The sequence below is a fragment of the Phascolarctos cinereus genome, unplaced genomic scaffold (genome assembly GCF_003287225.1).
Source record: "Phascolarctos cinereus isolate Bilbo 61053 unplaced genomic scaffold, phaCin_HiC Scaffold_1;HRSCAF=81, whole genome shotgun sequence".
Lineage (NCBI taxonomy): Eukaryota > Metazoa > Chordata > Mammalia > Diprotodontia > Phascolarctidae > Phascolarctos > Phascolarctos cinereus.
This window is the reverse complement of record NW_027555514.1, coordinates 276,925,247-277,052,978: the sequence shown is the minus strand read 5'-3', so window position 1 is coordinate 277,052,978 and position 127,732 is coordinate 276,925,247. Positions and strand designations below refer to the sequence as shown.

The 127,732-nt window shown below is 43.3% G+C and overlaps 1 protein-coding gene and 2 long non-coding RNA genes across 4 annotated transcripts in view; all 3 read left to right on the top strand.

Moving 5' to 3' along the window:
• Window positions 1–10,664: 10,664 nt before the first annotated feature.
• Window positions 10,665–21,624, top strand: LOC110205704 (uncharacterized). 2 transcript variants are annotated; one of them, XR_013483082.1, is made up of 5 exons: window positions 10,665–10,790; window positions 15,092–15,188; window positions 15,863–16,152; window positions 16,502–16,556; window positions 18,406–21,624. It is a non-coding gene; the product is annotated as an uncharacterized LOC110205704 (long non-coding RNA). The 2 variants fall into 2 exon arrangements; XR_002323660.2 differs by lacking the exon at window positions 10,665–10,790 and adding an exon at window positions 14,495–14,659.
• Window positions 21,625–28,973: 7,349 nt separating this feature from the next.
• On the top strand, window positions 28,974–65,795 carry LOC144454566 (uncharacterized). Its single transcript, XR_013483081.1, has 5 exons — window positions 28,974–29,157; window positions 41,571–41,644; window positions 59,237–59,291; window positions 61,584–64,502; window positions 65,282–65,795. It is a non-coding gene; the product is annotated as an uncharacterized LOC144454566 (long non-coding RNA).
• Window positions 65,796–81,062: 15,267 nt separating this feature from the next.
• SYN3 (synapsin III) overlaps window positions 81,063–127,732 on the top strand; it is a 376,352-nt gene continuing 329,682 nt past the window's right edge. The window contains 3 exon segments of the mRNA XM_078150457.1: window positions 81,063–81,515; window positions 113,095–113,152; window positions 116,575–116,580. Of these exon segments, the coding sequence (XP_078006583.1) occupies window positions 81,202–81,515; window positions 113,095–113,152; window positions 116,575–116,580 (378 nt within the window). The 5' untranslated portion in view covers window positions 81,063–81,201.

Here is a 127,732-nt window from a genome sequence, read left to right as displayed (position 1 = left end):
TATCTCTTAGCATTTGCCCTTTAAGAAGCTGAAAAAGCAGGAAAAATAAACAGAAGGCCTCAACCTGAAAAGAATATCCCACTAAAGCATATATTGAAAGGTGCAAGTCATTGTTTAATTGCTCTCTTTGGATTATCCAGTCTTTTGCACACCCTTTTGGTTCATCTGATTCTTTGCTTTGGACCCAACTCCCCAGTTTCTTCTTGGGGGGGGCACCTGATGATTTCTCTTTCTAATTTCTTTCATGTGAAGAAAGTGTGGTTCAGTGAAAAGGGCATGGCTTGGATTTAAAAGGGGTTGTACCACAAGTCATTTCATTTCTATTAGGTTTAGATTCTCTATCTACAATTTGTGGGGGTACAGTGAAGTGATCTCTGAGGTTATTTTTAGTTCAAATATTCTTTAATTCTATGAATCTTGCTTTGTTTTGAACTTTGGTTCAGACTCTTAACATTGTGTTGCTTCTTTCTTTTGCTGCTTCTACTTCAAGGATTCAGCACCATACCTTGTAATCAGCTACTGTTGACATGACTGTCTTGGAAATAGATAATTTATTACATTTGTTTTGAAGCCCACTACCCAGTGTTTTTGTTTCTTTTTGACACACTTTTAAATTTTCCTTAATTTTGTCTTTGTTGCTTTTAGGTGCTAGGCAGAGTGATAAAGGCTACTTTACATTATTAAATCTGTTAAGATGAATGGTTGGTTTTATTAGCATTTCATTCACCTTCTGTTTTTTCTAACCCCACCCCACTCTCTCAAAAAAAAAAATCCTTGAAACAAGAGGGTATTTTCAATCCTGAAAGCTCATGGGGTTCAGCACCACGGACAGATCACAACCAGGGAAGTGGACAATTGGTGTGTTCCGAGGGGCTCTATGTCCTAGGAGCGTGAGATCCAGAGCTGTAGTACAGCTGGCTTTTTCTTTTTCTTTTTCTTTCTTTCTTTTTCTTTTTTTTTCTTTTTTTTAGAGATTGGAGTTCAAAGTTGTTTAGATACTTGTCTAAAGTTACACAGTGGCAGACAGGATTTGAACCCAGGTCTTAGATGGTAAACTAAGGTACCTCCCACTGGACCTCATTTATGTCTCATGGTTTCTCTAGCATTATTTTTAAAGGTTTTGCAATCCTCAGGAAATGGAATCAAATGTACCATACTGTGGTTATTTATTGGATATGGGAGCAAATATAATTATTATCTGGTTCTACTTCCTCATTTCAAATATGAGGAAACTCAGACTCATAATCGTTGAGGGGCCTTCTCAAGGCTACACACTGGAAAATATGAGGCAAAATAATACCTGATTTAATTTTCCTTCTTATGATTAATTAGACACTAATGCATTATTTTTTAAGTGGGTGACATCACACAGACAGGACTCTGTGAATGTGGAATGAAAACAATTGAGTATAGCTCCTACCACCACAGAATTTTAAGCTGGTTACCAATGCCTCACACACAGATACTGGGAGGTATTCTTAGGATCATACATTTAGAGTTTCAAAGGAACTCAGAGATAGTTTCATCCAATCCCTCATTTTGCAAATGGGGAAATAGGCCCAGAGGCATTAAGCATTGAGGTAGCTAGATGGCCCAGTGGATAGAGCATTGGACTTGGAGTCTGGAAGATCAGCGTTCAAGTTCAGACACTTATTGAATCTATGACCCTGCTCAAGTCACTTAACTTGTGTTTGTTGCAGGTTCCTCAGCTGTAAGATGGTGATAATGATAGCTTCTACTTCACAGGGTTGTTGTGAGGCCCAAATGAAACGATATTTGTGAAGTACTTAGCACAGTGCCTCCCCGCACACAGTAGGAGCTTAATAAATACCCTTGTCTTCCCTAAGTCATTTCTTCAAGGTCACCCAGGTAGAATGTTGACAAGTTAGGATTCCAATCTAGTTCTTCTTACGCTAAATCCAGCACTTTTCTCCTCTATTAAGGTCTCTTTGGTTTATTAAGGCTAATTAAGCTATCCTTGTCTAGCAATATATCAGAGGAATTCTTGATATCATTAACTCTTAAGGGAACAGTGTTTCTATTCCAAACACATATTGAAAGAACTGAAATTGTTTTAACCTGGAGAGGAGGAAAATGCTGGAGGTAAGGGGATAGATATGATTGTTCCATTCATGCATTTGAAAGGCTGTCATATGGTCCCAGAGGGTAGAACTATGACAAGTGGATAGAATAGCAATAAAAAATTTTGAAGTCTAGGATTCATATAGCACATAAATGTTTGCAAATTGCTGTTCAGGTATTATGTCGTTCGAACTTCACAACCACTTCTGTGAAGCTGGGAAAGGCAGGTTTTAGCTGAGCTTGTGGCTAGAGCTGTCCAACACAATGTGAAGAGGACTTTGTAAGATAGTGAGCTCCCCTTCACTGAAAGTCTTTAAACTGATATTGGATGCCTATTTGTTGGGGGTGTTAAAGAGAAGACCTATGCTTCAGGTAGGGGGCAGGTCAGATGGCCTCTGAAGAACCTTCCCAATCTGAGCTTTGAAGATCCTAAGGCTCTGAGAGCAGAAAAACAAAGTCAGTTAAGGCAGACTCCCTCTTACCATCTTTTTCTCATCCACTGAATTTTCCCTGAACCAATTTGGTGCATTAGGGCTCTTTCCTTCCTATCAGTGCTTATTAGATTTGCTCTTACTTTTCTCTGAGCACCCACAAGGAAGATGACTCACCGAGAGCGTGCGTGTTGTTCATCTGTAAGCATATGTTTGTCTAGATGATGTCATTTGGGTTGGAGGATGAATTTTCAGGTGAATTGCCACTGGCTCTCATTTGCTAGACCCCATTATGTTACTCTACATTAGAGGGAGAGTGATGTTTATATATATATATATATATATATATAGCATTCAATAAATAACAATTGAAGGACTGAATAATAATTGTTTATGTTGGGCTTTAAGAGTAACATATCAAATGGGTGAATAAATGTTCCTAAGAAGAGTGTTTTGAGCATCATCATTGAAATATTGATTATGAATATCAGGAGTGGTTTGGTAGTGGCAAGGAGACAATGCAGAAAGTTGACCTACTATAGTAAGGAGGGTGCATGATGCCTCAGTGATCCAAATCATCCATTATGGAAAGGGGAAGATATTTTCCCATGATGGAAAGATGTCCTGTGAAATAATTTAAACAGAAAAAGCATCTGGACTTAGATATACCCATGCCTTTTTACTCTAAGGTCAGTACTCTTTCCTTCAAGTCCCAGCTACAATTCCACCTTCTAGAGGAAGCCTTTCCCAATCCCCCTTAATTCCAGTACCTTCCCTCTGGCGCTAGTTTCCAGTTTGTCCTATATATAACTTGTCTGCACAAAGTTATTTGCATGTTGTCTCCCCCATCAGATTGTGAGCTCCTTGAGGGCAGGGACTGTCTTTTATCTTTTTGTATCCCCAGATCTTAGCACAGTACTGGAAATTAGTAGGGGCTTAATAAATATCTATTGACTGACTGACACTTTATAATGCTGCTTGTCAGACGTATAGCTCTACTTTTATCCTGACATGCCTACCTATGACTGTAAATACTTCTCCTCTCTGAGCTCACCAAGTGAATACCACAAGACTTCCTTTGGGCTCCACACTCACCACAAAGTCATGGAAATTCAAAAGCTAACAATGCTAGGCTGCAGAGGGACTAAGAACCTGGCTTTTCCATAGGTTGTAGTAATTATCAAGGGCTTCAGGAACAAGGAAAGCGTTCCTCAATGGGCAAATCACCAAAGGATCTAAACAAAGAGTTCTCAAAAGATTTGCAAACTTTTAACAATCATATGAAAAATTACATCAAATCAGCCAGAATTAGAGAAATGCAAATCAAAACAAATCTGAGGTTTTACCTCATACCCAGGAAATTGCCAGAGATAACAGAAGGTAGAAATATTCCATAGATTCAATATCAGAGGGGATATTGAAAGACTGAGACAGTGAGACACCTTTAGTGGAGCTGTCAATAGGTCCAACCATTCTGAAAAGTCGTCTGGAATTAGCATGCTAAGAAAGTGATTTGTACCCAGCGATGCCCAGTGGTCATATACCCACAAGGTGGTCAAAAATAGAAAGGAACATCTTATATACACTGAAATGTTTGTAGTAACCCTTTTTGTGGTAGCAAAGAATTGAAACAAAGTAGATGCCCATAGATTGGTTAATGGTTAAATATATTATGGTCCATAAATGTAATGGAATATTATCATACTATGAACAGCAATGGATTTGAAGAGTATGGAAGCATGAAAAAATGGGAATGGTTTCAGAAGCTCATAATAAGCCAAAGGCAAACTTGAGGATCATCTAGACTACCTCTCCCCTTTCATGCTATAAAAGGGGAAACTGAGAACCATGTAGGTGAAGTAATTTACCCAACTTCCTACAACAGTAGTGAATAGGGAAGGGGAAGAAAGCAGAGTTTTTGTAGGCAATTCTCTAAAATAAACTGAATTTTCACAGCCAAAAGAGTGAGAGGAATAAGGAATATAACATATACACACACTGTGTCTATTGTTTGTTTATTTCAATCAAACATTGTGTTCTATAGAACAAAATTCAGCCTTAAAGGCTCTCCACACATATGGTGCCTCCCAAGCACAGGTTGAAATTAACAACAACAAAAAAAAGACTCCATGACAAATACAACCAGGGAGATATTTTTGTTAAATGATCCATTGATTGTCAACATCAAATGAGTTGTCAAACAAAACGTGCCCACCTATGAGCTGTTAATGTTGGACACGATGCCCTATGTTGCCTCAGCCAAGTCATTCAACTCCTTCTTCCTCAATCTCCTTATTTGTAAAAATGAGCATATTAGAGAAAATTATCTCCAAGGCCCTTTCCAGCTCTTAAGCATTTGAGCCTAAAAGCCAAGTTTCAGGTCCAGTCAGATTTCCACTACATTCTGCTGACTACTGGCTTCTAGAATAAAAGAAAACGAGGGCAAATAAGGCAAAGGAAAAACACTGAAGCTACATGCCCAAATTCTCAAGTCAGTTTGAAGATCCATCAGGGCAATTGGGAATTCAGGGGAGATGAAACAGGGAGGAAGAACAATAGTTCAGACCACAACTGGGCCCCACAGTTTGAAAAGACATTGATTAGGAGGAGAACACCCAGGGGAGAGTAATTCATATGATGAAGGACCTCAAATTCATCCCACTCAAGACATAGTTTTTAAAAAAGTATGCATTTAGATAAGAGAATACTGGGGATGGGTAGGAAGAGGGATGGGAAAACAGGTACTTTCAAATATTTAAAAGATTGATTTCAGTGAGTCTCTGACTTTTTTTTAAATTTTCACTAACTTCCAGGTGAAAGTTAGGATTTTCTTCAATTATTTAAAAACTTGGTTCTCAGCAGAAGTTCAAAGGCTTTACCAGAGAGGCAAAGAGGTCTATGATACCAAGAAAAGGGCGAGGTTGAGAACCCTCATTAATCCAACCCCTTCTTTTCATGGAGGAAGAAACTAAGATTCTGAGAAATATAATGTAACTTGTTCTAAGTCACACAGGTAGTGAGCGGTAAAAGCAGAATCTAAATTCAGGTCAGAGGCTCATTGACATTAGAGGTCATCTTGTCCACCCCCTTAGTTTACAAATGAGAACAAATAGTCCCAGAGAGATGTAATGTAACTTGCCCAAGGTCACACAGATGGTATTAGAGGCAAAATCTGAATCTATGTCGTCTGACTCCAGAACCACTGCCCTTTTCACTGAGCCATACTGTTTCCATCTCTGACTTGACAGTTGCATGAAAACAATAAAAGCTGTTTTATCCACTATTCCAATTAAACGTGAGAGTAAAGACAAGGAGGAGAGGAGAAGGGGGACTCTAGCCTCAGAATAGAGAAAACCCTCTAATCCGTCCTTCCCAGAATAATTTTAATAGATTTTATCGTGATGCTCTATTCAAAAATCTTTAAGGAGTCACTATTACCTACAGAGTAAAGTTAGAACTCCTTTTCCTGGCATTGAAGGTCATGGATAATCTGTTACCCCTCCCCCTCCTTTCTAGCCTTATCTCAGATTTTCCCTGTCTCTACTCTTTGCTCCAGCTGAACAAAACTAATCTGTCTTTGAATGTTTTCCTAATTCTGTGCTCTAGCTCACACTGTCCCTCCTTACCTAGAATGGTAATTCTAATGCCTCCTCTTCACCTATTGAACTTGTACTATAAAAATCATCTTCAGGGTCACCTCCTCTAGGAAGTCTTCCCCACTCCTCTGGACTCTCTCCTCACACTCACCTCCAAGTCAGTAACAATCGATTCTCCCTCAGACCTCACCTATTACATTTGTTTGCACTTCTCTAATGATTTTAACATGGATTATTTTTTTATCCCAAGATATGGAATAGTGAAAAAAAAACATCAGTTTGCAATTAGAAGGTCTGAGTTTGAGCCCCGGCTCAGACATTTACCACTTGCCTCACCTTGGGCAACTCAGTTATTTATTGAAACTTTGTTTCCCCTTTTATAAAATTGATGTAACCAGACCTGCACTGTATACTTCCGAGATTTGTTGTCAGGGAAATACTTTGGAAATTTGAATGCCATATAAATGAGGAGCTGTTGATATCTAGAACATGTATTCTCTCTGGCACCTAGCCTTCTGCTTAATAAATGCTTGTGGAATTGAAAAGAAAGGAATAGATGAGTAAGACATGGCATGTGATTTGGAGGTGGAGAAAGGCAAAGAGAGAGCTGACCTAATGAGGTAATGTGGGTGTCTGAGGCTAGCATTTAAGTGGGAGGATGGGGGAAAGAGTGCTGTCTTTGGAATGGCAGGCCTGGCTCAGTCACTAAGTGACAACTTCAGACAAAGCCTTTAACCACTCTGAGACTATCGTTCCTTATCTGGATGCTGGAAATAATGACGCATGCTTTCCTTAATACATACAGGGTTGTAGCGGAGCAAGCGCTCTGTAAACCTTGAAGTGGTTTAGAAATATGGATGAGGAAGGCAGGCAACCTGATTCTAAGCCTATGTCTTTGGGGGCAGGGGAGGGGTTAGCAAGACAGGAAGAAGCAAAAGTGAAGAACAAGGATTGTCTGTCCCTGCTGGGCCTTTCTCACATAAGGCATTCTTTCTTTGTATGACTGCTCATCTCCTCTCTCCAACCAGACTGTAAGCTTCTTGAGGGTAGGAACTACATCTTCCTTCAACACTGCCTCCTGTTGCAATCTCTCACTTCTTTCAAAGCTTATGGGCTGCTTCCTGTGGAAGACATTTACTGATCTTCCCAGTTGTTTTGACAGTTTCCATCTTGAAATTGCTTTGTATGAAATTTGCATTTACTAACTCGCCTCCATATTGTATGCTGCCAGAAGAAGGTACATTTCTTGAAAGCTGGTACTGGTTTGTTCATATTCCCAGCCACAGCGTACTATAGGTACTAAATAAATGTTTATTTAGATTAGATTGGACTGTTTATTTTCGAGTCCCTTTTAGCTCTTTCCACATTGGTTGACTAAAGCTTAATAAATATTAATCCTTGAAAGATAGAAGATTCCACTGCTAACAGTCACCTGAACTCTAGTAGCTTTGATCCCCATCCTTGGAATACACTCTCCCTCCTTCCTTATTTTCCTTCAAGGTTCAAATCAGATTCCACCCCCTCCAGGAAGATATTCCCGATTATCATTACCACCACCACTCCCAGCTGTTAGGGTTCTTTCCTTTCTCAAATTATTCTGCATTTACTTATCTGGGTTCACATTGTACTTGAGAAATAGAATGTAAGTTCCTTGAGGGCAGGAACTGTTTTTTTTTCTTCTTTCCTCCTTTTCCTCCTTCCTTTATTCCTTCATTCATCCTTTGCTTGCCCTTTGTTTCATTCTTTCCATCCCCTTCCCATACTTCTTTCCCTTTTTTCTTCCATCTTCCTTCTTCCTTTCCTTCCCCATGTGCTTCATCTTTCCTTCCCCTTCCCATACTTTTTCCTTCCTTCCTTCCTTCTACCCTCCCTCCTTCCTTCCTTCTTTCCTTCCTTCCATCCATGTGTCCCAGTTACTCTTTCTCTCTTTCTTTATGAATTGATTTCTTAAAGAGATTATCTCAAGGTCCTTCTTCATCTATACTTCTCTCTAGGGTAGGGAGGGGAAAAGGAGTGGACAGCTATATAATTTCACTTAGTGGCATGGATTTTTGGTACAGGTCAAATCCTATAGCTACCAACTCTTAGAGCCTTGCACAATTTTTATTTGTCCTAAGATTTTACTGTATATAAAACAAACACAATGCTTTTCTTCCTGCGTACAAGTCACTCGGCTGGGCATGGAACATATTTAGTATTTCTTGAAGTGAGTGACCCATCAGCTGGAGCTTGGAAATCTTTTCATTGGAGCAAGCCTTTCATTGGCTGTATTTATTTTAATGATATTTGATCCACATTAAGGAAGTAGTGTCCTTTGCTCCCAAAGCTCAAGGTGTGCCTTAAGTATTCTTTGAAAGAACAGAAGCAATGTGGTCTGGTGGAAAGAGCAATGAATTAGGAACCAGAGGGCCAGGGTTCAAATTTTGGCTCTGCCAGAAGCAGTAACTTGTGCGTCTGTTTTATCTCCCTAGGCTTCAGTTTGCTTCCACATGAAACGGTGGAGTGTGATTAGATAGTTTTTGAAGCCCAATTCAGCTCTTAATCAGTGAGCCTATGAGATATATGAGGGGCCTTACTTTCCTCATCTCTAGAATGGAGCTACTAATATTTGCACTACCTAGTTAGTGAGGAATCGAATGAGAGATGTGGGGGAAGGGTTTTGTTATTATAAAAGGCCACGGAATTTGCTGTTGTTATCGTAGTCTCTAGAATGAGTTTTCTTGGAAATCTGAAGTCTCGGTTGAGAAGTCGTAGAAATGTGTGACTCCAAATGCATAGGAAACAGTATGATGTAATGATAAGGTCATGTGTACCTAGAACTATGGACGTCAGAGACTGGCTAGGCCATCTCCTTATTTGACAGAAGTGGAAACTGAGGCATAAGGAGGTCAAAAGATCTCCATAAGGTCATTCACAGTGTAAATGACTGGATGTAAACTTTTCTGCTGCCTCCCTAAAATGGGACAGAAATTCAGGGACAATACTCTGCCACTAACTCCTGTTGTGACTGTGGGGCAATCATTTTACCTTGATAACCTCAGTTTCTTTGTCTGAAAAGTGGAAGTAATAATGCTTGAACTGCTTTAACTCACAGGTTTTGTTTTTGTTTCTATGAAAAACACTTTAAGCCCTATATAAATATGAGTTATTATTACTATTGTCTATAAATAATGTGTGATACTCCCCATCCTATTTTCCTCCCAGGGTTTTTTTGTGGGAATCCAATGAGATAATGTGCTAGGAAGCAATTTGTAAAGTGCTACCCACAGGACAAGCTGGGAAGAGTCTGAAACATTTCCTGATAAGGAGCCTGAGAACAGAAAACAGTAGGGGAAGAGAAGTCCTGAGGGGTATATAAAACAGAAGTTCCAAACCCAGATAATAAAGAAGAAAGCAGGCAGAGAGATGGGAAAATCGGTTAGAATGGAGACAAGGCTCCATTATTTCATTGATCCTCACAACAATCCTGGGAGTTAAATGCTGTTTTTATCCCCATTTTCCAGACAAGGAAACAGAGGCACACAGAGGTTAAGTGGCTGGCCCAGGGTTACACAGTTAGAAAGTGTCTGAGACTGGATTTGAGCATAGGACATTCAGAATCCAAACCCAACTATGCTGGGGGTGGCTAGGTGCTGCCATAGTGCACAGAGCACCAGGCTGGGAGTCAGAAAGAATCATCTTCATGAGTTCAAATCCTGCCTCAGACATTTCCTAGCTGTATGACCCTGGGCATCTCGCTTCACCCTGTTTGCCCTAGTTTCCTTATCTAAAAAGGAGCTGAAGAAGAAAAGAGCAAACTACTCCAGTATCTTTGCCAAGAAAACCCCAAATGGTTGGATGCAATTGTGATGACTCAGCAATAACAAAATCCACTGTGCCACCTAGCTGCTTAGATGCTAGAGATACGAAGACAAAAACTAAGACAGTTTTTACACTCATGACATTTACTAGGAAAATATAACATGGATACCAGGCGTAAGTAACTTTTCCTCTAAACTCTCTCTCCCCCCCTCTTCTTACCTCCTCTGTTACTGCAGAGGGTAACACCATCTTCCCAATCTCTCCGGCTTGTAACCTAGGAATCGTCCTGGACTCCTCACTATCCTCACAGCCTCCTATATCCAAGCTGTGGCCAAGGCCTGTTCATTTTACCTTTGCAGTGTCTCTTGAATATGTTCCTTTCTCTCCTCTGACACTGTCACCACTCTGGTGCAGACCCTCATCGCCTCACACATGAACTGTTGCAATAGCTACTGGTGGGTGGGAGGGGCAGTCTGCCTGCCTGAAGTCTCTCCTCACTCTGTTCATCCTCCATTCGGTAACTAAAGTGACTTTCCTAACATGCAGGTCTGATCATGTCACCCTCTACTCAATAACCTCCAGTGATTCCCTCTCACCTCAGGGGCTTTGAATGTCGAACAGAAAATTTCGCATTTGATCCTGACTACAATCAAGAGGAGTTGGGGAAGGCTTCTTGAAGAAGGTAGGATTGTAGCTGGGACTTTAAGGAATCAAGGTCAAACATCAGAGTGGAGGAGGGAGAGTGTTCCCAGCAAAGGAACAGTCAGAGAGAATGCCAGAAGCTGAGGGGGGAAGGGCTTGTTCCTGGAATAGCCAGGAGGCCAGTGCCATTGGGTCCAATGATACCTATTGGGGAGTAAGGTGTAAGAAGACTGGAAAGGTAGGAGGAGCCCTCTCAATGTACTTCTTTTAGTTATGTTCTGTTTATCTTGCATATTATTTGCCTTGTATGTATTTGTTTGTATATTGTCTGCTTAGCCCTAAAAAGGACTAGGGATTTTTCTCCACTTGAGATGAGGGCAGGAGGAGGGAGGGGATGATGAGGAAGATGTTTGAAATGAGGAGGAGGGGACTTCAGGCTGTTCCTATGGGATGGCCTCAGTTTCCTCAATGAAGTAGGGAGCTGAGTTATCTGCTTTGATGTTGGAGAGACTTTGTAGTCAGGACTCAAGAACAGAGTAGAGCCCTAGATCAGTAAACATGGGAATGAAATGGGAACCACCAGGAGTCTAATGTGAAGGCAAAGCAGTAGATGTGCCTCACAAATTAATAGTGAATGAAAAAACTGTCCCCAGTGATGATCAGCTGTTCTGTGCAGCTCCTGACATCTGTGACACTGGGCAAAGGTAGCCCACGGAACTGTAGAATGTCCCACTTTGGGGGCTTGGGTTGGGGGGAAACTACTGGCATTGATTTTAGATCTAGAGTTGGAAGGGGGCCTGAGGGGACACCTAGTCTAAATCTCTCATTTTACAGATGAAGAAACTAACTCTCAAAGAGTCAGGTGACTTCCTCGAGGTCACACAGATCTTGGACTGGAGGGACCTGATAGGACAACAGGTCCAGTCACCTCATTTCACAGATATCGAAACTGAGGCCCAGGGGGCATTAAGTGATTTATACAAGGTTACACAGCTAGGAAGTGGCAGAGCTTGGATTCAAAACAAGGGCATTCATGATGCCATCTGGGTTAGAGCTCTGGGGCAGTCTAAGAAGAAAGGAAAGAAAAAAGCATTTATTAAGCACTTACTATACACCAGGCAGTATGCTAAGCACTGGGGGATATAAATACAGCAGAAAGAAAAACAGCCCCTGCTCTCATAGAGCTTACATTCTAATGGGGGAAGATGACACTACATAAAGCTGGAAAGGAGTGAGGGGAGAAAGTATTCAGCTTTGACACATGCAGGCCAACCTGACCCCTCCACAAAATGGAGGCTTCAGAAGGAACTCACCGAAGAGAGAAGGGGAGTGAGCCTTGCAGATAGGATCTCCACGGTGTGCAGGCCTCGGAATGGCACCACGTTCTGGGATGAAGAGGCCCCAGGTATTGAGGGAAGTTTCAGGATGAGAGATCAATAAAGCCATGATTTTGAAGTCTAGGAGGTCAAAAAGAGGGCTGGGTGGGGAAGACCTTGCCTTCCAGGAAAAGATTTTAATTTTCTCTTCACTAGAGATTTGTTTATTTTGAAGAGAAAAGATCCCTTTCTGAGTTTTTCAGAATTTAAATAAAAACAATAAATAATTGTTTGATTCATATGCTACAAATGTGCAAGATTCCATGGAGTCCCCAACTGCAGGCAGAAGACAGTCGGCAAGCATATATTAAACATCTACTACATGCCTAGGCTGGGGCACATAGTGAATGACCCACTGTGCTAGTGCTACAAACAAAGGTAAAAACAGTCCCTGCCTTCGGGGAGTTTACATTCTAAAGGGAGAGACAACCTCCAAGATACACATAGTGGAGATGAGCAGGAACCTTAAGCAGAAGGTTCTCTTAATAGCCATGGAAGAGTCATTCTGATAAAGCAGAAAGATCTCCAGATTCGGATTTGAAGACCTGGGGTTGAAATCACAGCTCTCATTGTTAGCTATCTGGTTTTGCACCAATCAATTCTTTCTGGGCTTTGGTTTCCTTAGCTACAGAATTAGAGCATTGGACTAGATACCTTCTAAAGTTCTTTCCGGCTCTGTAGCTTAGGGACTGTGGACTGCCCCTTCTCCATCTAATAGCCATTTGCAATGTTTCTCTTGGCTATACAATAGCTGTGGAAAAGGAAGGGTAGTGATGACTGGGAAACGTCCCCAGCTTTTGGTCTCCTGAGGCACTTGGGGTGGGGCCTACTGGCAGCCACTGGTCTTCCAGCCCTTCTCTCCCACCTCCTCCCAAGGTTGAATGTCATCCAAACAGAAGCTCCACCTCCACACCTCCCAATTGGTTCTTTGAACTTGTGGGGGAAGGGAGTGCTGTTTCTGTTGCCTAGCAACAAAAGGGAAGAGGCTAGCTGTTATGGAGCATCCAGGGACCAGAAGGAGCCAGAAATGAATGAAGGTAGCAGCAGCCGAAGCGCAGTCACGCACTGCAGTAATTCAGCAGCCTCGGCTGCTGCAGCCATCACCACCTGCCCAGAAATGTGCTTAGGGAGCAGTCAATTACAGTACCACCACTCCTAGCCTGTCTCCTGTTCTCAACCTATCCCTGCTGACTGATGGGCTGAAACACCAACGGTACTAATGACAAGCTGGAAGGGAAATTTCTAGAACATAATGTTATAGTCAGGAAAAGACGAAAACAACGCAAAGGCACCTCTACCTGAGAGATTCACCCCCGCAGAGGCAGAATGCAGGCTTCAAAGCCCTGGACTCAAACTGTAAAATCCTAGATTTAGAGCCAGAAGGGAACTTTGAGGTCATCTAATGCAGAGATTCTCAACCTTTTTGTGAACCCCTTTGGCATCTTGGTAAAACTAGATTTATTTTTTTTAAATAATTGAAGGAAATGCTAAATTTCAGGTAGATGTTAGTGAAAATAAAAATGTCAGTGTTTACCTATCCAAGTTCATGGACTCCTCCCTTGAAATATACCCAGAGACTCCTCGGTGGTTTGTGGACCCCAGCATAAGAACCCCTCGTCTAGTCCAAAACTCCCATTTCATATAACATCAGGGGTTTTTTTCAATGCGTTGATCAGTTTTGCTGAAATTTTCCCCCTTGCTCTTAATTTTTTCTAATTCTTTTTTAGAAACAATGACTCTCTGGGAGGGGAGAGAAGACTAGTCTTGTGGAGGGAAATCTAGGTGATGTAAAAGCAAAAGATACCTATAAAAATCTATTTTATAAAAAAGTTGAGAAAACTGGGACCCAGAGTAATTAAATGATTTGCCCACCCCCAGGTCACACAGACAGCAAGTTGGCAGGATTTGAACCCAGGCCCTTCTGTTTCAGATCTGGCACTCTTTTACTGTACTGTGTAGTGGCCATAGGACACTAAACAAGTCACTTAATTTCTCTGAACCTGTTTCTCCATTTGTAAAAAGGGGGTGATAATTCCTGTACTATCTATATCAGGGTTACTTTGAGGCTGAAATGAAATAATGCATGTAAAATGTGTTTATAAGCTTTAAGATGCTAAATTCCAGGGGCATCTAGGTAGTGCAGTGGATAGAGCATCAGGCCTGGAGTCATGAAGAACTGAGTTCAAATCCAGCCTTAGACACTTACTAGCTGAGTGACTTCGGGCAAGTCATTTAATGCTCAAAAAACCCCCCAAAAAACTAAATTCCAGTTTGTGGTATCTGATACAATGACAGAATAGACAAATGAACTCTAAGTGCCACCTGACTTTTGATGAATTTCCCAGCCCTCACAATCTCTCCCTCCCCACCCGCAATCAAAATGGCAGCTTAGTTTCTGACATCTTGTGCAGTGTCATTGATAAAGCATCGTCACAACCTGGAGTTTCAAGCCCTCACTCTTCCTCTTCCAAGCAATGCAACCCTGGATATGTGACTTGATCCCTCTGACCTTCAGCTGCCTTATTTGAAAAATAAAGGCATTGGATTACGGGATCTTTAAAATCCCTTCCAGCTCTCCTGTTCTGTGAGTCATGCCCATGACTTTATCTCTCTCTTGAAAGAGGAAAATATCTGTTTCTCATCCACAGGGGTACTAAGAGGACAGAGAGGACAGCTCTAGGAGGGAGGCAGTGTCATGTTATGGGAAGAGCCCTGAAATGGGAAATCAGAGGTCTGTTGGTTTGTTTTCCAATTCTGCCATAAAGGGGGTCTATGACTGTAGGCAGGATTGCTTGGTCTCTATGGGACCAATATCCCACAATGCAAATGCAAATGAAGCAGTTGGGTTAGCTGACCTTTAGCATCCCTTGTAACCCTGAAGATCATAAGTACTGTGTATCAATCCAAAAAACTGTCAACAAGCGTTATTAAGCACCTACTGTGTGCCAAGCTAAGTGCTGGGCATTTCTCAATTGAGTCCAACTCTTTGTGACCCCCCTTTGGAGTTTTCTTCGAAAAGATCTTAGAGTGGTTTGCCATTTCCTTCTCCAGCTCATTTTATAGATGAGGAAACTGAGGCAAACAGGGCTGAGTGGCTTGTCCAGGGTCACACAGCTAGTAAATGTCTAAGGCTAGATTTGAACTCAGGTCTTCTTGACTCCAGGCCTATCCACTGTACCACCTAGCTGCCTTTGCTGCTGCTGCTGCTGGTCCTCCTCCTCAACATCATCATCACCATCATCATCAAAACCACTGCCACCGTAAGTAGCAGTATGATAAGTTCAGTCTTCCTGACTCTAAGGCCAGAGCTCTATGCACTGTACTACCTAGCAGCACCCAAGTGTTGGGCATATGAATACAAAACCAAAAACAGTTCCTACCCTCAAGATTCTAAGAAGGACAGGCTGCATATACATAAATAGGTATGTGTAAAGTAATAGGTATAAATAAGATTAGATGGAAGGTGAACTTTGGGGGCAAGGCTCTAACAGCTGGGAATCCAAGAAAGCTCCCTGTAGAAGGTAGTGTTTAACCTAAGTTTTAAAGGAAGCCAGAGATTCTTCCAGGCAGGGAAGACAGCTAGTAAAGACACCAGGTTGGGAGATGGGAGCGTTGTGTGTGAAAAATAACAAACAGAACAGTATGGAGGGTCCACAGAGAGTGTGCAAAGTAGCAACACATAAGAAGACTGCCAGTTAAGTTGCGTGATGGGGCCAAATTGCCCCAACCTGGTTCATTGTCTGCCTCCTGAGGTCTGAAAATCCCTTTCGTTCAGAGGACCAGGTAACTAAGACGGGGAGTCCCAACCTCCAAGCACAGTAGAGTTGAGCCAGTGCAGTGAAGCCAGACGACCTGAGGAAGCACACACATCAGGCTTCCTTTCAAAGGACCCCACAAGCTGCCCGCATTTCTCAGGTTCACCCTCACCTTCTAGCCCAGCCCAGGAGGAGAAGGAAGAAAGGTCATTTTTGGCCACATCCCTACAAGGAGCCACGGTTCTCCAGGAAGCGGTATCTTCTCTGCCCACAGCCAACATCACCATTAAGAAACTCCTGGCCCCTGGGAGGGGCTTGTTACTACTGATTCAGGGGTTCGTTCAACCAGCACATATTAATCTCCTACTGTGTGCCAGAGGCTGAGGATAGAGAGACAAAACTGAAACAGCCCCTGCCCTCCAGAAGCTTACATTCTATCAAGGGGAAACCTGTCCATAGGATCATGGAGGTAAGGTCCCTTCTAGTGCCAGAGGCCATCTCATTTAACCTCTTCATCTTAGAGATGAGGAAACTGAGGTTACATAGAGATTCATACAGGGAGTAATTATCAGAGGCAAGATTGAAACCCAGACCTTCCCTTCCCAAAGTCAGTCTTCTTTACAGGGCCTTTCACGCTGTCTATATAGATATGTACCCAAAAAAGCCAATTTCCTGGAAAATTGGGAAAGGAAACTGATCACTAAGGAAATCTGTAAATAGCTAACTTTAAGGTTTGCCAAGAACTTTATATATGTTATCTCGTTTGATTCTCACAACAACCCAGTTAAATAGGGGCTGTTATTATCCCCATTTTACAGATGGGGAAACTGAGGCCCACAGAGGTTAAGTGACTTACCCAGGATCACATGGTAGGTAAGTAAGCCTAATTTAAACTCTGCCTTTCTGCCTCTGCTTCCACTGCTCTCCCTAGCCCTCCCTAGCTATTTCAGTTGTAAAGTTATAACGGTCTTGCAATGGGGAAGGAAGCTCAGGCTTCAGAGCACAAAATGCATTGTAGGTAAGGAGGATGATAATGAAAGGGAAATGCCCCACACCACCAAACTTCTGACTTGCAAGTCTCCTTCACAGACCTGAACACATCACTCTCTTTCTCAGAAATCTTGAGTAGCTTCCAATGCTTACAGAATACAATGAAAAACTCCTTAGCCTAGCACGCAGGGCCTTCTACAGACTAATGCTAGCCGACCTTTCCAGCATCATCAATAGTCAGCCTTCATAAATCACTTTAATGCTTGAAAAGGGCTTTCTATGACCTCATCTGATGTCCTTGAGACGCACTCTATGTTCCAGTCAAACAGGATTTCTCCATTTCATATGGGCCTCTCCAGATCATCAGCCATGCCTCAGAAACTGGCTTCAGCCTCATCACCTCCTGTTCAATTCAAGCCAATTAAACAACCATTCTTCCTAGAGGAGGTCCTTTTATTTAAGGTGGAATGGAGAGAGTTTTTTATTTGTGCTGCGTGATGCTGCGAAATGCGTTTCAAATACTCGTTATTACTTTTCTATGTTATCAAGTGCTATTTCAAAAAATCACGGAAAGGCACTGACTGTAGAGAAATCTTCCTAACCAGGGGTCCAGGGGACCCTTGGGGAGGGGGTCTGGGGATAGGTTTCAGGGGATGTACGTGCACTTGGATGGGAAAAAACTTCTATCTTTATTTTCACAAATTGCCAACTGAAATTTAGCATTTTCCTCAATTATTTGAAAACATTATTCTGATAAGGGATTCATCAGCTTCACCAGCCTGCCTAAGAAGTACATATCCTTCTGTCCCTGTTTCTCTCTGTTTTTCTCTCTCTGTCTCTCTCTGTCTCTTTCTGTCACACACACACACACACACACACACACACACACACACACACACCCCTTAAGAATCAGAACAGATGAGTTCAAATTCCACATCTGACATTTAATACCTGTGTGACCTTGGTTAAGTCTCAGTTTCCCCGTTTGTGAAATGAAGGGGTCAGAGTAGATGACTTCTGAGTTCCCTTAAAGCACTATCTCTATAGTTCCATATGATCCATAGTTGGCAAAATTAGACCCGCCATCACCAAATACTAATTAAGCACCACATTAACTCCTCAGCTGCTCATGCTTCGGTCCCCCCACAAAAATCACACCGTATTTATGACATATACCTACATACGCACATGTCGTCTCTCCTAAGAGAGTGAAGTCTGTGGAGGTCAGGAATTGTTTTCATTGTCTTTACCACCTCAGCCCCGAGCATAGGCCTAATGTGCATAATAAGATTGTTAAATAATAGATGGATTGATTGACTGGTTGACTTGATTATGATGACCACTTGAATTGAATTGCCTGGGACCTGACCATTTTCAAATACAAGTGAACTATTCTGGTGCCCTGAACTCTAGGTGGACACATTCTAGAGAAATTCTACTCCCTTGTGATTCCACTTACTATTCCTATAATTTTCCAAATCAAAATGCCCCTACCTGGTCACTAATCCCCTATTTGTGTTATTTTCTACGATTAGACAACCACAGAGTAATGTAATGTGTATGCTCCTTGAAGGAAGGGACTTTCTCTTTTCTGCTTGTATCTCCAGTTCTTGGCTCCTAGTAAGCATTTATTAATGCTTCCCCCCCCCACTCCCTCTCCCCCACAATAATTGGGGAAAAAATGAGATGATATACAATCCTCTTTCTTATCCAGCTCTTTTTTTTTGTCCAGGTCCTTTGTCATGAGGAAGTATAGTCCTAAAAAGATGGTGGAGGATGATTTAAGGATTTTGTCTGGTGAAGGTGTGCTAAGGATCCACACTGTGTGTGTGTGTCCCATCGGGCAGAGAATCAAGACACAGAAATGAGCATCTTCTTCCCCATGATTTTTCTGCTGACTGATGTATGACATTCAAGCAAGCAGTCAAGTTCATGTAGGCAACTCAAGGCTAAGGTATTTTGTAGAACCATTGTTAATGCCTCTCCACTCTCCAAGAACCTCTTTATGCAGAGATGGGGCCACATTAAGCATTACCTTGAGAGTGGTTGGTAAATGAAAATTCTCCATGGTCCTCTGGAGCTCTCTGGGATATGTGTCTTCTAAAGGTGCATCTGAGGTGTTTTGGAAGTATTTTTCTGGTTACCATGACAATATCTAAGTTACCTATCCTTCCCCCAATCTCAGCAAAATACAGCTTACATGCAGGAATGCACCACACACACAATGCCTCCAAGTTTTTAGCATTGCCCTGGGTTAAGCACCAGAATTAAGCAGAAGTACATCCAGCACACAATCACAGACTGTCAGAGTGTTGATGCTTGTCGATTTTGTGACTTTCATCTCTCTGGGCCTCAGTTTCCTCACCTGTCAAATAAGGAAGTTGAACTACCTGGCCTCTGAGATTCACTCCAGCCCTACCTATGATCCTACAACCCCTCTAGAACTCAGTTCCCTCATCTGCAAAATGAGGAGGTTGGACTTATTTCTGAGGTCCCTTCTAGATCTAAATCTATAATCCCATAACCTCTCCAGTACTCAGTTTCCTCATTTGTAAAATGGAAGGGTTGGATTAGGTGGCCTCTAAGACCCCCTTCTGGCTCTAAAGCTATAAGCCTCTCAAATCTTGGAGCTTGTAGACCTCAATGACCATTTCATCTAAGCCATTAAAAAAAAAATCCAGAAGAGTGACCCCTGTAGCAAACCAAACCAATGGTAATCCAACCTTTGCTTGAGGACTTCAAATGAGGAAGATCACTTGCTACCCCCTGAAGCAGCCTGTTCCATTTTTGGACAGCTTTGGTTGTTCAAAGATTTTCCTTAGAATCCAGCCTAAATTGACCTTTTTTTCTGCTTCCACCTACTGTTTCTGATTCTCTCCTCTGGGACCAAACTGAACCAGCTAAATTCCTCTTCCATTTGAATGCTTTTTGGATCCTGGAAGATAGCCCATATCCGTGTGCCTCTCATCTGCCTACTACCACCACTAAGTCATCTCTTACTCTAGCTAAACATCCCCAGTTACTTCAATCAGTCATCATGAACTTGAAGCCCTTCTCCATCTCGGTCATCTTCAACTAGACTTTCTCCATATTATCAATATTCTTCTGAAAATATGGTGCCAAAAGCTGAATAGGGTCATAAGATTTAGTACTAGAAGCAATCTTACCCCTTCTTTTTACAGATGAGGAAACTGAGGCCAAGAATAACATTCCTTTTGTGGTGTGACTACCATCTATATCCCTATTTGTTGACGTGCCTAAGCATTTGCCTGTGCAGGTGTGCAGACAAGTAAAAGGCTGTAATATTCAAAATGGTAGAAGTAGAGCCTCCCTGGGTTCAAGCAGAATTATATCTGAGAATCCCAGAAATTGGAATAGACCAGAGAATTTTCCTAATTCCACCTGCTTCAGAATGTAAAAATCCCTACTACAAAATTGTCTGAAACACGTAGCCTGGTCTCTGCTTGAAAATTCCCAGTATTGGGGCAGCTAGGCGGCACAGTGAATGGAGCTCTGGCCTTGGAGTCAGGAGGACCTGAGTTCAAATGTAGCTTCAGACACTTAGCACTTACTAGCTGTGTGACCCTAGGCAAGTCACTTAACCCCAATCACCTCAGCAAAATAATAATAAGAAGAAGAAGAGAAAAGAAAATTCCCAGTATCTCAGTATCTTACCCTCCATCCAAATACCTGTCATCATTAGGAAGTCCCTCCTACTGATGAGCTAAAATCTGTCCCCACTGTAACTTCCACCCATGAGTTCAAGTTTTCCTTTCTGGAGTTTGAGAACAGAACTCTCACCTCTCTTTCACATCATCACCATTGTTCCTTTTCTGGTCAAATATTATTTTGAGCCTTATCATCAACCCTGGATTCCCTCTTTATTCCTTCCAGTTAGCATCCTTCTGAAGATATTAGTCTTACCTGAACCCAGTATTCCAGGTGTGATCTCATCCATACAACATCCAGGAAGGGGGAGTGGAGTGTTGGAGCAGAGAATATCTGAGACCTCCGTGGCTCTAACCAGTATATGCCTTTCAATGCAGCCTAAGATTGGAGCAGCTTTATTTGTTTGTTTGCTTTTTTGTTTATTTACTTACTTGGTCGTTTGGTCATTCATTCACCAATTTATTTCTATATTAGCTTGTTATTTTACATTTTCATGTCATAATATTATTGACACTGAGCTTACAGTTGAAGTGTTTTCTTCCTTCCCTTCATTTCTTTTTTTTTCTTTCCCAAGTGGATTGCTGTTACCCCATTTCTCTTTCAACCTGTTTTTGTCCCATTGATTTTTGAAAATGCAAATGAAAGAGTTTGAATTTATCCCTAGTAAAATTTTGTCTTGTTAGTTTCGCTCCCTCTAGCCAATCAACAGGTACTCATAGGCTTACAGGCTGGTAGAGATGATACTACCTTAGAAATCATTTGGTCCAATCCTCTTATTTTAGAGGTGGGAAAACTGAGGACCTGAGAGTTCAACAATTTGTTCAAAATCACACAGGGAATAATCTCCAATAATGAAATTTGATCAAGGTGCCAATTCCTTATTCTATTGCACTGTCTATTCTATTCCAGTAAGCTGGAACCAATTGCCATGTTGTATATAATTATAACTTCCAATAACGCTGATATAAACACATGTGACTGCTTCATGGAACTCATTCTTTGTTCTAATTGGAACCTAGCTTACAAAAAGGCAGGTGGGTATTTTACTTGAAGAAAGCACTGTCCTCTCCTTAACAGGCTCCCCAAATAACCTCACTTAAGGGCTCTCTTTCTTGGACCTACTAGGAACAAAACAAGTGTCTTCTCTTAGGGAAGGAAATTCTTCTAAAGAAAAATGGCACTGGCCAATACTTTTTCTATAATGTTCATCGCTACCCCCTCCCCAGGGTGGGAAATGACATAAGTTTGTATTTATACACACACACACACACACACACACACACACACACACACACACACACAGAGCATCGCACATGCCTTTGTGTATGAGTGTGTATATGGGTGTTGCACAGGTCTAGGCACATAGATATGTGCATGGGTGCTTACCTGTCTGGACCTGGACCTGTCTGTGTCCTCTCACAAGAAGAGCCTTCATATACCTGTGTCATATAACTAAGGGGGGGGGGCGTGGTGCTCCTACTTAATGTTGTATTGATTGTCAAGGTGGTAGGTGGTTTTTTATCAATCCCTCACCCTGCTCTAAATACAAAAACATCAGAGCTTGAAAAAGATCACGTCAAAGCTGGAAAGGCTGTAAAAAATGTGGAATGTCAGTACCAAGAGGGCCCTTAGAACTGAAACTATCAGAGCTGGGAAGGCTCTTAGAACAAAGAATATCAGAGCTGAGAGGGGTCTGAGAACACAGAACATCAGAGCCGGGAGGGGCTTTAGAACAGAGAATATCAGAGCTGGGTGGGGCCTTAAAAAAGGGAATGTCAGAGTTGGGGGAGGGGGCTTGGAACAGGGAATGTCAGAGCCAGGAAACATTAGCTTCTTCATTTTACAGGTAAAGAAGAAACTAAGGGACAGAGAAATGACTTGTCCCAAGTTACAGAGATGGTTAATGGCAGAACCAATATTTTCCAAGCCACTATTCCTTTTTTGCTATCCCATGATTATTTTTCTGGAGAGTTTCCTCTCCAGAAATCATTACTCTGGCTTTATGCAGTATCCATGGGTATTGGGATTTAGAGAGAAAGCAAAGGAAATTTACTGCAGAGACAGGGGTGGAGAGAAGTAAAAGAGGGTGGAGAGAGAGAGGGAGGGAGGGGAGGGAGGGAGGGAGGGAGAGAGAGAGAGAGAGAGAAGAGGAGGAGGAGATTAGAGAGGGAAGAGAAAAGGAAAAGGAGAGAGGGAAAGAGAGACAGAGGAGAGGGAGGGGGAGGGAATATCTTTACATCCTTTTTTCATTATCTGAGCTCTCCACAAAGAATAAATAACCCAAGACCTGAACAGCCCTCCTACTGCAGGCCTGTAGTATCTCATTACTGAAAGGCCTTGGGTGAGAGCTGAAGGTATGGCTGTCTCAGCTAGCTCACTACATAGCCTAAGAATTTCTAACCATTAAACTTCCCTGCTTCTGATGTGATTTAGGGGTTCAGGGGTGCTGGGACCCCAAAAGAATTTGACCCAAGCCTTCTTTCAGCCAAAGACAAGGTTTATCAGAACATCCATCATATTGGGCAGACTCTTAAGGAACTCTGAATATTAGTAAACCATTGGATTATTGACTAGATTATAAGAATCTAAGCAGTGGCTAAATTATAAAAATCCCAGCAGTGGTTAGATTATAAGAATCAAAGCATTTTAATGGAAACAAGATGGACCTTACATGCAGAAAGACTATGGGAGGGATCTAGGAGTGGCCAAGTAGTCTATGGGGTGGCCAAGGGAGAATAGAGCCTAGATAGGATTAAGGGTGGGAAGTGGCCTGGGGCCATAGGGAGGTATGGAATTATAGCCTCAGGAGAACGCCAGAGATTTGGCCCTGTGGGAAAGTCCAGGGTTTTTCCTTTTTGGGGTCTAGATCCCATCCTCATCACTTCTAATGGAGTTTCTTCTTCCTTGAGTTCTAGATCTAGTCTTCATTTTCCCTTCTCACTCACACAGACTGGTTTCTTGCTTCTAGCTCCCAATGTTTTTGTCCATTTTTTTTCTTCTTCCATTTTCTCTTCTCTCTGTTTAAAGCTGACTCCATCATCAAGTGTTTTGAGCTTAGTTGCTGAAAGGAATACTGGCCTCATGTTTCCCTGAGGCTTTTTTTTTTTGCCAATTGGTGTTAAGTGACTTGCCCAGGGTCACACAGTTAGTAAGTGTCTGAGGGCCAGATTTGAATTCAGATCCTCCTGACTCCAGGCCCAGTGCTCTATCCACCTTGCCACCTAGCTGCCCCTCCCTGAGGCTTTTTACAAGCTTTTGTTTATAGCAATGGCATCTCTCTTTCAGTAACTGCCTAGGTGGTTGTGGCCAAACCCTATCAATTTCTGAGCTGCAGATCTTCCTGGCCCTGCTCTCCATGGCTGACCCTTATCTGGGACTAGAAAAGAACCCAGGAGACAGTTTCTACTATCTCTTTCTCTTAATATGGTAGAGCTGGGGGGAGAATCATTCAGTCCAACTGACTCATTTTACAGATGATGCCATCTGTAAAAAAAGAAAAATGGATGGCCCAAATCCATCCACTGAGGCTTAGTGGCAGATGGGGAATGAGTGCAACTAAGGTCATCAAGTCCTCAAAATGGTTGATTAGAGTAGCCCCTCTCCTGATTGATACTGGTTGCCTATCAGTCTACAAGTACTTATTCACTGTTAAATATGTGCCAGGCACTGTGCTGAGGATACAAACAAAATCAGAGAATTGTGGAACTAGTGGGAAACTTAGAGACCCTCCAACCCAGAGGAGCTCACCCTGGTTTATGTCCTAGAGCCCTTTGAATCTATGAAATGACCACATCTCAGAATAATATAGCTATTATTATAATTTAAACTATTGACACTTAAAAATTGCACTAAGACTTTTGGTACACCTTGTAGTTTTATGGGCATAACATAACATGCAGAGGATGATAAAGGAAGCCAATTATATTGAAATACAGATATCAAAAACAAATTTTCTGAAGTTCACAGATACAAAGTTTAAAATCCTTATTCTGGTCTCATAAATTGCTAGAATTTATTAGGGCTTTTTGGACCAGACTAGTGATTTCTCTGGTATACAGACCTTTTTAATGCAGAACAGGGCTGCGTAGGCAGTGGTGTGAGACTGAGTCACTCACCAATTCACAACCATTTATTAAGCACTTGCTATGTTCCAGGCTCTGTGCTAAATGCTAGAAATACAAATGCAAGGGGAAAAGACAGTACCTGTCCTCAAGGAACTTCCATTCTAATGAGTAAGACAATACATAAAAGGGGAACTGAAATGGGAGGTAGGAGAAGAAGATGATGGAGAAGTCAGGAGTGCAGCATGGTGGAAAATGAAGAGATGGCTTTCCTGGGCTCTCTTCTTAAATGGAGAGTCTAGAAGGAGCTGTCCAATCAGAGAGGGCGCCCAGGAGCAGAGGGTACTTGTGAGATATGAGTTTCAGGGCTAAAGTGATCCCACAATGCATATACTGATGAAGGCACTCTGCAGGTAGGTCATTCAACTGTATATCATAGCCTGGACCATGGATAGACATTTTTGAATTGCTTGACTTTTCCTACTTGACTGCTTAGTCCAAACTCTTGAGAATGATCTTGTACTGAGATAATTTAGGATGCTCTGTAGTGTTACAGGGTTCAAAACAGGAGCATCAGGAGGGCCTTACCATCTCTAGGGAAGACCTTCTCACATTGAACTCTGTGCTGGATCTCCTCTGTGACAGTAGTGAATGATTTGGAACATGTGTCTGCCTATTTTATGCCTCACTTGAGATTAATGATCAGAGAGTTGTCAGATAAGGTTATCTCCATTGCTGTATATTTCAAGGAATCTTGTATGATTTTGACATGTGCATGAGAGGCAGTGTGACCTAACAGAGAGAAGCGAGGAAGACTTGGGGTCCCATCATTGACATACAGTGACTGTGTGACCATAGGCAACTCACTTAAACTCTCACTGCTATTAGCAATTCTCTAAATCCATTGGCTGCAAAGAAGTTGTCAGGCTGAGTTTCATCATCTAAGTATTCCCTATACCAATGAAATCACAAGTCCAGTCCCTATTCCTATGCATCGGAAACATGTTGTTGGATGAGAGTCATATTCTACTATGTAACTGCAATGCTCAAGTTTGTCCCTGAAAAAGAAATGGGATGTCCTGACCTCCCTTATTTACAGAGGTGGGGGACTGCAGGTATAGAACAGTGCATATTTTATCAGATTTGAATGATGCATCAATTAGCTTTGCTGAAATAACTTTTCCCCCTCCTCTTTCTCTTTTTCCTCTTTATGAGGAATGTCTCTCTGGGTAGTAGAGTGATATATTAAGAAACTGATATACAGATAAAAGATAGCAATAAAATTATTTTTAGATGAGGCTTTATTTTATAAAATTCATTGTTTGCAAGGAGGATTAATCCTGTATTCTCTATACTATTTATGCAAGCCTGCCTGGTCCTTCCTAATTTCTCATCGAGGATGCCCTAGACACCCGTCTAGATTATTCTCATAGAAATTTCATATAAATAGGAAAGCAGACATGAGAGGAGGGAGTTAGTGATGTTGCCTCAGCCACCTTTTATTTGTAACAATAAGGGTAATGTTTTTGTAATAAGAAAAATCTGAGATTTCTTCCATTCCTTGACTATCTTCCCCTCCTCCAGATAGCTTCAAAAGCAACACCTTGGTGCCCTCAAAATAATGTCCCTGCTATGTATATGTGGTTTAGTTGAGCTGTTTTTGTCCTTCTTATTTTCTTCAGCACTGTTTCCCCTGCCTTTAGAAGTACTGTTATGTTAGAATCCAAATATGGTCATTCTGCTGTCCTACATGGGGATAAAAACCTTTTTAAAAAAAAGTATTTTGTTTTTAATGTTTGTTAAAGACATGGGAAGGCAGTGACAACTCACCCAGTTAAAACTCCTCATTCTCCTCCAATGCCTTTCTCTCCCTACTCCCTTCCCCTTTTCTTTTTCCTTCTAATATGATGACATCTTGCTTCTGAATCTACCAGAAGCATCACTTTCCACCCAACTCTTTGATTTAATTACTGCTTGTCGTCTTCCTGACACCAGTGTAATAATGCTGACCCAACTACTAGGGTTTGCATAGGTCCTGGTATGGCTCAGCACTATTCCATGGAGCCAGATAATCTTGGGGCTAGTCTTTTCCCCTCTCTGGGCCTCAGTTACTCACAAATGCAAAAATAGGAGGTTGGACAAGTATAGAAGTTCCTACTCTTTTTTTGTTTCATTGACTCCTTGGGAAGTCTCATGAAACCTATGAAGCCTTTCCCAGAAAAATTATTTTAAATGCACAAAATAAAATACATAGGATTACAAAGGAAACTAATCCTGTTGAATAGTTATCAAAATAATTTTTAAAATAAGTTCACATTGGAGCAGCTGGGTGGTGCAGTGGATAAAGCAAGGAAGACTTGAGTTCAAATTCAGCCTCAGACACTTACTAGTTATGTGACATGGACAAGTCACTTAACCCTGATTGCCTCAAAAAAAAAAAAGAAGAAGAAGTTCACAGGCCCCCAGGTTAAGAACTCTTGGAATGAAGAATTGTTAACTTCTCTTCCAAGTTTCTGATTATAGGCTGAGTTGGAACCCAAACACAATTAGGTGTTTCTCTAGAAGAGGATGATTGAGGAAAAGGCCTGGGGAATGAGTGACTTGAGTTTAAACTGGACTGGTCATCACTGCATCCCCCAATCTTTAATAAACAGCAATAACAGAATATCTTCTTTAAGATTTGACTTTTTAGAAAGTAATGTTTTAAGCATCTATTGTGTCCAGAAAGCACTATGAATTTAGATAAGATTTGTTTCCTGTCATCCTGTAGCTTGCAGTCTAGTCAAGATATAAGATATCAACTGAGATATCTATAATGCAAAATTTTTTATAAATACAATGGAGAGAAAGAAAGGTAATGCTGTGTGTGAGATCCCAGAGGAAAAGGGGTTAAGATAAGGCAAGAACTCAACCTCTAGAGTGTGTAGCTTAATTTTTGTATTTTTCCAAAGAGATTATGAGAGAAGATGAGGCCAGCCATGCCTTGTGATCACACCTACAAAGTCTGCTTAGAGTAATATCATGGTCCAGTGATCCAAAGAGTGTATCTTCAGGATGGATGGAAAGGTCTATGGGTCCTTAGGTGTATTAGCAGGTCAGATGGCAATGCCTGGGATCTGGAAGGTGAAATAGCAGGACCAATGTTCTAAGGCCCTTTTACACTCCTGACATGCATCCTCAAACCTTCCCCTCTGTCATAAAGCTGATCCATAGTTCATAGATTTAGAACTGAAAAGGCCATCTAGTCTAACTCCCTCCTTTTACAGAAGATAGGAAAATGACTTTCACAAGGTCATATGGGTGGCAAGCAAGGTTTGAACTTGGGTCTGGCTGTTCCTTGGCACTCTTCCCCACTGAATCAGTCAAAGTGGCAGCAGCCACCACAACAGATGCAAAGGGATTCCTGCCCTCAGGGAGCTTACAGTCTTGCTGGGAAGGCAAGCTTTGCTTGAATAAGACAATAACAATAGAATAACTGCAGACAACAGCCCCTGAGAGTAAAGGCTTTGGGGCTTCCAAGACAGGAGAAATCAATGTCTGTAAGAGGGGATTATCAAGGAAGACTTCCCAGAGGAGATGGGAATTGGGCTGACTCTTCAAAGAGTGATTAAGACCTGGACAGCTGGAGGGGAAGGGAATCTCAAATCAGGGAAATCTGACCCTTCCATCTCCTTTCATAACAGCTTGTAGGGATCTGCTTTCTGGAGGTCCCTTTAATCTTCAACATCATGTGGCTCTAACACCCTCTCCACCAGCCCATGGTCTATATTCCAAGGTCCCTTCCAATTCTGCCATCCCATGTTCTAAATGTTCCTTCAAGTTTCAACATCCAGTGTTCTAAAGGCCTTTCATGCTTCTGCCTTTTTGCCCCTTCCTGCCCTAACATTCAACTCAGGCACTGTGTTCTATGTTCTAAGCTTCCTTCCAGTTCTGACATTCTGTTGTCTTATATTCTAAGACTGCCTCCAGTTTAGCATCGGGTATGATAAAGGATTTTCCACCTCTTACATTGGATGTCTCAGAGCTCCCTTCCTGTTCTTTCACTCCATGTTCCAAGCCCCCTTTGTCAGTTCAAACATTTCCTGTTCTGTGATCTAAGGTTCCTCCCAGTTCTGTTGTTCTGTGTTTTAAAAGGGCTTGTAGCTCAGGCTTTCTGGGTTCTAAGGTTCATCCCAATTCTGATATTCTGGTTCTGGGTTCTAAGGTTCCTTCCATTTGATGCTCTCTACTCTAAGACCCCTCCCAGCTCTGCCATTCTGTGTCCTAAGGTTTTTCACTAGCTATGAGATTCCCTTTTCTGTGGTCCCTCCCAGCTGTGACATTGTTTGTTCCAAGGTGCCTCTCCCCTCTGCATCCCAAGATTCTCTGACCCCTTGTCACACTGTGACTCCTTCAAGCACCCCAGAATTCTTCCCCAGGGTAGGGGCTCATTTGGGGAGCACAGCTAGCCAGCAGTGGCCTGCTGCCAGGATGCCACCAGCCAGTTGTTTCCTAAATCCTGCCTCTTGCTCTCCACTGGTACTGTAATTCTGGGGCGGGGCTTCGCTGACTTTTCTGCGGAGCTGGAGCCAATGACGTGCCGTGGAGAGGAGAGAATGGGATGACGAGCGGAGGCCGGCTGCTGGGGCTGGGAGCTCGCAGTCTGTGCGCAGAGCCTTGGAGACGGAGCCAGAGGAAGGAAGGCAAGGGCGCCTGGTGCTCAGGAAGCTGCAGCCCCAGCCCGCCGCAGGCACCATTGGGCGGCGGGTGTCCGGGTAAGAGCGCCGTGGCTGGACACCGCAGCTGGGAGTGGGCCGGGTGGGAGCCGCAGGCGGCCAGGCGGGGCTGGTGCAGGGCTAGGCAGCTGCTGCGGCTACAGTTGCGTCTGTCGCAGTCGCAAAAAAAGCGGGCCGCCTGCAGTCTGGGCACAGGCCAGGGCCGCTGTCAGGCGCTTGGACGCATGGAGCCTCAATCCGTCCCCGCCAGGTGCTCCTGGCAGCAGATTTGTCTGCACCTGCCCTAGAGGATGCTGGAGGGGGAGGAGGGGAATAGAGCAGAGGAGGCCACGGGCGCAGGATTAGGGATCTGCCACCGATTGCTTAACCCCCTCCCCCCACGCAGCATTTCCCCCCCCCCCGGCCTTTAATAACCTGTTGCTCGAGGCTGAAGGGCTGACGTTTCCTCTGCCATCTCTAATCTGAGTCACTGGGGAGGGGCGGCGGGGGTGGGGGTGTCTCAATAGGGCTCCCAGAAGGGAGTGGGGAGGAGGCGAATAGCCTCCGACATCACAAATCCCTGCAGCCTTTAGGGAAAAAACGAGCCTGGCAGCTGATGCTTGCGAACCCATGCTCGGCCTACATCTGCCCGCAGCAGAGGAGAGCTAGAACGAGTAGCTAAAGATTATTGGAGCCATCCCCCTACCTCCTCCTTCCACCCCCCACCCCGCCCCCGCCCCTTTCAGGCCTTGCCCTAGCTGAGCGATGGCAGCCCGGGCGAGCAGGAGCCTATAACCAGGCGGCCCCTGCTGTTAACAGCATCGAGCAAATACTCCACGGTATTTGCTGCTATGTCGCATCGTGCGTTCTCAGTCTCGCCAGCCAGGAGGGCCCTGGGCAAAATTTGGAAGGTGCAAAACCCTCTGTCCCTAGAGGCAGAGAACCTGGGCTGGGATCCTGCCTCTGCCCTTGACCACCTGTGAGACATTAAGTAAGATTCCTCATCTGTAAAATGAGAGGATTGGACAAGATGGCCTGAAGTCCTTCAGGTCGACGTCTCTGCACCTGTGTGACCTTGAGCAGGTGACTCCACTACTCTGGGCCTCCCTTTCCTAATCTGTAAAAGGGAGGAACTAGATGGCCCTCCCAGGTCTATGATTCAGCAAGGCATCCTCTCGCCATCTCACTTTCCTCATCCATTGAAATGAGGACTTCTCACTAGACAGCCTCTGAGGAACACATTCTGTTGCTCCCAAGTCCTCAAGGTCTTCATCCCCCACACCACCCCCAGGCTCTGGCTTTCGAGTTTCAGGCAGCACACTGCATCAAATCCCAGTGTCCCTGAAGTCACACTTGGTAAGCATAGCCTTGCACAGCCCAGCCCAGCCTTGCCTGGCAAGCAGATGGCAAGGAGAAGCAACTGGATAACCTTGGGCAAGTTATTTTATCTTAAGCTTCCCTGACCTGAAAAAAAAAAAAAGGATAAGGCTAGGCTAGTTGGCCTCTATGGTCCCTCCTAGCTCTCAGGCTATGACTCGGCAGTAATGGAAAGAGCTCTGAGCTTGGGGACAGTCTTGGGTTTCAATCCTGGTCTCCATTCAGCTATGCAACCCTGACCAAGCCTTCTCACCAATATGTGGCTTCCATTTGGAAAATGGAGATCTCAGTATCCGCACTATTTCTTCACAGGTTTGTTACAGGGATCCCTTTCCTCTCCCTAAATTCCAATTTTACAACTTACACATGTACACACATACACACACACACACACACACACACACACCACACACACACACACTTCATCCTAGACCTTGGATTTTTTTTTAAATTTTATGAAGATGTCCTGATCTAATCATCTCCCTCCAGTGGACTGAGATTATTCAACTGTAACCTTGTCTTTTTTTAGAAAATGCTTGTACGCCCTGGAGAAGGGCCAAACATAGTGGCAGTCACTTATGGGGCATTACCAGTGGGCATCCTTGCCTCACCTCCAAAAGATCAGAAGGTGGGGTAGGGACTTCGTGATTTCATGAATGAATTTCAAAGTTACCTTGAAACTGGAATCCAGAAACTGCTTCAGTAAGGAAAAAGCTAGAACCTTTGTTTTCTAAAGTGGGAGGAGGGATGCTGGGCTGGGATTTGTTCCAATACAAAGACGTAATGGAGGTTCTCGAAGGTTCAGGGTATGAAGGATAGAGCAGAATGGTAAGGAAGGATGCTGCTGTCACCGTATCAGAATGGAGAAGTGTTAACAATAACACCCAAGCCTAGGTACCATGGCACAATAGGAATTTTGCTGGATTTCAAGTTGTAATCTGACTCTTAGATACTTAGTACCTGTGTGACCTTCAGCAAGTCACATAACTACTCTGTGCCTCAGTTTTCCCATCTGTAAAATAAAGGGATTGAACTCAATGGTCCCTAAAGTCCCTTCTAGTTCTGAATCTTATGATTTTATGGTTATTTGCATGACCTCAGGGAAGCCACTTCTTTCTGAACATCTGTTTTCTCATCTATAGAATGAGGAGCTTGGGTGCCATAATCTCTAAGGTCTTGCTAGTTCTAAATCCTGTGATTTTCTAAACCTCAGTCCAAGGATCACGTACTTCATTCTTCAAACAGATGCCAACATAGAAGGAAGTGGCCTTCGAAATGAACTGGTGATGTTCAAAGGGAAGCCATTTGAACCTGAATTGGCTGGGGGTGGGGGAAGAGAAGGTGCAGAGAAAGGGGAGGGCTAGAAGAGACTCATCATCTCTTTGCAAAAGGGACTCATACTGCAGCTACAGCAGAGCTAGTGAAACCTTGCAAAGGCCTAGCTGGGTACCCACTAGAGGGAGAGCCCAGAAAATCCTACAGATAGAGTGAGATTTAGACTCTGCACTTTGACAAGCTTTTTGATCAGGAGGCTCTGAGGCATTCACATTTCTCCTCCCCGCCCCCCTTGTAAGAGGGGGGCTCTGTTCTCTTCAGTCTTTTTGTAAATCAGGTTAACCCTAGAATTTTCCCCATAGAACTTTATACCTGGCAGCATCTCTATAAACAATAATCCCCTGGTGCTCCCCAAGAATTGGTGGCATCCTTTGATTCATGCCTATTTAAGAGAATTGGGTTTTATGTTAGCCTGGGATACCTATACCTCCAGGGCTGAAATCTATAGTTCACAGGATAATTAAGATTTTAGACCTGGGAGGGAGTTTAGAGATTATCTAGTTTAAGTATCTGATTTTAAAATGAGGAGTCTGAGCCTCAGAGAGTTTAAGTGATTTGCCCCACACTGCACAGAGCTGGGATTCAAACCCAATATTTCAGCTCCCAGGTCAATGTTTTTTTTGCCTTTTTACCACTCTTATGTGAATAGTCATGTGAAAAGAAGATGGGAGGGGTAGGGGAGGAAAAGCCATTCTGTTTGGTGTAGAGGTCAAGATACGAATGTAAGAACTCACAAGATGGTCCTGGATGCCCTTCATCTCCAAACCATAGCCTAGAATAGGGGGCAAAAGCCCTGGAATGGAAATTAGAGGACCTGAGTTCAAATCTCCACTCTGACACTTACTACGGACCTTGGCAAGGTATTTCCCCTCTCTGAGCCTCAGTTTCCTCATCCTTAAATTGAAGGCATTGGACTAGCCTCTGTGGTCCCTTCCAGCTGTAAATCTATGCTCCTATGAAGTCATTCAACTCTCTTATGCCTCACTTTCCTTATCTTTCAAATAAGAGAGTTGTGCCAGATAACCTCTAAGGTTATCTCAAAATAGATAATCCAGCTCAAAATCTATGACCCAGTTTGCTGTCAAATAAATATAAGGTATGTGGAAATTCAGGTACAGTTTCATTTATTGGTAGGCACTAATGCTTTTAGTAAACACATAATCTCTGGGCTCTAAAAAAACCAAGATGGCAGCCGTTCTCGTATAGTTTATCTTCTCTCTTAGGGGTCTCCATTTTAGGGTTTCCTCTTACTGTTTTTTCCTTTCCTCTTACTCTGACAGGGCAAATTGTGAGTATATTAAGGTACAGCTATATCTATGGCACATAAAACATTTTGTATAAAATAAAACACTTTAAAAACATATAAAACACTTAGGTATACAAGCGAGTCTGAGCTCAATACCTTTATAAATTCAGAATCTGCATTGTGTCAAGGATCTTTAAAGGGGGAATGTGAAGTGTTAATGCATTGTTTAAACATCCATCTATTCTAATCCCCTCATTTTTCAAATGGTAAATAAGCCTCAGCCAGGTTATAATTGAAACAACAATCATATGGCAAGCCTTTATTATATGTCAGGGACTATTTTAAGCTCTGGCAATTAAAAAAAAATCAAAAACAGTCCTTGCCCTCATGGAGCTTACAGTCTAGCAGAGGAGACAATATGTGCAGAAATAGGCACATACCAGATACATGCAGATTAGATGGAGAATGATTTCAGGGGAGAAGCTATGGCAGCTGAGGCACTGGGAAAGGTGTCTTTCAGGAGCTCATTCTTGAAGGGAGCCAAGGATTCTGAAAGGTGGAAATGGGGAGGGAGGGCATGTCAGACATGGGCACAGCCAGTGCAAAGGCTTGACCAATGAAATATAGGGAGTTATTAGCAATATGGGATTTGAACTCACACCTTCTAATTCCCAAACTAATGCTTTCCACATTGCAATCCTCTTACTAGCTCGCTTTACTCTGATTTACCCTGTTATACTAAGTCCTTGTTTATCCCTTAGCAATGAAACTGACCATTATGAATGGTATCTCAGTGGGATGGATGGATGGATGGATGGATGAATAGAAGGATGAAGTTTCCTCTCTTCCAATGCTCATAGCTGCTCCAGGTATGGGTTGGCCTAGATATTCTTTGAAATCTCTTCATACTCTGAGGTTGTCTGACTCTCTGTGGACCTACAGGAATGAAAAACTGAGGCTGTAGCTTCAGTTAGAGAAGGGTACTACAGAAGGGCATATAAAATATGTCGAGTTTTCAGGCTTGTCTGGAATGTGGCAGGGAAGAATTTTGTTCAAGTATGACCTCAGATGAGGGCAGAAATAGCATTCCCTCCCATCTCACAATCTGCAATTGAGAGCCAAGATCTCCATGAGACTGGGGGTGTGAATGTAATATAGTGGATTGCACACTGACCTGTGCAGTCAAGAAGACCTGGTACAAACCCTGCCTTTGACACTAGTTCTATAACCTTGGGGAAGTCACCTAATCTCTCAGCCTCAGTTTCTTTATCTGTAAAATGAAAGTATTAGACTTGACCTCTAAGATCCCTTCCACTTCTAAATCTATGATCCTACAACCAGAATATTATATCCTGGTGCAGAGGAAATAGATCTGGTATCTAGAATATTCCTTGGAGAACAGAATTCCAGTCATATCTTAGCATAGATTTAGAAGGTTAGGATGCCTTCCAGATCTGAGACCCATGATTCCAGCTATACCCCTAGCAGAATACCTGGTACATAGTGAGCCCTTAATAAATGTTTACTGAGTGATTGATTCTCTCCACCCTGGAAATTCAGGATATATGGTTTCTGTCTCTCCACTGCACTGACCTGCACTGGGAAAGGGTCCCAGACATTTTGTTCCAGACAAATGCAGGGTCAGGTGCACCAGATTCATCTCAATACAAAGAAGGGAAAGGAGGAGGGAGTATGAGGTGGGAATGGGTCGTTTATACCCCCAGTCCAGGGCTAGCTCTGGATGATACTTCCTGAGGGGAGCTGATGATCTCTGGGAACCTGCTTGAAGAATTTAAGGCATCATCTGCCACTACTGGGGACCTTACAGGAAATGGACACTAGCCCTTTGGTTTAATTACAAGCAATTCTGCTGCTGCCTATTTCCTGTACTATATAGGATATATATGTACATACATATGTGCACATGTATACACATATGTATGTGTATACATGTATACACATATGTATGTGTACATATATACATACGTGTATATATTACATATATGGTCATGTTGGCTATGACTCACTCTTGAGAACTAGGACATCAGAGGATCAAACTGATGAATGTTCAGAAAGGGTGAATCCCAAGTGACAATCAATAATCCCTTGTCTTTATTCCTCCCAGGTGAGGTCCAAGAAAGGGTTAAGCCGCTAGCAACAGCATTCTGCCTTCCCCAGAATGATTAGCCAATGAGCATCCTTCCTGATGATGTAATTCTCTGGGCTGACTACTCATTGGTTAAATCTATTGTTTCTCTTTGGGGGGGGGGATTGGAATAGAGGGGGAGAAGCCCAAAGGGTTAATTATTCTGTGCACTAGCTAGATGTCTTTTTTTTTCCTCCCCCTCCTTTCTGCCAGCTGTGTGTCTGGGTACCAAGCTCAGTGGAATCATCGATTTATGCTCTCTCAACAAACAGCTGCCGCTCCTCCTCCGCACTCATTTCATCCCTCCACACCCAGCAACGGGGCATATGCCCCCCATAGGAGTGCTACTGGAAAAAGGAGGGTAGGGGTTTGGGGGGGGATAGATTGGAGGATAATGATTTAAGGAAAAGAGAAATTGCCGAATTGAGCCCCAAAGTCCTTCTCTCTTCCCAAAGGGGAGGACAGCAGCCCCAGCTGGGCTCCCTCCTGCCCTCCTGAAAGCCTGCTGGCAGGCCCTATAGAATTCATGCTGGTCACACAGAGCCGAGGGCACCAGGCTGGATGGTGAGAAGTCACCTGATTTGGTGAGAAAAGCCCTATTCACCAACCGCAGTGAACAAGAGCGTTTTGCCTGGTGGGACCACATCTGCACTGCTCTGGGCACCACATTTTAGCAAGGGGTATTTTTTTTTAATCTGGAAAGTATCCATAGAATAGAAACTGGGATGATGAAGGACGTCATGATGAGAGGGAGAGAGGGATGAGAGTTGGGGAAGGAGAAAGATATGGGGGGAGAGGGAGGCAGAGATAGGAAATAGGAGGAGGGAAGGGGAGATAAATAAAGAGAGGTAAGGAAGAGAAACAGACACAGATGAACAGAGAGAGGCAGAGGGAGAAGGGAGAGATAGAGACAGAAACACAGACAGAGATAGACAAAGAAAGAGGCAGAGAGAGAAGAGGGAGGGAGGGAAGGAAAGGAAAGATCTTCAAATATAGGCTGAGAGATCACTTGTCAGTCAGTCATTTAATAAGCATTTATTAAACACCTATTATGTACCTCAACCAGCCTGCCTTAGATTTACAGAGAAAAGACCAAAAAGAAAAAAGAATTACTACTCATAAGAAGCTTATGTTCTAAGAAGCATTTATTAAGCACCTGTTGTGTGCCTCAAGATATAAACACAATAAATAAAACAATCTCCAATCTTGGGGAGCAAAAAAAAAGTATCTATAAGAATATACAAAATAACAAGTCAGTTAACAAGCTGTTTATCAAACAACTACTATGTATCAGAGAAGGGGGGGGGAAGAAGATAAAAGTTAGAAAGGAAATCATCCCAGCCCTCAAGGAGTTTCCATTCTATTGGGTAAGAAACAACATTGATCCCAAAATGGAAGGAGCCTTGGGAGCAATGCCCCCATTTAACAGATAAAAACACTAAGGCCCAAAAAAGTTAAATGATGTGTGTCAGAAGTAGGATGTGAACCCAGGGTATAAGTTAGACCCAAGTAGAATGTAAATCAAACATCAGACTTACACATTCAAAGCATTCGTATAGCAGCTGTGGGGACTACGCTTTAGATGAGAGACAGACAGACAGAGGCACAGACAGAGACTAGAGACAGACACCAAATGGAAGGCTATTCAACAGTTCAGGCAAGAGATGATGAGCCACTCAGCTAAGACAGTGGCTGTGTCACTAACAGAAAGAAGGGTGTGGATGAAAGACATGTTCAGGAGGCTGAATGGACAAGATTTGGCACTTGGTTCAATGGGGTAAGGCTTCCTGTTTGGGTATAGATTAGACTGCATGGCTACTGAGTTTCCTTCCATCTCTGATAATTTATTCAATCAATGAACTTTGGGAGGTTGCGTCTCTCGGAATGGGCTTACATACTTCCTGAAAGCATAGGCGGTTCAGGCCCTAATCCTTTTCCAATGCCGTATATAGGAAACAATTTCCCCTTTCATCAGTTGAATGCAAAAAGCTGATGTTTGGTTCCTAATGCTGTTTTCTTGTGCTTTGCTATAGACGGCAGAGATTGAAGGGGAACAGAAGGCTAAGAGCATTGACTCCTAGAACATCAGAGCTGGGACTGATCTTAAAACATGGAATGTCAGACCTGAGAGGATCCTTAGAACAGACAATGTGACAGTTTAGAAGAATCTTAGAACTGAGTGTCAAAACTGGGAAAGTCCTTAGAACAGAGGATGCCAAAGTTGGGAAGGGCCTTGGAACAGAGAAATATCAGAACTGGGATGGGCCTGAGAACATAGAATATCAGAGGTGGGACAGGCTTTAGAACAGGGAAAATCAGAGCTTAGGGGGACCTTAGAACAGTAAATCTCAGAAACGGGAGGGGCCTTAGAACAAGGAATTTCAGAGCTGGGAAGGCCTTAGACCAGAGAATGTCAGAACTAGGAGGAACCTTAGAGGTCTCCTAGCTCAATCTCCTGATTTTATAAATGTGGGAATTTATGCTCAGATTCTCTCTCTCTCTCTCTCTCTCTCTCTCTCTCTCTCTCACCCTCCCTCTCCCTTTCCCTGTCTCTCAGTCTCCGCCCCCTCTCTGTCTCATATCTCTCTCCCCTCTCTTTCTCTCTCCCTCTCTCCTGTCTCATTCTTCTCTCTCTCTTATATACATATAATGTATATAATATATAACAATATATAAATAATATGCAATAAAGAAGGAGAAAGAGTCAAAGCCAGGCCTCAAGCTGAGGTTTTATGATTTCACCTCTTTGTTCAGAAGGTTCAGAAAGCCAGGAGGCCCAGGTCACAAGTCAGCAAGCTTTCCACAGTGGATGCCAGAGTGGCCCATATTCCTTTCCTTCTGGAGTGCTATTTTGGGAGGAGATGGGAAGAGTGAGGCGCTAGGCCCTTCTCTTTGCTATCTTGTGGCAATAACTGTGTATAACTTCTCAGATTAGGTATGTGAATGAGAAGAATGGATTCTGACACCTGCCCAGTAAGGATGACAATGGTCTAATGAGCATGGTGGCATGACCATAGTGAGATGCATGCTGGGGTCCACATACCACTGAAAAATCAGCCTGAGTGCAATTTTTTTGGTAGGGCCAGGCAATTGGGGTTAAGTGACTTGCCCAGGGTCACGCAGCTAGTGAGTATGATATGTCTGAGGCTGTATTTGAACTCAGGTTCTCCTGACTCCAGGGCCTGTCCTCTATCTACTGCGCCACCTAGCTGCCCCAACCCTGAGTGCAATTTTCAACACATTAGCTTTGGGTTTTTGCATCCCGGTTTGGAAATTATTATTATTATTATTATTATTATTATTATTATTATTATTATTATTATGCATTACTAATGTGCTACTTAGTTTCTTTCATAGGGAAAGGAAGGAAACAAGCATCTATTAAGTGCTTACTGTGTGCTAAGCACTTTACAAATATTATCTTATTTGGTCCTCACAGCAATCCTGAGAGGTAGGTGCTATTATGACCCCCATTTTTCAGATGAAGAACCGAGGCAAACAGGGGGTAAGTGACTTGCCTAGGGTTACATAACCAGTAGTCATCTGAGACTGGATTTGTACCCAGGGGCTTTATGCTCTAACCATTGTACCGCTTAGCTTCCCTACACAGAATCTCATTGGTATGGGCCGATGGTGCACACTTGGAGCACATTATCTATAGGGTTACAGGTCCTGATGTTGACCCTCCACAAAGCCATTGAGAAAAATGTTTTAGGAAAAAGCCAAATCTATGTGTTATACTACCATCGATAGGTTGGTTCCAGCTTTCCAAAATGCTTTTATCCCAACAACCCTACCAGGCAGGTGGTGAGCATGATATTATTCCCATTTTACAGATGAGGAAATGGAAAGTAAGAAAACTTAAGTGACTTCCCCAAGGTCACATAACTGCTAAATGTCAGATGTAAGATTTGAACCCAGGTGTCCAATTGGACAAGCCCCTTGTCCAATGTTCCTTCTACTATTCCACATTCCTTCTTGAGGAAGAGAGTAAAGAGTTCTATTTCTGCCAAGGGCTAGTCAGATGAGTAATATATAATATTATTTTATTTATGTATTTATTTAAAGTACTTATTTACTAAGCACTTAATATGTGCCAGGCGCTATGCTAAGTGCTGAGGATATGAATACAGGAAGGAAGTCAGTCCCTCCCCTCATGTAGCTTACATTCTAATGAGGGAAGATAACACATAAATGGGAAACTGAAAAGGAAGGTGCCCAGTGTAAGGTGGGAAAGTTCAGAAAATGAGGGGTGGCTAGTCTGGCCTCTCCCCCAAACTCTGAAGGAGATGGTGAGTCTGGACTCTTCCCCAGAATGGAGGTCCCAGGAAAAACGCACCAGTGGGAGAAGTTGGAGGGAAGAGGCATGTTGGTGAAGTCCATACCCCCACCAGTTTCCCAGTCACTGCAAGACACAGCATGCAGTGCAGTTCAAGATGTAGCAATAAGGGTTGGGAATACAAAATTCTCAACCCAGGAACCTATTAATCCAGTCTTAACATTGGACAAGTCAGTATTCTCCCCTAAGCCTCAATTTGCTCATCTGTAAAATGAGGGCATAGATGACCTTTAAGTTCACTTTCACCTCTTACTCTAGGATACTATTAATGCCAACTTAATAGTCCACTTTCTACTAGCAACAGCCATTCCCTTCTCTGAGCCTCAGTTTACTCATCTGTAAAATGAGGGGGCTGCGCTAGTCAATCTCTGTGTTGCCTTTGAGTGCCAAATCTAGACTTCTCAAAAAGCAATTAGCCCAAGAAGGGGCCAACCAATGTAGATGCAATTCCCAGACCATCCCAATGGGCCCTCTATGAAACTGACATTCTGCTTTCTCTGAATAAAGCAAAGCATGTGGGTGATTAAGCTCTTTGGAGGAAAGCTGTTCCAACTGTTGAGGGGGAGATGTGTCAGATGGGAGCTGGTGACCTCCAGAAATAGAAAAAAACTGTTGCAGCAAGGCAGGCATCTTTGACTTCTGGGGCTGAATCCTACTCCTAGAGGATGCTGCTGGCTAGGAATGGGGAACAGCAGAGGAGAGCTGGAAAGACACCTTAGATCCAATCCAGCTTCCTTATTTGACAGATGGGGAAACTGAGGTCCAAAGGGGCAAGTACCCGGCCAGAGGTTGTATATTTATCAGAAGAACCAGGATTGGAACCCAGGAGCCATAGGATCATAAGGTCATGGATTTAGAGTTGGAAGGGACTCTAGAAGCCATTTTATTCAACTCACCCCATTTTATAGATGAGGAAACAGGCACAGAGAGGTTGAGTGATTTGTCCAGAATCATACAGCTCATGAATGTCTCAGACAAAATTCCAACCTAGGTATCTCTCCTTGCTCTGCTATGATTTGCTTGTGGTACAAAGCTGTTGTCAATTTTTCAAGGTTTATTTCTGGGTTAGAAAAATCCACACACCCCCTCAATCCCCTCTCCTTGACCCTGACACCATGGTAAAGGGATTGCAGTGGAACTATGCAAGGTGCAGATAATAATCATAATTCATCTCAGTTAGATAATCAGGTTGAAAAGGAATTTTCCACTCATCAGCATTGTGAGCTAAGTGGTACAAAGAGAGCCATAGCTGGGTGGAGTGACGGGCATTTTGCCTCATGGTGCTGACAGGACCAATATTTATTCTCTTAGCAACATAAAAAGAATAGAGCATAGAAACCAGATATCAAAAATAATTAGAATAGGAAGATACCAGATGACAGACTAGGTTGAGTTTTACACACACACACACACACACACACGCACGCGCGCGCACACACACACACACACACACACACACACACACACACACACACACACATAGAGCAGTGACTTGCCCAAGGCCACACAGGTAGTAGGTATCAGCTGTTAGACCTCCATCTTCTGGGTTTAAGAAAAATACTTTTCTACTACCTTAAACTCCCAACTCCAAGGCTTTGGCCACCCTTATCTGCTTCCACTAATTAACTTTGGCTCTTCTGGGTAGTGGCAATAATTAGCACCACTTCTAGGCTTCCTTTCCCCTGACTGCTTGTCTTTTGCACTGCTTGGAAGGCTCAAACAAAAAGGCAGAAAGATGCTGAGTTGTCCTGCCTGAACAGGAGGAGGGAGGAGAGGAGCTTGGGAGGGGGAGGGGGGCATAAATGAGGGGTTTGGCCAGGGACTGACTCATCCAATGAGGCTAGGCTGTTCTCCAGAGAACCAGCGGTGGATGGGGGAAGGGGGGAGGGAAAGGGGAGGGAAAGGGGATGGAATGAGGCAGCATTTTAGTCCAATACCAGAATCACAACGTGAGGTCTCTAAAGCCTCTGAGTTCCTCTCTTCCTACCTACCTGACTCCCTAAGACAAGATCTCCCTCCCTGTTCTTCAGACTTTCCTTTCCTATAAAATGGCCCAATGTTTGTTCAAGGTGAATCATTTGGGGCTGCCTGCATCAAAGACCATGTAAGTATATTATTTTCATTCTAACCCTAGGCTCTAGAGCTGGGAGGTAGTTTGGGGACTTTCCAAACCCCTCATTTTAACAGAAGAGGAACTATGGAGCTCAGCCTGGGGAGGCAATTGTCTATAGTTACACAGCCTGGAAATAGCTGATCCAGGGTTTGGAGCAATCTATTACCCTTCTATTTAGCTACAGAAGGGAATTCTCCCCTCACCACCCACCTACCCTCAACCTCAGTTAGCTAGACGACATTTATCTATATTTTTGAAGTTACCTCATTTAGTCTTTGTAAACAATACTGTGAGGTAGGTATTGCTATTATCATCCCCATTTTAGAGATGAGGAAACTAAGGCTGAGTTTAAATGACTTGCCTGGGCCCATGTAGCAGATTTGGTGTCAGGAATGGCTTGTTTCAAAATCTGACACCAAATGTGTGGTCCTTTGGATGTCCCAAACTCATTGAACCTTAGTCCCTTTATTTGCAAATAAATGAGATGGATTGATAGCTTCTGGGGTCCCTTCTGGCTCTAGACGTAGGACCCTATGAGATGAATAGATTGATGTAATATTTGGGTGTCTGAAGCCCTGATCTGTCCACTCTCTGCCTAATAAATGAAGGCTAGACCTTGGGGCAGTGAAGTGATTCATGCCCTTGCTAGCTGTTGGAAAGGGAGGGATCTTTAGGGATTCTGCCTCTTCTCTTTGAGGTTGAGGGTGTCCTGCCATGGGCATTCCTGAGTTTTCTGGTCCAGGGAAAGAGGAGAGGGAAGAAGCTTTGAGGATTGGCCCTGCACACAAGGGAAGGAGGGCCCCAGTGGTCCCTTTGAAAGTGGGCAGGCTTTACCTTCAGCAGCATTCTCAATGCGGCTGAGACTTCCATCCACTGACTGGTGCACTGCTGTTCCCTGCAGGAACTGGTGGGGGGGGGAGGGAGGGAAGGAGGAGGAGGAGACAGAGGAGGCGGTAGCTTGCTGCTGCAGCAGCCTCGGTTCTAGGGGCTGAAAAATCCCTTTGTTGTCTGAGCGTGACAGTTTGGGCATGGTGCCAGGCTCTTTGGGATCAAGGAAGTTGGAGGATGGCTGTGGGGGCTTCCTATTCCAGAGCGGGGGAGCTTTCTGCTCCTCAGGTCTGCCTGGGCTTTTCACGAAGCATCCAGCCCTCAGGATCATTGTCTCTGCCTTGAGGGAGAATTACTGCTGCTTGGCTGGGGCCCAGCATTCTGAGATGTGCCACTGAGAAGCTTTTGAGGGGGAGAATGTGGGTGGTGACACAGCCCAGTGTGCAAGGAGCCATCTTCCAGGGAAGCCTCTGCTCTGCCTGCTTCCTTTACTCAGTGGCAGCCTGGCTTTGGAGCTGGTACTCTGAACTCCGAAGATCGGAGCCTGAACCCCCCCTCTGAAGCTTAGGGGCCGTATGACCACAGAGAAGCTGCTACCCTCTCTGAGCCTCAGTTTCCTCATTTGTAAAATATACCAGTAGTATAAACAGCAGAAAGGCAGCATGATGGAGAATAGGTCTGAGAGTCCTGCCTGTGTGACCCTGGGCTGGACCTCCGTTTCTTCCTTTTCAGCATGAGGGAGAAAGGTAAGGGGGGCATGGTGGAGAGAGAACCAGCCTTCAGTAATACTTCATAATTACAACCCTGAGCACCCTGAGTCTCTTCACCACTCTTCAGCCTCAGTTTCCCTACCTATAAAATGGGGATGATAATCTCCCGTATCTCTCAGGGTTGTCCTGAGGACCAAATGAGATCACATATATACAAGAGTATGTCAAACCTTAAAGTGATATAGCTGTTGCCCTGTGATCCTGTGCCTGGTTTTGGAAACCTTGAATTATTATGAGTGCCAGTAATTATTCATTTATTTCTATAACAAATGAATATTTGATAGGTACACTCTGAAGTACACAGCATAGTCCTGCTGTTCTAGTAGGATTCCAACCCTGTCATTTTTACCAAGGAGGAAACCAAGGCCCAGAGAGGCACAGCAGCTTCCAAGGTCACACAGCTTAGACCGAGTCACCACTCTCTCCCAACCCTCCATTCCTCAGACAGAATGGATCCATGTTGGCAGTCTTCCCACCTGCTCCTTCTTCTCACCAGCGACATTTGAGGATGCTCGCAACCCCGAGGGTGTCTGTCTCTCCTTTGGCCTGTGAGGCTGCTCTTGGGAGGTTTTCTGACTCAGCCTGGTCAGAGCCAAAGGGCATTGCAGAACCCTCTGGGAATTCCTAGCCCAGAGGCTCCGCATTAATGAGAAAAACTCTGGGGACAGAGAAGGCCCCAGGAGGAAAAAGAAAGGGAGGAAAAAGGAATTAGAAGGAAAGGTAAGACCAAAATGAGACACAATGATGAACAGAACATCTTGATTTTGGGGGGTGGGCAGGGAGGGGAGTGCCAAGTGCCTGGGCATGGGACTTTGAGCTAGAAGGAACCTCAAAAATTATCTTCTCTCTCTCTCTCTCTTTCTCTCTCTTCCCCATCCCTCTCACTCCCTCTCTCCCTCTTTCTTCTCTCTCTCCCCTCCCTCCTTCCCTCTTTCTCCTCTTCCCTTGCCTTCCTCCCCCTCCTGCTCTCTCTTCTCTTTCTCCCATCCTCTCTCCCCCTTTCTCTCCTTATAACCTCCCTCCCTCTCTCCTTTTCTTCTGATTCCCTCCCCTCTCCTTCTTTTTCTCTTCCTTCTTCTCTCTCTTCATTTCCCTCCCTTCTATCCCCCTCCCTCTCTCTCTCTCTCTCTTTCTCCCTCTCCCCCTCCCTTCTCTCTTTTTCTCTCTCTCTTTCTCCTCTCTCCTCACCTCTCTCTCCCCTTCCTCTCTCCCCCTCCTCTCTCCCCTTCCCTCTCTCTTTCTCTCTTCTCTCTCTCCTCCCTCTCTCTTTCCCTTTTCTCTCTCTTCTTCTCTCCCCCTCCTTCCCTCTTTCTCCTCTTCCCTTGCCTTTTCCCTCTCTCTTCTCTTTCTCCCACCCTCTCTCCCTCTTTCTCTCCCTATCCCCTCCCTCCCTCTCTCCTCTTCTCCTGCCTCCATCCCCTCTCCCTCTTTTTCTCTTCCTTCTTCTCTCCCTTCATTTCCCTCCCTTCTCTCCCCCCTCCCTTTCTTTCTCTCTCTCTCTCTCTCTCTCTCTCTCTCTCTCTCTCTCTCTCTCTCTCTCTCTCTCTCTCTCTCTCTCTCTGTCTCTCCCTCTCCCTCCCTCCCTCCTCTCTCTCCTCTCTCTCTCTCCTCTCTCTTTCTCCTCTCCCCCTCTTCCCTCTCCCTCTTTCCCTCCCTCCCTCTTTCTCTCTTTTCTCTCTTTCTCTCTCTCCCCTCCCTCTTTCCTTTTTCTCTCTCTTCTTCTCTCTCCCCCTCCTTCCCTTTCTCCTCTTCCCTTGCCTTCCTCCTCCCTCTCTCTTCTTTCTCCCACCCTCTCTCCCCCTTTCTCTCCCTATCTCCTTCCCTCTCTCTCCTCTTTGCCTGCCTCCCTCCCCCCCCTCTTTTCTCTTCCTTCTTCTTTCCCTTCATTTCCCTCCTTCCTCTCCTCCTCACTTTCTCCCTCTCTCTCTCTCTCCCTCTTTCTTTCCTCTCTCTCCCTCCATTTATCTTTTCTTCTTCTCTTATCTCTCCCTGTCCCCTTCTCTTCTCTCCTCCCTGCTCCTTCTCTTCCCCTCCCCTGTCCCCCTCTCTCTACTTTTCTCCCCCTCTACCTCCTTTCTTTTTTTTTTTTTACACTGGAGGTAACTGAGCTCCAGAAGGTGAATTGACAAACATCTGGTCACCCAACTAGTCAGTTGCACCACAGCTGGACTTGAGCCAAGATTTTTTGACTCTAGTCTGAGTTCTTTCTACTCCACTAACCTGCCACAGAAAACCTGGAAAATGTGGTTGATAACTTTGTACAAAGAGAAGTGGGATTTGTTGCCCTTAGCATTAACTTTGGAATTGTTAATTTTATATAGTGCCTCCTCTGTGCCAGGCAATGTGCTAAGTACTCTTCAAATCAATAAATAAATGTTTTGTATGTATAGGTATATAGCTATATATCTATAGCTATTTATCTATATCTCTATCTATGTATATATATGTATGTATGTATGTGTATGTGTGTGTGTGTGTGTGTGTGTGTGTGTGTGGTGTGTGTGTGAAATCTCACTTGATCCTCACAACAATCCTAGGAGACAGATGCTATTATTATACCCATTTTACAGATGAGGAAACTGAGGCTGGAAGAGGTTAGGTGACTTGCCCAGGGTCACACATCTGTTATTAATGTTAGATTTTAATAGGTCTTCCTGACCTCAAGCCCAGTTTTCTATCCATGGGGCCACCTAGCTGCCTGGGGATTTTTAATTTAAAAATTATGAGACAGAAACTCCTTTCACCATGCCTTACACCCATTCCTCGCTGAGGTTTGGAAATGATATGTGTACAGTCACAGTGGCACAGTGAAAAGATCAGTGGCTCTAAAGTCAAAGAACCTGAGTTCAAATCCAACCTTCAATGCTTAGAACCTGTATGATCATGGACATGTTGCTTAAATTCTTTGGGGCTGCAGTGTCTTCATCTATGAAATGAGGTGGTTGGACTAAGGTGTCTTCCAGCTCTCTAACTATGATCTCTTACCTCAGCTGAAAAGAGCCTTAAAGGTCTCCAAATCTAACTCCTCATTTTATAGCAAAGGTAACTGAAGCCCGGAGAGAGAGAAATGACCCACCTAAGATGATGATGATGGTGATGATTGTGGTAGTGATGGGGATGATGATGATGGTGGTGATGACGATGATAGCATTTATATATATTATATGTACAGTTTGCTAAGCACTTTACAAATATTATCTCATTTGATTCTCACAATGACCCTTTTAACAGTTGGGAAAACTGAAGCAAATAGGGTAAGTGACTTGTCCAAGGTCACACAGCTAGTAAGTGACTGAAGTCAGATTTGATCTTAGATTCAAATAAGTAATTTAGACTGAATTTGAACACAGGTCCTCTGGCTCTAGGTCAAATTCTCTTTCTAAATCTCTTTCTCTGATGCCTCTGATGCAAATATCATTTCCATTTTAGAACCCGAGCAGTAACCCTTTGGTTTTTGTCCTTGTGTTTCCCTATGCCTAACACAATATGTGATACACACTGAAGCTAGGGCTCATAGTGAAGAGAATGCTGGTCTTGGAATCAGGAAGACCTGAGTTCAAATCCAGCCTCAGACACTTACTAGCTGGGTGACCTTGGGCATGTCACTTAACCTCTGCCTCAATTTCCTCATCTGCAAACTGGGAATTAAAAAAGCACTTATCTCCCAGGGTTGTTATGAGGATCAAATGAAATACTCATTGTAAAGAGCTTAGCACAGTGCCTAGCACATAGTAGGTGCTATAGAAATATTAGTTGTTATATTAGCTACATAGGAGATGCTTAATAAATGCTGGATGAATGGAAGAAACTGAGGCTTACAGATGACATTGCAAAGCAGAAAGATTTCTAGTTTTGAAATCTGGAGCCCTGGGTTCCAAACCCAGCCATGCCACTTACTACCTGTGTGACACTGGATGAATCAGTCAATTCCTCATCTATAAAATGAGAGGATTGGATTGGTTGACCACTAAGGTTCCTTCTAGCTATGGAGGGAAGCAGCTTGGCCAAGCTCTCCCCACTCCCCACCAGTAAGTCCATCAACCAACCAGCAGGCACCAGTTAAGTGATAACTGTGGCCAGACACTCTGGTAAACACTAAGAATACCAAAAAAGGGCAAAACCCCCAATACAACAAGAAGTGCTCACCTTCAAGGAGCTTACCATCTAATGGAGGAGGTGGCACTTATGTAAATGGGAACATACAAGTTCTATACTGATTACATGAAAACAATCTGAAAGGAGGAGGCATTAGGGTAGTGACCAAGCCTGAACTTGAACTCATGTCTCTTGACTCAGTTACCCACTATGCTATCTCTCATGAGCAAATGCAGCAACGTTTACTGAACCAGACACTACCAACCCCAAACCGAGGGCAGTTTCGCCCCCCCCCCAGGCTCTAACTAGAAACTTTGTCAGCTCCTCCCTAGGACACCCCTTGACTACTATAGGAAGATCGCAGCCAGTTATCTGCCCTTTCCAAGCTCTAGGAAGGTGACCATGGGGAACAGCAGGTGATAAGATGGGCAGGAAATACTCATCTGTACTTAGCAACAGGACACATGCTACCCATCTGTCAATTAGCTTCATTTCCTGTACTTATAGACTCTGGATGAGTCCCCTTTATTTCACTCCTATTCCCCTCTGGTATACTCCACTTACTCAATGGCATCCTTTAATATAATAATTCTGCCCCATATCCCCCTCCAATGTCAGCCCCCAAATACACACACCCAGGTTGAGTCAGCTTCAATATTCAAAAATTCAAATTCAAAATCACAGCTGACAAGGCCCTAATGAATCTTTTACCAGGCAACAGCAAATAGTGGATAGAACACCAGATTAGGATTTTGAATTCAAATTCTGCTCCTCACTTACTAGCTGTGTGACCCTGGGCAAGTCATGTAACTTCCCTCAGCCTCAGTGTCCTCAGTTGTATAATGGGGCAGTGATAATAGTACCTATCTCACAGGGCTGTTATAAGGACCAAATGGGATAAAATCCCTGTAAAGTGCTTTATAAAATGTAAATTGCTATGTGAGTATTATCTATTATTACCACATGAAACCAGAAGATATATTAATTCAGAACAGAAGGCATCTAATTTTAAAAACACTAGGTAAATAACAAGGAAAATCCTCACACACACCCCCATACACACACAAGCACACACTTCTACAGATTTCCACAGCCTTGGTGGGAGAGGAAACCTACATAGAGAACACACAGGGCTTAGGAACACATATGGGAGAGGGAACATACGTGGCCCAGACAAACTCATGCTTCTAGGGTTGTGTCCAACTGAAATCCTCCTCTGGAAGGGTGGGCACAATCTGGCACACATCCTAGATTTAGGGAGAGAAGATTTCAAAGGGTTCTCAAAGAGAATAGTTAGGATCCCATGGAATAAAGTGTTATTAGTAAGTCAGCCCAAGAGGGATGGGATAGTCTCAAGAATTAAATTCTGAAGACACGAAGAGAAATATTTCTGTTAAGGAAGAAATAGAGAAGATTTTTTTTTATAACAGATTGATTTAGAATTCACAGGCAATTCAATGACCAATTTACTTTTTTTTTAACGTACTAAAGAGGCAAAGAAGGGCCATTAACTGAGGATGAATACAAAATCATGACATGATTCCATAAGAATAATTCCATAGTAATACTAAAGTTCAGAATGCTGGGTGTCACAATAGGGGGCGATATAATGGTCCCTCGTGTCTGTGTGGTTCCCTCTTGCACTACTTCAGGGAGATTTTAGATGAAAAATTATGAACACATCACAATTGCTCTGAGTCCCCAGTTAGAAAAAAAAACAACTTTTTTCTCAGAGGTTTAATTCTCTGCTTTACTTTACATTAATTTTTATCTCTAATTAATTCCTTGCCTCTTTCAGTTAAGGCAAAATTCAGTTTATGAGAAACCTTTGGGTTCAACAAAGAAAAATATTAAATTTCAATGTCTCTTGATAAACATTGGGAGGTGAGTTTGGAAAAAGAGCAGGTTTTTTTTATTTTTTATTTTGATTCTTTTTTAGAACTTCTTTCATTTAGGGACAGCTAGGTGGTGCAGTGGGTAAAGCTCCAGCCTTGGTGTCAGGAGGACTTGAGTTCAAATGTGGCCTCAGATGCTTGACACTTACTGGCTATGTGACTTTGACTTAACTTAATCCACTTAACCCTGATTGCCTCACCAAAAAAAAAAAATTCTAATATAAAAGTGAGAACAATGGTCTCTGCAGCTTATCAACTGTAAGGAAAAAATGGAACCAATAGAATGTCTCTCATTTGTTTAGCTGGTGGGTACAACTGAAAGCATCTTCTTGAAACTTCCACTCAGAGACCTAATGGCCTTTCTCTATATCTCCCTTCTCTGACCCCATTCAGTCACACCTTTCTCTTTCTACTTCTGAGGTTCTCACTAGCTCAGTTCTGTACGTCTCCACTCCTTCCTTTCCACTGCCAAATCTTCAGGGTTCCTCTCTGGTTGTGAGATACCTCCTTATACAAGCTCCTCAGGGTGTGGGTGAGCCCTTCACTAGATGCCTTTTTGGTTGATTAATTCATTCAAGAATTGTCCTTTTTTAACACAGGTAATTACTTTTAAGTGGAATGGAGTAATCAGTAGATTCTTAGCATAATACTAGGAAAGCCAAAAGGGTTTTTAGCTATAGTATGGAAAAGAATAAATGAAACCACTGCTGGGGGTGCTTGGAATGATGATGGACAACAGATAGGAAACAGAACTACTTACCATTTATTTAACTTCTTTGAGGTTGCTGGGTTGCCTTTTTTTTTTTTTTTGATTAGGTGGACTAATTGACCCTCCCACCCTGAGATTCTATGGTTTGGTAACGCTTCATATCCCAAACTAATGCATAGCTGTCCTCTAAGACATTAGGTCAGATGATTGTAAACCGCACAATCTAGGGTGGAGTACATGGTCATTATGAGTTGACAGAATGACAGGGTAGCCAAAGAAAGTAATGGAATCATGCTATTCCTGGAGTGGCATTTAGAAGAACAGAGGTTATGATAATACAATCTTATGCTCAGGTCAGACTGCATGTGTGTTGTGTGTAAACCTCAAGTATACATTTTAGGATGACTTTGACAAGCTCAGCCCTACCCAGAGAAGGAGTGTGACCAGAGGCTATGAAGTGCCACTCTCTGAAAATAAAGCCATCACTAAAGATGAGATGAGCTTTCTTTCTGTAAGATCAGCCAGCTACAATCGTCCTATCGATAAGCAATCCATCCTCCAATGGGATTTGGCCATGGATGACTGAGGAGATCAAGCTATATCCCTATAAGTCACTGGGAAGCTGCCCACTTCAATCATAAAATAATGAGTACTCTTTAGAACTGGACAAAATTATATAGAAATGAAGAAGGGTTCTGAGATGTCCAGTGCTAGCTTGAGTGGGGGTGGGGGGGGAAGAATATTAGAGATTAGGAATTCTTCAGTGTTTCACCAATTCTAGTCAATGGAGATCCAGTGACTGGTGTGATGGAGTGGAAAGAATAGTCGACTTGGAATCAGAGAACTAGAATTCACATCCAGGTTCTGAAATTTACCTGTGTGATCAGTAACAAGTCAATTAATCCCTCTTGGCCCCAGTTTCTTCTTCTATAAGACATTTGATCAACACAGTGACTATCTTTGATTCTAGAGGACCAATGATGGAGTATGTTTTATACATCCTAGATGAGAGGTGATGGATTTAGGGTTCATAACGAGACAAAAAAAATTTTCAACACGGCCAGGGAGTAAATTTGTTATGCTTGATTATGCGTATCTATTTTTCTTTTTTTTTTTTAATAGGTAGAGGGCAGAAGTGAAAGAAAATAGATTTCTGTTCTTTAGGAAAATTAATTTTAAAAATGTGAGGGGTAGGCTAGATCATGTCTAAGGCATAACCTAGCTATAAATCTATTATTTTATGTCATATTTCTAGGCAATCAGTACCAAGTCTTTAATCAGCAAGTGTTAGATAGATTTGATACACAACACCAATTTAGACAGAAAGTCTTTAGACAGACAGATCTTTAGCCAGGTCATCAGGTTTTTATAGCTTGTTCAAAAAATTCCTGAAGGACATGCAACTCTCTCTGCCCCAGTCATGCTGTTCAGTGAGCTATCTTCTCTGGAATTTGGTCTCCTGAATGGCAATTGTAGTAAAGATAGATAGGAACAAATTGGTTGGACTTTGGAGGGTAAGTGCTTGGACCTTGGTAGAGGAAGTATGATGCAGTAGAATGATTGGCGGATTTGTTATTGGAGGACTTGGATTCACATCCTACCTCTCACACATACAGGTAGGATGGTTATTGGCAATGGACTCCAAACCCTGGTTCCCTTATCTATAAAATGGGCAGTGGGGGAAGCAGAGTGGTATTATCCCCTATATCACATGCTTCTAGTAGATATTAAAAAGGATGATATATGAAAAGCACTTTGTAAACATTACTACACTATAGAAATTTTAATGGCAAATACAATTGTTGTTGTTGTTGTTAATTATTCCAGATACCACGCTCCCTTAGTTGTTGAGCTAAGACTCCAGTCTAGACCATTATAACTTGACTTTCAGGATTACAACAGTCTCACGTGAGACACTAAAGTGGTTTCTTTGTGCCTGGATGTCAGGACACTGGGTCTGATCCTACCATCTGTCTGCAATGCCAGACAGTTCTTTAAATTGTATTTTCTATTGTTTAAGTTATAATTTATTGATTCCTTTTGTTTTGACATCATCGTCATTTGCTAATTCCATGTACCACCCCCACCCAGCAAACCATCCATTGTAACAAAGAATCAAAAAGAAATGGGGAAAAGAAACACAGCAAAACTAGGCAACCTAGCTGATGAGTCTGACAGTACATGCATTATTCCTCATCCGTATCCCCCCTCCACTGCAAAAAGGGGGAATGGTACATTTACTCATCTCTTCTTCAGGACCAAGTTGTACCACTGTAATTACATGATGTGTGGTTTTCATATTTTTGTTCTTTCCACTTGTTTTGTAGTCATTGTGTATATCATGTCCCTGGTTCTGCTTACTTCACACTGCATCAGTTCATGTGTCTTCTGACACTTCTCAGAATGCTTCACATTCCTCATTTCTTATAGCACAAAAGTATCCCGTGACATTCATGTTTCATATTTTGTTTGGCCATTTGCCAATTGATGGGCATTGATTTTGTTTGCAGTTCTTTGTAACCACCAAAATGCCTGCCTGTGTTTCTTTTACCTCAGCCAGCTGTATTTAATGACCTCCCCCCAAAGTCTGGGACAATCCAAGCCGTAAGCTGCCTTAGCATCAGATCATCTCTTTAATGTTAATGTTCTGTACCTGGCTCCATACCTACCTTGTCCCTGCTTCTCCAGTTCTTAAGGGTTTCCCAGTGATGGTTTGTTCTGACCACTTTCTTTTTCTGTATTTTAAACTCTAAAAAGTCTCTCAAATGTTATCTGTCTGCCTTAACCATATATCTCCCACTTGTCATGTGTGGTTGTGAGAATCATAGGATCATAGATTTAAAGGTGGAAGGGACTTTAGAGATTTTCATAGACCCCTTTGTCAGTCCAATCAAATCTATGGATCTCTTTTCAGAATCATGTTTTTAAATGCATAAAATAAAATATGTAAGCTATCAAAGGAGTCTAATTATAGCGACAGTATACAAATTTGTTGAAGCCATATTTCACAGATCCCCAGTTTAAGAACCCCTAACATAGCCCAACTCGCTCATTTGACAAATGAGAAAATTGAAGTTTGGAGATGTTAAGTGACTCCCAAAGTTATACAGTCAAGTATCAGAGACTGAATCTGAACCTCGAATGGCTCTGAATTTTTGAGCGCTCTGTCAATACTAACGCACTGTTTAAAAGTGGGCTTTGATGACGTATCTTTTGTTACCTATGTTCTTTTGCTTTCTGTTGGCCTCCTGGCCTGACCCAAGACTTAAGAACAGAGTATCTTTGGCACATAGCAAATGTCAAAGGGCTGCTTCCACTGAAGAAACTGAGGATCTTCCTTGGAGAAGGGAAGATTCAGAAGATACATGAGAGCTCCCTTAAAGCAGTTGAAGAGCTGTCTGTCTGTCATATGGAAGAGGGATTCCCCTCTTTCTGCTGACCTCAGAGGTAAGAACTAAGAACACGATTGTGAGGGGTGGAGTTGCAAAGAGGGTAATTTAAGCTTAATTATAAGGGAAAGTTTCCTAACAATAAAAATGACTAAAAAACAAACAAAAAGTGAAAAGAGTCTTGGCTGGGTCAGGCTGCTAGCCAAGAATCCACCCTCCCACCCAAGACAATCATTCTATGGTCTTACCTGGCCCTAGAGGGAGACAGGGTAGAAAGCTCCATGGGGTACATTGAAGGGAACTTTCTAACACCATGGTCTAAACATACTTTTTAGGGACATGAAATTCTACACTGCATTGGAATTGACTCAAATGCCCAGATAATGGATGGTAGATTTCTGTTTCCTAACTGTGTAATTTTGGTCAAGACACTTCCTCTTTCTAGCCCTTGGTTCCCTCATTTTTAAGATAAAGAGGTTAGGTTAGATGAACTCAACATTCCCTTCCGAATCTAAAATCTATGATCCTAAGATGGGTAGAACTGTACAGTAGTCTGTATGAAAAAAATCTGGGGGTTTTAGTGAACTGTATGCTCAATATATCAACATTGTGATGTGGCCACTGGAAAAAAAAATTAAGAGAGATGCTGTGTCCAAAACTGGGCTGTTGATACTGTCACTGTCTTTGGCCATGGTCAGGCAACAGAGGGAGTGTTTCATCCAGTTCTACGTCCCATGTTTCAGAAAGGACAGTGACAACATGGAGATTCTCCAGAAGGGCAATAAGCAAGACTATAGATGATGTTTTATGATGATCAGCTGAAGAAACTGGGGAACAGAAGACCTGGGGATAGGGGGAATGAACAAGAGCTCTTTTGAAATATTTGAAAGACTGTCATGTAAAAGAGAGGCTAAAACTTGCCCCGCTTGGTCCGAGATGGCTAAACTAGAACTTGTGAGTACACGGTAAGGGAGGCAGAATTTGACTTGATAGAAAGAAAAATACAACTTCTGAACAAATTGCTGCCTAGAAGTAGTGAGCTCCTCATCGTTGTAGAGGCTCAGGAGAACAGAATGATAACTACCCCAACCCCATATAATATCAAGCATATTATATGAGGGATTCTTATTCAGGCTTGAGATGAACCAAGTAAATCGAACTCCTCTGTTTATTCCCTTTGTGACCTAGGGAAAGTCACCTGATCTGCCTGGGCCTCAGTCGCCTTCTCTGTAAATGAGAGGCTTGGACTCTAGGCCTCTGAAGGCTTTTCCTGCTGGCTCTGGTCTAGGATCTTGCCATCCTATGCCCTCTGACCTTCCCCCCATCTCTGAGATTCAGTGTCTCAAGGACCCAGCATCACAGCTGATCATTTTTTTTTCCATTTTGAGGAGTCTTTTGAAGTCATTATGTGAGATTCCATAAGGTCATCATAATCTCTTGTCAGCATAGACCCCTTTGCAGGTGTGATTTCCTGTTCTCCTTCAACATCCAGGGAGCGGCTGTACCAGTCCTAATGAGAGTCATCAATCATCCCAACTCCAGCCCTAAGGCCTTGAAAATTAAAATCCATAAATCTGGGCGCCAGCTGCCAGGGCAAACAGGCCGTGGCTATTGCTTTGTAGCAATGATGTTAATGCTTTATCTAAACCCTGGAATCTGTGTTTGGGGGATTCTCCTGCCTCCACTCAAAGAGGAGAAGTGCAGCCTGGGAAGTTTTCGCAAATTAGCTTTCCCAAAATGGGCAAAGTCTTGCAAAGAACCAGCTGTGCTGTGGAATCCCAGGGCTAGTCAGCTCTCCTTTCCTCTGGGATGGGATTTCCATTTACCATATTGGCTATGTAAAGAAAGTAAAGTTAGCCTGGGTGTTGGGGAAAGGGTGGTGAACCGGGAGTGAAGAGACAGGAATTCTAATCCTGGCTCTTCTAATTTCCAGCTGTGTGACCTTAGGGAGCTCACTTCTCTCTGTTCATCAGTTTATCTTTCTGTAACACAGTACCCGGCATCCCACAGGCATGTAATATGTTTGTTGGTTGATTGATTGATAGATTAAAATGATGAGTCCAGAACCTTGGATAATCTGTTAAGTCTTCCTTCTCCAAAGTGGCTAAATTCTCTTTCATTAGTTAACTCTCTGTCAAGAATACAGAATGATGTGAAGTCAGAAGGACCTGAGCTCAAATCCAGCCTCAGACCAGACACTTAACACTTGCTAGCTGTGTGACCCTGGGCAAGTCACTTAACCCCAATTGGCTAAAAAATAAAAAGAAGAATACAGAAGGATGCATTTCACTACTGGGATGGAGGTAAGACCCAGTGATCTCCAAGGCTCTGCCCAACTCTAATATTTATTTGATGAATTTTAGCATGCAAAGCTCTTTCTCATCCATTATTTCCATAGAGTGTAAGCTCCTTGAGGGCAAGGACTGTTTCACTTTTATATTTGTCTATTCATCTCCTAGCACAGTGCCTGACTGAGAGTAGATGACTACAAAGCGTGCGTTGATTGATGGATCTCCAATGCCTAGTACAGTGCCTGGCACATAGGAGCTTCATAAATGTGTGTTGATTTATTTATTGATCTCCAATGCCTAGCACTGTGCCTGGCAATTAATGCTTCATAGAGGTGCATTGAGTGACCGGTTGACCTTCACCATCTAGCACAAAGTCTAGCAAAGCATAGGTACTTGATGAATGTGTCCGTTGGTATATTGCTCTTCACTGCCTAGTCTGGTGCCTGGCACATAGGAGTTTCATAAATGTATTTTCATTAATTTATTGATCTCCAATGCCTAGCACTGTGCCTGGCACATACTGAGTGCTTAATGAACAATTGTGGAATGATTTCATTCAGTCATCATAATGTACCTGGGGGATTACATTAACCTGAAAAAGAAAAACCTTGTAGAGGTGAGTACATGAGAACTCTCGTAGAGATCTCCAATGACGGGGAATCCCCTACTTCTTCAGACAGCTCCTTGTTTTTCTAGAGATGCCCTTATCCTTCCCATGCCCAGAATATTCTCCCTCCTTCCCTCCACCTCATAGAGTCCTTTTCTTTCTTTAAGGTGCAAATCAGCCACCGTATTCTATGTGAAACCTTTTCTGTTTCTGTCCTCCTTCCCAAATTACTATGTATGTAACTACTTTGGATATATTTGTATTTGTTCACTTTATCTGTATCCTGTATATTTATGAATATGTATTTTATATGTAATTATTACCTCTCCAATTAGACTGGAAGCTCTTTGTGAGTAGGGGTTGTGATATTCTTCCTACTTGTAGCCCCAGTGCCTAGCACAGTAGGCATTTAGTAATTGCTGCTTGTTTGGTGATTAATTCGGTTTATCTTTGAGCACTTGGGCAGCACTTTGAGGGGGGGGGAATGACATCATCTGCCGTGTGCTGCAGCTGACTGATGCCTACCATTGCTTTCCATGGTTCTCTTTCGTGTGTTTTAAACATGTTTTTGTTGATGTCTGTTGTGGTTTTTTTAAAGAATCTCCATAATTTCCCTGAGTATCACTCCTTCCCCCCCACCCACCCAGAGCCATCCCATACAACATACAGTGTTTTTAGACAGAAAAAAGGGGGGGAGGAACAGTATAACTGTTTAATATGTCAACAAAGCATGAAAATATGTACAACGTTCAATAATTGTGAGCCTTCCACCTCTGCAAAGGCTTGGGAGGCAAAGTGTCTTCTTATCTCTTCTCTGAGCCACGTTTACTCTTTCAATAATTTGGCGGTGATTTCCATTTCCATTGTTTTCAATATGTATCTTCTTTTATTGGCTGTATTTACATCACTTATGCATCAGTTCTTGTAGATCTTCCCATGTTTCTCTGTGTTCATCATATTTGTTGTTTCTTACAGCTAGTCATATTCTGTTACATTCCTGTACCACCGTTTGTTTAGCCATTCCCAATCAATGAACATCTACTTCATTTCTGATTCTTTGCTATTGCAGAAAAGTGCTTCTGTAAAATTTTGGTATATATGGAGAATTTCTTCTTATCATAATTGACTCCCTTGGGATACAATCCCAGTAATGCAGTCTCCGTTTCAAAGGTTATAGACATTTTTGGCCTTTTATTGTCCCAATTCTAAATTGTTTTCCAGAATTCTTGTTTATTTCACAGTTCCACCAACAAAGTATTAGTGTGCCTATCACTCCACAATCACTCCAACATTGTTACCATTTTTTGCTATCTTCATCAATTTTCAGAATGTGAGATAAAATCTCATAGTTGTTCTGATTTGCATTTCTTTTATTATTAGTGATTTATAGCATTTTTCATGTGGTTGTGAATACTTTGAAGTTCTTTTGAGAACTGTTTTTTTTTTTTCATATCCTTTGACCATTTATCTGTTGGGGAATGGCTATTGGTCCTATGTAAAGTTGTTATCTGTTTACATGTAAGATACCAAACCCTAATCAGATATATTTGATACAGAGGTGTTTTTGTTTTTTGTTTTTTGATTTGTTTGTTTGTTTTCCTATTTGACCATACCCTTTCTTACGCTGGGAGCATTAGTTTTGCCTGTGCAGAAGCTTTTTAATTTCCTATTCTCTAAATGCCTTAAAGGAAATTCAAGTAGGTCCATTTCCTTGTCTGTTGTTGAAAAGAGGGCTCAGAGCAGCCGGCTCAGTAGTCATAAAGCTCGTTGGAAAGAACAACCACACAGACATTAAGGGGACATGGTCACTAAGTTATCAAGACTCAGCTTTGAATGTAAAGAGTGTCTGGGGTTTACCCATTCTGCTCAACAGATTAGAACATTTCCAGCTAGTTAGATTCTCAGAGAAACTTCTAAACTGGAGGAACAGGGTATCATCGCAAATTAAGCATCCAGGGAAGCACTTCCCATGGAAAAAGAACATTCGTCTGCTCGCAAACTCTCTCATGCCCACTATGGTTCTCTTCCTCTCCTTCCCCTGTCTCTGTCTCTTCACCTTCTTTTCCCTTTCTTCCTCAATCTTATCTCCCTCCACCTCTCTCTCTTCCTCCTTTCTCTTCCCACCTTTGTCTCCCTTCCCCCTTTGTCTCCTCTCCTCTCTCCTCCCATTTCTCATTCTTTCCCCTTTTCTCTCTCTTCTCCCCTTCTCCCTCTCTTCTTCCCCTCCTCCTTTTTCTCTTTTCTTCTCTCTCTCTCTCTCTCCCCCACCTCTCTCTTCCTCCTTCCTCTCTCCCCACTCCCTCTATCCCCCATTTGTCTCTCTTGTCTCCCCCCTCCCCTTCTGTCTTCTCTCTCTCTTCTCCCACTCTCTCATTTTTTCTTTTGCCCCCTTATCTCTCTTTTCCCTTTCTCTCTCTTCCTCCTTCCTCTCTTCCCTTTCTTTTTCTTCTCTCCTTTCTCTCTCTTCTTTCATCTCTCTCCCCACCTCTCTCTTCCTCCTCCCTCTCTCCCCACTCCCTCTATCTTCCATGTGTCTCTCTTCTCTCCTCTTCTCTCCCCCTTCCCTTCCTGTCTTCTCCCATCTCTTCCCCTTTTATATGACTTCACCTTTCAATGCTCTGGGCACCTCTCTAAGACCATCACTCTCAGGGCAGGCACTGATCTGCCCTGGTAGAAATCATTCTTCACCTGAAGCTCTCTGTGCTGTTGAAACTACAGATTCAGTAAAAAATCACCACAACAACAGCTCATTAATGGAGGACTTTAAGGTTTACAAAGTGCTTTCTTCCCAATGGACTTAGGAGTTAGGTAATACAATTATCACTATCCTCATACTATATGTGAGGAAACTGTAACTTGGAGATGAATGCTCTGTCATCATTCATATAGTGAGTATTTTATATTTTCTGTTTACATGCTGAGTGTTTTACGTGGGCTATCTCCTCTGAGCCTCACCACAAACCTAGGAGGTAAGTACTGTTATTATCCCTATTTTTCAGATGAGGAAACTGAAGCAAACAGGGGCCAAGTGACTTGCCCAACACCACACAGCTAGTAAGTATCTGAGGCTGGATTTGAACTCAGTCTTTCCTCGTTCAGGGCTTTATCCATTGTGCCCTCAGCTGCCTCCAGCCCAGTGCCAGGATGGGTATGAATTTGGGAAATTCCACTTCTAAGAAAGAGGTTGTGAAAACAGCTATGTATGGTAAAAACTCCAAACAAAAGCTGCCTGGAGGGTAGTGGAACAGTGGGATGCATTGACAGGCAATACAGTGTCGTAGACATCCTACTGGACTTGGAGTCTCAAAACCTTCAAATTCCATCTCTGATGTTTACTGACTTAGGAGCATGGACGAGTCATCTCACTTCCCTAGCCTCAGTTTCCCCATCTGCCAAATAGAGGCGATGGTGCTGATGCTTCCTTCTTTACCTTATATATAAGGAAAAAGGCCTGTAGATCTTAACATGCTGTAGAATACTAATGATAATTACAATAATTATGAATTAGCTAGCATTTGTATAGCATTTTAAGGTTTGCCAAGTACTTTATAAATATCTTACTTCATCCTCCCCACCACCCTGTAAGATCATTCCTATTTTACAAATGGGGAAACTGAGGTTTAGAAAGGACAAATGACTTCTCCAGGGTCACACAGCTATTAGGAGTCTGGGGTAGGGTTGAACTGGAGTCTTCCTAACTCCTGGTCAAGCATTCTACCCACTGCACCCCATCACTGCCAAGAGAATCATAAATGTGGAGCTGGCAGGAACTTGAGAAGTCGTTAAATCAAATACAGTCTAACATTTTACAGATGAAGAAACTGAGGCCCAGAAAGGTGAAGGGACTCACCTAAGGTCACAGAGGTATTAAAAGGCAGAGCCACTCTTTAAACCTGGGCCCTTTGACTCTAAATGCTGTGCTCTTTCCTCTGAAAACAGCAATCATGTCCTGCTCTGGTTTTCTTTCCTCTCTAGGATAAATGCACTCCCCCAAACACACACATCACACACACACACACACACACACACACACACACACACACACACACACAGCTTCTTCAAATCCTGAACCAAAGGTCTGTGGCTTCAACTCTGGCTTCTTTCCAGAAAGCTCTTGTTGAATATCTTTATTTCCATGGTAACTCTGCTCACATGCCTTGTGGACCTACTTAGGGCCCTGACACCCAATCTCCTTGGAGTTTTGGATGACCCGTTGAGTTTAGATAAATAGATGGTTAGATGATGGATATACAGAGAGGTACATGGATGATGGATGGATAGCTAGGTAGGGAGATAGATCAATAGATGATGGCCAGATAGGGAGAGAGAGAGAAAGAGAAAGATGGATGAGTGGGTGGTAGAGATAAATAAATGATAGGTAGGTAGGTGGATAGATGGACAGATAGGTACATAGATGATGGGTGGATAGCTAGATAGGTAGATAAATAGATGATAGACAGATAAGTATATAGATGGATGGGTAGCTCACTAGGTAGATAAATAGATGAGGGGGGGAGAGAGAGAGAGAGAGAGAGAGAGAGAGAGAGAGAGAGGGGTAGATGGTAGAGATAAATAGATGATAGATAGGTAGATAGATGGATCATTTATTAAGCACCTAACCATTTTCTAGGCACTATACTACAAATACAAGCAAGTAGGATGGCCTCTGCCCTCAAGAAACTTATATTCTAATGAGGGCAAGACAGCACAGAAAGGGGAACTGGAAGACAAGGTGGAGTATGGAGGCTGGCAGAATTTGGAGATAGCCAAGAAGTGTGAGGGAGAAGCTTGGATCTGACAAGTTAGGGTGAAAACTCCCCAATCAGACCCAAGGGTGATTCTGAGGGCAGAGTCCAAGGTTCCTTTGCTTTTACCACATGATTTGAAAGGACTCAGGAGTCCAGCACTGTTTATGTTTGTTTCTCCCATTAGAATGGAAACCCCTTGAGGTCAGGGACTGTCCTACTTGCTTGTGTTTGTATCTCCAGCACTAATTATTATTCCTGGCATGTAGTAAATGCTTTATAAATTTTACCTAACATAATATGTATTATAGAACATACACATATAACATGTGGACACATGCATGAACATATATGTGTGCATACACATACATACCCATCTATCTATATGGCTTCCTGCTCTACTTATGGATTTGTCTCTTCCTCATTCCATGTTCTCCCCTCTTGCATAGCTTAGAAAGGAAAAGCAATTTCTTCCCTTCTTGCATTTTCAAACTGATGCCCCTTGAGGACAAGCATTTTTTTTTCTTTTCATCCCCTCATACCCAGTACAGGGCCTGGTATACAGTAGGAAATTAATGAATGTTCTTTGGTTGTTTGACAGCTACTGAAGACCCTATGAAGGTTCATGGGATGGACCCCAGCAAGCCCATGACTCATCTAGAAACTTTATACCTGCTACCTGTGGCAGTTCCAGTAATGACTGCTGAAATCACTCTCATCAACCTCTGGGTTAAGGGAAGAGGCAGGATTCTTAGATGTAGACCTACAATATCTATCGCCAAACACTCAGATCCATACATTATTCTGTAAAGAGTTCTGGACTTGAAGGCAGAAGACCTCAGTCTGAAGCTCATGTGGCATCATGGGAATCACATATGAAACCAGGGTTCAAATCCCAGCAGAGCCATAACCAAGGTGGGACAGATAGGGCTTTGCTTTGAGCAAGTGACTTTTTTTTGGACCCAACCTGTGATTTCACTGGTTTGTGTCACTCCCTATACCGATGTAGAACGGTGCATGCTCTGTGACTTGCTATGTTAAGAGTTGCCACAATGGCCCCAGAGGCATTGAGACAGCAGATGCTTGTCTCAACCCTGAAGAGTGATGGAGGAGGGTTAGGTATACCAAGGTCTGTGGAAGTCAGAACTAGGGACTACCTGCTGTCCTTCCATCCCCAGTGCCTCTTACAGCCTTGCACACAGTTGGTGCTTAATAAATACTCGTTGATGGTGTCTTTCTTCTAGGGGCTTTGCTTCCAGCACTCTGGGCACCTCCCACCTAAGCAGAGGCTGAAGAGGAGGATCCAGGTACCTGGGCCTAGGGGAAGGCAGTCAGGGGGTGGGGGATTAACCCTGGGCCTCTCCTCGCTGGCGCCCCCCATGGGTGCCTAGGAAATTCAAATACAATTGACCGTTGCTTTCCTGCCTCTCAATCCATATTCAAAAATTCTTAATTATAGTTGGAGCTTTGGTTCTCCTGGGGAAACAGCCTGTGCCCAGAAAGCAGGGGAAAGGGTATTGGCTTTGGAGGAGGAGGAACTGGTTTCATGTTCTGACACTTACTGCCAATGCCACCTTTAAAAAGCCATTTAATTTGTCTCGGCCTCAGTTTCCTCATGGAACGAGTTGGGGGTGGACCAGATGGTCACCAAGGTTCTAGGTCTATGATCCCCATGACTTCTGTCACATTGAGTAAATTGCTACGCCTCTCTCTGGGTCTTAGTTTTCCCATATATAAAATGAAGACCAGATGACCTCTGAGGCCCCTCATAACTGTAGAACTCTAATCCCTTTAACTTTGAGCAAGCCACTAAACCGTTCTATGACTAGTTTCCCCATCTGTACAATGAGAGGCTTAGCGTAGATGGTCTCTGAGGTCCCTTCTAGAGCTATGGTCCCTATGACCTGTCAGACTTTGGACAAGCCACTTCTCCTCTCTAGGCCTCAGTTTCCCCACCTACAAAATGAAGAGGTTGGACTGTGAAGTTGGGCTTCTGAAGTCCCTTTGTTAAGGAAATAAATCCCTAAGGCCAGATTTACCAAGAACAAGCCTTTACTGCAATATTGCTGGGAAGAGAGACCCCAGGCCAGAATCCAGAACGAACATTCTCTCCCCAAAGACTAGGAGTCACAGAGAGGTTTTTTAATATATTCCAAAGCGAACAAAGATTATCCACCAACACCTTTAACAGCTTACAGAGAAAAACCAGATACAACCAAGAAGCGAGGGGGTGGGGTATAGCGGCGGCACAGTTAATTCTCTCGAGCAGCTGACTTCCAGGCTGAGAAGCATAACCTGAAGGAAAAATAAAGGAGCATTCCAAATTTCAAATAATATTTGCAACTCTAATAATCGGTCTACTGCCTCTTCGAGGTGAGTCTTACTACTCAATTAAGATTGAGAACTATTTTTTTTTAAATTTTGGCATCAATTTCACCCTTTGGGGGAAAGAGAAAGAGAGAGGAAAAGAGAGGAAAAGGGAGGAGAGTGGAAAGGAGGGGGAGAAAGAGAGAGAGACAGAGAGAGAAAGAGAAAGATCTCCTCAAAAGATTTGTAGCCAGGGGCTCAAAGACCATTTGTATAAGACTCTTCATTGATGGAGATTGATTGACTCAATGTTCCATGCCTTCATGAGGCACAGAGTTCGAGAGACCTTTAGAAAGGAGAGATCCTGGTCTTCTGGCTTCCAGCTTCAAGATGCTTGGTTCCAGATTCTCTTCCAAGAGAGGTCCATCCCTGAAAGGAAATAAAGACTCTGGGAGGAAGCCAACAGGTAGAGACACCCACATCTCAATCACATCCCCAACCCCAATTTGCTAGAAACTTCGGGGGATTTCACATTGGGTGAGATCTGGGACTCTCTTTCTTGGTTGAGCTGAGATGTCTCACTCCCAGTGGGAGAACTCATTCACTCTGTTTGTTTAGTGTACTCTCATTTGTATACCTTCTCTGATTTCTGTTTGCCATCAGCTTGGATAAATGGGTTTATTTGCTATTTACTATATGTGTTCTGTGTGCAACTGACATTTGGTTGAGAAGAGAGTCAAGCCTTAGATAGTACCTGGAGAGCTCCTTCCCTGTTAAGAGATACTGATCAGGAGTGCAGCTTGAACCTAACATTTATTTCTACCCTCCAGAAGTTGGTAAACTATACCCCCTTATTTTTTGTACTTTTAAGCTATGAATTATTTTTAAATAGAAAGAAAAACTTTATTTAGAAATATAAAAACCATTCTTTGAGCTGAACAAAAGAGGGGAATGGAGTTTACCAACCCCTATCCTGGAATAACAATATTGGGGGGCAGGTAGGTACCCTGCCTCTCTGAGGAGAGTAGAGTGATCAGCTTTGTGGCCCCAAATTCGTTTCTTCCTTCTGGCAGTAATCAAAGTCTCCCTTGAAGAAAGGTGTGCAGAGAAGATTCTAGAAACAATTATGCCTCTCTGTGAGCCTCATCTAGACAGACCCCCGTGGATGCATGTAACGTACATGGACAACACACAAACACATAGATGAACAGATGTGAGTGTTCCAATTCATTTTTCTTCTTATTGTGTATTTTTTTGAATATTTGCTACATCATAATTCTAGCTTCAGGTTTTAAGAGGATGGGAATGTTCCTGCAAAGTAGGAAGATAGGAAAATCATAGCCATAGCTTCATTTTAAGAGAGCTTTAAGGCTTGCAAAGTACTCTATTAGCATCCTCATTTTGCAAGTGAGTTAACTTAGGCTGAGAGATAATGTGACTTGTCCAAAGCCACACAGCTAGCAAGTATGTTAGGCAGGTTTGAAACCCAGATCTTCCAGACCTAAAGTCAAGTGCTCTAAGCCAAAGAGAAAGGAGATGGCAGTTGGAAGAATCGATCTGGGAGCAGCTAGGTGGCTCAGTGGGTAGACCTGAGTTCAAATCCAGCCTCAGACCAAACACTTGACACTTACTAGCTGTGTGACCCTGGGCAAGTCACTTAATCCCAACTGGCCTAAAAAAAAAAGCGATCTGCCAGGTGAGGAATTTTCAGCAAGCTACATGGAGAGCTGTAGAAATGTGAACAATAGGGTCCTTGGTCCCTTAACCCTTAGCATAGTAGGCTCAGGGCAGTCTGGTGATCGTAACAGCACAATTCACTATAAAAGATTGCCAATCTTTCGTTTTAGTGAGGGGACTTTGCTGGTGGAGGAAGAAGAGGGACATAGTTAAAACAGTATTAAAAGTGATCTACCAGATCTATGCCTGAAAACCATAGACTAGCCTGTTATAGCTATAATGGGACAAAATTACCTCAGTTCTGTTCGATTTCAGGTAATTGTCATAAATACCTTTTGGAATGGCCAATTCATGTATCAGAAGTCCACATCAAAGGATATCGTAGCCAAGCCCATGATCTAACAGGTGAGAAGCTTTCCCATTCAGAAGCAATTTATCACAGTAGGGAAACTGAGTCAGGAAGCTCCTGCCATTACCTTTGTAAGGTTCCCTACATGGACATCCATCTGGCTGGCTGTGATATTTGGGGACACACAGATAGTAATCTTTGTGACAGTGTCTTTCCTTTTAATGGTAAACTACTGGCTTAATGATATTTCAAACAATTTTACCTGGATTCCATGCTTGGAACAACACCAAATTAAAGTTACAGTGTCAAGAGGTTCCATGTCAGATAACAGATTCCACTGGTTACAGCTGAAGGGGATGGAGTGGTATAGTCATCTCTCAAATTTACAGTTAATGCCAGGAAGCTGACAATTAATGACAGTTACCGGTAACATTTATCTTCTGTGTCCATTAAGCTTAAACAATGTCTTTAAAAAACTTGCAATTTTATCTCCCTTATTTCTAATTAAACATATTCCAATATAAAATAATAATCCATCACTAGAAATTAACAAGATAATCAGATCCTAGGATTTTACACAGAAAGTGGATGTCTGATGGTTCACTCAAAGCCAGAGAGGCATTAGTTACATTTGACCTGGAAGGTCTGAGGTTCTGGTGAGACCCCTTCTTTAGCAAGCTGCAGGACTGTCTCTCTCCTTGATGAGTTGAAGTGGACAGTGAAGCCTTGGGATGAAAAACCTTTATGCATAGAAGCAACTGACAGACTTGTCATGCATAACTAGCTGGTACAATGGAGAGAGTGCGAGACCTTAAATCAGGGAAACCTTAGTTCAAATCCAGCCTCACATAATAACTAGCTCTGTCACTATAGGCAAGTTTCCTCTCTGCCTCAGTTTCCTCATATGTAAAATGTGGATCTCTCCTAAGGTTGTCATAGGGATAGAATGGGATATTTGTTAAGGGTTTTGTAAACCTTAAAGCGTTATAGAAATGTTATCTATTATTATGACTATTATTGTTATTACATGAGGGTCTGAAGATGGTCTAATGCTTCATTAAATTTCCCTATTTTTCAGCACTCTGGTAATAAGTAGGTGAGACAGAAGAACCCTGATGTTTGCCTATCAGTTTATTATTCACATCATCTCTACAGATTCCATGGTAACCAATAGTTAAATAGTTCACCCCATACTTCTATACTTTATAAACAAACCTTTTGTGTCATCCTTCTGAAAAACTGCCAAATTGTCATAGAGATACTATCCTTTTATTTGGCTGAGAACATGGGGAGCTGTGTGTTTTGGTAAAATAATTTCCTAACTGCTCTAGCCTTGGGATTCTTAACCTGGGGTCCACCAAACCCCAAGGGATCTGTGGATACATTTCAGGGGATCTTTGAACTTGAATGGGAAAAATGACATCGTTATGTCAATATGATTGGTTTCCTTTGTAATTCTGCGTATGTTATGCATTTCAGAACATGATCTGAGAAGGGATCCCTAGACTTCACCAGGCTGACTGCCAGAAGGGGTCCTCGGCACAAAAGAGCTTGAGGACCCTTGCTCTGGTCTCAGATTAGCATTCTCAAAGGACTGTCATGTTTTTGGATACACTCCTGAAACTTCCTGCCTTAGAGAACTAGCTGATTTGGTTTTATGCTCTAAGGCTCAGAATTTCCGTATCAAAATGCCAGTCATGAAGAAGGGTCAGTCAGACCACAGTTCAGGTGATGAGGCAAGTCATCTTTGCAGCTCGCACCAATCTGTTGACTTAGTCATGATTGTCTGGAGGTCATGAGCAGACCCTTCTCACATAGATGAGGCTTCTTTACTCTATTTAGAGATGCTACAACTGACAAATTTATTTAAAGCAATGCAACACTCCCAAATGAGGCAGATAATCTCCTTGAAGGCAAATCAGGAAAATCTATTTGAATATGGGAGAGTGGCCAGGTAGCCTTGGGTATAGACCAAGCATTTTAGTTGAGGTTTCCCAGAATTCTACTGCTGACAGTAGTATGAAGCAGCCACCAGTAAAAGTAATAATAGCACAACCATTAGGAGAATTAAAAAGGAAGTCATTGTACAGAGTCATTCCATCCTGGGTCATAGCTCCTTCTCTTTTTTAGATGTTTTTTTTCTTTTTCCCTAGGGCAGCATCCTGGAACAGGAAATAGGAGGGAAAGGAAGAAGGATGGCAGGGATATAAGAGACCCTGAGTGGTTACTCCTAAAAGATGATTAGATCAACCAGCTCATCCAAAGCAGGGTTCTGAGACACCAGAATGCTTCATAGCAATGGAACTCCCAGGAGGCATTAAAATAAATAACCACCCCTCCAAGGGATTCCTCAGAGGACTGGGTCATTAATTCATAACATGGACTTCAAAGCACTTTACCTATCTCATTTGATCCTCGCATCAACTCTGTGAGGGAGATTTTTATCCCTGTTTTGCAGATGGGGAAACTGAGAGTGAGAGAGATTAAGTGACTTGCCCAGGTTCTAGTAAGCATCTGAGGTGGGATTTGAACTCAGGTCTCCCTCACTCCAAGTCCAGCATTCCATTGCACCAATTAGCTATCTCTAATTAATCCCAATGAATTTTCTCTGTATTAAGGATCTGTTGTTGCCTCTCAGTAATAACATGAGCTATATAAAGTAATTGCAGGGCTGTAATTAGGAGTTAGATTCATTACGTCCCCAAAACAGTCAAGATTATATTAAAGAAGCAAAGACACAGCAGGGATATTAGAATGAGGCGATTTCAGATGAACTATTTCAGAATTAAAAATAGTGACCGCATTTAATTTACAGAGCAGGTCCCTTCCCATTAAATTGAAACCAGGAAATATAAGAGAGGAAGGAGGCACACTCAGTCTTAGGGGACCATTTGCATAGTAACTGAATGAGAAAAAATGCTAATGAGGCTCTCCCTCAATACCCACTGCCTTGGCCAAATCAGAGGTGATAGGAATATTGTGGCGATCAACAGAGGATAACATTTGGTCATCCCAGAATCAATTAAAAAGAATTCCAGACAGAGCAGCAGGAGTTCAGGGTTTGGGGATGGGTGTTGGTAGGGGAAAGATTAGATCATATGAGTGCCCCACATTCCATAATTGTTGTAATCTTGGATACTGGGATGAGTTACATTCAGATTTCCAATGGACCATTTGTTTCCAATAATAATGTTATCAATTATTCAGTGAGAAAGGTATCTTTTGAAGACTAGGACAATTCCAGGAAAGGATTTTCTCATTCTGAATTTGTCCTACCATTAGGTTAACCTGAGCAACAGACTTTCAGCCACTTGCTTACCATGGGGGTCCACTCTGACCATGATGTCATCGGTGGGTTTAGTTTCTCAGCACATAACTGCATTTTCTACTTCTTTGAGAAATAATCTTTTCCAGTCAATTGACCAATGTCTGGAATAACATGCGCTTAAATGCATTTCCTATGTCTGAAGGGACAGGATAATTCTGGAAATCTTCGCATAGTCTGTTATAATCATCAGAAGGGTTTTCCTCAGGTTTCAATTTACAGGCTGTAATTTGGTTCATATCAGTGTGTGGGGAGCAAACCCTAAGAATTACTTCAATAAGGAATGGGTAAGCATCCTAGAGGATTTGGTCATTCTGAATATTTGGCCAATTGGCAGATTGCACAAAGCTCATTGGACAGCAGACGTGACAGTAGTTGGTTAACATTAGCCCAAGTTGACTGGTAAACTGAAAAAAAAAATCTGCTCCGATTTATTTTTGCATTCACCTAGATTTTCACATAATTTAGGGAATTTATTAGACCAGGGCATAATGACAGATGATCAGAGCACATGGACCAAAGTAACACCATCCTTTTGAGGACTGGAATGTTGGTAGAGAGGCACTGAAATATTGAAGATGCTTCCACATTGGATGCAGCACAGGGAGCACCTTACAGTTTTCATCTCTAAGAGGTTAGTTTGCTTTCTTAAAAGTGTTTTGAAGAGGTACCCAGGAGTCATAATTCCATTTGATTACTTCCCAATTCTGGATTCTTCAGCAGTCAGGTTCACTTTAAACGGACCCTTTGGAGCCTGGACGATAATAAAGAATTCCCACCAGAGTCTTGTTGGGCAGCTGCCAGAGGAGCTGAAGTTATTGGGGACCCTAAGTTCAAAGTGGATCCAAGGTTCAAAGGATGTGTCCTAGCCAGAGCCAACATGGGGGAATAAACCGGTAAGGATAGGAGTCTCAGACACTCATAACAGTATCTGAGAATTTCATGATCAATGGATCCTTTTAAAGAAAGGATCTTTGTGCCAAGGATCCCTCTTTTGGGTAAAGAATAATGTTCTTCTCAGAATGTTTTTAAGTAATTGAAAGAAATGCCAATTTCCAACAGAGTTTAATGAAAATAAAGATGTGATTTTTTTTCCCATCCAAATTTATGGACACCCTGAAATCTATCCATAAACCCCATGGAGCCTAGGTTAACCATGGCCATTCTGTTTTTTCTTTTCTTTTGTTTTGTTTTTGTTTAGGCAATGGGGTTAAGTGACTTGCCCAGGGTCATGCAGCTAGTAAGTGTTATGTGTCTGAGGCCAGATTTGAACTCAGGTCCTCCCGAATCCAGGGCCAGTACTCTATCCACTCTGCCACCTAGCTACCCCCTACCACTGCCATTCTGAAGAAAACTCCAGTCGGTTATCTTAAGTAAAAACAAAAAGTGTAGCTTCTTCAGAAATCATGTGATATTGGGCCCATAATTAGTGTATCAAAAATTTGGAAAGGGTGAGCAGGAAGTTTTGGAGTCAGTTCCTTGCATTATTAAATCTTAGAAATTTTCCATGCGCCCCTCACAAATAAACAGGGATAAAATGTTAGCACCACCCAGCTGTTCCTGACAAATTCTGCTGGTTCTTGATCAATTCTAGTTGATCCTGACAGATTTCGGTTCATCTTGACAGATTCCAGTTGTTCCTAACAGATACTGGTTTACCTTGACAAATTCTGTTTGATTCAGACAGCTGGATCCAGTCGATCTTGACAGGCGACAGTTGTTCTGGACAGATTGCCATGAATCTCAAAAATTCACCAATCCACCACACTACAACCATCTCAAGGGCACTGGCTCACAGTCTTCACCCAACCAGGAAGGGTGGAGCCTGGCCTCTCGTGATACCTGAGCTAGATGGGTCTAATGGTCAGCAGCCACAGGAAAGACCAAAGCCAGGGAACTAGCTGGAAACAGAAAGGAATGTGTTTATCTGTATCCCACCCCTTAGGAGTCTTTGGTTTTTTTGTCACCTGACTTTTGACACCCAAACTGTTAAGGAAATAAGTCCCTATTTACCAAGAACAAGGCTTTACTTCAGTATTGCAGGAGACACCAACCTCAGGACGGAATTTAGACTGGACCTTCTCTCCCTAAAATTCGAGTCCCAGTACACATTCCAAGAGAGCAAAGACTGTTAATCAGCACCATTGACAGCTTGTGGAGAAAACCAGATACAACGTAATTCAGATGAGCGGAGCCTCAAAGAAGAGGCAGAAAAATCACGCTCCATATGAAGTTAATGCAAAGATGCATTCTAAGAATGACAAATTCCTGCAGCCTTTCCAAAATGACTTTATCACCAGCTGTAGACCAATCAGTTCTCAATATCAACTCTATTACTGAATACTGTGAAAACTGAGGAAAAAACCAACTTGGGCCTCAGTCTCCTCATGTATAAACATAAGACGGTTGGTTAGGTGACTTCTGACTTCCCTCTAGTTCGACATCAGTGATCCTTCTCTGTAGTCCTGGCCATTCAGTCACTACTAAGTAAACATTTAGTATCTGCATACTCTGTGCCTGGCACTGTGCCAATCAATCACGCTAGGAATCAAGAAAAAGAAAAAGCAATTCCTACTCTCAGGAATCTTACATTCTAATTCTATATAACTTACCTTCTAAGTTATAGAAGGATGTAGTCTTCAAAGGTGAAAGGTGTTCCCATAGCAGAAATTCCCTAAATTGATGACAGAATGGTTGGCCTTCACAGAAGACCACCAATCGAATTTAGAAATAACCTAATCCAACCTTACGTTACAAATGAGGAAAGCAGAGCCCAGAAAAATGAAGGGACTAGCCCGACATCTCATAGGTCCCTCATGGCAGGGTCAGGATTTGAACCCAGGGCCTCTGACTTTAAATCCCGTATTCTTCCCACTGTACTACTTTCCTTCACACATTAATTTACTTAGTCATATAAAAATAAGGGGGTAATGGTGATTATTTTTAAACCTGATGAGGGGCAGGGGGTATGGAATTCATGACCCTCCAGAGAGATTGAAGCTCAAGCTGGCCAGGTCTCAGTATTCCCAGTTCAAAAGTCTCAGTTAGCACTGCTTGAAGAAAGTCCAACCCTCTCATTGGTTCTATGCTCCTTTGTTCCTGAGGAGGAAGCCCGGAGAAGAGACTCCACTGAGAAGAGGCCGTGTGAGCCAATGGGAACTCTTCAGAGACCACAGTGAGCCTTTGATGGGGTGGGGGGTAGTCCTACTGAAAGAGACCGGGGGAAGAGAGAGAGAACCCAATCCTCTGATGTGCAAAGCAAACACTCTTTCAATAGATGCCTCTCGCTGACCTTTCCCAAGAAGGGAAGTCTCTCTTCCTTTGGTCATTTCATCCATCAGCTTCTGCTTTTGACCTTCAGCCTTCAACAGAGTCCTTTGTTACCTGTGGTCATCAATCCACCCCCAGGATGGAAGGGATGCTCTGGCTATGAATTTTAAATGTTCTCCTCATATAGAAGGGCAGTTCCGAATGACACAAGCCCTACTTACTAGTAGAGAAAGAGGACATTCTTTAATATCCATGCCTTTTGATACCAAAAAAAGAGTGTATAGAAGGACATTTGGGGGAATCAGGTAGAGAGAATTCTACATTCAAGAGATGGAAGATTTAGAACTGGAAAAGCCCTCCAAAGTTTTCTAGTCCAGCCCTCACATTTTCTAGTTCTAACCAAACCAACTGATCACACTGTACATGATCTCCCACCTCCACGCCTTTGCACTGGCTGCCATCTCACATGCCAAAGAGGTCTTCCTTCTTCTCTTTCAAGTTTCTGAATCCCCAGCTTCCTTCAAAGCTCAGCTCAGTTGTCACTTTCTGTAGGAAGCATGCTATCCACGCTAGCGCCACCCCTCAGGAATCAACTTTACTGGAAGTTACCAGTACTTAGTAGGTACTAATTAAGAAATATTGAATGAATAAGCCCATAAGAGTCAGTAAGGATCTCAGAGATCATCTAATCCAACCCTCAAATTAAAAAAAAAATAAGATTTTTTATTAAATCCTTTTGTTTTGACATCACCTTCATTTCCTAATATTTACCTCCCCAATTAACCATACTTTATAACAGGAGGGAAATGGTTCAATAAAATCTAACACCTCAACAGAGTTCAACAATATATGCAGTGTTCCCAACCCATAGTCCCCTACCTCTACAAAGAATAGAGAAAATAGGCTTGTTATCATTCCACAGGACTCAGTTTTATATTTTTGTTCATTTCATTTACATTGTGCCAATCATTGTTTTCTTATTTCTATTTGTCCTGCATCTGTTCATATCAATGAATCAATCATTCAGCATTGATTAAGCAGCCACTGTGTGCCAGGCACTGGAGATATAAAGACAAACAGCCATCCCTGCTTTCAAGATGCTTACATTTTAATGGGTGAGACAACATGCACCTACATAAGGAAAAACAAAATACGTACAAACTAAATATAGGAGAGTTTTTTGAAAGGGAGTGCATTAGCAGCTAGAGAGGGTCACACAGGCGAGGAGAGATTGGTCAAGAAAGACTTCGCATTCTTCTCTGAGTTCTTAAGATCATTGATTTTGAGCTGGAAGGGACATTAGAAACCATATGGTACAAACTCCTTCATTCTACAGATGGGCAACAGAGGGGCCAGAAAGATTTAGCACCTTGCCCAACCTCATTCAGATGGTAAGCATCAGAGACAGAGCTCTAAATATTCCTTATCTCTTGGGGACACAGTAATGTCCTATGGCTTTCATATGCCACATTTTGTTTAGTTGTTCTGCAATCCATGGTGATCTCATTTGTTTCCAGTTCTTTGCTATAACCCAAAATGCTACTTTTCATATTTTGGTGCCTGTGGGGCCTTTCTTTTTGCTCATGATTTTCTTGGGGGTGTATGCCTAGCAGTGGAGTGGCTTATGCAGGAAGCCTTCTCTGATCCTCTCCCTCCACCCTACTCCTAGCTGCTAGTCTCCTCCCCTTCAAGATTGCCCAATATTTACTTAGTAATTCCTATATGTGTATGCATGTATGTATGTATATACATACATATGTATGTATATATACACACATGCGTATGGATGTGTATATATACAGATACACACATATATGTATGTGTCTGTGTACATATACATGCATATATCTGGGTGAGTTCACTATATTGAACCAAAAGCCATTCAGCAATAGATAAACGGCCAAAAGATAGGAAAAAACAGTCTTCAAAAGATTTGTCAGCTATTAACCACCACCTGAAAGATGGCTCAAAACCATTCAGCATGAGAGAAATGCAAGTCTAAATAGCTTCTGAGGTTGTGTATATATGTATATATGTTTCACTTCTCAGAATGCAAGCTCCTTGAAGTCAGGACCTGTTCTGCCTTTGTCTTTATATCTCCACACCACCCCCAGCACAGTGCTTGGCACATAGTAAAGGCTTAATAAGTACCTGTCAGTTAATTAACTTATCGGATCTCTGGATCAAAAAGATCTCTGGATCATCTTAGTCATTTTCTTAGCTTGATTCCAAATTGTTTTCCATTATGTGTGGACCAATTCACAGCTTCACCAACAGCGCATTAATGTGTCTGTCTTCCTACAGCCCCTCCAAGATGGATTATTCACTTCTTTAGTCATTTGAGGCAAATTTCTTGGGGTGAGGTAAAACCTCAGAAGCTATTTAGACTTGTATTTCTCTCACGCTGAATGGTTTTGAGCCATCTTTCAGGTGGTGGTTAATAGCTGACAAATCTTTTGAAGACTGTTTTTTCCTATCTTTTGGCCGTTTATCTATTGCTGAATGGCTTTTGGTTCAATATAGTGAACTAACCCAGATATATGCATGTATATGTACACAGACACATACATATATGTGTGTATCTGTATATATACACATCCATATGCATGTGTGTATATATACATACATATTTTGGATATCAGAGACATTTGATGCAAAGGTATTTCAGTCAGTCAATAGAACACACAGGACTTTAAGAATTATGCTTACCCATTCAACTGAGCTAACTTTAGCCTTCGGGACAATAAACTTTCCAAAGCAGTATATGAAATTCTTGATCCTTATACCTAGCACAGTGCTTGCCACAGGTCCCCCACGCCTGGATGATGGAGTTGGACAATTAAGTGGCACAATGGATAAAGTGCTAGACCTTGAATCAGGACGGTCTGAGTTCAAATCCAGCCTCAGATACTTGCTAGTTCTATGACCCTGGGCAAGTGGCTTAACCTCTACCTGCCTCAATTTCCTCATCTGTAAAATAAGGATAATGATAACACCTACCTCCCAGGCTTGTCATGAAGATCAGATGAGATAGCTCATGTAATGCTCACATAAATGCAAAGTATTACTATGATCCTCTAATAATGGTTTGTTAGTTGATTGACACTCAGTAGGACTAGCTCCCTGTAATGGAGAAGGAAATGCCTGTTGCTTTTTCTGATGAGGTAGTTGCAATGGGCAGGAAAGCGGGGAGGAAGAGTGTTGCTTCTAAGACAACTGAAACCCAAGGACAGGAATGAATTAAGCCAAGATTATTAGCAGAATCCAGCCATGCCCTTTTGACTACAACAGGCCCCCTACCCCTCTTTCACAAGACAGCCCTTGGCATATAAGATTCAGAGTCTCTTCTTTTCCTCTAGGTAGTCCCTGGAACAAATCCCAAAGTTACTGTAGCAGATTCTGAACCCAGTCTGGGAGCTTCCTATTTCTTATGTGGGCACTGCCTCCCTCTGGTGGCCAGTGCTGAGAATTCTCATTGAGTCTCCATTGACAAGGCAGTCTCAGGAATTGGAGATGAAACAAGATGTCTAGGGGAAGCATACTTTCTGTCCCAGGCTATCTCCCCGGAGGCTTATTGAGGCCCAGGATGGTAGAGCTGAAAAAGGCCTGTGAGATCATATAGTCCAATCTTCTCATTTTACAGATGCAAAAGCAAAAACCCAGAGAGATTCTAAGACTATACCAGCTGGAAGGGGAAGAGGACAACCATTTATTGGGTGCCAGGATCTATGCTAAGCTTACAAATAGCATCTCATTTGATTAAAAAAACTGAGGCAGACATGGTGAGGGACTTGCCCAGGGTCACACTAGCTAGCTAGAAATGTCTAAGTCTGGATTTGAATTCAGGCCTTCTTGACTCCAGGCCCAAGACTTTATTCACTGTACCCCCTAGCTGGAAGGGACCTTGAAGGTTATCTCCAAATTTATTATTTCACCCAAGCGGAAACTGAGACTCAGGGCTCTGAGAATCTTACGTAAGGTTACTCAATGAAAGTCATTTTACTTCTCTAGAAATCAGTTTCACCATCTGCAAAATTGGAAAAATAATAGAAACATAGAATGCTAGAACCCAAAGAATGCTTAGGGATAGTCCAATCCTGAGGTCCATGGATTGATTTTAGAGAGTCGGTGAATTTGGATGAGGAAAAAATTCCTTTCCTTATAAAAATAAGGATTACTCAATATCTAAGAAAAAATGAGCACTTCCTTCAGCTGCTTAAAAACGTGATTCCTTGTACACAGTAACAGCCACACTGTGCGATGACTAACATTGACAGACTTAGCCCTTCTCAGTAATGCAAGGATCTAAGACATCTCCAAAGGTCTCATGATGGAAAATGCTATCCAATCCAAAGAAAACTATGCCGTTTGAATGCAGATGAAAGCATACCATTTGCAATTTTTTCTTCTGTTTCGTTTTGTTTCCTCTTTCTGGTGGTTCCTCCTATTGGTTCTAATTCTTCCTTATAGCATCACTAATGTGAAAATATATTTAATAGGAATGTATATGTATAGCCTATATCAGATTGCGCACCATCTTGGGGAAGGAGAGGGAGAAAAATTTAAAACTCAAAAGCTTATGGAAGTGATTGTTGATAAATCAAAATAAATTAATAAAAAAATAAAATAAAAACATGCTTCTTAGAATGGGTCCATGGGTTTCACCAGATGCCCAACAGGATCCATGATACAAAAAAAGGTTAAGAACCCCTGGCCTAGTCCATCCAGCTTACTTGACAAGGAAAGAATGCCAAAGGCCAGAGAAAGGAAATGATTTGTCCAAGGTCACAAAGATTTTTCTTCCTGTTAGCATTTCAGACAACTGCTGGTTTTCCTTTTTAAACGTTTCTCTTTGTTTTTGGGATGAGACTGGAGGCCAAGTCCCTGACTCAAGAGTCAATGCCTATTCTACCACTTGTGATTAGCTACATTGAACTAGTCCTTATGGCTGTAATGCAGAGACCTTCCTGTATTTCTGCAAAAAACTCCCCAGATATAAACCCTTCCTTCTGTCTCCTCTTCTCCTACAGATTTGAGAATCCCAGTTTCCTTTAGGGGAAGGCTATAGTTTTCTTGTGACTTTCTAACAGGGTCAGACCAAGACAGAATTGCAAAGGAGAGGAAATGTGTCTTAGGATCATAGATTTAGAACTGGAAGGGATTTCAGAAACCATCTTATCAAAGTCTCCCATGTTATAGATGAGGAAATTGAGGCCCAGAAAATTTAAATGACTTGGCCAAGGTCACCCATGTCATAAGAATCAGATGAGGGAGGGATTTGAACCCAAGTTCTCTGACCTTAGAATTAATGCACTTTCCACTGAAGCAATTTGAGAGCTAAGAGGAAAACCAGGGGAATGTGGTATCTCCGAAGCCAAGAGAACAGATAGTATTTTTAAGGCAATCAGGGTTAAGTGACTTGCCAAGAGTCACCCAGCTAGTAAATGTTTGAGGATGGATTTGAACTAAGGTCCTCCTGCTCTAAACACTCAGCCACCTAACTACCCCAGGAAGAGAGGGTATTCCACAGGAGTCTAGTCTACAGCATCAAGCTTCGTTAAAGTCAGCACCATTCAACAAATGTTAATTGAGCGCCTACTGTGTGTGCACTATGCTGTTCTAGGCAAAGGGACTAGAAAGACAAAAATGAAACAGCCCTGTCCTCAAGCACAACATGTTCTATACAACCTGAGCAAAGATAAGTTTCTGCAAAGTAACTTCAAGAGGGAGAGAGCCTGACGAGGAAAGGGGAGAAGGGCAATCAGGAAAGGAATCATGGAGGAGAAGGTACCTAAGGTATGCTCTGAAGGAAAAGATCATAAGGTGAGGAGGTGAGGGGGAAGAGAAATGCAGGCATGGTACACAGCCCCACTAAGGTGAGAAATGGAAAATCCAACTGGAATGGAGAGTGCATGAAGGAGAGTCATACATAAATAAGACTAGAGAGGTAGGTGAGATGAAGGTTGAAGAAAGACTATTGGATTTGTAAACCCAAAGATCATTAATGACCTTAGAGCAATTGCAGGAATATGGTGAGGGCAAAAGTTGGATTGTGACTGGCACATAGGAGGTACTTCATAAATATATAATATAAATATACATAATACAATAAATATAAAATAATATAATAAATATGAGCATTGATTGAGATCAAGAAAAGCACAAGCACTGAAGAAGTAGAAGTACCTGTTATCCTTTAAAAAATAAAGTTTTAGTGATGCCTTTTGCTTTTCTATCACATTCATTTCCAAATATATCCCTATCCTTCAATCACCCAGCAAACCTTCCCTTGTAACAAAATTTAAAAGAAAAAAACCCCTAAATTGAGCAAAGCCTACCAACTTATCATCTGTGCCCAATGGCAAATGCAACTTTCTGACCACATAGTTCCACCTATTCTATGTCTACAGGAAAGTATATTTTCTCTTCCCAAGACTAGCTTGGTCATAATTGCATTATATCCAACTTCATTTTATTGTTCTTCCCATTTGCATTATTGTGTGTGTTCCATTGTGCCTACTGTTTTCCAGTGTGTGCTTAGGTCACTGAATCAGTTCATTTAAGTCTTCTCATGCTTTTCTGTATTATTTGTATACATAGTTTCTTATGACACAGTAACATTCTGTGGCATTCATTGATGATAATTTGTTTGGCCATTATCCAATCAATGGAATCCATTTGGTTTCCCTTCTTTACCTCTCCTTTTTCTTCCCTTCCCTTTTAGTTTCCAGTTCTTTGCTACCACAGAGAGTGGGGCTAAGAATATTTTAGTGTATATGGGATCTTTCTTCCTATATTTGGCATGTATACCCAACAATGAGATCTCTGGGTCAAAGGATCTAGAGTGTAGACATTTTAATCATCTTTTTAATCTAATTCCAAGTTATTTTCCAGAATGGTTGGCCTAATTCTATTGTAAATAATATTCTCCTTGTTCTCCACCAACAATGTCATCAAGTGTCTCTAGTGTAGACAATTGTCTCTTTTGTGCATGTGCATGCACAAAAATAAACCACTTCATATGTGTATAGAAACCACTTTATGTATGTGTGTATATTATTATCACAACAATCCTGCATCAGCTTATAAAAGTGAGCTCAGATTTGACTACAACTCCAATCATGTTCTTAAATTATTTTTAAGAAATGTATATGTCATTATGAACTTTTAAAACATCATTCTAGCATGTAAATAACAGAAAAGAAGATTCTAGATGAACTGGTAAACTTTATTATATGCAGTTAGACTTTTAAGTGTATACTAAATTTAACATGAGGGTTCTCACATTCCACTGCTTATCCCTGTCCCGACTGTCACTTTGTGCTCTACTATGCGCTTTAAAAATATTTCATTGGTATTATTTTCTTTTTTTTTTTGCACTCCCCCCAATTCCACTCACTTCCCCATTTCCCTTCCTTCCTTTCTTATGGTGCTATAATACTGCATTACACTTACATAACAGTTTATTCCGCTGTTCCCCAATTGATGCACCCCCCCATTGATTCCAGTTCTTTTGTTACAGCAACAAAAAGTGCTGCTATAAATATGTTTGTGTGTATGGGCCCTTTCCCTCTGTCTCTGATATTTTAGGGAATGTGCCTAGTGGTGATGTCACTGGCCCGGTGCTCTCATAGAGAGAGATTGTATGATAACAGCATTGGATATATGAGTCACAAGGAGATGATTTTTTGTTGCTGTCATTTTTAAGGATTGAGAATTCCTGGGCTTATTTATAGGCAAATGAGAAGAGACCCCCGGGAAAGGAGAGACTAGAGATATTTGAGGGACCCAGGTCAGGATGCTGGAGAAGGAGAGAGGAAATGATCATGGATGCCAAATGGAGAGAGGAATTAGTCTTATCCTGGAATAAGGGTATCTTGAGAATAACACCATGCCATGCTGCATGTTTTGTTAGCTATTAAAAATTAGACACTTCACTGATTTTCATTTTTCTCAGAGGAGTGTTCTAATATGAAACTGGTTTTAAGATCGACAAGGACATTAAAAAATTATTCGTATCTTTTGTTTTCACATCTCCATTGTGTACTCTAACCAAGGAGCCATCCCATGTGTTAAAGAATAAAAAAGGTGGAGGACGGGGAGTAGGGACAGTGATGCTGAGAGAATTGTGGTATAAGAACAAAAATTATCAATACAGATGATTTTTTTAAAAAAGGAGGAAATCAGTGTTCAAGAAAACTAACCAATACATCAGTTGAATTGGACAATATATACAGTGCTCCACACCCCAAGGAAGGGCAGTACATTTTCTTCTGTCCTCTGCAGAGCCAATGTTGATAATTATAATTGCACAGTTTGTTTTTTTATTGCTATTCTTTTCATTTATATTGTGTCATATGTGTGAGGATAGATAGATGGGAGAGAGAGAGAGAGAGAGAGGAAGAAAGAGAGAGAGAGAGAGAGAGAGAGAGAGAGAGAGAGAGAGAGAGAGAGAGATACACATATATATGTGGAGGGGGCAGACAGAAATGGGGGGGAGACAGAGCGAGGGGAAAGAGGAGCAGAGACAGAGGAAAAAAGAAAGAGAGAGAAAGGGGGAGGGAGGGAAGAAGGAAGGACAGAGAAAGAATGTGTGTGACAGAGAGAGGGGAGAGAGAGAGAGAGAGAGAGAGAGAGAGAGAGAGAGAGAGAGAGAGAGAGAGAGAGAGGGAGGGAGGAGAGAGAGAGAGAGAGAGAAGGAGAGAATGTTTTCTTGGTTCTGTTTACTTCACTCTTTATCAGTTCATACAAGTCTTTCCCTACTTTTCTGTATTCTTCATATTCATTTATTATATTATAATATAGTTTATTATTTTCTTTATTTTTCTTTGTTTCTTTTCTATCTGTTATTTATTAAATGTATTATAATATACAGTACCACAATTTGTTTAGCCATTCCCTAGTCAGTGAGCATCTGCTTTGTTTTCAGTTCTTTGTCATTATAAAAAGTGCTATTATAAATGTTTGGTTTTTCCCTTGTCTCTGGCCTCCTTGAGGTATATGCCTAGCAGTGGAATCCCTAGATCAAGGAGCATGGACATGTTTCTCACTTTGCCGGCAGAACTCCAAATTGCTTTCCAGAATGGTTGGAGAAAAGGTAATTTTCCCCTACTGTTTGTGATTGTTTCCACAGAAAAGTGAAGACACTAAAATTGAGAAAAAGAGGCCATTTCTAAAGGACTCTTCTGGCACATTTAGCCCTCTGCTCACCCATCTCTTGCCCAGGTGGTCCTTGATCCTTGACCTTGGGTAGGAAAGACCCCATTGGGCAAGTGCGCTCCAACTCCAGCCATGAGCTTCCTCCAGCACAGCCTCTCTGACAGCAGCTTTGTGGCCAACTTACCCAATGGCTCCATGATGGACCTGCAGCATCCCAGCACTTGCCCCAGCTCCCCCATCTCCCCAGTGACAGAGAGAAGGCACTCCCAGCCTCTGTCTGCAGCCACCTCCTCCTCCTCTGGCTCCAGCCTCTTCAGTTCCCTCTCTAGTGCCATGAAGCAGATCATGCAGGCAGTCTCGGGGATGATGGAGACTCCAGTGTCCCCTGTACTTGTCATCCAGAAACCCAAGATCCTGTTGATGGCAGATGATGCACATACAGACAGGTAAGCATGCGCCCGAGTTGTTATCTGGAGTCTTTCAGAGGAAGGTGATGTACCTCTGAGGTACTCTGAGAGAATAATAGGAAAACCCTGCCAAGGGCTCAGAGCATCAGGCTGCCACTGCCTCAGAATTTGGTGACTCTGGATACCAAGTGGGAGTGGTTTCATTCTTTGTATTTGTGTCCACAGTCCCTGGCATATAACAGGCATTTAACAAATGCTGATTGATTGATGGAAGCAAAGAGGTTGAAATGTTTACCCACATAACCCAGGGTCCATTGGTTCAACACTCAACACACAAACCTACAAGAAGTTTGACCTTAGGACAAGCGCAGTGCCTAAGTATTGTTGATCCTGAGGTCTAAAAATGATACAGGTTATAGTCTCTAGAGATAGAATTATGGGGCTAGAATGAAAAGGGACCCTGGGGACGCCCCCTTGTTTTACAGCGTGGAACTGAGGACCACAGAGGTGAAGTGACTTGCTCAGGATCATGCAAGGGTTAAGCATCAGGTGCTCGATTTGAACCAGCAACCTCCAAAGCCAGTGTTCTTAGAGTGGCCTAGGAGACAGAGAGTTAGTCTTGGAGTAAAGAAGACCTGGCTCAGACCTACCACAGACACATCCTAGCTATGTGACAAGCATGTTGTTTACCTCTCAGTGCCCCAGGAAACTCCCTAAGACTTTAGGTTGTCAAGTAGTCATTGATATGTATTGGGGGAGGGAGTTACCACACTGGGAGTACCCCAAACTGATGAAATCACAGGCCCAGACCAGCAATCAATGGCCCCATTGTTCCTTGTCTGAGTCAGTCATACCTAGAAGATTGGTTCAGCTCTAGGTGATACAGTTAGGAAGGACAGGAGTACAAGAAACACAAATCTCTACCACAGAATTCTCATTTTAAGGAATTGACAATGTTTAAGCTGGAGAAGACAAGATTTAGGTTAGACATAACAATTGTTTTCAAGTATTTAGAGGCCCTTATGTGGAAAATAGATCCAACTCATTAGAATGTCCCTAGCAAGCAAAACTAAATAATGGTGTGTGTGTGTGTGTGTGTGTGTGTGTGTGTGTTAATGAGCATTTATTAAGAGCTTCCTGTGTGCCAGGCACTTCACAATTATCATCTTACTTTATCTTCACAACAACTTGGGAGGTAAGTGCTATTCTTATTCCTATTTTACATTTAAGTAAACCAAGTTAGAGAGAGGTTAAGTGACTCACCTAGGGTCACATAGCTAGTGAAGAAGTTTCTGAGGCCATATGTGAACTCCGGTCTTCCTGACTCCAACTCCAGTGGGCCAACATTTGCCTGGAAGTTCAAAGAAGGTGGCTTTCAGTCTAATACAAAGAAAAACCTAATAGCAATTATAACCGTCCCCAAGTGAAATGGACTCCCTTAGTAGGGTCATAGGTTTAGGACTGGAAGGGACCTTAGAAGTCATCTAGTCCAGTTTCTCCAGTTCACTGATGAGGAAACAGGCCCAGAGAGAAGAGATTTACCCAGGGTCACACATTAAAAAGGTGGCAGAATTTGAGAATCATAAGAAACAATTCAATGTTTTCAAGTGCTTTATGAATATCATATCATTTTATCTTCACAACAGCCCTTACAGGTAAGTGCTATTATAATTCTCATTTTGCAGATGAGGAAAATGAGGCAAACAGAGGCTGTGACTTGCCCAGGGTCACACAGTCAGTTTCTCATCTAAAGATTTTTAGGTGGAGGTGAGATGAAGCTAGGAGATGGTTCAATGCTAATCGATGGCTAAATAGTTTAGGGGGTTCCAACTTCTCATATCTATTGGGTCAGATAAGCTCAGGGAACCCATTTAATTCTTGGGTTCTATTCCTTCAAAATGCCAGTGGATCTTGTGATTGAGTTGATCTGGATTTTCACTCCAGTGAGGCAGATCAAAATCCATCTCTGCCTATCCCTCTTGTTTGGCTTCCTTGGCTCTTGCCCACGTCCTCCCAAACAGTGACCCCAGGGGAGCCACTCAACATGTTGGTGCCTTCCTGACATCTTCAGGGCACCGACGGAGCATTTGGGCTGGGGATCTATCATCCCTCACCATGTGATCTTGTTCAATCATAACTTTCATAATGATATCCTTCAATGCTCATTATTTCTTATATATTACAGTTGCCTCTCCTACCTTGCACCCGCCTCTCCAAGGCCCTTTGAGTCGTCATGAGGATCATATGAGACATTTGTTAAGGGCTTGGCAAGCACTAAAGCCCTATATAAAACACTCACTATTCCATGAAAACCAGCAGTTCCCATGGCTTATTGAGCCACTACTATTTAACTTTCTTGCTACAGGCCCTCTTTTATGGTCGTGTATTGCTCTGGTCATGGGATCCTAGATCTAGAACTGGAAGGAACCATAGAGTTCATCTGGTCATGTGTCTCTCTGGTTTTAAGATTCTTGATCTAGAACTAGAAAGAACCATAGAATTTATCTAGTCATGTACCACTCTGGTTATGGGTTCCTAGATTTATAACTGGAAGGAACCATAGAATTAATCTGGTCATGTATCACTCTGATCATAGGATCCAAGATCTAGAACTGGAAGGAACCATAGAATTAATCTGGTCATGTATCACTCTGGTTACAAGATTCTTGATCTAGAACTGGAAGAAGTCATAGAATTCACTGAGTTGAACCCTCTCACTTGACAGATCAGGAACCTGGGTCCCAGAAAGATAAAAAGACTTGCCTGAGGCCTCGGTTATTAAGTGGCAGGTCCAGAATTTGAATTCAACACCTGTGATTCTAAATTCAGCCACACTACTTCTCTAAGTAATAATCTGTTCTGCTGTCTCTCCCTTGTAATTCTTGTAGGGGCTTCTAGATCTCCTTTCGGGGGGCTTCAGAGATGATCTAATCCAACTCTTTCCTTTTACTGATGAGGACACAGGCAAAGAGAGAGGAAATTATTTGTTGAGAACACACAAGTAGTGAGTCATAGCAAGATACAATTTGAACCCCAGCCCTCTGACTTTCAGAGCCATTGCTTTTCCCATGATACCATGCTTCCCTCTTTCAAATAGCGGTAGATGGCTACCTAATCTGCATATGTTTAAGGCCGGTCTTGAGTGTTGCATGAAGACATGCTGTATTTTCAGCAGTCCTCCTCTGGCCACATCTGAGGATCAGTTGGGGTGGAGACACGGGATGTAGGACACTAACCGACCCACACATCAAAGTTTGCTTCAGAGATAATTCAATCCAACCATCATTTAGTAAGAGCCAGCTGTGGGCAGGGCACTATCCCAGGTGCTGAGGATATAAATGAGACAATATTTGCCCTCAAGAAAGCCACATCATACTGGATGGGATGCAGTTTCCCCACACACAAATAAGCAAATGGAAAGCATTGTCAATTATATCAAGTAATTTCTTTATTTTTTTTAAATTTTATTTATTTTCTTATTAATTTATTTTTATTTTCTTTTCCAATTAAAAATATTTATTTTCCCTTCTATTCTCACAAATGTACGACAACAACAAAAGAAAAAAACCCTGATATCACGTATTCATGGTTATGTGAGGCAAATTCCCTCATTGGTCATGTCCAAAGATGTCTACCTCATTCTGAATTTTGATCCCATCAACCTCCCTCTCAAGAGGTAGGCAGCAGACTTCATCACCAGAATCCTGCTTTGTTACTGTGTTTCCTAAAGTTCTGAAGTCTTTCGCAGCTATCCATCAACTTTAAGAGGGAGAGAACATTGACCACTGGGAGCAGAGCAAGAGGGAATCAGTCCATACAGTGGCATAGGTAGCCACCCCATCCCTAGACTTCTTTCGTATGTCCTCATCATGAAACGTTGGGAAATTTCTTTTGCAAAAGCTATTGCACTTCCCTAATATGACCACCAGATGGCAGGCACGTCCCATTTTTCTCCCTTTGGGTCAGCCCAATAGATGGGCAGGTTCTCTGACCACCAAGCCCTTCCCAATTTCTTTCTTCCCTAGCAAACATCCCTACATTGTCATTGTCACCAAGCAGTCAGTGACAAGGGAGAAATTGTTAAGGGAGAAGAAGCCAGACCACACATTTCCCATTCTTTCCTATCGGGAGATTAAAATGGAGAAGGCTAGGGAGGTAATAAATTGATGTGGATGGACATTAAGCCAGGATACAAAGCTGGGCATAGCCTGAGGACCCTGTAAGCTTAGAGGAGGAATTTGGCCTCTTCTTCCCATGCTTGGGATCAGCTCCTCAAACCTCAGTTATTCAGGCAGATATTTGGATCTCTGTAGTGGAGTGGGGATAGTTGTGGGGACACTCCTATGTAGACCTAAGACGCTGTCACATGTCTGGATGCTCAAGGGGGGGGGCACTGGGTCCTAGGCAGCAAGGAATAGTGCGAAGTGAGTGATCAGAATACCTGGCAATGGTATATATGTAGATTGGGGCTTAAAGGGACGCTCATTGAACTTTAGAACTGGGAATGTAAGAGCTGGGCAGGAGCTTAGAACACAGACTGTCAGAGCTGGAAGTGGCCTGGAACAGAGGATGTCAATACTGGGAGGGACCTTAGAATATAAAAAAGGGTCAGGGCTACATTCTACCCCCACACCATACTTTCCTCACCTGTAAAACAGACTAAGCTCCTTTCCAGCTCTAAATCCTTTGAACTGGATCTAAAGTCGAAAATTGTCCTACTGCATCACACACATTCAATCATTCCCTTCAGCCCTTTGCACAGGGAGTCAGGGAAGGGGCCTGAGGGTGATGGTGAGAACATCTCTCCTGGCCCTCCCTCCCACTGTTGCCCTTGAAATGGATAGGTTTTGCTGCTCTGAAAGGTCCCTCAGAAAGCATGCCCATCAGCTGACTTGCAGTGGATATAAAGTTGAGGGGTTTCTATTTTTATGAATTTATTTCTATTTAGAAGTGGCTGTTCTTTTGGCCAGCCTCGATGGTGGTGAAACAGCCGCTTGGGGCTACTGTGCTCAGCTGTCCCTCGCCCCACCCCCAGGCTGCTTTTAGCAGTCTGCGTACAGGTTGTGAGACTGAGTTGTGTAGTTGTGATGTTTTCAGTCCAACACCCTGAAAACGAACAAAGAGCAAACCAGCCGGAGAAGCTGCCCCACCTGGGGTTGAGGTTTGGGGTTGGGCAGTGGGTGGGGCAGGGACACAGATGTGAGGCTGTCTTCTACCTGAGAAGAACATCTCAGCTCTTAGCCTGTCCCAGCACAGCCCAGCCTTCTCTTTCTGAAGCCCCAATGAGTCCGGATGTTCTGGAATGCTGGCTGTCCTCTCCCTTTACCTCACCCATGGCTTTGTTCCCGGAATGTCCACTATTCCATTGGAACAATGACCAATTCTTACCTTTGATTTTTCCCAACCCCCACTTATTGATTTCCAAGAGATGAAAGAAGCAGGAAATCTTATATTGGAAAATTTCCCCACCTTCCTGTTCACCAGGCAGTCCCATCTCCTTCTCTTTCTCTATCTCTGTGTCTCTCTCTCTGTCTCTCTCTCCTCACCTCCCTCTCCCTCTTCTCTCTCTCTCTCTCTCTCTCTCTCTCTCTCTCTCTCTCTCTCTCTCTCTCTCTCTCTCTCTCTCTCTCCCCTCCCTCCCTCTCTCTGTCTCTGTCTCTGTCTCTCTCTGTCTTCCTTCTCACCACGTCTCTCTCCCTCTGTCTCTCTCTTTCTCTCAGATTGGGGGAGGGGAAAACATTTCCCCAACATAGTCCCAAGTTGAATTGTAATTTACCTGAAGTTGGAGCCACTTCTAACTCTTTTCTGTGCATCTCTGCATTCCTAGAACCCTAAAACTACCCGGCTAGAGCTCTCTAATGGCTTCTCCCCAGGCAGCCTTGATTTCACTGATACAGGGGTCACTTCCTCTGAGGTCTCCTAAGACTCTGTCACCATACTAGGCCCCTTTGTCTTTCCATTCAACACTCTTGCCATTGGTGATCTCATTGGCTCCCCTGGATCAAAGTAGCATCTCTATGTGGATAATTCCCAGATCTGTACATTCAGTCCTAATCTCTGTGGATCTCCAGTGATATATTGCCAAATGCCTCTTGGATATCTTCAGCTGGATGTCCTCCAGATATCTCAAATTCAATAGGTCCAAAAACCGTATTTTGGTTGGTTTCCCCAAAACCCTGTTCCCTATTACTTCCAAATTTCCCTCTTATTAAGGAAGGTACCACCATTCTCCTTAGAACTCAGGCTTACAAGCTTGGGATCATCCATGACTCCTTACCCTCACTCCACGTAGCTAATCCATTGCAAAATCATGTTCTTTCCAACATCCCAATATAGCTCTTCTATTTTTTCTATACAGCCAGCCCTCCCATTCAGGTCCTCATCACTTCTTGTAATGGCCTCCTACTTGGGCCCCACTACCTTCACTCAGCTGCCATGGTGGTTTTTCTAAAGCATAGATTTGACCATGTTACCCACTCTGCTCAATGAGTTACTTGTTCAATCATGTCCAATTCTCTGTGACCCCATTTGGGGTTTTCTTGACAGATACTGGAGTGCTGTGCCATTTCCTTCTCCAGTTCATTTTACTGATGAGGAAACTGAGGCAAACAGGGTTAAGAGACTTACCCAGGGTCACATAGCTAGTAGTGTCTGAGTTCAGATTTGAACTCGGGTCTTCCTAACCCCAGGTGTTGTTCTATCCGCTACACCACCTAACTGCCCTATTACCTCCAAGATATTTTTTCTCTTTGACATTTAAAACCAACCATAGCCTGGGCCCTTCTTAGCTTTCCCACCTTCTTATTCTTTATTTCCACTCACCTGATGATCTAGTTACCCAAGCTTAGTTGAAGTCTTTCTTTGAATGCTCCTTCTCCCATTTCCATATGTTAGCACTGCTGTGCCTCATGCCTGGAATGTGTGTGTGTATATATACATACGTATGTGTGCATGTATATATAATATAATATGTGTATATATGTGCATGTGTATACATGTATATAATATGTGTGTTTATATGCACTATGTGTATGTGTGTGGGCATATATGTCTGCATGTATGTGTGTACAATTATATATATGCATGTGTATGTGTATGTGTGTGGGCATATATGTATGTACTTGCATGTGTGCATGTATATGTGTGTATATATATGTACTGTATATACATAGACATATGCTATGTGCATATGTGTATATGTATATACATGTGCATGTGTGTGTATGCAATGTGCATGTATATTATGCACATGCGTGCATATATTGTGTATACATATTACATATGTACATGTATGGATGTGTGGATGTGCATGCATATATTTAAATCTTTTTAAATTTTGAGTTCCAAATTCTCTCCCTCCCTTCAGTCCTCCTCCCCACATATTGATGAAGTTCTACCTTCAGGAGGCTTTTCCCAGCCACCCCTCCACCCCCTCCCAGTTGCTAATGCTTGTCTCTCCTCCAGGTACTTTCAGCTCTGTATGAATCTTGTATGTGCATAGCTGTCTGCACATTGTCTCCCTGTTGGATTATAAGCGCCTGAGGGCAGGGGCTGGTCTTTGTCCTTCTTTATATCCCTAGCACTTAGCATAGTGCCTGGCTTATGGTAAGCATTTAATAAATGCTGCACTGCCTCGTCATTAGATAATCTTTGAGAATTCCCAAAGCTGAAATATCTAATGCTTTAATGATAAGCTTCTCTGAATTTAGCTAGGCCAGTCCATCAGATAAATCAGACCGGTCACATCTCCCCTAGACTAATGCAGTAGCCTCCTAACTCATCCTATCTCATCCCTCTCCAATCCATCCTCCCCATGACTGCCAAAGTGATTTTCTTAGAGTACAGTGTTCTCTCCACTCAGCAAACTCCAATGGCTTCCTACTGATTTTGTGATTAAGTATAAACTACTTTGTTCACCATGTACATTCCTTCACAAGCTGCCCTAACCTACCTTTCCAACCATTTAACAAGTTACTTCCTTCTAGGGCCCCTATGTTCCAAACTGGCCTTCTCATTGTTCCTTTAACCCACTTCTCCATTTCTTACCGCCCAGGTTTTGCACTGGCTGTGCCCTCTACCAGGAGTGCTCTCCCACCTTACCTTGAGCTCTTAAAATCCTGAGCTTCCCTCAAGACTCACCTTAAATGCCACCTTCTACCTTTCTTGATGCCCCCAAAAGTGCCCTCCCTCCCCAAATTATCTTGTATCTAACTGATATGCATTTTGTATATGTCTACTGTGTACTCCACTAATAGAATGTAATCAACTCAAGGGCAGGGTTTCACTTACATCTTAGTATCACTAGTGCCTAACACACTTCCTGTAACTATTTTTTGTTTTTCTGGACCTGCGATTTCACTAGTGTAAGGAAGATTCTACCAGTACAGGTCATCATCTGTTCTATATGCTACTGAGTTAGAGATTGAATCACTCACCCCAAATCACACAATCAGTCTGTGTCCAAGGCGGGACTTGAACTCAAGTCTTTTTCACTCTGTGGCCAGCTCTCTATCCCCTACATCAACTGCTCCTGCCTGACACATAGCAGGTGATTGATGTCTGAATGAATCCACTTCTGGTGGATTATACATATACAAATCTTTCTTTTCAATATGGCAGTCCCTGTCAGAACTCACCTTCCACCAGAATCACCCAGATACCCCAAAGTTACCTCCACACTGTGATATCAGAGGGAATCTAGATAGAAACTAATCCCCAGTAAGATTTAAATGATTGATAATACCAGAATCTTAGGGTTAGAAGGGACCCCAAAGGCTGACTTCTCCAATCTATACTTGAGCAGGGATCCCTTCCATGTCCCCATGGGTTGTGTTTGAAAATCTCTAGTGGGAAAGAACCCACTATCTACCTCCCAGGAAAGCCCATGCTGGGATAATGGGCCATTTCTCTTAAAGGCATTTGCTTATGGTGTTGTGGTGGTTGTTAATGGAAACTCTCGCAGCCAGCAATGCTTTAACCTAAAGCAAAGCATCGTTACTGGCTCTAATGGTATAATTTCAGACACCACAGCAGGCCAGGAGGAGAGCAGAGCTTTCCAGGGCCCCACACATCTAGCCAAAGGCCTGTTCTAATTAAGCATAACTTTGGTATAAAGCCTCAGTCTCTTCCTAGAGTGAAGCCAAAGCTTTCCCACAGACTCTGCTGTTTCTAGGAGCACAGTATTTTAGAGGAATGGAGAGACAATCTGGTCTGGCCCCTTCCTTTTACAGATGAGGATGCAGAGGCTGAGAAAGTACTTTGGCTAAGGTCATGCCTTTAGTAAGGGGCAGGGAAGGTCTTCTGGGTTCAGCTCCTTCTCATAGGCTCAGGGGTTATGAGGTGAGGTACAGTGGTTAGAAACGGACCCTAGGCAAGTCACCACCTCTCTGAGCCTCTGTTTCTTCATCTATATTAATGAATGGGTTGGTCTTACATGGCCTTTATGGTCCTTTCTACTCCCTTTCTAGGCCTTAGTTTCCTCATCTGTAAAATGAAGGGACTAACTATATGGCTTCATAGATCCCTAATTTGATTCTTAATTATAATTAATTTAATATAATCCATTATAATCATTCATTAATTATGAGAGAGCCTGGTACATTGGGAAGTGGGAGAACTGGACCCAGAGTCAGAAGACATGGGCTCAAATCTTGTCTCAACCATGATCACAGAACCTCAGTGGACCTCTCATCCAACCTAACAAGATATGGACAAGGATCTCTCTCTATAACGTCCCTAACAAATGGTTAGCAAAGCCCCTCGGAGAAGATCTATTCAGAAGAGACTCACTCTGCCTTGAGGCCAATCATTCCACTGAGGGGAAGTTTTCCCCTCCATGGACCCCAGATCTGACATTCTGCCACTTCTCGCTCTTGCTTCTAGTTGTACCCTGGAGGACAAATGAAACCCAACAAATCCTCCCAGATGGCAGGCCTTCCAATGGCTTGATAGATGGTGTCACGTCTCCGTGATCTCTTCTTCAGGCTAACCATTCATTTACTCAACAAATATTTATTAAATGTCTAGTGTGTGCCAGGCGCTTGGCCAGACCCTGGAGATACAGGGGGAAAAGGAGAGAAAACCTCTCTGCTCAGGGAGCTTCCATTCTATTATGGGGCCAGGAAAAGGGGAATGATAACACAGACATAGATAAATAAATACAAAGTGTGTGTGTGTGTGTATGTGTGTGTGTGTGTGTGTGTGTGTGTGTGGAGAGAGAAGAGAGAGAGGAGAGAGAGAGAGAGAGAGAGAGAGAGAGAGAGAGAGAGAGAGAGAGAGAGAGAGAGAGAGAATGCGTACTTTCAGGGAGAAATTCAAGGTATATATAAATAAAACTATACACACTAGATATAGATAGATAGGCAGGTAGATTAATAGGAAGGTAGGTAGGTAGGTAGGTAGATAGATAGATAGATATAGATAGATAGATAGATAGATAGATAGATAGATAGATAGATAGACAGACAGACAGATGATATATATATATATATATATGTCTGTGTGTATATACATATATATATAGAGAGAGAGAGACAGAGACAGAGACAGAGAGGTAGATAGACAGGTAGGTAGATATGTAGTAGGTAGATAGGTAGGTAGATAGGACAGACAGATGATAGACAGACAGATAGATAGACAGACAGATGCTAGATAAATAGATAGATAGACAGATAGATGATATATATATATAGTGTGTGTGTGTATATACATATATATTTATAGAGAGAGAGAGACAGAGAGAGAGAGAGAGAGAGAGAAATAGACAGGTAGGTATATGTAGGTAGGCAGGTAGATAGACAGACAGACAGTCATTTCAACAGATGCAGGGATGGGCTGCATCATCTGGGCAGGAGATTGTATTTGCACTGAGCCTTGAAGGAAGCTGGGGATCCCAGAAGGCACAGGTGAGGAGGATGCTCCTTCTAGGCATTGGGAGCAGCCTGCCCAGAGCCAGGAGCTTTCACGTTATAGATGAGGAGCAGCAGTTAGGACAGATTATCTAGAATACTGGGTGTGCACAAGGGCGTCGCGTACAACAGAGCTGCAGAGGGAAGCTGGAGCCAGATTGTGAACATCTTAAAATGGCAAATGGAGGAGTTTGTGTTTTATCCTGGGGGCATTAGGCAGTCATTCAGCTATCTGAGGCAGGAAAGGTACACAGTCTGATCTGAAGCTCTAGAAAAATCACCTTGGCAGCAGTGGGGAGGACAGATTAGAGTGGAGAGAGATGGTGCTGATAGGCCAGGTGTGAGGTGATGAGAACCTGGACCAGCGCAATGGCTTGCGAGCAGAGAGGAGGGCACTGACGCAGGAGGTGTCCTGGAGGCAGAAATGACAGCAGCTGGCAACTGATTGGATGTGTGGGGAGAATGAGGCCAGAGCTACAGCCTGGCTGACTGGGAAGACAGTGATGCCCTCAGCAGAATAAAGAAGTTCAGAAGAGGGTAAGGTTTGGGGGCAAAGATAATGAATTCTGAGTTTGCACAAGCTGAATCTGACATGTCTCCAGGACATTCAGCTGGAGTGGAGAAGGGGTAATTGAGCACATGAGAGAGAATAGGGATCTCCCTCTTCTTTCCCCCAATTGTGCTGCTCTCTCTCTCTCTCTCTCTCTCTCTCTCTCTCTCTCTCTCTCTCTCTCTCTCTCTCTCTCTCACTCTCACTCTCACTCTCTCCTCTCCCCCTCTCCCTCTCTCTTTCCCTCTCTCTTTCCCTTTTTCCCCCTTTCTCCCCTCCCCCTTCTCCCTCTCTCTCCCTCTTCCTCTTTCTTTCCTTCTCTCCCTTTCTCCTCCTTTCTGTCTCCTTCCTTCCTTCCTCCCTCTTTCTTTATAAAGAGAGAGAAAGGAGAAAAGGGGGGAGTAAGGAGAGGGAGAGAGAATAAATAATCCAGGAGTCATCTTGTAGAAATGATCACTAAGCCATAGAACTTGGTAAAGGTACCTATTGAGAGAACAGAGAGGGTGAAGGAAAGAGCCTCGTGGATCCCACAGTTAAGGTGTGTGATGTGGATGAGGAGCCATGGAGGAGACTGAGAAGGAATGGTTGGATGGGTAGGACGGGAACCAAGAAAGAACAGTGTCATGAAAATCCAGAGAGAAGAAAACATCCAGGAGGAGGTGCTGGCAGCATCAAAAGGTGCAGAGAGGTCAAGGTGCATGAGGATTGAAAAAAGTCCATTGGACTTGGCCATGAAGAGATAGATCATTGGTAACTTTGGAGAGTGGGCTCAGTGGAATGATGAGGTTGGAAGCCAGAGTGCAGAGCTGAGAAGAGATTGAGAGTAGGGGAAGTGTAGACATTCCTTTTATAGGAGTTTGAGAAAGGGAGGAGAAATATGGGACCACAGTTGTACATGCAGGTCACACACGCGGGGCACACACGTGCACACACATTGCAACGTGAACTTATGAGACCACAGGCCACTCACTGAAGATTTCAGGCCTCTGTTTTCTCAGCTGGGGAGCCAAACAGTTTTGCACTGCATACCTCACAGGGCTTTTGAAAGGAAAATGCTTTGTAAGGCAGAAAATCACTACAGGATTGTGGTGTTAGTATCTTAGGCCACGGTTTGCAGGCCACTCAACATGCTCACTGTTCTCATCTGCACCAGCTGCAGCTCTCTAATGGCATTCCTCAAATACAGTGCCTAGGACTGGACATAACTATATCAGATGAATGAGTGAAGTGACTTAACAAACACTTGGAGGACAAGGACCACTTTGAAAGAATTGGACGGGTGGATGGATGGGTGGACGGATGGATGGATGGATGGACGGATGGATGGACGGATGGCTGAGAAAGCATTTGTTAAATACATACTATGCAAGTGTGCTGAGAAGGCAAATACAAAAGAGAAATAAGCTCTGCCCTCCAGGAGCTTACATTTCAATGGGGGAAACAACACATAAAGGGGAATGGTAGCTAGGGAAGGGAGTTTTAGCTTGGAGTGTCATAGGGATTATGAATGGAAACATTGAGTAGCCATCTGCCCCTTCTCAAGAAGCAATGGTAGTGTTAGATGACTGTCTCCAGAGCAAGTGCTATGAAGTAGGAGGTGGGGTTCCCAGGTTACAGATGGGAATAGCACCAGAGCAGATGGCAGGATGCCTACACTAGTTTCCTATGGATGGTTGAACATGATGTGAACCATAGTCTAGGCATAGCTAGAGATACTGGGTTAGGTGAGTTTGCACTCGTTTGCCAATTTAGAGTGGGTTACAAAGCTGAGTAGACGGATTCCCTCAGGGAGAAGGAACATAGTTATGGGAGATCTGGTTCTGAGGGGATCTTTTTGCAATAAGGAAGTTGGAGCTGCAGCAGGACAGATGGAAGTTTCCTTCTGGTGAATTAAGCTAAAGCTAAAAATGATAAAATATCAGAGATCTCTTCAAAAGATGAGAGGATGACCCAGAGAACTTTGCATTCTAAGCTGATCTGCCTCCAGAATTCATCTCTCCTCTCCAAGCCTCCTCTACAGCAAGTTTAGAGGGCAGAACTCAGCAACAACTTGTAGCATCATACAAATGGGACTAACTCAGTGCCTGGCTCTTCTTTCCTTCATTTCTTCCTTCCTTCCTTCCTTCTTTCCTTTCTTTTTCTTTCTTTCCTTCATCCCTTCCTTTCTTCCTTCCTTCTTCCCATTCTTTCTTTCTTTCTTCCTTCATTCCTTCCTTCTTTCCTTCCCTTCCCCTTGCTTCACTTCCCTTCTTTCTCTCCTTCCTTCCTTCCCTTCCCTTTGTTTCTCTTCCTTCCCTCCTTTTCTTTTCCTTCTCCTCCTCCTCCTCTCCCTCCTCCCCTTCTTCTTCTCTCTCTCTCTCTCTCTCATTCTCTCTTTTGTTCTCTCTTTCTCTCTCTGCACTTTGTTGAAATCAGTTTCATCAAATTTCATCAGTCTACAGAATATTACTACCTTTGTAAGGAAAACTTTTCCTACCAATGTAGAACAGCACCCTCAGTTCTCAATCTTAGAGAGTTTCCTGAGGTCCCTGGGACATTCAATGACTTGCCCAGAGTCACCCAGCTAGAATGTGTCAGACAAAACCCAGACCTGCCCCTAAGGCCAGCCTCTCTGCACTTCCCCCCACCCCCTACCTCCACCCCAGCACAAACAGACACCTAATCCTTGATGCTTGGTTGAGAGATCCTGCCCCTCCTCCATGCCTTGGCCTAATAGCCCTGTTGTAGCCTGGTCCACCCCACTTCCACCATGGGACAGGCAATATCCCTTGTATCCTTTGTGTTGGGACTGAGCCTGCTGCCAGGGAACAGGATTCCAGACAAGCAGACACACACGCACACACACGCACACGCACACGGGAACATGAGGAAATGGGTGGCAGGACTCCATGTTATTCCAAGGCAGCCAGGCTCTGGCTCTCATGGTGACCTCACCCCGGGAAGAAAGTTCCCACCTCAGGCCTGCCCGACCCGCCCGACCCGCCCTGACGGGGCATGTCAAGCAGCTTGCACATTGGAGGCAGGAGAGAGATTTCTCCAAAGATCAAAATATTCGCAAGCTCACTTGTCCTTTGAAATAAGTGTCTGCCCCCAAGAGAAGGTAGAAAGCTTTCCCCTCTCCCTCCCCCTCCTAAGGCCACACATGGTGAAGTGGACAGAAAGCCAGGTCCGTGGTCAAGAGGATCTGGGTTCAAGTTCAGCTCTGAGGCATTTTGGCTGGAGAACCCTGAGCAATTCCCTAAATCTGTAGGGAGCAGAGAAAGTGCCCATTTTCCCTGGCAGAAGTGTTCTTCTCAGGGAGTGCCCACACCAATGAAACTCTGGTCTAATCCTAACAGGGGCCCTCTTAGGCCCTCAGTTTCCTCATTTAGAAAATGATAAGGTTGGCCAAAAGTGTGCTAGATCTGGAGTCAGATGGCCAGCTCTTCTGCTCACTAGCCAAATGACCTTGGACAAGTCAAGTTCCCTCTTCGCCTGCAGAATGGGGAGGGGCAGTAGGGGAGGGGGGAAGGGGCTAAATGCATTGGGTTGCATAGTGGAATCATATCTCTAACACTTAACACCTGTGTGATCGCTCAACTCCTCTTAACTTTCTTCATCTGTAGAATGAGAGGGTTGGGTTAGATATACCCTAAAGTCCCTTCTGGCCATGTCATAACTGGAAGGAACCTCTGATCATGGAGTCCAGCCTGTACCTGCACAGGGATCTCCTAAAGATTCAGAGGTCATGGGTGCGAACCCCAGCCTTGCTATGTAGCATCTGTGTGATCTTGGCCAAATCCCATAACTTCTCTGGGCCTCAGTTTCCTCAGTTACAAAAACAAGGGATTGGGTGAGATGGCCTCTAGTAAGTCGACCAACCTTTATTAAGCGCCTATTGTTTATTGTGTGCTATATGTTGTGCTAAGCATGTCTAGGGTCCCTTCTAACCCCAGATCTATGATCCCAAGTGGAAATTTAATGATGCAATAGGTGTCTGGCCCAGAGAAGAGTAATGTGGCATGAGGGCTGGAATGATCACTCTCTAGACTCAGCTTCCTCTTCTGTAACATAGATGAGTTAGACAAAACAAACTCAGCCAGAGATCTTATGGTTCTAAGATCCATTTGACAGACTTCTATTAAAGGACCATCGTGGGCACAGCACCACGCTAAGCAGTGGGAGAGCCAAAGCTGAGGGTTGACACGGTGGCCGCCATCATGGGGCTCACAGTCTGGTAAGGGGATCAGACGTTTGTGTCCAAGTTTGAAGGCACAGGAGTGGAAATTCTAGGTCTGCTCTTGGCTAGCTGTGTGCCCTGGGGCAAATCACAGTAGAAGAAGAAGGGGCTCAGATTTTTACAATCTAACCAATAGCTCATAGATGCTCAGATTCCTTAAGAGTCTGGCTCATATGGCGGATCTTTAATACCCCTTGTCTTTGGCTGAAAAAAAAGAAGGAAGGACGATAAAAAAGAAGAAGAAGAAGAAGGAAAAGTACATTTATTATGCATCTGCTATGTGCTAAGCACTTCACAAATATTCTCATTTGATCCTCACAATATCCCTGGGACAGAGGTGCTATTATTATCCCCATTTTGTTGAGCTTACATTTCTGTAGTCCCTCAGGGTTTGCAAAAGGATACATACACATATACATGTGTGTACACAGATGCAAACATACATGTGTGTGCATACATATATGTACACATGTATATGCAATACACATGTATGTGCATAGATATACAGATGTGCACATCCATGTGTTCGCACATATATGCACGTGTGATCATTGTGTGTTCGTGTGTTGTGGTTATACACATATGCATGCGTTTGTTTATGTATCCGTACATACATATACACACACACATACGCATATACAATCTCATTAAAATATCTGCTCCTTTAGGGCAGAGGCTGTTATATTTTCTCTGCATTAGCACTGCTCACACAGAACTTTTCCCATAGGTAGTGCTTAATAAATGCTTGTCGGTTGCTTGATTCTGGGAGGTAGGTGCTCCTATTAACCTCACTTTGCAGATGAGGAAACTGAGGCTGAGATGAGCTAAGTGAGTGCCCAGGATTGTGCAGCTGGTAAACGTCTGAGTCAGGATTTGAACTCTACTCTCCTTGAATCCGAATCCAGAGCCCTGTCCACCACATCACTGATCCTCTGAGGATCGGTTTCCCCATTTGTAAAAGGAATGATTTGAGCGAGGTGGACTCTAAAATACCTTTCAGCCCCAAGCTGAGGATCATCTGGTCCAGCATTTAACTTCTGTTATAGCAGCTCCCCATCTGTAAAATAAAGGGATTGTAGAGGACATCATCCAAGGTCCTTTCCAGCTGCAAATCTGTGTTCCTAGTGTCACACAGGGCAGCTGAGTGGCCCAGTGGATAGAGCTCCTGGCCTGGAGTCAGAAGAGCTGAGTTCAAATCCAGCCTGTGTGACCCTGGGCAAGTCCCTTAACACTGTTTGCCTCAGTTTCCTCATCATTAAAATGAGCTGGAGAAGGAAACGGCAAACCACCATAGTATCCTTGCCAAAGAAAACCCCATATGGGGTTATGGAGAGTCAGACACGACTGGAATGAATGAACAACAGTGTCATATAACTAGATAACAGCAGAGCTATTACCAAACTCCAGCGTCCCAAGACTCCCATTCCAAGCCTCTTTTTTTCTACCTCCTTCCTCCGGAGCCTGACCCTTCTTGAGAAAATTGGGGAAGAAATCAGTCATCAACAGATTCTTATTCCCTGAAATGTGGGGGTCCTCCTGACACACATCTGTTGCTGAAAACCTTCCTGAGCTCCGTCCTTCCCTCTGAGGCATTTTACTCATACCAACACTCTCCTCTTCCTCCTCCATCTCTGGCATGTCACCTCTACTCCAGGGTTTGGGGACATTTGAAAACATTTCCAACCCAGGGCACCAAAGAAATTCTTACACATGTTTTCAAAAGGTTCCAAACCCTGAGACTTGGATAACTCTTTCTTCCTCCTTAACTTGGCCCATGGTGGTGTCTAGGGGCCAGGACGACAAGCCGCCCAATACGCCCAGGCAGCTTCCTGGACTTAGCAGTGGCCCAGATTCTTCGTTTGTGTGTGTGTGTCGGGGGGATGAGTGATTTTTTGAAATGGGCAACTCTGGCAAGCCAGGCAAGGAGCTGATGGGTGTGAGGTCAGGCTTGGGCTCTTTGGTTGGGGTATCTGTCTCGTAGCAGGTGCCCTTGGCCCAGTGCTAGTCGAGAAGACTGCCCATCACCGCCATTAACTGTTGGTGAATGAGCTCCTAGGGGTGTCTCCCTGCTTAACTTCCTCCCCCACCCCCACCAAGGATAGTTTCCAAAGGCAAAGCCTGGCAGGCAGTGAGCAAGGGGGTGTTTAAGGATTCCCAGCAGCCTCTTCCTTCTCTCTCCTTTCTCCACCCCAAGCTAAGATGAGAAGAGGTAACAGAAAAGTTTGAACCTTTTCCCATCTCCTATAGTTTAGTTAAGATAATGAAACTTTATAGAAACCAAGGGAAATTAGTCCCTTAAGACTCTTTTACCAACTGGGCAGCAGACTCGGGCAAAGCCTGCCATGTCCAAAATGGGAATTGGGGGCGTCACGGGGAAGCTGGCCCTGTCTCCTCGGGCCACACCACCCCCTCTCATTTCATTCCTCGATGAAAAAAGAAAGGCCACCAACAGCAGCCACAAGCCCATGGTCCATGTTGCTTTCCCTCCTCTCTCTCTCCATGCCCACCACCACCACTCAGCCTTAGCAGCCACATCAGCTCAGGCCATCCCGGGTGCCAAGAGAAGGGCTATGGTGGGGGGAGGGGACTGGGCATTCCGTAGCGGACTTGCCAGTAGCTTAGAGACAGGCTTCTGTTTCCCAGCCTGGCCCCTTTTATCTGGTTAACAATAGAGGCATACAGGGAAGGCCTTATGCGGCACCCAAGCCCCTGGGCCCTTTGACTCCAAGAATTTTTTAAGTGCTGACCTCCCTCCGTGAGGTCCCTTGGCCATCCAATCCAAAGCGCCGGCCGCTCCAGCTGATTCCTACCCTGCTCTGGGCGGGGGCATCCCGAGCTTTTATTCTGCACCCCTCCCCCCCCCCGCCCTGGTCTCTTTGGGGAGAGCTTTGCTCTCAGAATCCCGGGCTAGAGAAATCAGATGATTCTATAATTCAGGCGGGGGGGGGGGGAGGCTGGAGCTTGGTTTGTGTGGATGAAAGAGAGTTTTCTAAATAATTTTCCCCTTACCACTCCCCGTTCTCTTTCTCTCCCTGTTTCCTTTTTTTCATAGAAAAATCATCAGTCTTCTCAGAGCAAGGGAGTGATTGCTGTATTTTTAATCAGAGGACCCAGGTTCAATTCCCTATTCTGCCTCTTCCTACCTATACATCAGTATTGGACAAACCACTTTCACTCTCCAGACCTCAGTTTCCTCATACGGAAAATGAGGAACGTAGCTTAAAGGACCTCTTGGATTCCTTAATCTCCAGATCCTATGCCTTGGAGTCATAAGGGGCTAACAAGCATTTATTAAGCCCCTACTATGTGCCAGGCACTAGGCACTAGTGATACAAAGACAAAAGTGGTCCAGTCCCTGACCTCATAATCCCCTCCGCTCCCACCAAGTTGTTTCTGAAGTGCTCAAGCACAAATATGGTATCCTAGAACCAGTGATTTTGAGTTGGAAGGGACCATAGTGATGAACAGGTAGTCGGCAGGAAGAAGAGTGTCTGGTGCCTAGAGTTCTTGTTCAGTCACGTCCAATCCTTCGTGACTCCATGTGGGGTTCTCGTGGCAGAGATACAGGTGAGGTTTGCCATTTCCTCCTCCAGCACATTTTACAGATGAGGAAACTGAGGCAAACAGCATGAAGGGACTTGCCCAGGGTCACACAGCTAGTAAGTGTCTGAGAAAACACTTAATAAATGCTAATTGACTGACTCACTGGCTGATTTCTGGGCTTTTCCATCTGCCCTGCGGCTGAACCTTTCTCTATGTGTTGTTTCTCACAATTAGAGTGTGGGTGACCCTCTAAATGGAAAGCAGGGACAGTCTGGATTTTTCTCTTTGTATCACCAGCATTTAGCACAGTGCCTGACACCTAGTAAGCCCTTCATAAATGCTTTTTCATTCATTTAGTCATTCATTCATTCATTCATTCAGATAGTAAGGGAAGAGTGTGAGTGGCAAGGGAACTCCAGGGTTCCAATCTGACTCTTTGACCTCAAATCCAATCCTCCTCAGAGAGCATTTCGTTCAATCCTAGTCTTGATAACAGATCATAGAATCAAAAATCACAAGCTGTACATGAACTTAAAGACTAGGTAGTCTAACGCCTTCCAATTTATCCAATTTATTATCAAATTTATTCAAAAAAAATCCTAATTTAATGGATAGAGAATCCAAGGATCAGGAAAATTATGAGACTTGCTCCAAGTCACATGGCAAATAATTATTGACATTAAAACTGGATTCCAGGCCCCCAAACCAACTCTTCTTTCTGCTAACTTTCCCTGTCTCCCAGGGATCTTGGTGCTGTCTAGAACCACAGCCCAATCTGACATTCTGTGGTTCTTTCCTCTGCTTCTGTATCCCTTCCTTCTTAATCCCTTCTTCAGTCCCTTTCCAAGGGACTCTGGGATTTGTGAGTCTGATCCAGGCTTGCATCAACTCAGGGTCCACTCCCAGTAATCTTTCATAGAACCAGAGATCTAGAGCTAGGAGGGGCCTCAGAAGTCCAACACTTTCATTGTACATTTGAGGAAACTGAGGCTCAGAAAGGTCAGATGCTAAAGCTCTAAAGCTGGAAGGACTCTCATAAATCATCATGTCCAACCCACATATTGTACAGTTGAAGAAGCAAAGGCCCACCCTCGATTTAGAAATGAGGTCACAGAAGGGCAGTTCAATTGAAGGAAGAATCCCAGGAATAAGAGACCTAGATTAAAATTCTACCTCTGAGACCTTGGGCAAGTCACTTAAGGAAGGAACCTCAATTTCCTCTACACCTCAGTTCATTTCATAAATACTTAATAAATAAAGAAGACATACGGACAAGAACACTGAAGGGTTTTGCCTTCTATTGGAGTGGGAGCAGGTAAATAAATAGGAAATACATATTATATAAACACAGATATACAAGTATATAATAATATATAATGCATAATATATGTGCACATAGTAAATGTAAAAGTGGGATTGATTAAATAAATCCAGCCAGTTGCCCGCCCAAGATTCCCTAGTACCTCAAAGAGGTGAGAGTAAGTCTCAGCCAACCAACCCATCAATTATCTAAGTAGATGATTCCCAACTAATAAGAGCTCCAGGAAGCAGCCTGATCCAGGCTTAGGAGCTACCCAACACCAGAAAACCCCCTCTTATCACCTCACAGCTAACTCTAGAACCCTGAAAGGGTCACATAGTCAAGGTCTGGGGACATGATTCATCAGGGTAAGTGGGAGTTGGGACAGTGACCGGGGAGCATGTGCTTCATGCATATTAAGTCATTTGGGAGCAGGGAGAATGCCAAGAGCTGGAGGAATCCAGGAAGGATTTGTACAAGAGGGTTGTCCTTGAGATGAGTCAGGAAGGGAGTTTGAACCCCAAGAGGTGAGATGGGGAAGGAGGGCAAATGGGCTGTCAAAGGCAATGTTCCAAATGGAATGGAAAGTCAGCAGGGTGGACTGGCTCATTTCTCATCTCCGTGGTAGCTCTTCGAGAGAGAGCCAGCAGTCAAATCCTAGGGCAGGGCTGGTCCCCTCCCTTTCAGCTAGAGACTAAATGACCATTTGTCAAGGATGCTTTAGAAGGGACTCTTGCTCAGGTGTGGGTCGAACATATGCTGAATCAGAGAAAGGTTGTGATCTTTTATTTGTTAGAGGACGTCACCGCACCAGAAGTGCCCCAACTCTGACAAAACTATGAATCCTTCTCATATTTGAGTAAAGAAAGTATATCAATTGGCAAGGAAGAAAACAAGCATTTATAACAATGTTCAATCATTTCATTTGAGTCCGACTATTCATGACCCCACTTGGGATTTTCTTGGCAGAAATAATGAAATGGTTTGCCATTTCCTTCTCCAGCTCATTTTACTGATGAGGAAACTGAGGCAAACAGCGTTAAGTGACTTGCCCAGGGCCACATAACTAGTGTCTGAGGCTGGATTTACTCCAGACCCAGTGCTATGTTCACTGCGCCACCTAGCTGCCTGTATGATAATAGTATCAATCATTTATGCAATAGTTTATGATAATAATAATAATGAATATATGTCATACTGAATACACTTAATCTTCAAATGATGTGGAATGGAAAGCCTCCAAAATATAGAGCATCTAGTGCAAGAAGTCCAAACCACGTGGGAATAGGTTGAGCTCCATACAATCCCTGTTGGCCTCTCCATCACTAGAGCTGGCCTGAGGATGCTCGCAGTGGACCTGTGACGAGAGGATATATCAGGACTTGTACTACATAACATGACTTTAGCCACCTGTGCATTATTCTGCTAAACATTCAATATCAAAGCACAATAGTAGGGTGGTGACTTGGCCCAGCACCATTTCTAACTGAATGCCATCAAATAAGATAACAATAAGAATTATAATAATAATGACTGACATTTGCATGGTAATATAAATTTTTCAAAAGCACCTTATATGCATGACCTCATTGGATATTTCCCATTACACGTGGAAAACTGATACAACCCCCGTTTTTAGCCCTTATGGGGTAAATATACAGAGAGCTCCAAAAAAGATTAAAAGCAGTTGAGTAGATGAGAGAACAATTTACTGAGAGATAAAGAAGTTTCATAGGTTACAACTGGATGGGGATTAGCTACTGAAAATTAAACCAGAAGTCCTGTGAATTTACTGGCCTGAAGCCCTAGCATATTTTCTGATGGTAATCCAAACTCCAGGGGGTTCAATGTTCACAGAATAGACCTGAGCCCAAAGAGACTAGTTAACAAAGAATGGGCCTGCCCTGTGTTCTACAGTAAGTAGCTTGGTAGTCAAGGCAAAGTCTCCTTTTTGTGATGAAAAACCTGTTCTCACTGTGGATCTGAAAGAAATATGTTCAAGGCGGGAAAAAAGTGGGAACACCCAGAAATATTTTTCCCCTAGTCTTGTGACTAGTACACTAGGCCTTTTCTGACTTTTTCTTTAGAAGAGTTGTAGGAGAGTCCAGAGACTTCTGGACTTTAAGCTGAAATGAGCATGGCGGAGTCCTCTCTTCCCTTGAGGCAGAGGGGAGAGCTAAGGTGCCGACTGACCCCAGATTCTGGAAGCAAATGGAAGCTTCACGAGGTGCTGAGTTCACCCGCACCCGGCAGCTGCCGACAGCGATCAGAGGGACAGTGAACCAGCCCCCAGCACAGACTCTGGAGGGTCCATATGTAATCTCCATTTATGCTATTTCTTGCCTCCTCAGACTGAATGTTAGAGCCTAGAGTTATCTCATTTCTTCTAGATCGCACCTCTTAGCATTTGCTCTACTCCACACTGGAGAGGAGAAAAAGTGCCTGAGTTCCTTCTATTGGGTAGAGGCTCTAAAACCTATTCACCCAAGACCTGTAATCTCTATGGAGACCTTTGGGAGGCAGAAAGCCAGAACTTGAGTAGAATACTCTTGACTTCTTCCTCCCTGGGAAATCTATTCTTACTGCCTCTCCGGGAAAACTGGATAGAAATCCTGCCTCACATACTTACTAGCTGTGTGACCTTGGTCAACTCATGGCCTCCAACCCTCAGTTTCCTCATCTACAAAATGGGGATAATAATAACACCTGCTTCAGAGGGGAGTTGTGAGATAAAATATCTGTAAAGCCCTTAACAAATCTTAAAGGGCTATATAAATGCTAGCTTTTATTGTTATTTCTGGTAAAATCCCAGGCTGATTTATTTGAAGGAGACCCTCTCGGACAAAAAAGCAAGTATTATTTACTCTGGTTCTCTTCTTTCTATAGCCGGAAAAGATTGGAGCTGTCTAGTCATAAATCCTTTACACTTTTGCCTTCCCCAAATGAGTAACTTCCCAGAATAATGAAGCTAGCTTTATAATTCTCACTTTGCAACGTCTGTAATAATAGCATCAGCATTAGAGGCCTCGAATGGTGTTAACAGTTTGACATGAGACCCTTCTGAATGCCCCAGAGTTGGAGGAAGGATTTCAGGGGACAAGAGCCAGGAGGTAAGGGTGGAGTCCAAAATCCTGGGAGCCAGAAAAGAATGCCTGATTTGCTGGAGGTCACCTAGCTTAGGCACTCGCAGAGCAGGATGAATTCACTTAGAAGTTATCTGCTATCTAGACTCTAACCAGTCCCTCCCATCTGCACATCTGTCAGCAAAACTTCTCAGAGAGCTGTCCAGCCCGATCTGTACGTTAACTAAGCTGAAAGACCTCCAGCAGAGAAGGTCAGCTCTGTGTGTGGCCCAGAGGGAGACTGGGTACGGCTTTGCAGCCAGGCCAGGATGGACTACATGACCTCTCTGCTGTGGTCCAAGCCGAAATTCCAGGAAACATTTCAGAAAGGTGCAAAACAAACAGCTTTCGAACAGAACTTGGGGGTGGGAGTGGGGAGGGTCTTTTGGAGGCCTCTCTCCAGAACAGCTACTGCTTGGGTGGTATACGTGCCTCTGCCCTCCAGCTTGTGTTCCCATTCATTCACTGGTTCATTCATTCTTTTGTTCATTCATTCTACAAACATTTATTAAACGTCTACCGGTTGCAAAATACAGTGCCCTTCCCCATAACCCTAACCCCCAGCTGCTGGTACCTCTCCCTTGGGTAGCCTTCTATCTGTTCTATTTGTTTGTTACATACACCTGCATTTCTGCATTTCGTCTCCGCCATTAGAGTGTAAACTCCTAGGTGGTATAGTGGATAGAGCATGGTGTCTGGAATCAGGAGTTCAAATCCGATCTCAGATGCTTGTTAGCTGTGTGACCCTGGCCAAGTCATTTAACCTGTGGCCACCTCAGTTTCCTCACCTGTAAAATGGAGGTAATAATAGCCCTCATCTCCCACATTGTTATGAGGATCAGTTGAAATACTATAAAATGCTTTGCGCATTGCCTGGCACATCGTAATTGCTATATAAATGTTAGCTATTATAATTATCATTTATTATTATTACTATTATTAGTAGTGATTTTGAACTCTTACCCAGCTTCATCACAGCTTGTTGACATCTCTCTCTTTTTATTTACTTTTCACATAGGGAAGTCAGTGAAAAGCCGATTTCTGCGTAAGGTTCCTAGCCAGACTACATCCAGCCTCTAGATTTTAGGGCATAGTGTCCAATTCTGGATAGCAGTTTATAGGAAGGAGATGGATGAGTTGAAGAGTCAGTCTACAAGCATGTATTAAGTGCCTACTATGTGTCTCATGCCCTATGAGAATCACTTGAAGGAACTGGGCATGGCCAACCAGAGAAAGAGAAGGCTCAGGGCAACCATGACTACATTCAGGCATTTGAAGGGCTCTTTTGGAAGAGGGATTAGGTTTCTTCATCTTGACCTACAGGCAGGAACCAATGGGTAGCCTTTATGAAGAATCAGAACTAGCTTGACATCCGGAAGGCCTTCTTGACACTTGCATTGATCTGAAAGTGGAATGAGTTGCCAGGGGCGGTGGTGGGTGGTTGACCACCAGGGAAGTCTTAAATCAGAAGCTGAATGACCTCAGGGATTCTCATTCAAATGCAAGTCAGACTGGTAACTGCTGAGGCCCCCTCTGACTCAGAAGTTCTGTGAGTTGCTCTAAGAAACATTCCTAGTGGCAGCTAGGTGGTGCAGTGGATAAAGCACTGGCCCTGGATTCAGAAGGACCTGAGTTCAAATCTGGCCTCACACTCATAACACTTACTAGCTGTGTGACCTGGGCAAGTCACTTAACCCCCATTGCCCAACCAAAAACAAAAAAATTGCTTATGGGGCAGCTGGGTGGCACAGTGGATAGAGCACTGGCCTTGAAGTCAGGAGGACCTGAGTTCAAATCCAGCCTTAGACCAAACATTTGACACTTACTAGCTGTGTGACCCTGGGCAAATCACTTAACCCCCATAGAGAAAGAAAGAAAGAAGAAAGAAAGAAAGAAAGAAGAAAGAAAGAAAGAAAGAAAGAGAAAGAAAGATTCCTAATTCCCTTAGTCATGATCAAAACCATTAAGAGCTATCAATATTAATAAACATTCCAAATCACCAAGGCCAAATTTTCTTTGAAAGGTAGCCTGGCGTGGTGAAGAAAGCAGTAGGTTTGGAGTCAGCTGGACCAGGGTTCAAAATCCCACCTCTGATATTTATCAGTTGTGTGTCCCTGGGCAAGTGACTTAGCTTCTGAATATCTCAGAATGACAAGCTAACCTATACAAAGTGCTTTGTAAATATTGTATAATATATTATAAATATCATATAATATTATGTAAATATTATACAATATATAATTATATAATATATCAGACAATAATAAATATGTAATATAACCTATAATGCATATAATATGTAATAATATATATAATGTAATATATAATGTCAGGGTTCATCTTTATGGAGAGCTTACAAAGCACTTTACAAAGTATTTCCAACTCCCTAAGAGTAACATCCCCTGGGTTACCACAGCTCGTAAGGGTCAGAGCTGGAATTTGAATCCAGAACATTCTCATTTCCAGGGCAGTGCTCTATTTTCTAAGCCAAACTGTCTCCACCCCCACCCCCCATTTAGTTTAACTTTATAAGATTCTCTGACCCTTACAAAACAACAACCCTGTGGGGCAGGTAGTGTAAATGTCATCCCCACTTCACACATGAGAAAACTGAGGCTCACAATGGTCAGATCACTTGCCTAAGGTGACAAGAGTTGGGATTTGAATCTACAGCTTCTGATTTCAAGCCCTGTTTCTACCTCCCCCCACCAGCATCCCCACATCACTCAGCCTTCCTGGGGGGCCCCAGAATGACTCGGTTTTTACCTGTTCACAGGATTCAGGACCACAGCTGTTTCCTCCCTTTTTAGCATTTCAGAAGAGGAGGAAGAGAGCTGGCAGGGAGGGGGGTACATGAGGAGTGGAGAGGGAAGGAGCCAGGAATGTGGGGCAGGATCAGCAGGAAATTAAAACCTGCCTGGGCCCCTCATTTACTCCCACCCAAATCCCCACCTCCATTGAGCTGTATCCTGGCTGTGACAGATGAGGCTTTTGCCCCAACACTCCCATTAATGTCAACAGGGGAGAGACAGCTGCAGGCCCCTCCTTGGAGCAGGGCCAGCCCCAAAGCAGCAGGTCACTCCATTCACCAGAGGGGAAAAAGGGGTTCCACAGGCGATTCCGATGATCTGCCTCCTCTGGGCAGAATAGGAGTGTCAGGGGTGAGGAGCCAGTGGCCTCGAGGTCCCATGTGGCCCTCTAGGTCCTCAAGTGCAGCCCTTTGACTGAATCCAAACTTTACAGTTTTTTTATGAAGGGGATTTGTTCTGTGAAGTTTGGATTCAGTCAAAGAGCTGCACTTGAGGGCCTAGAGGACCACATGTGGCCTTGAGGGTGCAGGTTCCCCACCCCTGAGAGTCCTCTGGGATCTGGTTGTGAACTAAGCCTTCTAAGGTGCAAGGAATCTTAACATTTCCCACCTGGAAAGGTGCCTCAGAGATCCAGGAAGTAGCATACCCAGCTCTTAATACAGCAAATCTATAGCACACCATCTCATTTTGTTCTTTGACGGGCCGATGGGTCTGCACGCTTATCCACGTGAGGATTTCTTCCATGGGTACAAATCATAACTCAGTCACCCCTTCTCATCCTCTGATATTTTCACCTGTGGCCTCCATGGAGCATCTAGCCAATGCCTGGACGGACCTCTTCGGTCCTTTTGAAAATTCCATGGATGAACAAACATAACCTTCAGACTCTTCCCATTATAGTTCTCCCTCCTACAATATGACCAGCCCACTTCCTTTCCTGGAGTCCCATTTCCTTGGTCATCCCTTCCACACTGATTCTGGTACAAGTCACAAACCATTGCTGCTAAGTTGCAGCTAGTTACTATCCCCATTCATCTCTCAATGCTCTCTCGGTCAGTTTTGCTGTGTTGACTCCTGTGAGTTTGTGATATTATATGATTCATAGCGATAGAGCTTCTGTGGAAGAAGTGGGGGTGGGAGCAGTAGACAGTCAGTCTATACGTACACTTCGAACAGTGTAGAAATGCTCTCCACCAAAGCAGATTACTTGTCTACATCTTTTTACATCTCATTGACTAATCTACATCTTGGGCCTCTTCAGTGACTTTCTGAGAGAAAATCCAAACCTAGGTCTTCCTGGCTTTCACCATTCTACCGTTCTGTCTCCCACTGGAAGAATTAATACTGGTGTTAAAAAAGGCAGGATTATGTGGCAAAGTCTAGTTTGGCACGATCAAAAGCCCTGTACACTTTCCAAAATGCCACGTAACCCATTCTTTGCCTTCTAGGTAGATTAGTTGGGTGGCGTGATAATTAGATCACTGGCTTAAGAATCAGAAAGATCTGAGTTCAAATCCTGCCACTAACTGTATGTGACAGTTTCCCTACATGAGGCTAGGTTGTTCTAAGGACCAAATGAGAATGTATGTATATGTATAGCATGTGTGTATTATATATACGCATGTAGATGTATAGCATGTGAATATATATACATATGTATGTGTATAGAATGTGTACATATACACCCATGTGTGTATGTGTTACACACATACACATATGCATATAAATAGTGATTTTCTGATTTTTAAAAATATGGCCGTGACCTTCTACCATTTCAAGCGTTGTCATATAGAAAAGGGAATCAATTCTGCGCGGCCTCAGAAGGAGCAACAGGAACCAGTGGGGGACGAGCTGTAGTGAGGCATCTTCAGGAGAGATGGAAGCCAGCAATGGGAACAGACCCCAAATGGAGCAAGCAGCTGCCAAAGGCAGTGAGGGCGCTCACTCGCTAGACAGAAGAAGAGGCACCGTGCTTTACAAGGCTGGAAGGGACCTCAGAGGACATCTAGTCCAATCCACAGTGTGGTAGGCTGTGTACTAGTCACTGAAAAGACAAAGAGAAAAATGCAACAACGCCTGCCCTCAAGGAACTTACATTCTGCTGTTGGACCTCCAAGGTAGAGCCCACCTTTAGATATTAAGGATTTATGGTCTCCTTAACTCCATTCTCCTACACGCTATGCCCCTTTCCCTTTAGGTGCCCCACCTACACAATCTCCTTAATCCAGCCTATATTTCAACTGGTTCTCACTTTCATTCAGTTTGATTGGTAATTCCTTCTTTCCTGCTTTTTCTCTCTTTCTTTTTCTTCCTTCCTTTCTCTCTCCTACCTCCTTCTCTCTCACTCTCTTTCCTTCCCTTTTCCCCTTCCTCCTCCTCTCCCTCTCTTCCCCTTCCCCTCCTTTAACAGTGTGATATTCCTACCTTTCTATTTTTACCTCCATTTTACAGCTGAGAAAACTGAGGCTCAGAGTGGCATGGCCACAGACATATAGATAGTAAGTAGACCTCAAAGCAAGAATCTCTCCATCACACCTGACAAGTGATTATCTGGTCTTTGCCTGAAAACTTCCAGTCTCTAATGAGGAGAAGCTTACACAAAAGGGGAAAGTGTGAACTCTGAAGAATATGGGTTCAAATCTCCTCTCTGAAACTGCCTGGTGAGCTTGTGCAAGTGATTTCTCTCTATGCCTCAGTTTCCTCGTCTGTAAAATTATGGGGTTGCACTACATGGCCCCTGGGGGCCCTTCCAGCTCTAGATCTGGAGGACAATGGTTCTGTCACCTCCTGAGGAAAGCAGTGTCAGGAAATCTTCCTGAAAATCTAGCCAAAGCTTACCTCTTTCCAGCTTTCACCCATGGATTCTTCCCTCTGGGGCCAGAGTAAGCCTGATCTCTTCTCAACGTGGCGGCCATCAAGCACTCCCTAAGGCTTTTTGCAGAATAAAAATCCCTGGTCCCTTCAATTGATCTTCATGAAGCATGAGGGAAGTTAGGAGGCAGAAGGGGGAGGGGAAAAGGAATAAGCATTTATATGGCACCTACTGCCCGCCAGGTACTGTACTAAATACTTTACAAGTATTATCTGATTTGAGATGAAAGGATAAAGAGGGAGAACATTCCAGGTATGTAGAAATAGGGTGTAAAGTAACAGCAAAGATCTGTCCATTGACTTTGGGAAGGTCACTTTAATTCTCTGGGCCTCAGTTTCCTCATTTGTAAAATGAAGGAATAGGGCCAGATGAGCCTTTAGCATCCTAGCTGCCCTCAGGAGTTAGGCTCTGAAAACTAAAAGGCACAATTTATCCCTGGAGACACAGAGAAATAAAACAAATGGCCTGTTATACCCTCCTTCTCCTCATTATGATCGTCATGCTATAAAGCCTTGTCTGACTTTGGTTTGGGGCACTTATTCCTTCTGATTGATAGAGGAGGCAGTGATCCCTAACCTTTGCTTCAAGGAGAGGCTACAGGAGTCCTGGGGGACAATCTAGGAGCAATCTCTGCTCATGCAGGGGCTAGACGAGATTACCGATTAATTTTCTTCCACCTTGAAGGTTCTGTGGGGATAGGAGGGGAAGAAAGGACATGAAACTAAGGAAAAGGGAGAGATGATGGAAGATAGAGGCCCAACCCTCTTCTCCCTTCTTTCCTCTCTCTCCTTCCTTTTTTCCCTCTCATTTTCCTTCTTATACTCCTCCCCTCTCTCCCCTCCCCACTTTTCTTCTTCCCTTTCCATCTGCTTTTCTCTTTCCTCTTCCCTTCTTCCTTCCCCCTCCTCCTTCCCTTTCCACTCTATTTCTTCTCCCATTCTTTCCTCTCCACTCTCTAATAATGGATCCTGGGGTACCTACTTGCCCCCTATTTGACTGTGATACCTGTTTGTTTAGGGGATGGTGGAAGAGGTCCAGACTTGTAATATCATCCATCTAGGACATGCCCTCCCTCCTCTCAATGCAGATCAATTCAGTTCAGCAATGTCTTAGAAGGCTGCTTGGGGAGTACCATGAGACTGAGTCACTCATCAATGCACAACCATTTACTAAGCATTACTATGTGCCTGGCATTGGGCTAAAGGGACAGAAATACAGGTGAAAGAAAGGCAATCTCTGCCCTCAAAAAGCCTACAGTTTAATAAGAGATGACCCCATCTAAAAGAGAAGATGCAAAGGGAGCTGGGAAGAAGGCACCTAGGCAGAGGCATGTTGACATAGACTTAATGAATCAGAAATGGCTGCTCTGGGGCCCCTCCCCAAAATGGAGGCTAAAGGAAGAGCTGTCCAATGGGAGAAGAAGTCTTCAAGAGCCTAATGACTGGCCCAAGGTCTGACTCCCCATATGTTAGTGGTAGGGTTTGAACTCATGGCTCCTGGACTCTGAGGCCAGTTTTCTGTCCACTACATGTGCAGTAGCCTTCAGGATGGTCTCCTTGCCTCACACCTCTCCACACTCCAATCCATCCTCCATGTAATGACCAAAGTGATTTTCCTAAATTGTAGGTCTGATCCCATCATGCCCACCTTTCTACTCAGTAAGCTCCATTTGCTCCCTATTAGGGATAGCATCAAATAGGAAATCATCTTTTGGCCTTTAAGGCCCTTCATAGCTTGGCCCCATCCCCCTTTCCAGTCTTCTTACACCTCAGCCCCTTCCAATACTCTATTCCCATGAGACACTCCATTTCCTGATTCTGCATTTTCCCCGGCTATCCCCCACGCTTGGAATGCTCCCCCTCCTCACCTCAACTGCTAGGATTCCCAAGCTTCCCTCAAATGCTTTCCCTTGGAGTTGATCTCCAATGGACCATTGATGATTGACAATTGACTGTATATATTGTTGTTTACATATGGAATACCTCTTTAGACTTTGAGGTTCTTAATATTAGGGGCATTTTTTTTTTGATTTTTTAATCTTCTTTGTATTCCCAATGCCTGGAACAAAGTAATGAATGCTTAGTTGAATGACTGATTGACCAATTCAACCTGTTTTGCCCAATATTATTTTTTTGTTGGCTGAATCAGTTATCGATTTACACAGGGCATGCCTGCATAGCACCAAAAAAGAGGACTGAGGATGTCATTGTGAGGAGCTGGTTTAGGGCTAGACTAAAAAAGAGAAAACTTTCTGCTGAAATCTAATTAACTGCTCTCTTCTCCTTTTTCTCAAAGGGCCAAGTATTCCTATAGAAAGAAGATAAATGGAGAGATTGAGATTCAAATGGAACAGGTCAGTGAGAGCTAACCCTTTCTACAAAGGCAATCTTCGGCAAAAGTGGCATTCCCCACTGCCATGATGCCCTTTGCCACTTAAAGATGCAGGACAAGAGAAAAGGGAAATGGGGTTGGTTGTAGGAACCCCCACAGGATAACCATTTTGTGTCGTATGTACATCCTGAAAGATTTTCTCTGAGCAGGCTGTGAGTTCAGAGTTGTGGCTGCTCTAGGGTGGTTAACCTCAGCTAACCCACTAACCAGCCTCTCTCTCTCTCTCTCTCTCTCTCTCTCTCTCTCTCTGCCCAGTCTGTCAATCTCTTCTAACACACACTAGCCAGTTGTTTGTTACATTAAATAGCAATTTCCCCTTCCAAGTGCTCTTCTTCACCCCACCTCATCTCTGTAAGCATTTCATTCTTAGACCTATATCCTTACAACAACCCTGAAAGATAGGTCAGGCACAGGGAAACCTATTTTACAGGTGCGGAAATGGAGGCACAGAAATATCAAGGAATGAGTCAAAGGACAGAGGGTGAGGACTATCTCACTTCTGTCTTTGTATCCTCCAATGCTTAGCATCACATCTAGCACATAGTAGGGATGGGCCTGGCACACAATAGAGATAGGAATTGAGGCTGAAACTATAATTTAATTCGTATAGAGAACTCCCCAATAAGGAAATGCCCTCTTCCAATGTGGATTGACATCTCTGACACTTACGGTCTTAGCATATTGCCTGGACTGGCAAAATGAACGTGGTTAACCTGATCCGTAGTGAAGTCAAGACAAGGACACAAGTCTCCTAACTCCTGGTGAATATTAAAACTAACATCTTTACTCATAGAGATGCAGAGATCTTAGAAAAATTCTTTCAAGTTCTAAAGGAACTTATAGTCATTGAGTTCAATCCTGTTATATTACAGATGTGGAAACTGAGGTCTAGAAAAATGAAGTGACTTCATCATTCATCATGCAATGAATTAGTGGCATCCTTATCCTTATAACACCATTATTGTAATAATTGTTTCAATTCTTTAGAGCAAGAGTTCTTTCTTAACTTTGTTTTTCATGGATGCCTTGGGTGGTCTGGTAAAGTCCATAGAGGCTTCTCAGAATCATGTTTTCAAATGCGCAAAATGAAATACAAAAGAAACCAATTATATTGAAATAAAAATGGAGTTGTTTTTCCTTTCCCTATCCAAATTCACAGGCCCTCTGAAATCCATTCACAAATCCCTTCAGGGATCTGTGGCCTTTAGGAAGGCAACTGCATCAGAATGGGTGTTGCTCTTTTACTGATGTTAATCACAACCCCTCCCCTCCTTGGCATGTGGTGTTTCCCCCAATAGGATGTAAGTTCCTTTATGCAAGGATTGTTTCCTTTTTTTCTCCTTATTCCCAGTGCCTAGTACCTTATAGAGGTTTAGTAAATGCCTGTTGATCGATTGCTTGATTCATGAATGTCTGTGGCCAAAAATATGTATCACTTGGTCAAAATTAAAGTCATGAGGACCCATAAAATTGGCTAGGCTGGTTCCCTAATGATAGACACAAAAGTAATCTTCAGATTTTTATTCTAAGCCTGTCAAGCAAGAGCCTGGTCTCTGAGGCAATCATTTTGAATGAAAGAAAGAAAAAAAGCAAATATTGAGTGTTTACTGTATACCAGGCACTGTGCTAAACACTGAGTATACAAACACAAGTAGACATGCCAATCTTTGTCCTCAAGAAACTGACATTCTAATGGAGGAAGACAATACCTGTGGTGAGTGGTGGAAAGGGAGGAGTGTTTCATTCCGAAGGGACGATAATTAGAGTCATAGATAATTAATTGATTTATCTTTTTCAGGAATAATAGGGGTGTTGATTTAATTACTACTCTCAGAGCCAGAGTTGTAAAGAAGGAGAAGGGGTGGGGAGGATTGCAATGGACAAAGCTACATCCTAGATGGTAGGAAAGTGTGGTTGGTGGGAGACCATGGCAAGACCCAGTGGAGGTTCACCAGCAGTCACAGGGCTGGGAGCTTGAGTTCTGGCGGCAGGTGGCAGGTGGAATTGCAGGCAGTGTGGCATGGAGATATTGGCAAGCGACACGATGGGGCCCAAAGTCAGGGGAGATAAAGGAAATACTTTCGAGTCAGAGATGAGGACACGTCCAGGCCAGAAAGACTTCAGTTCAAATCCAGCCTCAGGTACTTCCTCGATATGTGATGCTGAGCAAGTGTCTTCCCTGAGAATGATACCCACTTGTGCTCCACATATCTTGTATGTACATACTCATTTGCATCTTGTTTCCCCATTGGGGGCCTCCTTGAGGACATGGACTAGGTTTTTACCTTTCTTTGTTTTCCAGCGGCAAGCTGCCTGCCTCAGTTTCCTCATCTGTAAAATGGGGATAATAACAACACCTTCCAGGGTTGTGGTGAAGACCAAATGAGAGAATATTTATAAAGTGCTAGGAACCACACTCTACACATAATAGACACTTAATAAATATTTGTTTCCTCCTTCCCTTCCTTTTCTGTGTTCAAATCCTACCTGAGACACATGAAGATATTGTGACCATGGGCAAATTCCTTTACTTCTCTGGGCCTCAGTTTCCTCATTTGTCAAATAAGAAGGTTGGATTCTATGGCCTCTAAGATCTATCTACCCTCTCTGGGCCTCAGTTTCCTCATCTGTCAAATAAGAAGGTTGGACTCTATGGCCTCTAAGATCCCATCTACCCTCTTTGGTCCTCAGTTTCCTCATCTGTCAAATAAGAAGGTTGGACTCTATGGCCTCTAAGATCTATCTACCCTCTTTGGTCCTCAGTTTCCTCATCTGTCAAATAAGAAGGTTGGACTCTATGGTCTGTAAGCCTATGATTGCATGGTTCATTTCATTTGGAGCCATCATCGCTTAAGAGAAGGAAAGGAAAGATCTGGGGAACACTGGGCCTGACAAGCCTCTGTTCATTGTTTCCATCTCTTTCCAAAGAAATGAACCTTTGGCTCCTTCCATGGAGTTTTTGGCTTCCCTGCTGGCTGCTGGTACTCCTACAGGGTCCAGAATGTTCTTAGAATCATAAAAACACAGAACGCTCAAGTTGGAAAGGACCTTAGAATTGATCTGGCCCAACCCTGTTTGTGCTTGTTTATCCATTGGTTGGCTTTCATTGGCTAGCTGGCGATTTCACTGGGAGAGGGAATTAACTCCACTGTTTATTCCACTATTCCTCCATCAGTGGAAATCTACACATACAGACACACATACACACAAGGTGATGAATGTTAGGTCTAGATGAGGAGCGCTTCTGTCTTTGGCCCATTCCTTCCTCTTTCTTTCTTCTATCCCAGTACATTAGAACATATCACAGAAGGACCTGAAGCCAGAAAGGGCCTTAGAGATCACCTTGCCCCCCTACCCATTCATTTTACAGATAAAGAAACTGAGGCCCAAGTTCAAGTGGCTTCCCCAAAGTCAATGCAACAGATCTTTGCTCCTGCCTTGGAGGCTCACTCTCCATGCCTGGAGTATTGTGCCTCCTCCCCTCTCCAAAGGAAGATGGTATATCTGTTCTTTGTCATAATATATGTCCCTATGGGGAAAAGGAGTGAGAGGAATATTAGGCAGCTGGTGGTGTAGTGGAAAGAATGCTGAACCCGGAGTCAAAAAGACCTGAGATCAAATCTAGCCTCAGACACTTACTAGCTGTGTGACCCTAGATAAGTCACTTGACTTCTGTTTGCCTCAGTTTCCTCAACTATAAAATGGGGATAATAATAGTACCTCCCTTGAAGGGCTGTTGTGAGGCTAAAATGAAGATAATATGCGTAAAAAGAACTCAGCCCAGTGCCTGGAACAAAGTGGACTCTTGTAGAAATGCCTGTTCCCTACCTTCTATGGTGGGAAACTGAGGCAATATAAAAACAAACTAGATCAATACAAATTTTATTAAATTGATTTATTAAATTTATTTTAATAAATTAAATTTATATTATACAATAAACAAAATTTATTAAATTTAAATATTAATTTCTTTTAAAAGAAAGCTGGGTTTTTCACTTTTCCCTGGAGTTCTCTCCCTCTTCTCAGCCTCATGGCTTTCCTGGCTTCCTCTTAGCCTTGGTGCCAATTCGACCTTCACCAGAAGTGTTTTCTGGTCCTTCCCAACCCCCTTCCCCACTCCTAATGCCTTCCCTCTGGCACCCTTGCTCATTTATGCTGTCTAAGTCTCGTATACACTCAGTCGTTTGCATCTTCTTTCACCCCATCAGAGCCTTCCTTGAGGGCAGAGACTCCATGTTTGCCTTTCTTTGTCTTCCCAGGGTAAGCACAGTGCTTGGAACACTTTTGTCGTTGTTCAGCCATTTCCAGTCATGTCTGACTCTCCATGACCCCACTTGGGATTTTCTTGGCAGAGATACTGGAGTGGTTTGCCATTTCCTTCTCCAACTCATTTTACAGATGAGGAAACTGAGGCAAGCAGGGTTAAATGACTTTCCCAGGGTTACACAGCTAGAGTAAGCACTTAATAAATGTTTGTTGACTGGCTTACAGACAGTCCACCAAGCAAACCCTGGATAACCCTCTAAGAAGTTTCCCTAGAATTAGGCCCAGGATGCTATAGGTATTAGGGAGTGAGAGGAGGGACATTTGTTTACATGTACTCATTATTTTAATACCAGAAGCCATTATAATAATAAAAATAATACTGACATTTGCATAACATTTTAAGGTATGTATATACATTATCTCATTACAACATCCCTGGGGAGTAGATACTATTATTATCCCCATTTTACCATGAGGAAACTGAGGCTGGATCACATAAAGTATCTGTAGCAAGATTGGAACTCAAGTCTCCCTAATTCCAGGTCTACTATTGAAGTCTACGGCATTTATGTGGTGATAAGACCAATATCCTGTTACTATGAAAATAGCCCAGAAATTTCAAAACACGTCTCTGGATGAATCAATGTCTTCTCCAGTCCCATCCCTGGGTCATACCCTTCCTCCAGTAGCTGCAAATTACCTCCAGATCCTTATTTGTGGGGACCCCAAGTGCCCTGGCAGATGTCCTGGTTTGAGTTCATTGCTTCCAGGCCAGTAGCTATGAGGAAGCCTATCACCTGTGCAGGGTGCTGGTGGGTACTAGGAAAGAGAAAGAAAACAGAAAAAAGGAAGGAAGGAAGGAAGGAAGGAAGGAAGGAAGGAAGGAAGGAAGGAAGGAAGGAAGGAAGGAAGGAAGGAAGGAAGGAAGGAAGGAAGGAAGGAAGGAAGGAAGGAAGGAAGGAAGGAGGGAAGGAAGGAGGGAAGGAAGGAGGGAAGGAGGGAAGGAGGGAAGGAGGGAAGGAGGGAAGGAGGGAAGGAGGAAGGAAGGAAGGAAAGGAAGGAAGGAAGGAAGGAAGGAAGGAAGGAAGGAAGGAAGAGAGGGAGGAGGGAAGGGAAGGAGGGAAGGAAGAGAGGAGGGAAGGAGGGAAGGAAGGAGGAGGGAGGGAAAGAAGGAGGGAGGAAGGAAAGAGGGAAGGAAGGAAGGAGGGAAGGAAGGAAGGAGGGAAGGAAGGAAGGAAGGAAGGAAGGAAGGAAGGAAGGAAGGAAGGAAGGAAGGAAGGAAGGAAGGAAGGAGGGAAAGAAGGAAGGAGGGAAGGAAGGAAGGAAGGAAGGAAGGAGGGAGGGAGGGAGGGAAGGAGGGAAGGAGGGAATGAAGGTATATAAATACAAAAACTGAGACAATTGCTGCACCAGAACAGCTTGCAATCTTACAGGGGTATAATGGCCAGTGAAGGATGTTTGGGTCTGGGGAGGCAGGGGAGGGTGAGTAGTCATAGGGCCATCACCCTTCCAGAAACAATTATATTATTGGTGGATTACTCATTCAGAGCAGGAGGCAGAAGGCGTCAGGGCTTCCCCCAGTGCAATGGCAGCTCCTGAGTCTGGATGGTCTCAGTGGACACCTGAATGAAGCATGATCAGAGGCCAGCTCCATACCCTGGTCTAGGTACATTTGGATTTACCCTGTCACCAATTAAGGTAGCTTAGCCCCAGGGTGGAGTGTTCCAAAGCTCAGGAGATTTACTTTCCCTCAGTCTTGGGGGTATGGATTCTGGGGGCCAAGAGTAGAGGTCTAGGTAAAGAAGCTGAATGGCAAGGCCCAGCACAGTGGATGGCAAGATGCCCCATTAGCTAGATGTCTGTTATGGGAATTGTCATCTGTAATGTGGAGACATCTGGAGATTCTGCCAAGGAACTGGAGTCTTTGGCTAATGGTGAATTAGTGACAATGCAATGAACAGCAGAAGGTAGGATTGTGGAAGGCAGGAGTTCCTAACTTTTTGTGTGTCCTGGACCCAGTTGGCATCATCCTGGTGAAGGCTAAGGACTCTTCTCAAAATGTTTTTAAATGCATAAAGTAAAATATAGAGGATTACAAAGAAAATCAATTGTGTTTGAAAATAAAGATGTAATATTTCTGGTGAGTTCATGGACCCCCTGGGGGATGTTGGGGAATGGACCACAGGTTAAGAACCTTTGATTATAGGGGAAACAGCAAAGAGTCAGAAGTCCTTGGAGTCAGACAGAAGACCTGGGGTTCAAATCCCAACCTAATCATTTACTACCCATGTGACCTTGGTCATGTCACTGTCTCTCTGGCCATCAGTTTCATCCTCTCAAATGAGGTTGGAATTGGTGGTCCTGTGGGTTCCTTCTTTAGCTGTATGTAAATCTTCTGATCTAAGGCATCTGGGCATTTTGTGCTATCCATCACTATCCACCCCACCCCACCATGCCCAATCTAATCCAACCAGGAGGCTAAATTGCCTTGGCTTCTAGCTGGGTGAGTTGTTAGTACAAGTACTGTTCCCACAAGGAACGTCACACACGACCACAAACCCCAGAGAAAAAACCTTGGGGACAGGAGCTACTGCTGAGTCTGAATCAGCCTTGCATTTTGGGAGCCTGTCTCCCAGCTAAGTACCAGATGAGCTAAATGATTGTCCTCAGTGGACCTAAGAGGGCAGAGAGAATGACAGGCCTATAGTTGTTCCCCTTGAACCGCCCCCCCCCAGCAGTTCTAAAACTGCTTGATTCAGCCGTTTCTGAGCCCGGGATTTTGAATCCCCCAGGGGAGTGTCCTGGAAGGGATGCTTCATTTGTATGACACTACCCAGAATGCTCTCTTGGCACACCAGCGTCTTCCAGCAATGTCCTGCTAGAAACCTGAAAGGTCCCGGTGTGGCCGAGGCAAAGGGTCTCTCCTTCACAAGCCCACACCACCCCCTCATCCCCCACGTGCCTGAGTGATGAGGCTGATGATTGCATTAATATTAAACAGGCTCACAGTACTGGAAGACAGCTAGCAAGCAGGAGCTAGGGGAGGCTAATGAATGTCCCTGCCAAGATTCTGTGGCTTCAGGCCTCTTCAAGCTTTAATTGGAAACATGCTGATATGATAATAGACAGGCAAGAAGTAAGGTTAGCATCCTGTCCAACCCATGCCTAGCGTTCAGGACACTGTGGAAAAAGACAGAAGCCCTGTCCTTACATTGCTAGGAAGAACCCAGGATAAACATGTTCAGAGACAGGGAACATCCCAAAGAAATGTCTTTCTGTTAGACTGGAAACTCCTCCAAGGTGGGGACCTAAGTTATGTTTGCATTCTCCTAGGTACCCAGCCCAGCGCAGTCCTCTGCCCAACTTACCTGAGGAAGAGAAGGAAGAGAGAAGTGAAGAGAGGAGATGGAGAGAAGGGAGAAAGGAGAAATGAGGAAAGTAGAGGGGAAAGAGAGAGGTAGGGGAGAGAAGGGGAAGGAAGGGAAAGGAAGGAATGAAGGAAGGAGAAAGGTAGGGACAGAGCAGGATGGGAGAAAAGGGATGGGAGGAAGGAAAGAAAAAAGGAGAAAGGGAAAATAAGAGGAAGGTGGATGTAGCAAGAAGGGAGGAGAGAGGGTGAGGAAAGGAAAGAAGGAAGGAATAAGAGGGAAGAAAAGAGAAGAATGCAAGAAAAGGAAGGAAGGAAGGAAGGAAGGAAGGAAGGAAGGAAGGAAGGAAGGAAGGAAGGAAGGAAGGAGAAAGGAAAGATAAGAGGAAGGTAGGATGGGGAAAGGAAGAAGGCAAAAAAGGAAAGAGAAAAAGAGGAAGGGAGGAAGGCAGGAAAGAAAAGGAAGAGAAGGAGGAAAGGGGGGAGAGAGAAGGAAAGGGAAGTAAGGAAGACTGAAGAGAAGGACAGAGGAAGGGGAAGGAAGGAAAGGAGGGGGAGGGAGAAAGGAAAGGGGGAGAGTGAGGCATTGAAGGCTTTCTCAGAGGGTTATCTAATGATATTTTAGAATATTTTGGATATCTTTATCTAAATATCTTTAGATATTTAGAATATTTTCAATATTTTAGAAAAATTTCCTCTATCTAGGTGCAAGGAAAGTTGGCTAGATGTAGGTATATATAACTGACCTGAGAAAACGCCATTCTTTCTCACATTCTCTCACAAAACTGACAATATTCAATGACTTCTCGCACCTTGACTGATGTGATTCAATGCAGCATTTTTTTTTTGAGTGCTTGCCATGTATCCTTGATCTCCTCCCTGCCCCTCCCCCACTGCCCTTGCTAGAGCTTTATTTCTGCTCAGTTATCTATCTGGCTGCATATTCTTTTCAATCTAAGAATAAAAGCAAGTATTTACGCAGAGCACACAGTGTGATACAAAGACAATGGCGAGACAGCCCCTGCCCTCAAGGAGCTTACATTCACCTGTCTCTTCCAACTCTCTTCCAGTCTACATCGACCTACTCCCCTCCACCATTTTGGGGAGATGGGAGTGTTCTTCTCCTAGACTTTTTTGGGCCTAGACTTGGCCCATTTAGCAGAATTGAAATAGACGGCGGCGCCTCATTGACTTGGGAGTCTCTGTGGTTCTCACACCCTGGAGTCTGGCCTGGATAATGGTTTGCTGCTGGGCTTGGTCTGAAATGTCGAGTCTCCACACCGAGTCCCTTCATCACTCCCTCGCGCTTGCATGACCTCCTAGCATTTGACATTAGCCAGAGCTTGGCATATTTCTATGCAGGGCTGAGTCCTCCGGAGCTCAGTTCTCTTACCGATCTACACAGCGCTATTCGCTATTCGGTGAATACAATCATGCGAGATTTATTTGTTTGCCTTGGCTTCCTCTGACCCAAGAGGGCTTGCTTTGTATTGCTTCAAAACGATGCATGTCTCTACCCTTTTGGCAATCGATTAGTTTGTCTTGTAAATCAGAGAAGTGATGAAGAATGAAAAATGAACAGGACCTTGGGATGAATTAGCAGGAACACAATCTAGCAAGGCGGCCAAGTGCTTCTCTCCCAATACGGCGCTTGGTGTGGGGCCGCCTTAAAGTTCCGTATTCCATGTGCGGCTCCGCACTTGGAACTGAGGTGTGGAAAGATGGAGAAAAGAGAGGAGGCCTTGTGGAGAGCGATAAACAGGAACTCTAGGTCTTGTTTTCATTCCTTTCAGTTCCCTTCATCATTTCAGCAAAAGCTCTTGGGCATAACCTCTCCTCCTTCCCTTTATTTTACTCCTCAAAGGTAGGCAGGTAGGTGAGTTCAGTCATTTTTCAGCTGTGTCAGACTCTTTGTGACCCATTTGGGGTTTTCTTGGCAAAGATCCTGGAGTGGTTTGCCATTTCCTTCTCCAGCTCATTTTACAGATGAGGAAACTGAGGCAAACAGAGTGAAGTGATTTGTTTAGGGTCACACAGTTAGGCTAGATCTGAACTCAGAAGGATGAGTCTTCCTAATTCCACGCATGGCACTCTAACAACTGAACCACCTAACTGCTCCCAGTATAGGTATAGATTGTTTTTTCATCTGGAAAATGAGTGGATTGGACTAGAGGGCCCCTGCGAGCACTTCCAGGTCTAAGTGTGTGATATATATATATATATATATACTGCCTATGTGATATGAATGTCACCTGCCTATGACTCAGTTTCCTCATATGTAAAACGATGGGCTTTGACTCAGTGGTCTCTAGCTCTAAATCTAGGATTGTGCGATCTGATGATACGAGGCTTCATATGATTAATTACTTCCAAGGGGTGAAGACAGAGAGCCCTGGCCAGAAGTTATATATCCCCAGTCAAGTGACTATCATCGTTTCTAAACTCTTCGGGGCCTCATTTCTTAGCCTGTTGATGGTTCAGCAACCTCACCTCCTTCCTCCCCATCTGCCTCTTTCTGCTTTCTCACCATTCATTAGAACTTTCAACAGAAGCCCACACAGCCAAACTGTTCTTTCCTCAAGCTCAGGTAAAAGACCTGGTAGATGCAACAGGGATCATTATGGCTACTGTGTGATGTCAGAACTGGAAGGGACCTTAGCTCATCTAGTCTTGTACAGCTGGAGAAATTGAGTCCAATTGCAACTCTTCTCCAGAGTGAATCTTTTGGGGCATTTGAACTACACAGTATCCAATCTTACATTTTCTGTCCTTTTCGTTAACGTTGTCATTGTGAATATTGTATCCCTTACTTCATACCGCATCAGTTCGTATAAGTCTTCTCACCCTTCTCTGCAGTAGACCCATCCAGAGGAGGCAGGACAACCAAACAGGACCAAAGACAGTGCTGGTGGGAGGGAGACAAGAACCTCTTCCTTACCTATCTTCTTACTCACTTTCCAATAGTACTTGGGCAATCAGGCCCTTGACGTTTAAAGACCTTCACGATCTGATTCCTATCTCTAGGTCTAGGCTTATTTTCCCTTTTTCTCCCTCCAGGCAAACTAGACTACTTGCTAATTCATCTCTCACCTCCAAACCTTTGTAGAGACCATGCTTCCTGCCTGGAATGCTCTTCTTTCCTCATCTCCACCTCTTAGAATCTTTAGCTGCGAGGATTATCCTGATCCTCCCAGTGGCTAGCATACTCCTCTCCCACCCCCTAAGAAAGATTCCTTCATATTTCCTGTATGTGTTTTTCACTTACACGTGTACATGTTATGTTTAGAATGTAAGTTCTTTTCAAGCGAAGCTGGCTTCACTTTTGTCTTAAATCCTCCATGCCCAGCACAGAGCTTGGCATACAGTTGCTCAATAAATGCTTAGAGACTTCAAAGTTGGCACTTTTTCCTCCAGGCCATGCAGATGCATAACACCTTAGGCATTTGAATGAATGAATGAGCCAATGCACAAATGAATGATTAAAAGAAAAAGCATTTATTAAGTGCCTACTATACTATTACCCATAGGTACCAGGCATTAAGCAAAGCTCTGAAGATACAACTTCCAGAAATCCTCAAAAAGACTTACATTCTTTTAAAAGTAAATTTAAATTTATCTTTTGTTTTTATATCTTCTACATTACCCTAAATTCCCTCCCTTCTCCTGCATTCTTTACATCTCAGTAATATTTTATTCCATTCATGAACCCAGTTAGGTTAGCCATTCCCCAATCAATGGATATCTACTCTGTTTCCAGGTCTTTGCTACTGCTAAAACTGCTGTTATAAATATTTCCATGTATATGGGGACTTGCTTTTTTGTCATTGATCCCCTTGGAATTTATTTTAACAATAGAATCTCTGGGTCAAGGCATATGGAAATTTTAGTCACTTTCTTCATATAATTCCAACTTGCTTTCCAAGAAGTTTGGACCACTTCACAAGGAGGTTACATTTAAGAGAGAGACAATAAATAACAAGAAATGGTGGTCAGGGGAGGATATTTTGATCTGTGGAGTCACAAGCATGATGAAGGGAACTACAGGACAGTCAAATGACTTATGTTTTCCAGAAGCACTAACATTCCATTGATGATTGTGCCTTGAGTAAGAGGTGGAAAGCGGATATTCGGAAGACTGACATGTGTGTGGCAGCAGAGTAGAAGGCAAGATGGCCGGGCTGGATGGCTTATGAAACACGCTATGATCTGGCCCCAACTACATATGGTAGACTAGGTCAGTTTCCATTCACTCAGTCACCAGTCCAAACATCTCAGCCCCAGGGAAAGAGTTAGAAAGCTGAATGGCTCAGCTCCCTCAGGAATTGGCACACTTTTCAATGGAGTCACCTTGGGGATCTGGATGCTTGCTGGAAAGTTACTAATGCTCAAAAGATTTCCAGGCTCCCGTTTAGGAACCATTGGCAGAGACGGGTTGCAAGCCAAGCAAGACAATTGGTCTCATTCCTTTGGGGTTGTAGGTTGATTCTGGATGGTATTTCTTGTTTTTGTTTTTCACCAGAAGCATGAGCACCCACATTGATCCCCCCCCCCTCCTTCACCTGCTTACCTCTCAATGACCTCTGCGTGGATCCAAAAATTAAATCCCCCATTTGAAGGAGAGACTTGCCCCTATCAAGAAAAATTTTTAAAGAAAAATGTGATTGTAAGCTCTGAACAAAATTCCCAAGTTTCCCTCCCAAAACTTCAAGATTCTGTTCATTTCATTAGTGTGGGTGGTCTCTCCATTGACCCACATCAAAAAGCTCTCTACAACTTTGAGGGTTGCAATGATCTGATAATTCATCATCCTGGGGCCAACCTGATAGCAAGCCTGGTCCCTCTTGGCCAGAACCATCCTAAGAGGACATAGAGCCTTTTACCACAGGCTGATATGTACTATGATAAATACAGAGCTAGATTTATTGTCAAGAAGACTTGGGTTTGAGCCCCAACTCAATCACTTATTAGCTGGGTGACCCTGGGTAAGTCACTTAACTTCTGGGCTCATTTCCTCATTTGTAAATTAGAGAGGACAAGACTGAATGTCTTTGACATTCCTTCTGGCTCTAAATGGATGATCTTAAGACCCACACCTGAAGCCTTTCTAGCTTGGTATTATTAGATTAGATAAAGCATTCCTACAAGCCTTTTCATTTGCTTTCATCTTCCCCAGAATGCAGTTTGCTGCCTTGTGGTAGGAGTTACCTAGAGGCTGTATGGTCAGTCAGTTCAACAGACCTTAAGCCTGTGGCAAGTAGGGCAGTAAGGTGGTACACTGTCAGATCTTACTAGCTGTGTGACCCCGGGCAAGTCACTTGACTCTGCCTCAGTTTCCTCCTCTGGAAAATGAGCTGGAGAAGCCAATGGCCAATGACTCCAGTATCTCTGCCAAGAAAACTCCAAATGGGGTCACAAAAAGTCAGACATGACTGAGCGACAACATTAACCAATTTAACCCAAAATATATATATATATATATATATATATATATATATATATATATATATATATATATATATATATATATATATATATTTTAATCTACAACCTTAAACTGCAGAGGCCAAGGAGCTAGAGCTAGAGAAGTCAGGTAGAGCTGTGACCTATCTGCTTCTTCCTCACCTAAGAGTGAGAGATATTGAAATGGTAACAGCTGTGATCTGAGTTGATGAGGGCTCACAGCTGCTCATGGTGATAGATTATTACCATGCCCTTCCTCACATCTACTAATACCACCACCATCACCACTACTATTACTACCACCACCACCACCACCACCACCACCACCACCACACCACCACCACCACCACCACCACCACCACCACCACCACCACCACCACCACCACCACCACCACCACCACCACCACCACCACCATCACCATCGCCTTCACCATCACCATCACCTTCGCCATGATCATCACTATGGAGCAGCAGAATGGTTAATACCAAGAATTGGTTGAACAGGTATGTTGGCAAATTAAGCTGAGAGTCTGTGATAAAATGTAGAATAGAGTTTGAGTCCACAGAATTTAGTGAATTTAGTATTTGATCTGAGTAACTGTGGAAGCAGAGGGAGTGATTAATGAAGGACCCAACTGTATGAAAGAGAGTATTCAGTTTGGACTAAGTGATTAGTAGTGAGAGACTGAGATTCGTGGGCTGAGTGTCTGAATCTAAGTCTCTAGGCAATGTGAGGATATATTTCAAGACTTCAGAGGAGGAGTCCTGTGTGTTCTGTTTTCTGAGGGACTGAATTCATACTGGGTTTCCTGGGGAGAATGTGTTTTGGAGTGGAGCTGGAGAAAGAAGTTAGAGGACTCTGGACTCTGATGTCAATCTCCGTGAAGTGATGGAAATAGAATAAGTGAAGATAATAAGACCTAGAACAAGGGTCCTCAAAAATTTGTTGTTTGTTTCGTTGTTTGTACGATGGCCCTGGGGCAGCCTATGGATCCTTCTCACAATAATGGTCTTAAATGAATGGGTTAACAAAGGAAACCAATTATATTGAAATAGAGTTACCAAAATGATTTTTAAAGTTCACAGACCCTTTGGAACTCAAAATCTTGTAAAAATAAATGCTAAAAATTTTCTTGACAGGTAGCTGGGGGGAAAAAAATAAAATAATATTGAAGTTCACAGACCCTAGGTTAAGATACTCTGCTAGATGGCCATCATCCTGACATACTAGGAGTGATGGGGAATGGAAACATAAGCAGACCGAGGGGGTGAGAGTGAATGTTTGTGAATGGGTCTTCATTATGAAAAGCCATAGATTGGTATGTCTAGAGGCCCCTTCTCACTGCTGGACCCTTCAAACATCCAGTGCAGAGGAGGAAGAGAGTTATAAAAGCTGATATTCATGTATTGTTTTATCTTACTCAGTACAAGGTGCTTCCTAAGTTTATA